The sequence below is a fragment of the Phocoena phocoena genome, chromosome 16 (genome assembly GCF_963924675.1).
Source record: "Phocoena phocoena chromosome 16, mPhoPho1.1, whole genome shotgun sequence".
Lineage (NCBI taxonomy): Eukaryota > Metazoa > Chordata > Mammalia > Artiodactyla > Phocoenidae > Phocoena > Phocoena phocoena.
Window position 1 is genome coordinate 62,277,992 of NC_089234.1, and position 112,801 is coordinate 62,390,792.

The 112,801-nt window shown below is 46.3% G+C and overlaps 4 protein-coding genes and 1 non-coding gene across 6 annotated transcripts; 4 read left to right on the forward strand and 1 right to left on the reverse strand.

Annotated features, from left to right (window-relative positions):
* Nucleotides 1–10,210: 10,210 nt before the first annotated feature.
* LOC136136731 (small nucleolar RNA SNORA27) lies at nucleotides 10,211–10,337 on the forward strand. Its single transcript, XR_010656670.1, has one exon. It is a non-coding gene; the product is annotated as a small nucleolar RNA SNORA27 (small nucleolar RNA).
* Nucleotides 10,338–11,204: 867 nt separating this feature from the next.
* Nucleotides 11,205–23,705, forward strand: SAR1A (secretion associated Ras related GTPase 1A). The gene is made up of 7 exons (XM_065894133.1): nucleotides 11,205–11,316; nucleotides 15,132–15,205; nucleotides 15,340–15,459; nucleotides 15,890–15,955; nucleotides 18,988–19,091; nucleotides 22,193–22,324; nucleotides 23,540–23,705. The coding sequence occupies exons 2-7, from the start codon at nucleotides 15,148–15,150 to the stop codon at nucleotides 23,654–23,656; spliced, it is 597 nt and encodes a 198-aa protein (XP_065750205.1). The 5' UTR covers nucleotides 11,205–11,316; nucleotides 15,132–15,147; the 3' UTR covers nucleotides 23,657–23,705.
* Nucleotides 23,706–28,631: 4,926 nt separating this feature from the next.
* Nucleotides 28,632–36,175, forward strand: TYSND1 (trypsin like peroxisomal matrix peptidase 1). Of its 2 annotated transcripts, XM_065894506.1 has the most exons (4): nucleotides 28,632–29,882; nucleotides 31,626–31,756; nucleotides 32,797–32,982; nucleotides 35,239–36,175. In XM_065894506.1, exons 1-4 carry the CDS (start codon nucleotides 28,711–28,713, stop codon nucleotides 35,454–35,456), a joined length of 1,707 nt encoding a protein of 568 aa, XP_065750578.1. In that variant the 5' UTR covers nucleotides 28,632–28,710; the 3' UTR covers nucleotides 35,457–36,175. The 2 variants fall into 2 exon arrangements, with proteins under 2 accessions (XP_065750578.1, XP_065750579.1); XM_065894507.1 differs by lacking the exons at nucleotides 31,626–31,756; nucleotides 32,797–32,982 and having other exon boundaries at nucleotides 28,711–29,882; nucleotides 35,239–35,269.
* Nucleotides 36,176–47,318: 11,143 nt separating this feature from the next.
* Nucleotides 47,319–56,738, forward strand: AIFM2 (apoptosis inducing factor mitochondria associated 2). Its single transcript, XM_065894044.1, has 9 exons — nucleotides 47,319–47,501; nucleotides 47,859–47,974; nucleotides 49,273–49,392; nucleotides 50,059–50,151; nucleotides 51,689–51,797; nucleotides 52,877–53,029; nucleotides 54,232–54,432; nucleotides 54,722–54,885; nucleotides 56,477–56,738. Exons 1-8 carry the CDS (start codon nucleotides 47,324–47,326, stop codon nucleotides 54,871–54,873), a joined length of 1,122 nt encoding a protein of 373 aa, XP_065750116.1. The 5' UTR covers nucleotides 47,319–47,323; the 3' UTR covers nucleotides 54,874–54,885; nucleotides 56,477–56,738.
* On the reverse strand, nucleotides 56,732–111,342 carry MACROH2A2 (macroH2A.2 histone). Its single transcript, XM_065894045.1, has 9 exons — nucleotides 111,210–111,342; nucleotides 92,209–92,440; nucleotides 80,533–80,639; nucleotides 79,061–79,258; nucleotides 77,691–77,801; nucleotides 76,196–76,295; nucleotides 66,858–66,947; nucleotides 59,755–59,929; nucleotides 56,732–57,535 (listed from the first exon to the last, which is right to left on the reverse strand). The coding sequence occupies exons 2-9, from the start codon at nucleotides 92,378–92,380 to the stop codon at nucleotides 57,370–57,372; spliced, it is 1,119 nt and encodes a 372-aa protein (XP_065750117.1). The 5' UTR covers nucleotides 92,381–92,440; nucleotides 111,210–111,342; the 3' UTR covers nucleotides 56,732–57,369.
* Nucleotides 111,343–112,801: the final 1,459 nt, after the last annotated feature.

Genomic DNA, 112,801 nt, shown 5'->3' on the forward strand with positions numbered 1-112,801 from the left:
GTACACCTGAAACGAACACAACATTGTAAATCAACTACACTCCAATATAAAATAAAAATTAAATTAGAAAAAAATTTTAAATGTAATCTCAGCAACACTGCATGATCGATGCAGTTTTTCAGGTAAGGCAATCTGAAGCGTTGGCCCAGTTGTATAAAGGATCTGAATGAGAACTCCAATTAGAAATTCAAAATTCATTTTCACCATCCCTGAGCCCAGGCCTGCATGTGCTGCAGCTGTAATGGCAATTATGTCCTATCTAATCAGCATATTTGCTACGCAAGAGCTTATATTGTGCTTCTGCACAGAATGTTCTTTACATTTAGAACAGCTGCCCTTACTGCTTTCTGGGAGTCTAGGCCAAAGGGAATTTGCCTTTACACTGACAAGAGTGCTGTGCGAATTGCTTCATGATGGCAAGTATTTATTGAAGAGTTATTAACTCGAGTCGATTGCCACAGAGTTTATTGCTCCCTCTGTCTCTCTTTGGGATCTTTCCCTTAGTTATTACAAAACCTTTAAATTAACAGAAAATATTCGCCAGAAATAAGATTAAGCAATGAACACCACAAGGGTATGTGGCAATCTGAATTTTTTAAAAAGGCTGAGAGCAAAAAAAAAAAAAAAAAGCCTGAGAGCAATTTGGCAATCTCTATCAAAATTTTAAATTTGTCTTTATACTTTGAGTCAGCAATTCTGCTCTAAGTCTTCATTCTAGTTGACTAAGAATAGTCAACCGGGCACACAGCCTATGGCAGCTTTGTTAAGTATAGCAAAACCCGGAAAAATATCTAGCAGTCCAGTTAAGGAATGGCTAAATATTCGTACATGTAGCAGTCAATGAAGCCACTGCATGGGCTGATATGGAAAAGATGTTCAAAATACCTAAGTGAAAAGAGAAAAAGTTGTAGTACTCTATAGCTGCCAGCTATGGCCTGTGGGCCAAATCCAGCCTGCCAGAGGTTTGGTAAAAACACTTTATTGGAACACAGTCACACCCTTTCATTTATGAATTGCTGTGACTGCCTTCCGGCTACAATGAAGACAGAATTTAGTAGTTGGGATAGAGACCACATGACCTGCAAAGTCAAAAATATTTACTATTTGACCCTTTACCAAAACCATTTGCCAATCCCCGCTCTATCCTATGATCCTATTTATGTTTTTACAAAGGGAGCACTGTGGGGAAAGAGACACATTGATGGATATGCTTGTATGGGTATAGACAATTTCTGGGGACAAACAAAAATAAACCACAGCCAACAATGGTTATCTCAGGGAGTGGGAATGAGTTACGTGCGGAAGAGGTCAGCCCCATGGAGTTTCCTTCCACTTTGTAGGCTCCTATGCTCTTTTTCTTTTTTTTTTTTAATTTATTTATTTGTTTTTCTTTTTGGCTATGTTGGGTCTTCGTTGCTGTGTGCGGGCTTTCTCTAGTTGAGGTGAGCGCGGGCTACTCTTCGCTGCAGTGCCCAGGCTTCTCATTGCGGTGGCCTTTATTGTTGTGAAGCATGGGCTCTAGGCGCGAGGGCTTCAGTAGTTGTGGCAAAGGGGTCAGTGGTTGTGGCTCACAGGCTCTAGAGCGCAGGCTCAGTAGTTGTGGTGCAGGGGCTTAGTTGCTCCGCAGCATGTGGGATCTTCCCGGACCAGGGCTCGAACCCATGTCCTCTGCAGTGGCAGGCGGATCCTTAACCACTGCGCCATCAGGGAAGCCCGTAAGCTTCTATGCTCTTTGAATTGTTTTTCTAAAAGCATGTATAAAATTTTAAATTTTTTTAAAGAAAATCAAATGAAGTAGGAGAAGGACACCAGTGGACAGTGCTCAGCACAGCTAGTGGCAGGGGGTTTCTCTTTCTCTCTCTCTCTCTCTCTATATGTATACATATGTGTATATTATATTATATCATATATGTTACATATATGATATAGGTAATATATATCACACATGTAACATATATGATATATACTTATATATGGATGTACACGTGGATATATATTATATATACTTATATGTATATATATATTATATATATACTTTAGATACAGAATAAGGACTGGGAGGGACTGAGCCGTGGAATCTAATTTTTAACCAGTTCCCCAGGTGATTCTAACATCGCCTATGTTTGAAACCACTGCTCTAGTCGTAAATTTCAGAGATCAGGAAAAATTTCTCATGGGGTTGTAGTTATGATCAGCATGAGATAATCCAGCAAACATCTGTCACAGCAACAGCAGCAAATGATAATAGCTCCCATTTGTGAACACTTCCTAAGTGTCAGGCCCTATGCTATAGGCTCTATGTGCTTCATCTCATGGGTATCCTTGTCCTGTCCCTCATCTTAGAGTCTATGCTTTCAGCTTTTCACCAGTGAGTTTAATGTCGGCTGTAGGTTTATCATATACGGCCTTTATTATGTTCAGATAAACCTACAGATGTTGGCCGTAGGTTTATCATATATGGCCTTTATTATGTTCACTGCATACCGACTTTGTTGAGAATTTTTATCATAAATGGGTGTTGAATTTTGTCAAAAGCTTTTTCTGCGTCTATTGAGACGATCGTATGATTTTCATTCTGTAACTTGTTAATGTGGTGCATCACACTGACTGATTTGTGGATGTTGAACCATCTTGCATCCCAGGGATAAATCCCACTTGATCATGGTGTATGATCCTTTTAATGTATTGTTGATTTAATGTATTTTATTTATTTTTAAAATTACACAACATTTTTAAAATTAAATTTTTTGGAGTATAATTGCTTTACAATGTTGTATTAGTTTCTACCATACAGCAAAATGAATCAGCTATACATATATATATATCCCCTCTTTTTTAGATTTCCTTCCCATTTAGGTCACCACAGTGCATTAAGTAGAGTTCCCTGTGCTATACAGTATGGTCTCATTAGTTATTTATTTTATACATAGTATCAGTAGTGTACATGTGTCAGTCCTAATCTCCCAATTCCTTCCATTCCCTCTTCCCACTTGGTATCCATACATTTGTTCTCTATCAATAGTGTACATTTGTCAGTCCTAATCTCCCATTCCTTCCATTCCCTCTTCCCCCTTGGTATCCATACATTTGTTCTCTGTTTGCTTTGCAAATAAGATCATCTATACCATTTTTCTAGATTCCACATATATGCGTTAATATACGACATTTGTTTTTCTCTTTCTGACTTACTTCACTCTGTATGACACTCTCTAGGTCCATACATGTCTCTACAAATGACCCAATTTCGTTCCTTTTTATGGCTGACTAATGTTCCATTGTTATATGTGCCACACCTTTATTGATTCCTCTGTTGGTGGACATTTAGGTTGCTTCCATGTCCTGGTTATTGTAAATAATGCTGCTATGAACATTGGGGTGCTTGTGTCTTTTTGAATTATGGTTTTCTCTGGGTATATGCCCACGAGTGGGATTGCTGGGTCATATGGTAGTTCTATTTTTAGTTTTTTAAGGAACCTCTATACTGTTTTCCACAGTGGCTGTATCAATTTACATTCCCACCAACAGTGCATGAGGAGAAAACATTCGCAAATGAAGCAACTGACAAAGGATTAATCTCCAAAATATACAAGCTCAATATAAAAAAAAACAAATAACCCAATCAAAAAATGGGTGGAAGACTTAAATAGACATTTCTCCAAAGAAGATACACAAATTTTAATATGTTAAAAATTCAAAAATTACAGATAAAGTCCTCCTTGCTTGCTGTCAATCCTACTCCCTTCTTAGAGATTAACCACTATCAGTTCGGTATGACTCTTTCTTGATTTTTCTCTATGTTTTTACACACATTTATCTGAATATAAATATACAATTTAGTATTTTTTAAGTATGTATGGGATCACAGTTATATACATTTTGAAATTTCATGTTATTATTTATAGATGCTACCTAATTCTTTTAAACTGGTGTAAAGATAATACAGATGTATTGTTGAACACATATTCTTAATCGACTCCATGAGACATGTTCCTGAAATCTAATGTGTTGTAGGTAGCTGGGATGCTGATTACAAGTTGGAGAATAGAAGGGGGCCAGGCAAGAAAGGTAGGCAAGGATCAGATAATGAAAGGGCTTGCTAAGGAGACCCTGGACTTTAGGAGGCCCTCGAGAGGCACCAACAGTTTTTAAAACTGGAAAGGACTATTATCTTATTTCCGTAATGGGTACAGAAGTATTCAAGGAATCCTGATGATCTGCAATGCTGTTTGATAATATCTCCCCCTCCCCACCATACCCTTCTCATTAGGAAATATCCAAGCATATTTATTGAATGCATGACTCCTCTATAAATACTGGAATGGTCATGGTGTGATATGCCATTTGAACATGTTCCACAAGCATTTGCTGGGTGGCCCTACAGGAGGCAGTGGAGGGGAGTACGAAGTGGTGTAGTGGTTTCCAAAGCAGGGTCCAGGGCTCTCTGGAGGTGCTAGAGCGCCCTCCAGTGGGGCCATTAAAAATCTAGGAGATGATTTCCAAGTACCACTAGACTGCAAGACTCATGAGGGCAGGGACCCTATCTCTTCTGTTCCCCTCTGTATTCTGAGCACCTACCATATGTCCTCACATATAGCATGTACTTCATAAATATTGAATGAATTAATCTAAAAAATACAAATTCTTTCATTGCTTCCTAAAGGGAAATAAATATGTAGCAAAATATGACTATAATTGGGTATCCACAAACTAAAATGTGTATTTTTGGACTTCCCTGAGAACTCTAATTCAACATTCAAAGTAGTCAAAAATTTTGTAAAGCTTCCACATTCAGGCTTCTTTTCTTTTCCTTTTTTGCACATATGGAGGGGGCTGGAATTTCTGCAATGTAAGGAAAGAATCTTTATTTTGTTGCATCCTTAATGCTTCTTGGGGACCTCGACCAATGTTTTTAAATTAAGAACTATTATTAATTATTCTACTAATATTAAGGGAGTATGTTGTGGATGCTGGGTTAACCCTATAATATGAATAGATACAAGAGTAGCAGCTAAACCTGTGCCTCCAAAGCCAGAGCCCAAGCCTGAAAAGACCCCTGTAAAGAAGGGAGAGCAGGGACCCAAACAGAAAAGTGGAGGGACTTCCCTGGTGGCACAGTGGCTAAGACTCCACGCTCCCAATGCAGGGAGTCCAGGTTCGATCCCTGGTCAGGAAACTAGATCCCATATGCATGCTGCAACTGAAGATCCCACGTGCCGCAATGAAGATCCCACACGTGGCAATGAAGATCCTGCGTGCTGCAACTAAGACCTGGCCCACCCAAATAAATAAATAAATAAATAAATACTTTTTTAAAAAAGAGAGAAAAGGGGAAAAGTCGATGTTAGCAAGGATGGGAATAACCCTGCAGAAAATGGAAATGCCAAAATACACCAGGCACAGAAAGATGAAGGTGCTGGAGGTGCCAAGTGAAACCAAAAACTGTTTTGTTTTAAAAAAAAATTTTTTTTTAATATTTATTTTTATTTATTTGGCTGCATCAGGTCTTAGTTGCAACACTCCGGATCTTTGTTGCGGCACACGGGCTCTTTTGTTGTGGTGTGCGGGCTCAGTAGTTGCGGCACGTGGGCTTAGTTGCCCCGCAGCACGTGGGATCTTAGTTCCCTGACCAGGCATGGAACCCACGTCCCCTACATTGGAAGGCGGATTCTTAACCACTGGACCGCCAGGGAAGTCCCCTGTTTTTTTTTAATTGTCGTAAAATACACATAACATAAATTTACCATCTTAACCATTTGTAAGAGTACTGTATAGTTTAGTAGTGTTAAGTACATTCACAATGCTGTACAACAGATCTCCAAAATTCTTTTCATCTTGCAGAACTGAAACTTTATAACCATTAAACAATTCCCCATTTCCGCCCCCTCCCAGGCCATGGCAAGCACCATTCTACTTTCTGTCTCTAGGACGCTGAGAACTCTAGGTACCTAGTATAAGTGGAATTATATAGTATTTGTCTTTTTGTGACTGGCTTCTTTCACTTAGCATGTCCCCCAAGCTCATTCATGTTGTAGCATGTATCAGAATTTCCTTCCTTTTTAAGGCTGGGTAATATCCATTGTATGTGTATATCACATTTTGTTTATCCATTGATGGACACATGGGTTGCTTCCACCTCTTGGCTGTTGTGAACATTGCTGCTGTGAACATCAGTATACAAATATCTCTTTGAGACCCTGTTTTCAATTCTGTGGGTTATATACCCAGAAGAATTGCTGGATCATATGATAATTCTATTTCCTATTTTTGAGCAACCCCCGTATTGATTTCCGTAGGGGCTGCACCATTTTACATTCCCACCAACAGTGCACAGACTAGGAAACATACAATTAGTTTAAGAAGAATTAAGGTTTTTTTCCTAATTGCACTCTAGATTATGTCAAAGGGAAAACATTTAGAAATCTTAAGACTTTTACCTCTTCAAATTTTAGATGGATTGCTTTTCAGAATGATTTTTCTAATCAACATTTTATGAAATCCTCTAGCTGATAAAAGGTTAAACATTTACATTCTTCTCAAGAATTGAATGAATTTTTATGTATTAACACAGATGGTGTTCCAGTTTTTACCATGCTCAATGCAGCAAGGGATCATTAATTTTCAGCATGCATGCCCTTTCGGCTCCCTGGTCTCTCCTCTCCTTCACAGCCACATTTCTAATGGCACTGGCCAGGCCCATGGCCCCCATGTTGACAATTCCAGTAGGTGGTTAATTTTATGGGTCAACTTGACTGGAATAAAAAACACCCAGATAGCTGGTGAAACATTATTTCTGGGTGTGTCTTGTGTTTCTGGAAGAGGTTAGCATTTGCTTCAGTACACTGAGTAAAGAGATGTGCCCCTCACCAACGTCGACGGGCATCATCCAATCCGTTGAAGGCCCAAATGGAACAAAAAAAACACAAAGGGCAAATTCTCTCTCTTCTTGAGCTGGGACATCCACCTTCCTGCCTTTGGACATCAGAGTTCCTTGCTCTAGGACCTTCAGACTCCAGGACTAACACCACCAGCCCTCTGATTCTCGGGCCTTCAGAGTCAGACTGAACTATTCCACCGACTTTTTTGCTCTTTAGCTTGCAGATCGAAGCTCGTCGGACTTCTCGGCCTCCATCACTGAGTGAGCCAATTCCTTCATGTATCTCCTCTTATACAAATCTATGTATCCTATTGGTTCTCTTTCTCTGGAGAACCCTAACACAGTTGCTTTTCAGTCTCCATTTCAGTTTCTGAGTGCCTGTCAACCTAATGTTGAGCATGCATAGGGGAATAAGAATAGAGTGGGGAGAAGAATTACATAAAACTCCTCTGCTCAAACCCTCCATCTCCAGATCACTCACAAGAAAGTCTAAAGTCCTCACAGTGGCCTACAAGGCTCTACAGATTTGCCCCTGTTGGGAGACAATTCTCTATGAATCTCTTATATTTCTGCACTTCTTGGAGCAGAGGTACTGGAGGCCTTTATTTCGACTATCTTTTCAAGGACGTTTATATAAAGAACAGCCTTGGAAGAGACTCTCCATCTGAGGCAGGGGATAGTTTTGTCTGCTGTCCAGTGTAATACTGTCTCCATCTGGGTCAAAAGTCAGCCAGGTTTGCCTGCAGTCCATTATGAAAGACTGGGGTTCCCTAAGCTCTGGGTTCTTCAGCTGTGATGCAAATCCACTCTATGTGCAGCATCCACCTGGGCTGCTCTGCATCACCCCAGAGTACTTGTTGGGGGGCAAGTGCAAAATACACAAACATGAAGCTCAGGCTTTGAGGTAATAAAATCCTTTGTCTCTGCCCCAGGAGTCTCATGTTTGCCAGTATCCATGGAAGTGTGCCTGGCTAACTCATTAGGTAAACTCTCAGAACCTTCCCAATTCTTAACCACCTACCCCACACCTTTCTCACCTCACCTGCTACTACTTCCCTTTTCACCCTGCCTGGCTACACTGGCCTCCCAGCTGCTCCTGGAAGTTGCCATGAACACTCCTCCTTGAGGCCTCTGCACATGCTGTGCTGTCAGCCTGGAACAAGTTACCCCCAGATGTCCTTCAGGTCCTGTCCAAATGGCACCTTGGTGGGGCCTTCCTTGACTACTCTCTACAACAGCCTCGCCACCAATAAACGGGTCGACTTTTGCCAACCTGATGGGTGAAAATGGTATCTCAGTGAGTTTTAAATTTATTAACTTTTGTTATTTTCTGTATTTATTATATTTCTATTATGAGTTTATTATGATTAAAAGCCACGTGTATTTCCTTTCCTGATAATTGTGATTCTCTCCTTGTCTATTTTTTTTAACAAGTCTTTTTCATGTTAATTTTTCACTTGCCTATGATGTGATTACACATATTTTTTCTCGTCATCTGCCTTGAGTTTACAGTGCTATCACTGTTGCTGTTTTGCCATATAAAATATTTTTATTTTTCTGTGGTTAAATTTATCAATCTTTTCTTTTATGGCTTCTGGATTTTCAATCATAGCCAGAAAGGCCTTCTCTATTCCAGGATTATAAGGAATTCATCCATGCTTTTTAAAAATTTTTCTAGTACTTTTATGGTGTCATTTTCAAATATATATTTTTTTTTTTTTTTTTTTTTTTTTTAATTTATTTATTTATTTATGGCTGTGTTTGGTCTTCGTTTCTGTGCGAGGGCTTTCTCTAGTTGTGGTAAGTGGGGGCCACTCTCCATCACGGTGCACAGGCCTCTCACTGTCGCTGCCTCTCTTGTTGTGGAGCACAGGCTCCAGACGCGCAGGCTCAGTAATTTTGGCTCACGGGCCCAGTCGCTCCGCGGCACGTGGGATCCTCCCAGACCAGGGCTCGAACCCATGTCCCCTGCATTGGCAGGCAGACTCTCAACCACTGCGCCACCAGGGAAGTCCTCAAATATATATATTTTTGAATCATTTGGAACTTACTTGATGTGGCATGTGACTTATAAATTCAACTTTTAGGTTTTCTTGACAACCCAACTGTCCCAACCCTTTTATTATTTATTTATTTTAAGCACATAATTGAAACACTTCTTAAAAACGTACTCTGAAAAAATTGCTTACGTGCATGACAATGCCTCTTTTACCCATTTTAGAGGTGGGTACACTGTAGTTTGGGGCATTTGTCAACTTGACCAAGGCTTCCCAGCTGGTAAATGAAATTTGCACCTCTCCTGAGAATCTGCCTGTGTGCTCCCTCCCTCCTCCTGAGTCCCCCAAGTCATCCTTGTGGTTTGGAAGCCTCTTACAGCCAGGCTTCTAACAAGGCCCGGTAGTCCAACGCATTAACTTGCATCATTAACTTGCACCGGGGCCAACTTGTGCCTCCAGGTGTGCACACCGGGGTTCCAAGCCCTCTGGACATAGTTCCCCTGGTTTAGTCAAAGCTGGTGAGAGGCCTCAGAACATAGCCTGACCCCTTTCAAATGTGTCTGGGCAGGATTCACACTCAATGCAGAAGACCCACAAGATGAAAGGAGGGGGAAGGTGGTGAGCTTGCCTATCCAGCCCCCTCTGAGTATTGTTGGAGTTGCCAGGTGCCATTTTATCTTTTTAAAATTTTATTGTTTAAAATTAACTTTTGGGGACTTCCCCAGTGGTCCAGTGGTTAAGACTCGTTGCTTCCGATGCAGGGGGCGCAGCTTCAATCCCTGGCTGGGGAACTAAGATCCCACATGCTACGCAGCGTGGGCAAAAAATAAAAAAATAAATAAAATTAACTTTTATTGGAATATAGTTGATTTACAATGCTGTGTTAGTTTCTGCTGTACAGCAAAGTGAATCAGTTATATATATACATGTATCCTGTCTTTTTTAGATTCTATTCCCATATAGGTCATTACAGAGTATTGAGTAGAGTTCCCTGTGCTATACAGTAGGTCCATATTAGTTATCTATTTTATATATAGTAGTGTGTATATGTCAATCCCAATCTCCCAGTTTATCCCTCCCCCTACCCAGGTGCCACTTTAATTTTATTTCTGCATGTATTTGAGTTTATATCTGTACTTCGTTCCATTGGTTTGTGTGCCTTTTTGTGCACTAGTACCAAACTGTTTTAATTACTGAGGATCTATAATGTTTTAATATCTGATAGTGCTAGATCCCTCTCATTGTTCTGCTTCTTCAGAGCCTGTTTTCTGACTATTCTTGTTTATTTTTCCATTTGAATTTTAGGAACAACAGGGTAGTTTAAAAAACACACACATAACACTCCCCTTTCACTTTGCCAACTGGACTTATGTCTTTATTGGTCATTCAAGTGGGGCAAAGGAAATACCCTTTTAAAACTCAAGTAAACGGGGTGTTTGTCTCGTAACCTGTCAGAGGAAACAAACTGTAATAAAAACACACACATAATAATTAATCCTATTAGTTCTTTTATGGGAATCAGGTTAAATTTGTAATTTTACTTACAGAAAATTGAGATCTTTATGATAGAGTCTTCCCATCCAAAAGCATCATTCATCTTTCCTTTTGACTCAGTTTTCTTATCTGTAAAATCGGAGTAATAATACCAATCTCATAGGGCTGTCCTCAGAATTAAATGAGAAAATGCAGGTGAAGGAACCAATGATTTGGTTTGGAAGTGATTTGCCACTTCCTAGGGTATGAACTCGGGCTTGGTTACCACAGTATTCTGAACTTCGGTTCTCATTTGTAAACTGGGGATAACAATAGTATCTGCTTCACAGGGCCGTAATGAAAGGGTCAAATGAAATGCGGCCTGCAAAGTACTCAGTGCACTCGAACGTAAGTACTCAATGAATATTAGCTGTTCTTCTAGAAAACAGGCTATCCCAGGGAACTGCGATTTAACGCAGAAGCTCGCTGGGATCCATATTAGGTGGAGGGCTCTGAGGTCAACTCTTCCTTCCGAGAACCTACCTTACCTGCCGGTCGCCACTTCTGATTTTCCCCCAGCGTCTGGGAACGCACTCGGTCGGATTTGAAGCCGTCTAGGTCCCCCGCGTGACTCCAGGATGACGCCCCCATCCTCCGGGGCATGGCGCTGCCACGTCTCGCGGTTCCTGCACTCCCTACGGGAGGAGGCGGGACCAAGTCGGGCCCGCCCCCGAGGGCCTTCGTCTCGCCTGAGGCCCGCCCCTCCGCGGTCCCAGTCGCTGGTAGGGCGGCACCGGGTGTCAGAGCGACGTGACGCTACGAAGGGGCGGGGGCGAGCACGCGCCCGGAAGTCCCGGGGGAGGGGGTGTTACGTATATCCGGCGAGTAGGTGGCGGTCCAGGGTGCTTCTGGGCTCTGTGCTCTGAGGGAGGGTCCAAGCCGCCTGCCGCCGCCTGAGGAGCCCCTTAGGCCGTGAGTCGGGGACCGCGGCGAAGGAGGGAGCCGGGGCCGGAGGGGCTGGGGTGGCCGGCGGAGAGGGTCGGGGCGGAGGCCGGCGCAGGCGGGATTTTGGGGGGGGAAGTGACACGCAGGCGGTTCTGTGGGGCCGTGGGACTCGTTCTGGGCGGGGACGGGCCGGCTTGGCCGGGTCTGCTCGGTCCCCTGCCGGCCTCTCGGGTATCGGGTCCATCAGCATTCCGCTCGGGGGTTTTGCAGCTGCTGGGCAGGATAACAGTTTTCCTGTCGGTACCGTGCGCTCCGGTTTACGAATCGGCTTCATATCCCCTGTCTCGGATGAGCTTCAGCCCTCGGTGGGGTGGATTGAAGTCCTTGATGATTATCCTTTTTTTTTAATTTTTTTTATTTTACAGATTCGGGGACTAAGGCTCGTTGAGGCACAGTGAATTGCCCAAGGCCCCGCAGATAGCAAGTGTGAGCGTTCGAACCAGATCTCCTGGCTCCTAGTCCAGGGCTCTCCCCACCCCCACTTCAGCTGTGTGTTATCATCTGCTGCTGTCCTCGGTCGAACCCCGTGTTTTCTTCTTTCACTTCCCCCTTTTTCCCCCTCTCTCTTAAGTGCATGGAAAAAAATCTCTGTTAGTATTCTCCCTTGTTCTCGTCTTTTCTCCTTTACCGCGGTGCATCTGTTTAGGGGGCTTTAAAGAGTTTTGCAGTGGGGCTGCCCTTTGACGTTTACTCTGCAGCCAAGCAGAGTTTCTTAGCTAAAAACCAGCGGCTTGCTACCCCCAGATCTGTCTGAAACGGTGTCTTCAGGTTGCTCTGAGCATGAATAAGAAGTAATGAGTATGTATAAGAAGTGATGCATAGATTTTTTGTTGGTTGTCAGTCTAGTGCTCCTCCTTTTTATTTGAATCAGTCAGTCCTGAAATTTGCAAATGTTAGTTTTAGGTACGTTGGCAGTGCTTTTGTTGGTAGTTAGAGCCCTTAGATTGTAGTCTAATTTGCCATAAGGTGCCATAAGGTGGTAAAGTGGATCAAGGATAGAAAAGGAATAAAATGCTAGTTATTAATATATCGTTCAGAAGTTGTGATGAGTTGTAAGGAAGAAAACAGCAGGTTATCATCTGTGTAGTTGGTGGTTTAAGGAAGCTTTATGTTTTTTTAAAGCATTTTTGTGATTTGCATTGGAATTTTATGTGATATTAACAGGAAGAGCTTGGGCTTTGGCATTAAAAGAGGAGGGTTTAAGTCCTGGCATTGTTACTTTTTCAGCTGAGCAGTCTTGGTCAAGCTAGCTAATCTAGGACCATCAGCATCCTCATCTTGTTAAATGAGGCTAAGGATTCCTACCTCATAGGGTTGGTGTGAGGCTAAAATGAGATATATGTGCAGGCACTGTATAAACTGAAAAACTACTCACGAGGGGGTATAAAGCCTAAGATCTCAAGGATGGAGGAGCCATCAGAGACATTTCCTTAACTTTGGGTAACAATACACTGCAACTCTTTGGGTCCAGTAAGGGGTTTTATTATTTTTTAACATCACCTGAAGAATTTCTTCAAGTACTTTCCGTAGATCATTTTGGAGGGAAGAATTATGGGACTTTTAAAGCAGGGATGTCAAGGGAAAATAAATTGGAAAGTCAAAGTAGTTCAGTTAACCGTGAAAAATTCCCTAAAATGGGCTGTTCCCCTTGTCACCTTGGGAGAATTTATCTAGTTGGGAATACTTCTAAAATGATGTAGTAAAACTTTACAAACTGTCTAGAAAGTAATGACTGCAAACCAGTGTAGTATAAATGAATATATAAGTGTTGGGTTTTAAAGTCGTAATCATTGGGAGTGACCTTAATGAGAGGTGCTCTCTAAAGGTGAGCCCTGCTTCTCCAAGTGGTAGACGGAGAAAATAGGGAAGGATGAGTGGTTTGGTGGGATTGCAGAGGAGAGGCACATTGTTCTTTTACTTAACCTGCAGTAGAAACTTAAGCACAGGAACTTTGTAAGTATATTTAAGTCATTGGACTTCTTAAAGTAGAGACAAGGTTTCCAGACAAAACTATTATTTAACATACTAAATTTGGTTTTTCTGCCAAAATATATTTTGATGTTACTGAAGAGGAGAAAAAAACCTTATTTAGTATCCTTTTTTTTTTTTTGGCCGCACTGCACGGCATGCAGAATTTCCCTGAACAGGGATTGAACCCGTGCTCCTGCAGTGGAAGTACGGAGTCTTAACCACTGGACCACCGGGGAAATTCTAGGATCTTTCTATAAAAGCTTTTTCCTTCAGTCTCCACCCCACCCAAACTCCCAAGCTTCATTTGGCCCTTCTATGGTAAGAGCCATAGAAGATAAGCACTAAAGCCGTCCCTAAAGTTTACATGTCAGGCCACAGGCCTGATTTTAAAAAAACGCAGTAATTGGATGAAAAAGAAAATTAACACACACTGTCTCCATTTTTCAATTTCTTCTTCATCTAGCATTCTTTGAATGAAGAATATAGGTGGGTTTTTGTGGCTAACCCTTTTACAGTAAACTTCTGTTTACGTTTTTTGTGTGTGTGTGGTACGCAGGCCTCTCACTGTTGTGGCCTCTCCTGTTGTGGAGCACAGGCTCCGGACGCGCAGGCTCAGTGGCCATGGCTCACGGGCCCAGCTGCTTCGCCGCATGTGGGATCCTCCCGGACCGGGGCACGAACCCGCGTCCCCTGCGTCGGCAGGCGGACTCTCAACCACTGCGCCACCAGGGAAGCCCTGTTTACTTTTTTTTAAAAACAAAACTTCAGCAAATTTGTTTGATAACAGTTGGCCACCTTGTGTTCACGTGTTCTTGCTGATGGAGAGGAGTGAAAATGGGGGATCATCCTTTTTTCTGCACCAAATCTGAGATACTGAGGCAGAAGTTCAGTGTGATCAGGACATGCTGACTCTGAGAAACCTTAGCACCCACCATTAGCTCTAGATCCTACCCTCTTAACATTCAGAGGTCCTCTTGCTTATTTCCCAGTGTATGTAGACCTTTTAGGAGCTTCGGGTCATCTTCTGTTTTGTCTAGGCTTATGGGAAACAGTAGGAAAAGTGGTGTTAATATCAGTATTGAGGTATGTACTTGGCTAGGAACCTACCTCTATGCCCTGAATGAGTATTCTTATTTTTAAAAAGTCCGTATTTGTAAAATGGGTTAGGTAGGTGTTGATTATTCACATTATGATCGGATTCTCTTATCTCTTCATGGCTCTCCATTATAGTGATATCATCTTTTTTTAAGTTGAGATACATATCATGAGGGGTTAAACAAATATTAAGAAGAGATAGCATTGGTAAATGGAGCAGTGCAAATTGTGCCAGCCAGTAGGATTTTGGTGACCTTGTTTTTTAGAGTTTGCAAGGATGGGTTAATATGCTTTTCATTCAGGTTAATATGCCTTTATTCTTATTTTCTACTTAGTGCATCATTGTGACATTTTGATCCAGATTATTGATGGGGCTGATTTCCTAGAAGTTTTGCTAACTGGTAGACAGCAGTGGTGTATCTAGGGAATGCGAATGAGCAGCTGCCTGGAGGAGTGAATCACACAGCAAAAGAGGAAAGTATCTTTAACTCCTAGTCTTCTGAGTATCATAGATTGGTAACTTAGAAAAAACCAGAAGTTTGTGCAGATCTGAGGACCCCAAAGACTTCCCTCCAGAGTGCACAATCCTTTGTTTTCTTATGCCCCAAAACATGGGACTGTAAACATGCATCAGGGCCAGTGAATGAGAGTTAACTTCTCCAGAAATATACTAGCATTCAGAAAGCTAATGTTTGCTGCTTTCCTATTTTATACAGGTAGTAAGCATTAATAATGTCTTTCATCTTTGAGTGGCTCTACAATGGCTTCAGCAGTGTGCTCCAGTTCCTAGGTAAAGCCATTTCCTTGAAATATATCATAGGTTTCAAACTATGTGTATTTCCTGTAACCATTTAAATGTTGATACAAGTAGGCTTTGGTGTGTAGAGAGCAAATTATGTTAACATTTGGTTTTTTCTTTTTTAGGACTCTACAAGAAATCTGGAAAACTTGTATTCTTGGGTTTGGACAATGCAGGCAAAACCACTCTTCTACACATGCTCAAAGATGACAGATTGGGCCAACATGTTCCAACATTACATCCGAGTAGGTTTGAAAATACCCAGTGACCTTTTGATATTTGAGGGTCAGTGTCAGGGCTGTAGGATGAATCCCAAGTTGATTCAGTTCTGTTATTAACTGAAGCCCCAAAAGACAGCTTACTTGAAAAAAATTCCTTATAGGATACACTCAGGTCAAATACCCATAAATCTAAACCTCTGGAACTTTGTCACTATCTGTTCTGACTAGTCCTACAATGGGACACATCTCCCATATCTACTTCTAAGGAGCAGCAAACACCTTGGAGGAAACGAGACTTGTTGGTTTTTTAGAATTATTTAAGAGTGTTTTCACCGTTGTATCCTTTTCTTTACATAGTGAAAGCTTCATTAGGTTTTGCATTTGTATTGGATTAGAATACTGGTAGTTGGGCCTTGTTGGATGGAGAAGTTTATTTCCTTCCTTTATTTTTCAGCATCAGAAGAGCTGACAATTGCTGGAATGACTTTTACAACTTTTGATCTTGGTGGGCATGAACAAGGTAAGAGATGATTCAGTGGAAGGGTGGTTGACTTCTGGTTCATTTTGTTCCCCTTTTTTAAAGCAGTGTGTCATATATACCTTTTAAATTGCTTGAGATCTTAATGAAGTTGTTTATTCACTTATTTTTAAGTAATTTCAAACTTGCCAAAAGTTGCATAAATAATACAGAGGACTCCCCTCCTTTATAACTTTTGCCCAAATTTATTAGTCTCCCTCTCTGTGTAAAACATGTTAATATTTATTTTTCTTGACCCTTTTGTGAGTTCATCATGTTCTTTTACTCCTTAAATACTTTAATACATGTTTCCTAATAACAAGAATATTCCCTTATATAATCATAATAATTATCAGACCCAGGAAGCTTTATTTGTCTACTGTATAGTGTATATTCCCTTTTTTTGTCATTTGTTCTAATAATCTCCTTTATAGCATTTTTCCTCTTATGCAAGATCCATTACAGTATCACATTGAATTTAATCATGTCTTTCTTGTATCTGTTATTCAATGGAGTTAAAGTATGTAGGAAATTAAGTTATTTGTAAGTAATTTTAAATTTGTCAAAAGTTGCAAAAATAATACAGTGACTATTTGTGACCACCGTGATCTGAATTGATTTTTTGTATACTCTCCCCATTTGGGGCCGTTGGTGGAACATTTTCTCCTGCCTTCTTGCTCTCCATTTGGTTCCCAGTTCTTGTCAGGTGTTTTGGAGATATGCAGAATGGGGCATCTTTATCCGATCAATGCCCACTTTACATTTGGCAAGACTCTAGGCTTAGGAGTAAAACATTTAAGATGTGGGAATAAATATTCTGGGAAGGTAGAAGAAAGAACCTATTGAGATTCCGTCAGGTTTACTCATTTGTTATTAAATTGAGTTGAGATGTCTCCTTTTGGAGCATTATGTTATTAGGTTGAATCTAATACAGTTTTTTTAAAAGTGTAGTTTAAAAAAAGTAGAATATTGGTAATTGTAAATGTAAAGTTAGATAATTTTAGCTAGAAGGCTGAGAAGAGATCCAAATAATTTTATAGTCAGTGATTTCATTAACGTATAATTACATTTATTTTATTTATTTATTATTTACATCCTACAAAATCATTTATGTAGTATGAGCACCATCACATAAAATACCTATACAGAAGAAAGATTGAAAGAAAGTACACAGAAACATTAGCAGTGGCTGTGTATTGATGGAGGATTATAGATTATCTTGTTTCCTTTTTTTCTTTAATGAGCTTGTATTATTTCCATTTGGGTAGGGATGGGTGTATGATCTCTTTTCTCCTTCTTTCAAAAGTATTTGTAACTGCTTACAAATTTAAATTCAGAGATAACACGGTTATAAGCTGAACTGAGACCATCTGGAGAATGCAGAAGGAGTAGGTGTTTTTAGACACCTGAACTGGGAATTGTGTATTATTTGGTGTGATAAATTTAGCTTTCAGGTTTTGATAGAGAAGGGAAATGCATTTTTGTACAGATGGTCCCCAACTTAATGATGGTTCGACTTAAGATTTTTTGACTTTATCGTGATGCAAAAGTGATACGTATTCAGTAGAAACTGTACTTCAGATTTTGAATTTTGATCTTTTCCCAGGCTAGCCACGTATGGTATTGTACCATACATAGTCTCTCATCATGCTGGGCAGTTCCCAGTCAGCCATGTGATCCTGAGGGTAAACAACTGACATACTTACAACCATTCTGCACCAATGCAACCATTCTCTTTTCCACTTTCAGTACAATGTTCAATAAATTACATGAGAGATTCAACACATTATAAAATTGGTTTTGTGTTAGATGATTTTGCCCAACTGTAGGCTGATGTAAGTGTTTTGAGCACTTTTAAGGTAGGCTGGGCTAAGCTCTGTTTGGTAGGTATATTAAATGCATTTTCAACTTATGAGATTTTCAATTTATGATCGATTTATCGGGACATAACCCCATTGTTAGCCAAGAAAAATCTGTACATAGTTTTGTTTTGTTTGAGGAAAATTTACTTAACAGAAACACTTTTTCATGATAACCTAGCCACCATTTTACACAAATTACTAAAATGCTATACATTTGGAGGTTTCCTTTTTTTTTTTTTTTTTTAGTATAACTTAAAAATTTTAACTTATGCAAGTAGTCCAGGCTCAGTGTCACAAATTCAGTATACAATCAGTATTCGAATATGGGAGGTAAAAGTGAAATTCCCCAACCTCCCCTTCCCAGTCCCACTCTTCAGAGGTAACCATTGTTAAATGTTTGATGATTTTAGACACCTAGAGATGCTTTCTTAATCATCCCATTGAAAGGACCAGAAATGAATGGCTTAAAAATTATAATACAATTAAAGCATTACTTCCCAGACCATTATCATTTCATGTCATAAACAAAAAAATAAAATGTATAGGGCACACTGGGTTAAATAAGGAAACTGAGGTAATTGGCCTGGGAACTTCAACCACCTGTCAAGCCTAGTCTCCCTATGGGCTGCGTGGATGAATGTGTCAGTACACTTACACATTGGTTACTTAGGAACACATTGGTTTCTTGGGACGAAAGTTATATTGAAAAGTAATTTGCATCCTGATATTTTAACTCAGAGGTTGCAAACTAAAATGGCTCCAGGGGTGAGGTAGGTCATTTGAGTGAAATTGGGAGTAAGTAGGGAGTTGTAGTAACTTTTTCAGACTGAAGAACTGAGACCTCATCTAAAGGGGTAGCCACCACTCTGTTCCAGCTGATTATTATCCATCCAGCATGTGGATAGATAGGCATGGGATTGCCAGATGTTGCACTTTTTCAGAAAGTCAGGCAGAAAACCCTGATTTTCAGATTTTAAAAAATCAGATTCAGTTCATGGACCATCAGTTTATATCCTCTGTTCTGACTTAATATTGGCTAGGGTTTGGAGAATCTATACAGAGTCTAATGCTATTGAAACCTGGCCAGGATTTGTCTACTTTATAGACCATTAGGTTATTCATTTTCAGTACATACGTTTTTAAATTGATGCAACTGCAAACTTTGTCTTTTAGCCCGTCGAGTTTGGAAAAATTATCTCCCCGCAATTAATGGGATTGTCTTTCTGGTGGACTGTGCAGATCATCCTCGACTCATGGAATCCAAAGTTGAGCTTAATGTATGTTTATATTTTTTCCTTTCTTGGCCTCTGTTTAAGAAATACAGCTCAGTAGTGCTAATACTTAATCATTCCAGTTAACATTTGGTAAAAGTCCTAGTTACAGGAAGAAACTGTTTTAAAATCTAAGACATTGCTTTTCGATGTTCTGAGGAAACTTGGCTTGAACACGAGTAAATTAACTTTGCTTATATCTATCATAGGGTGACTCTTTGTGCAGTTTGCTCAGGACACTCCTCAGTTAATGCCTGTTTTCCCAGCATAATTAATGTCTTTTCCTTTCACATATCACATATGTTCACTGTTTATGAAGTGTTGGCATAGTGAAACCTTAAAGGAGATATTAGTGTTCTTTGCGTTTTTGAATCTGTGTTCTCAGGTTGTGCCTGCCCACTCTTGCACTGAGTGACTTGTCAGACCTTAATAGTCTGTTCTGTCTTCAGTTTCAGTCACGTGCAGTGTTTGATACTAACTAGGACTCACCTCAAGTTTCTTCCTTTCTCAACATTGCATTTTCTTGGCTTGATAATTTCTGTAATGTTGCCTTTGTAATGCCTACTGTGTTACCCTGTGCCTCAGTCTTTCTCTTTGATTTACAACTCTCTCTCTGCATTTTTGTTCCTGGCAATTTGAACCTCTCAGGTTTAAGTGTGTTTGTTGAATCTGAAGCTCTAGTCTCATGGAGAATCGCCTACAGGGCAGTCCTTCCCTTACTTGACCCCTTGGCACTGGTCACTCTCTCTCTAAATTCCCCTTTACATTCTTGGTTTTGGTGCTTTCTCTCTGGCTGATACTTCTCAGACTCTTTCACAAGCACCTGTTCCCCTGCTTAGCCCTTAAATCTTGGTGCTTTCCCAGGCTGGTCCAGGCTTCTCCCATTCCTTCATCTGCAACCCACATGCCAGTGACTCCCAGATGGATTTCTCTTGTTTAAACCTCTCTTGTGCTCCAGCCTCATACATAATGCTACTTATTAGAAACTCTACCTACCATTTCTGTTTTCCCAGAATGGAACTGTTCATTTTCCCTCATCTACGTGGACATGCAGTGAATTACTGTAGATTCCACCACCACCCTGCCATATACTAATGCTGGAAGGAACTTACTCAGACTTGTCTTTTTGCCCTACTTAATATTCTTGAATAGGTCTCTTACCACTTTGGTGATAAAATCCACAGATCTTTTGCTTAGCACATAAGATCTTTCATGATCTTTCCTCGTTTATTTCTTCAGCTTTTCTCTCTATTGCCTACCTTGAACTACATTCCAAACATAGATAACAACTTGTTTTCCCTTGCGTATGCAGAACTGTCTCTGCCTGGTTTTCTCACCTGACCCTTACCCCATTTTGCTGGTAAATTTCTAAATGTCCTTTTAAGAGATTTCAGAGTTCAGGTATGACTGCTTCTGGGAAGCCTTCTCTGACCTCTCAGACTGTTAAACTCTCCATCTTATCAGTGTCTGTTGTCTTTGCTGATTTTCTTTTAGGTCTCTCCCATCGGACTGTGAACTTAGATGGTAGGGACCTTGTCTTATTTCTTTGTGAAACCCCTGTACCTAGTAAAGCCTCGGGCACATAATACGCACTTTGTTAGTATTTAATGAATGAATGACATTCTTACTCTGATTTTGTATAACATTTCCTGGAACTTGAGATGTTCAAAGTAGGTTTCTCTTCAACTCTGCTCTTCTTTCCTAGCTTTTCCTGTCAGTGAAATAGATTCCCAGGTTTGAAATCTCTGCCAGCTTCGACTCCTGTGTTATCTGTCTTATCATTTAGATATCAGTCTCTTCACTTTTTTCTCCAGAATGCCTGCTGCACTATTCATTACATGCTGCTAGCTTAGGTTAGATCATCATCCCTTACCTGAGCACCACAGGTAGATACTATTTGCAAATTCATTGTACTAAAAGTATAGATTCTATCTAATAATTTCTGGATTTGGGGTCTTTGGGATCTATTGTAGCTGACTTCTCAGACTGGCACTATAATGCTTGTCATCCCTTCCCAACCCATTTACTCTGTCAACACATGTCACCATAAATGCTTTAATCCAGCCAGGTGATACTCCATGTGGCTTCCTGAATTCTTTTCCTGCCGTAAAGCCATTGCTTATATCTTCCTTCTTTGGATTCTGCCTGTCCACACGCTGCCCCTCCTTCAGAGTCCAGTTTAGTTTCCACATCTTCACTAAGACTTTCCTCAAGCCCACATTGCCATTTTATTTTCCTGAACATCTTTTAATATTCTCTTCCTATTCATTGCAACACTTAATCATCCACTTGCCTTGCTTTGCTGACAGATGAATATAGAGTGAGGATTTCTTGAGCCAGGGATATGTCTTACCTTTCCTTTTTTTTTAAAATTTTATTTATTTATTTATGGCTGTGTTGGGTCTTCATTTCTGTGCGAGGGCTTTCTCTAGTTGCGGCAAGCGGGGGCCACTCTTCATCACAGTGCGCGGGCCTCTCACTATTCGGCCTCTCTTGTTGCGGAGCACAGGCTCCAGATGCGCAGGCTCAGTAGTTGTGGCTCACAGACCCAGTTGCTCCGCGGCATGTGGGATCTTCCCAGATCAGGGCTCGAACCCGTGTCCCCTGCATCGGCAGGCAGATTCTCAACTACTGTGCCACCAGGGAAGCCCCTTACCTTTCCTTTTGTCTTCCTCTCAGTGTCGGAGATAGTGCTTTGCGCACATGGGACTTCTAGTGTATATCTGGGGACTCTGGTAGTCATCTTTGAGGCTCTGTAGCCAGAGCTTTGTTCTTCTAGGACAGTGCTCAGGGGAGAGCTGAGGATGGCTTGTGGCTGAGTGATTTAGCTCAGAGTTAAGGTTGGGCAGTTTTGCTGCCTTGCAAATAGACACAGCTTTACATTATAATTGTTTTGAAGCTGTTAGGGGATTTCTAACTAATGTCAAGGTAATTTTTAGGGGCTATAATGTCAAGATTACCTTTTAGTTAATCACTCAGGTATAAATATGGTCAGATTTTCACTTTACATTTGATACCTTATAGACAAGTGAAAGTCAAAGTTGTTTTCATTATTTGGTGGGCTTTTATAGATTCCTCACTCAACCCATTTTTTATCTTGTCTTTAGGCTTTAATGACTGATGAAACAATATCCAACGTGCCAATCCTTATCTTGGGTAACAAAATTGACAGAACAGATGCAATCAGTGAAGAAAAACTGCGTGAGATATTTGGGCTTTATGGACAGACCACAGGAAAGGCAAGAGAAGAATCTTCAGGGGACATATTATAAAGGAAATTCACAGCTTGTGAAACATTCATGTTGTGCTATCTAGATTTTACTTGTCTTTCAAAAGTAACTGGGCTTAGTATTTGTTTAACTAGAGGTGATTTTAGACTCTCTCAAGGCAGGAGCATGTTCTTTTTTTTAACTGTTTTCTAATGAGAGTTTCCTCGGGTATATAAGGATGAAGAAAATGGTAGAAAAAGCAAACTTGTCATTTTAAGAATTTTCTGACTGTCTTTCAAATCCAGTTCTGAGAAATCAATTTTGAAAGCCCTCCTTAGCCAGAAATTTTTTTCCACTGGAAATTTCAGATTATGAAGAGTGATCATTTATATCACTTTCCAAGCATTGAAATCAGAGCACTGGGTTATCCTCAGTGCTCCTTGCTGAAAGAGGTAGGACTGTTACCTCTATTTTGAAGATGAGGAAACTCTGAGAGTTACTGGCTCAGGTCTACACAGCAAGTCAGTGATGAAATCAGGAATAGAACCCAGGTCTTCCAGGTCAGTAGGTTATGCTGTTTCCAGTAGGAAGCAGAACCCTGTTGCAGAAAAGTATGCTTGGGAGAGAAAAATCTAGAACAGCTATAATTACAGGAATCCTGGTCTTTTGGGCTTGGGGTTTTGGCATATTTAATTTTTTTAAATGTCCTTTTCTGGGATCTTTAACTTCCTGACTTTTTTGCATGGCTCCTTAGTCTTGCCTCTTCTTGGTTATCTAGTTCTTCCTAGAAATCCTTCCTTTAATTAATTAAGTTTTCCCTCTTACAGGCACATGAATTTTTAATTTTCTTAATGTAACCTGTCATTAGTGTATATTTCTGAATGCTTGTGTTAATGAGGATGTCCTTATGTCTAAGAAGTCCTGGATTTCTTTTGTCCATGAAAGAGCCTGCTGGTTCTGTGGGTCCCAGTGGCCTTTTTCTTGGTTTGCTGCCATAGCTTTCCAGATGCATGTTGGTGTGTTCAAAGCAAAGGCTCTTCACAATGAGAGGGAGAACCTGGTAATAGGACTGGGCTGCTTATCTGTCCTGAAAGCACAAACCCCAATGGCCTTGACCACGTTTCTGTAATTAATCCCTACTCAGATTTGCTTTTGAGGGAAAGAGAAAGTGATTTTTGTTGTCACCCTTTCAAGCTTTTCCACATGGAGACGCTAATGGACCTTTCTTGATTTTGCCTCCCCTAGGGGAATGTGACCCTGAAGGAGCTGAATGCCCGCCCCATGGAGGTGTTCATGTGCAGTGTGCTCAAGAGGCAAGGCTATGGCGAGGGCTTCCGTTGGCTCTCCCAGTATATTGACTGATGTCTGGACAGTGAAAATAAAAGAGTTTTACTTCTCTGGACTGATCCTATTCACAGCTTCCTCATGAACTTTTCTAATAGAACAAGGAAAGCTCTCCAACCATGTCTGGCGTTGAGAAGCCAAGAGTCTCTGTCAGCTCTCTCATCGCCCAGTGGTGACATGTGCTCTTCTCCACACTGTTGGGAGGTAACGCTGCCCCACGTGCTGGTGCAGGTCAGCACCCTGGGACTTGGAAGTGGCAGGATTTGCCAGGTAGAGCTGTGTGCCATCATGGAGCACCTGGAAAGAAAAACACGTCTCACCACTGTGGTTGATTTCAAAAGAAAGTGATTCTATTTTTTAAAGAAAGTGTTATTAGTATAATTGGTGACCCTCCTAATAACTTTTTGAGTTCACAATTTACTTGGTCCAGAGTTTGCTTTTTTTTTTTTAACTAGTGAATGGCATTTAGATACTTCATAAAATTATGCACAGATACACGTTGGAGGCCAGAGCTCAGTCAAATGAACAGCAGGCTGGTGAGAGAGACTCCCCTCTCACTAACTGCCTTGTAGTAGGTGGCACCACCTTGTGCACAGAGCACTAGGAAAGGGCAGAACCCCGGCCGTGCAGTTAAGGCCAGTTCCCACAGTCTCGGGCTACCGTCATTCCTCATCCCAGCATGCATAGCATATTGTTCACTGCGGAGGAGTTAATTGTAGAGTGGGTTATTGTTATTATTTTTACTCATAAAGTTAACAAATTTTAGCCAGTCTTTACTTTTATGTAGTTGTGAAATTTCATTTCCCTGTGTAGCACCTTTTTCATTTTTAGTCATAAAAGTGACTTTTGCCTCATGAAAGACTTGAGAACACATCCCTTGTTGTCACACACTGCAGGTGTGTCTCAGCCATTTTTGCAGATTCTAGGGGAAATTTTTCTGAATAGGAGAGTCACACAGGATGAAGTTAACAGCTTAAGGGCTCTTAATTCTGTGAGTTGAGAACTTAAAAGTCTGATATTGTAGCATTTGTTTGAATCTAGGAAAGATTCATTCATTGGGCTTTAAAATTTCCACTTGCAGAATTTGGTTTCTTTATTGGACTCTTCATGAGCTCTATTTTTTTTAATTGGTTATCAACTTATTTTTGATGTTAAAGGTTAACATCTGTAGCTTTTCCATATTTTTGGGGGTGGGGTGGGGGGTGTTAGGAAATTGCCTTTCTCCAGTCCAGAAATAATCTGGGGAAACTCTAAGCCAAGAACTTTGTGTTGAGCTGTTCTTTTGGGCCAGCATCACTTGTCAGTAAGCACCTGGTATAAAAGCCTCAGCATCCCCAGTAGTGTGATGAGGATTATTTTTATAGCATTCCATTTTCCTAATGCCACGTGTGAAATTGGATTATCATGATCTTAACCAATATTTTACCCTTGTAATAAAGGATGAAGGGATAGGAGATGGTCTTCATGTGGGAGGATATCTTCATTCATTTTTCCTTTAATGAAAGATAAGGTATTTTCCTCAAAACTGAAAATTGTAATTCCGAGGTGTATTTGCAGAGGCCTGAACTAAATTCAGTGGATTGTTGCTTCTAATGTGAGGGCGGGGAAGGTGTGGATAATGTATTCCTGGGGTGAGAGAGTATCATTCTTTAGTTGGATTTCCCAGGTGAGTACTGAAGAATGTTTCCCATTCTTCAGTACTCACCTGTTGGGAAAGCATGCTTTTTCACTGCTAGGTACCAAATGCAGAGGCTCAGTGAAGTATAAAGCTGGGAAGAGCATGCCTTTCATTTATTAGCAAGCATAGCTGGTTTGGAAAGGGGTTAAAGCCTTAAGTAAACAAATCTAGCTAACAGTGAATGAACTAGGTAGTTAACTTGCATACTTCTAATTTTCTTTGGCTAAAGGTAACCCATACTTCTCTCTCCAGAGATACGAGAGGTATGATTGCTTCAGTGTTAGTTTTCTGGTTTTTGGTTTTTTTTTTTTTATATTTGTCCCTAATCACTTTTTAGCAAGCTAGAAAACTGGATTCTACACAGGGCAGCTCTTTGTGAAGGTGGTTTATTTTGGCCACTGGAGAAAGAGTCGGGATTGAAAAATCAAGTGGTAGCAGTCTATTTCTTGCCCCACAGAAATAATATAGAGGAAAGAAGCCGCTGTGAGGAACTTGGCTCCTGACAGTTAGGGTCAGAGCTTTGTACTGGAACTCCCATGAATTGAGACTTTTCATTCTGTTTTATCAGAGTGCATATATGTCCTATTTCAGGAAAAGTAAAGCAGTCATTTACAAAAGAAAGTCAATCTGTATCCTAAGCGTTTTAATAAAAAGTTAAAACAAATTTGGTATCTTGCTCCTTTTTTTTGGCATTGGTTTGTTCTGTGTATGAACATAGCATGACATTTGTTGTGGGGGGTGGGGCAAAAGTTCTTCCATACTTACGGGAAGAAATATTTACAACGGGTGTGAGAGACAGACTTTGCTACGGGGGGGTGTGGGGTATGGGTGGAAAGACCAGGCCAATTTACACATTCCACTGGAAGTAATAAATTTAGTACCGTTTGAGAGCCTTGGAACATGCAGTGGTCCCAGGACTGGTGGTCATTTATGCAACAGGAAGGACATGGCAGACTTTTGAACAAAATCTGTTAACATGCTAGCAAGGACTGGGTCCAGTTTAGCTGTGTTTCATCATTTGATACAAAATTGGAGAGAATCCGGTTGAATGCTACATTTGACAAAATAGAAGTAATGAAACCTGTGCTTGTGCATTTAATAGGCTTGTAGGAAGCTTTGCTTTTAAAAAACCCAAATGAGGTTCTAAAACTAAAGTACTGGAATAAAACAGAATGGGAAGCAAAATGCACCAGGTTCTTTTTGACTGAGTATTAAATTACTGGAGGCATCGAGATTGAAACTAATACAGTGGAATGATGCCATGGGTTTTACGCTTATATGGGTTTGTGTCATTTGAGTCAGAGCAGTACATGAAAATTAAAGGCTGAGTCAATGAGCCCAGCACTAGGGGGTCTCACCTTGGCTGTTGACTGTGACTTGGGACTCCACTGTGATGTGCCGTAAACAGAAAAACATGCAAACAGTTCATGCTGGAGGCTTGGGCGTCATTAAGGGAGAATCACTGGACTCCAGAGAGAGAAGCAATTGCTAGGAAGTTGGATAGTTAATAGGTTTTACTGCGATCAAGCCATCTTCTATGTCAGAACCAAAAGAAGACAGTACCTGCTATAGGAAGACTGCTGATTTCAGTCCTGCCTCATGCTATAATGGATCATCATTCTCCTTTCTCAAACAGGTTTGTGTCGCTGGGAGCATTGAGCATTACCCTGTGTTGTGCTTGGGATACACCAAGCAGTGTTAGTTTATTCAAAATTTTGAGGCAGAAAGGCTATGTAATTTAAGTAGTAACTGAATATTTTCATTAATGCTGACATAAATACGTATTAAAATAATCTTATTAAAATTACTTTAGTTGACATTGTGATAGACCTTCATAAAATGTCTAGCTTGTGGTGACTGCTTCAGGGATATCCTGCAGCCCCCCAAAACATACTTGTTCATGTTCCTCTGTCCTCAGGGTGACTTCATTGGAAAAGTAAGGATGTTTTATGTCAGGGTAGAGCAGGGACGGCAAACTACAGCTCGTGGTCCAGATCTAGCCTGCTGCCTGTTTCTGTATGGCCTGTGAGAAAAATAAAAAAAAAAGAATGAAATTTTGTGACATGCCACAATTATATAAAATTCAAATTTCAGGGCCCATAAGTAAAATTTTATTGGAACACAGCCACCCCATTTCTTTAGCTTTTGCATGCTACAACAGCAGAGCTGAGTATTTAGGACAAAGAAGGTATGGCCCACAAAACCTCAGCTATTTATTTACACTCTGGCCTTTTACAGAAAAAATGACCCCTGATCTAGATAAATCCTGGCTGATGGTTATAAATCATTATATGAAATGTGCATAATGCAAACTATAGGGTTGTGTAATTTAAAACTTTGACTTCAGCTACTGTTTATCATAGTTTTAAAAGGCAATTTTTGGAGCAAATCCAGTTTCCATGAGATATGTAGGGTGTGGCTTTGGCATCAGAAGACCAGACGTGTAATCTTACGAGCTCCATTATCCCCCCTAGTGGATTACTGTACGGTTTACTTACAAAGTTTCAAAATACTGAACAGCTTTTTTTAAATTATTAATTAATTAATTATTGGCTGTGTTGGGTCTTAGTTGCTGCACGCGGGCTTTCTCTAGTTGCTGCAAGCAGGGGCTACCCTTCGTTGCGGTGCGCGGGCTTCTCATTGCGGTGGCTTCTCTTGTTGCGGAGCACGGGCTCTAGGCGAGCGGACTCAGTAGTTGTGGCACGTGGGCTGAGTAGTTGTGGCTCGCAGGCTCCAGAGCGCAGGCTCAGTAGTTATGGCACACAGGCATAGTTGCTCCGCGGCATGTGGGATCTTCCCAGACCAGGGCTCGAACCCGTGTCCCCTGCATTGGCAGGCAGATTCTTAACCTCTGCGACACCAGGGAAATACCCTGAACGCCTTCTTTGCCCGTCTTATCCCAGGGATCAGAGGTCGGATGTCTCCTACACCTGGGCAGATACTGACAGGTCCTGTACAAGGCCTGGGCAAGTCTAGCCACCTCAGGGCGCATTTATGTTCCCTTTCCTGAAGCTCAGCGAACAGAGACGAGACTAGGCTCCGAGGGACCAGCACGCCCCTATCTCCCAGTAAAGCCACATTCCTGTCACTCTCCCGGGTCTCTTCCTCCGGTCCCGCTTCGCCCTCAACGTCGCACAGGTGACCTGAACCATCTAGGGCGCGGAAAGGCGGGGTCAGCCTCGGCAGCCAATCAGGGCTCGGCCCCTAGCCCAGCCAATCGGGCCGGGCCAGTTGGGGCTTAGCCAATCCGGCCGGAAGAGGAAGACCTGGGATAGTGCCTGCGCTTCTCGCTGCCAGCTTTGGGTGGCGCTACGTGGGGTCAGCTGTTGCCGGCCGCGGTCCTTGCTCGCTCGCTTGTTCCCCGGGAAGCCCCTGGTGTGCCGTCCCCGAGGCCATGGGGCGGCAGTGGGGGCCAGCCATGAGGGCGGCCGAGCAGGCGGGCTGCGTGGTGAGCGCCATCCGGGCTGGGCAGCCCGAGGCGGGCTCGTGGAGCTGCAGTGGGGTGATCCTGAGCCGCCGCCTGGGCCTGGTGCTGTGCCACGGGGGCATCTTCACCCCCTTCCTGAGGGCCGGCAGCGGGGCGCTGACCGCGGCCGGCGCCGCCTTCCTGCCCGGCGACAGTTGCGGCGACGACCTGCGCCTGCACGTGCAGTGGGGCCCAACGGCCGCGAGTCCGGCAGGCCGCGCGGAGCGGGGCCGCCCGGGGCTGTGCACGCCCCAGTGCGCCGGCCTGGAGCCCGGCCCGCCCGCCCGGTTCCGCGGGCGGCCGCTGCAGCCCCCGCGCCCCGCCGAGCTGCTGCTGCTGTTGAGCTGCCCGGCCTTCCGGGGCCACTTCGCGCGCCTCTTCGGCGGCGAGGCGGCCAAGCAGTGGAGCTTCGCGAGCGCCGCACCGGACGACGAGGTGTCGGAGGAGGAGGAGGAAGACCAGCTGAGAGCGCTGGGCTGGTTCGCTCTGCTGCGCGTGCGGCCGGACCCGGAGAAGGAGGCGGAGGCGGAGGAGCGCGGGCCGGTATTGGCCGTGGCGCCTCTCGGGGCTGTGCCCAAGGGTGAGCCGCTGGTGGCCTGCGGCTCCCCGTTCGGGGCCTTCTGCCCCGACATCTTTCTCAACACGCTCAGCTGCGGCGTCCTCAGCAACTCGGCCGGCCCTCTGCTGCTCACCGACGCGCGCTGCCTGCCAGGCACCGAGGGTGGCGGCGTGTTCGAGGCGCGACCTGCGGGGTCGCTGGTGGCGCTGGTGGCGGCGCCCCTCTGCTGGAAGGCCCGAGAGTGGGTGGGCCTCACGCTGCTCTGCGCCGCCGCCCCTCTCCTCTGCGCCGCCCGAGCGGCCCTCTGCCGCCTGCACCCCGGCGCCGCCGCCCTGGCCGCCTTCCTACCGCATGAGATGGGCTCCCCGTGGGGCCTGACCCTCCGAGACCCCGGACCCCCCTGGGCAGCTGCGGCCGTGCTGGTGGAGTGCGGTTCCGTTTGGGGCTCCGGAGTGGCCGTGGCACCCCGCCTCGTGGTGACCTGCCGGCATGTGGCCCCTCGGGAGGCGGCCAAGGTCCTGGTGCGCTCCACCACCCCCAAGTAAGGCCCACAAGGTTGCCCCCACTCCACTCCCTCACCAGCTGTCATATCTGGATCTCAGGTCATAATCCTGAGGATTATGGAGGCCTTCTGGTCTCAGGCTCAATGCTTGGTGGTGCAGTGTGGTTAGAGACCTGGGACCCTCCCCTCATCCTTGGCACCCAGAACCCCAGAGTAGGGGGTTCTGGACCTCCTGGCAAGGGGTGAATGGGGCTTGGGCAAGATGACAAGCAACTCTGGGGAACTGTGGGGTGGTCCAGCATCCCTGACTAGGCATCTTTGAGCTCCCCCTCCCAGTCTGAATTCCTTCTGGGCAACTTCTCTGTCTCATCCTTGCACCCACACACCAGAGGCCCTTGAACAGAGTCTTCCTAACCCTGCCCTCTTTCCCCTGAATGCCATAGTGAAGCCCCAGGGGCCCAGGATGCTACCATCCTGGGTTAGGAGAGGAGCCTGTTACTCTTACTTGATTTTATCTCTTAGATCTTAACCAGAACTTCTCTTCTGGATCAAAATGAACAGATACGCGGTTCCACCTAATTAGAATGTGGGAGTGGGGACCAGGCAAATATATTTTGAACAATCATTGAGTGCTCTTGGCAGCCAGGTTGGGACTTCAGACAGTCATTTGTTCCCTCTCTGCAGGGTGAGCACTCTTACCCTCCTTTACTTTGACTTGCTGTGACAGTGGAGACAGCAGCCTTGGCTTCCTGGCTTGGTTTTCTAATACATGTTCTGTTTCTTCTGTAGTCCCAGGTGCTTGACTTAGGCCAAAGCAAACACTTGGTGTTTGCACCTTGGTGTTAATGCTCCTTGGTGTTAATGCCTGTTGTTCTGTCCCTGGCTCAGCCTCTCAGCCCAGACCTTTCCAAATGCTTCTATTGAACTCCTGAGGTTAACCCAGCCCTGCTTTGCCATAGAGTCCCCTCTGGCAGCCACCTGGACAGCCATGACTTTATAGGGAAGACTGATGATGAGAATTTTCCTCTGTGTGTGGTCCCCAATTCCTCACCCCTCCACCTACCCCCACATACTCTTGGTTCTAGGGAACGCAACAGGTCTGCTGGAAGCTACCCCTGCAGAGTGTGTAGTAGGAAGCCCCTGTGTAATCTTGGGCAATTTGCTGAATCTGTCTAAGTTGCTTTCCCATGACATGTAAAGTCTTGGAACAGCCTGCCACGTAGTAAGAGTTATAGAAGTGCTGGCATTTATGTAAACAGGGACCCAGAGGGATGAAATCGTATCATGTCTGCCCCCCCACCTGACAGGATTGTTGGTATCAAATGAGGCAGTAAAGGAAAATGTTGAGAATGTTTGCCCTGGCTCCTGCCACTAGCTATGTGACCTTGAGAAATTACTCAACTTCTCTGGGCCTCAAATGCACCATCCAAAATGGAGATAATACCAGTGCCTAGTTCATAGGGCAGCTGTGAGGACTAAATGAAATGATGTCCATAGAACATTAACACCAGGCCTGGCCCACAGTGCCCCCTAGGTGTCAGGTGTTTGTGATGATGGTGAGGCACCGGAAGCTTTACACAGGAGTACCCTGCAGTTGGTAGAGCATGTTTGGAAGTTCCACTGTGGATGTGCCCAGAGTTGCATGCTGGTATGTTTCAGGGCTGACACCAAATCTTTTGAGTCCCAAGTTCATGACTTTTACTGTCACTCTCATTATTTTGCTTCCTCCCCGTGCTGAGCGTTCAGAAAGCTAGCCTGTCATTTTGTTTTCCTTGTTCCCAGGAGCACCGTAATCTGGGGACATGTGGTATTTGCCACCCAGGAGACATCTCCCTATGATATAGCAGTGGTGAGCCTGGAGGAAGATCTAGATGGTGTCCCTGTACCTGTGCCCGCTGAGCATTTCCATGAAGGTAAAGGACAGAGGGGTTCTCTGGTCTGGGGTGAACCTCAGGAAGGAAAGTCAGTGTTGGGCGCTCTAACCCTGCAGATCAGGGGCCAGTCCCACAGGTCAGCTCCCTTCCCCACCCCTGCTGGAGTAATGAGTCAGGCTGGCACCTTGTTACATCCTGGTTACAGTGCTTTGGCCGGAGTTGCTCTTGGAGGCCTCCCTGCTCACGCCCAGCATGCCTAACGTCCTGGGGGGCATGTGGAATTCCCAGCGAAGGGTAAGGCACACCTTTTTCCTGAGGCCCCACAGCAGTGTAGTGTGTTGAGCCTTGGGGTCTCCTTATAACACTGCAGGCTGGTCTGAGAGATGTGTACTTTTGAGGCTCCCATGGCATGATTTGAGTAAAAGGCTTTGTGATGCTGCCACAGAAGTACCAGAGGTCTCGCTTTGTGGATGTCGTATGCTATAACGTAATAACAAGGATTACAAGCTCTCTGCTTTGGCATCTTCTGCCATTTATTAGCCCCGTGTCCTTAGGCAACTTAGTGAACTCTGCCTCAGTTTCCACATCTGTAAAATGGGGATAATGCTCCCTACTCCTGGGCCTTGTGAGGAATGGGTGAGATATTGTCTGTAAAGCACTTGGGGAAGGAAAGTGGTGCCTGCTTTGTAGTCATCATCACCATTTTAGTTTTACCAAGAGACTTCTTAGTCTCAGGAGGTGAGTGTTAATTTCACAAACATTTATTGAGCCCCTGGCTAGGTGCTGGGAATCCTAAAAAGTGACTACCCAGTCCAGCAGGGGAATGAGGGCTGGAGAACAGCCTGATGCTGAAGAGAAGTGGTTGAGCAGATACAGTGCTGGGAGCTCAGTGGAGGTCCCGGCCTGTTCCTGTGGGGGGCCTGGGGAAAGTTCTCATGGAGGCAAGAGTATCTGAGCAGAAACTCAAACGGCAGAGAGGGTTTAGAAATTTGGAGTGGCCAGGGAGGGGGTTGGGGAATGTGTGAGTCCTGCCAGACAGAGGAGGCTCCCCAGCTTAACCCTTCTTCCCTCCCTGGCAGGCGAGGCTGTCAGTGTGGTGGGCTTCGGTGTCTTTGGCCAGGCCTGCGGGCCCTCGGTGACCTCAGGCATCCTGTCAGCTGTGGTGCAGGTGGATGACACACCAGTGATGCTTCAGACCACGTGTGCTGTGCATGGTGGCTCCAGTGGGGGACCTCTCTTCTCCACCTGCTCCGGGGACCTCCTGGGTAACCAGCTCCTTGGTCCTCTCCCAGCCTTCCCCTTGCCAGAGCCTCAGTCCCATCCTGCGAGTGCTTGGTTTCCAGCCCTGGGAGCCACCCTCTGTCTGGAAAGATGGTGGGCCTTATGCACAGAGGTAGTTAGCCAAGGTTTTCAGGCTCTTGTGCTTCTGAGGGTGGAGAGGGACAGAAGCTGAGCTTGGAGGGAAGAGATCTGAGTTCTGGTCGCTTCTCTGCCACTGAGCCACTGCACAACCTTGGGTAAGTCACTTAATGTCATTTGATCTGTGAGACTCAGGAGTTGGATTAGTCCAAGGGTCACAAACTCGAAAGCCTACAGAGGCTGGGCTGTTAAAGTGAATGAATGAGTGAGTGAGTGAGTGAAGACAGCAGTGAGTGGAGGGCAAGGGGGAACTGGGGTGAACACCACTCAGCTCTAGTACATTGTTGCCTCATTACAAAGATATGTGGGCCTAACGCTGGCTGACTCCAATTTTTCACAAGCAGCTGTGAACCTTTTTTTTTTTTTCTCAGAATTCCTAACCACACCCCCGTGAGAAATGAATTTACCAGCTAGAGAACAGTGTTTGAGCACGTACGGTTCTTTTTATCTTTAGCCTTAAAGTGTCCAGTCAAAACGCTCTTTTCCAAAGTTTCTTAGATTAGCTCCTTCCCCTTCCCCTTCAGTATAGTTATGTGATTCCTTTGAAATAGAGTTAGGTACATTTGTCCTAGTCTGCATTCCATTTTTCTCCCATATACTGGTTGACCTTTTAAAAGATATATACCGATAAGTGGACACAGAAATAAATGTAGATGTGTGTATGCATGACTTAGTGTGTGTGTGTGTGTGTGTGTGTGTGTGTAGATATATGTGACTCCTAGCTCGGTCTGCTGAGAGGGGCTAGAAGCAGTGACATCCATTTGTAATGAGCACAGCGAGAGTTCAGATCTTGGTTTCTAAGAGTCATTCTCTAGGGCTGCCTTGTGGTGCTGGAAAGGAGGGAGGGGTAGCAATAACAGCAGCAGCAAAATGATGGGCACGTCAGGTGTTGAAAGAACCAGGAGATGACGTGAAGGAGCTCCTGCTGGAACAGCTTGAGCAGCAAAACAAATGGTAGCAGTTTTGGTTTTCAGAAGAATTCCCATTAATGAATGTAGAAGAAATGAGGGAAATAGAAAATCACTATTAGGACACCCCGGTAGGAACTGCTGCCGACAGGATCCATCGATGAATGCCAAAATCAGTAGGCAAAAGTTTAAGTAGAAACAAGATAACTGCATAATCCTAAAATATTTTGTACTTACCAAGAGGGTAATAGTAAGTCTACAGCGGAGAAACCTGGCAGATACCACCCAAGTAATGAAGGTTAACATCGCAAGCAGTGCTTATAGTCAGCACACATTTCCTGATAGCATGCACTGAAAGGGACACATTGCTTCTATGGTTTTCTTCTCAGTGATGTTTAACCTCAATCTTATCATGAGAAAACATCAGGTAAACCCAAATTGAGGGACATTCTACAGAATAACTGACCTGTACTCTTCAAAGTGTCAAGGCCATGAAAGATAAGGAGAGACCGTGGAAGTGACCCAGATGGGAGGAGACCTAGGAGACATGACGACTAAATGCCATGTGGGATCCTGGATCAGAAAAAGAGCATTAGTGCAAATACTGGTACATCCAAGTGAGTTCTGTACTTTAGTTAATAGCATTTCACCAAGGTTAATTTCTTGGTTTTGATGAATGCTGTATGGTGACGTAAGGAAAAGCTGGGTGAAGGGTATACAGGAATTCTGTACTATTTTGGCAAGACTTCTGTTAAGTCTAAAATTGTCTTCAAAAAATTCATACACATGCACTGAGCAGGCCAAACAAAATTTCTGTGTGGGTCTGATTCATTTATTCAGTCACTCAGCTAGTATTTGTTGAGGTCGTCCTTTGCCAGGCACTGTTCCAGGTACTGGGGAGACTGCATGGACAGAACACAGCAGTCCTGCCCTCATGGAGCTGAAAGATAACAGAAGTTGGAGAGAGGGATAACAAAACAAGTGAAACATGGGGTATTAGATACTGATAGTGTTGGGGAGAAAGTAAAGCCGGGAAGGAGGACTGAGGCATGAGGAGCCCGTGTCCATGAATGAAGCCTGGTGCCTGTCACTACGAGGGGGCTTCAGGCAGGTCTAGGGCCTCCAGGCTGGAGGTGAGCCTCCCTCCCCTGTCCCCTGGCTCACACCCTCTTTTCCTCTCTGGCTCCTGAACAGGCATCATCGCCAGCAACACCCGGGACAATAACACGGGGGCCACCTACCCCCACCTGAACTTCAGCATTCCCATCACGGTGCTCCAGCCAGCCCTGCAGCGGTACAGCCAGGCAGGCGACCTGGGCGGCCTCCGCCAGCTGGACCGCGCCCCTGAGCCAGTGAGGGTGGTGTGGCGGCTGCAGCGACCCCTGGCAGAGGCCCCGCGGAGCAAGCTCTGAAGCTGTGGCACCCCTCTAGAGAGAAGAGCAACCATCTGATGCCATGGGGAGCGCTGAGGCTGGTGGCCTGAGGACCCTGACACGGCACACCCCAGCCAGGCTGCATCCCCATCACCACCCACCTTGCTCAGCTCTGGAGTCTGGACCAAACTTCTCTTTAGCCCCCACGGATCTCTCACCTGCCAGCCCGTTTTGGGGTGCTTTCTAGAGCCGCCACCTCTCTCTTCCCCCAACACTAGGCTCAGCTCTGTTCTTTCCTCTTCTGGGGAGCGCAGTACAACCGTACAACAGACAGACCTGGTCCTGACAGACAGATGTTACTGGAAGGCAGGCCCAGCCACGGTTCCCTGTCTCCTGAGGGTCACTGGGCACCTGCAGCGGCGGCTTCCCTGGGGCCTGGGCTCCTCTCTGCTCTCCTTCAGAATGGGGCTGACAGCACTGGGGCTTCCTCAGAAAACCTCAGCAGAGAGGCCCTGTTCTGAAGACCAGAGGCGGAAGGGAAAGAGCATCTTCCTGTTCTGCTGGACCAGCGGTGGCGTCCCCGAAAGCCAGGACTCCCGGCTTTTCATGTGTCGGGTGCCCTGACCTGCAGGGGCACACTGACAGTGCCTTAATTTTCCGGCCCGTAAAGTGGCTCTCAGGGGTCGGGGTGGGGGGGGGGAGGGGTAGAATGTGTCTGGTTAGGGTTTGGGAATAAACAGGACCTTCGAGGGACAGGACCTACTTCTAGATATAAGCTTCTTTCTTTTCCTTCTTTGTTTTGAGAGTTGAATGGGGAATAGGAAAGCAGCAGGAACAGAAATATACCTTTCCATCCTGCTTTCTCAGGGGGTTTGATCTCACGGGACACTCTTGCGCCAGACTAGTCCTGGCAGCTGGCCATGGTGCCAGTTAGCACTGGGTGGGGCTTGCAGATCCCAGACGGCGGTGGCCTTGGCCTGGCAGCAACTGTTTACAGGCTGCCTGGATGGACCCAGGCCTGTGCCAGGTCCTGGAATGGATGGGAGTTGGGGAGTTCAAAGGTGAATGAGGCCAAGGCAGGCCCTAGGAACTAAGACCAACCCTGGGAGTCAGGAACATGCACTGTGTGCCCAGGGCCCTGCCTGTGTAAGCCGTCAAGAAATGATGGTTAAATCACTGACAGGTTGAATGCCATTGGGGAATGACTGGGGGAGAGGGGGCTAATCTAAGCAGAGAGAATTGCTGGGAATACTTTGTTTCTAACATCTGTTTGCTGAGCGCCAGCTCTGGGCAACCACAGAACACCCCTGAGACAGTTGTTCCCCTCTGTGTGGATTAGGAGTGGGGCCAGAGGGCAAAGTTAGCTTGAGAGAAATTCTGTAGTAAATTTATGGAGGTGGGGAGGGAGAGCCGAGTTCTGACTTGGCTGCAAGTGGGAAGGGGAGGATTTATCCCAGCATGTGTGGGTACCAAGGAGCTCAGGCTATTCCGGGGAGACTGGTGTGTCACCCCGTTAGTGGAATGAGCAGGGCGTCTCTGTCCTGTTCAGGTGGAAGACCACGTCCAGGGGCCCAGAGCAGGGAGGGTCAGGCAAGGATTCATGCAGCTGAACACTGAGGGGAGAGTAGGTGTTTACCAGATGGAAACAGGAAACAGGGAGGGTGTCCAGATTGAGGGCAGTGGGAGCTGGGACAAGGAAGTGTGAAACTACATTTGTGTGTCTGGCCATGCTAAGTGGAGAAGAGATTGGAATGGAGGCTGGGGAACCAGTGACAATGGCCCTGGTGACGGGGAAGGTGGCCACAGCAGGCCTGGTGGGCATAGAGATCAAGCATGACACAGGAGCTGGACCTGACTGGATGTGGGGCAATGCAGAGAGAGAGAAGGGTCAAATGGTGCTGGGTCTCTAGCCAGGATAGTGATGAGTGGCTGACACGTTTAGGGACGAGATGTTTCCTTGGGTGTCCGTGGGATCTCAAGTAGAGAGGCACAGCAGGCTGTTAAGTGGATGAGTTAGGATAGCGCCATAAAAGGTTCCCTCTCCCCCATCTCAGTGGCTTAATACAACAGAAGTTTGTTTATTGCTCATGTAAAGTCCAAAGTCACGCACCTGACCAGGAAGTGGGGGAGGATGGCTCCTGTGCAGTCCTGGTTGAGGGACCAAGCTCCTTCCTTCTTGCGGCTCTGTCACTGGGTCTGGGACCTCAGATCCTCTGCCAGGTCTTCTGTACCTGGATGGTGGATGGGGGAAGAGAGAGGGGAGAAGATATTCCTCCTTCTTTTTTAAAAAATGATTTTATTTTGAAGCAGTTTTAAACTTACAGAAAAGTAGCAAGAATCCCCACGCGCCCTTCCCCCAGATACCCCATACCATTTGTGCCATATGCCCCAGTGATGTTCTCTGTAACAAAGAGACCTCATTTGGGATCATGAGTTCTACCCACTTGCCATGGCTGTCTCCCCTTTGACTTGGAGCAGCTCCTAAGGCTTTCCTTGAGTTTGATGCCCTTGACCTTCCTGCAGAAAACAGGGCAGTCCTTTTGCAGAATGTGCCTTAGCTTGGGTTTGTCCACACTTCCTCATGATTAGATTCGGGATACACATCTTTGGGATATAACATTAGTGATGTTGTCTTATCATCATGTTCTACTGGGTGGTGCATGATCTTTATTTGTCAGATTATAGATGATAACCTTGATCATTTGAGTAAGACGGTGCCTGCTAGGTTTCTCCACCGTAAGGTTCCTTTTTTCCTTGGTAATTAATAAGTATTTGTGTGGCAGTATCTGGAGACTATGTACGTACCCCTATCCCGCTTTCATCTACCATGCTTAGCACCCACTGATGTCCCTTGGCTGAATAACTTTAATGTTTGCCCAATGGAAATTTTTTATTTTCATTTTTCCTCCTACATTTATGCGCTGGCTTTCTATTGTAAGTAAAAGCTTTCCCTCCTCTCTGTTTAATTATATCTGTGTGGAATCATGGATTCATAGTTTATTCAATGGATTATAATCTATTGTTATCATTATTTTGATGTTCCAATCGTCCATATTGACCAGCGAGAGCTCCTTCAAACTAGCTTCTGTGTTCTTTTGACATCTCCCCATCATTCTTTAAGCACTTCCTTCAAAACAAAATGTTGTAGACTTACTTTGTACTTTCCCTGGAATCAGCCACTTCTCCAGTGTCCTCTTTACTAGAGAACGGTATTTAGAAGCAAAGATCTAGGTACTAGGTGTGCTTCTTACTCTGAGGTGTTGCTGCTCCCAGGCCCTCTCGGTAAACAGACCTTACATCTATATTTATTTCTATCTCCATATGTTGCAAGCCATGCCACGCGTTAACACTGATAGTTCCAATTTGATATCACAAGTTCAATACCACAAGGTTCATTCTAGCTCTCCCCTTTGCATATTGGTACCTCCCTCCTGTCAGTGAGAAACACAGCTACATTATCCTCAATATATTAACTTGTTTGCTCCATCCCTTGCATGTAGCTAGTCTTCTGACCCTGTCAGGCTGCCCCTGCCACTCTGCTCTGATGCTGCTCTTATACGGGTCACCATTACTGCTCCGCACAAGCCTGCCTCATGATTTTTTTGACTTCATTTTTTGACAGAGGTAGAGCTGGAGCCTGCGAGGGGGCTGAGAAGAGACAAGCAGAGGCACAGGAAGAAACCCAGGGAGGCTAAGACCTAGGTCAGCAGGGCAGACACCAGAATCTGTTTTCCTCTCTTTGTGGCCATACACTAGACTGCATCTCCTGGCCACCCTCACGGTCAGGTGTGTCCGTGAGTTCCAAAGGGCAGAAAGGAGGTGTGCCACTTCCAGGCCTGGCCTATAAGAAACTTCTACCTGGCCTTCTCTGCACCCTATCCCCTGTCCCTGGTGGGAGTAGAGGCATCCCTTAAAAGAGACCTTTGGGGGCTTCCCTGGTGGCACAGTGGTTGAGAGTCTGCCTGCCGATGCAGGGGACACAGGTTTGTGCCCCGGTCTGGGAAGATCCCACATGCCGCGGAGCGGCTAGGCCCGTGAGCCATGGCCGCTGAGCCTGCACGTCTGGAGCCTGTGCTCGGCAACGGGAGAGGCCACAACAGTGAGAGGCCTGCGTTCCGCAAAAAAAAAAAGATCTCGTTGAATCTTTTCTACAGTGATTCGGGTAGGTGCTAATATTTGCATTAAGTAGGTGAAGATGGATTATCTGTCACCAAACTGGCTTGATCCTACTTCCAGTTTGTAGCTTGCAGCAGTACATTTCTTGACAGATCCGAGTGCTTTCTTCTTCTCCCTGGACTCCGCTCCTGCCCAGTTTACCCAGTTTCAGGCAGCCCTCCCATTGCCCTGTCTTTTCACCCTCCAACATAACTCAGACCTCACTCTTCAGCTTAAAACCCATCAGTGGCATCCCGTTGCCCTTGGGATCACACGGGCAGTCTTTACCAGAACCTGGAGGCTTGTGCCACCCTGCCACATTGGGCCACTCTGTCCCCGACCACTTCTGCAATGCCCCTGCTCTCAGCTATTTATCCTGCCTTGGTCTTTGCACACCCAGAGCATACTTGCTTTCTCTCTGCCCAGGGCTAACTTCTCAACCTTGGAGAGAGGCCTTGGCACCCTTCTTTTGCCCCCGGTCTTTCTTACTGCAATTAGTGATACATATGTTTTATTGTTGTTTAGTATTTTTTCCTAGTATTACCTGGAGGAAAACAGAAACCATGCCTGCATTGTTCTACATTTTACAACCCCTCACTCCCACCCCTCACGCCCAGCACAATGCCAGGCGTGGAGTAGGTGCTCAACTGGGTTTGCATTTTTGTTTATATGTGTGAAGGCAGGAGGCTGGTGATCCGTCCGAGATCGCACAGCCAGTGCCGGGGCCCGCGCTCTAAAGGCTGGAGAGGCGTCCGGCAAAGGAGCCGGACCGAACTTTGAGCAGAGTCCGAGGGGCCAGGGCAGCGCGGGCGTCCTCGACAGTAGCGGTCGAGTGCTAACGGTCGGGTCGATTGGCTTCCCGGGCCGGCGGCGCGGGCGGGCCGGAGGCTGCAGTTCCCCGGGGCGCCGCCGGGGGCATAGCCGAGGCTGGAGGGCAGACGCGCCGAGACTGGAGAGCAGACGCGCCGAGTCACGCCGGCAAGGGAGGGGCCTCCGGCCCGGCGGCGACTACGGGAGCTGCTGACAGGAGCGGGAGCCGGAACGGGAGCCGGAACGGCAGCCGGAACGGCGGGAGGCCGCTGGCAGGTGAGGGGCGCGTCGGGCGAGCTCTGCGGGACCCCCGCGCCTGCAGGGCCCCAAGAAGCCGAAACAGCGTCCGGGGCCGGGGAGGAGAGGGCGGTCGTCTAGGACAGTGGTCCCGAATCTTTTTGGCACGAGGGACCGGTTTCGTGGAAAAAAACTTTTCCACGGACGCCGGGGGCGGGGTGTGGGTGGGAGGGGAACGGTTCAGGCGGTAATGCGAGCGATAGGGGGGATGCAGAGCGGCAGATGAAGCTTTGCTCGCTCGCTCGCCCGCCGCACCTCCTGCTGTGCGGCCCGGTTCCTAACAGGCCTAGGACTGGTATAGGTCCGCGCCCCCAACCCCTGGTCTAGGATGAGGGACTGAGGCCTGCACCAACCCAGGTCCCTCAAAACTCAACGGGGAGCTTTGCTCCCAGTGAGGACGGAGCAAACTCGCCTCCTCCGCGTCCGCTCCCCGCCCCCCAAATCCCTGCTAAGTCTTCCTAAGTAAGACAAACCCCCCGTCACCCCCCCCTCAAATCCCGGGAGGGCTCCGAGGGTCGCCGCTGGGCGGTGGAAGCTGCTGCGGGGCGGACGGAAGCCCGTGTCACAGGCAGGAGGAAAGCCTCAGTGTCCAGGAGGAAAATGCCTGGGGTTACCCAGTGCCCATAGGCTCCAGGGTGCACTGGGAGGTCCTGCTTCTTCACGGAGCCCCAGCTTCCACCGGGGCACTAAGGCCAGAGGTGGCCCAACTAACTCTGGTGGGGCCGGAGGTTGGGGGGAAGCCCAGGACTCCTGATCCACCGGGAGCTGCTTTTAGTGCCTGATGTTGGGCGCTTTTCTTTCAACAGCACCCACTAAACACACCCTGCCTTTCCCCTCTGATTAGACTTCCTTTGACCCTTGGTTGTACCGTGAGGGTGGGGAGGGGAGAGGTGCTTAGGAGCTGACGGTCCCACCGGAGGACAGGCACAGGGCAGAAGGTCAGACATAGTTTGTGAAGGGGCTTCCAAGTTTGTGAAGGGGCTTCCAAGTTTGTGAAGGGGCTTTCAGGTGTCCTGGCTCTGCACCTTGTGTTCAAAGGCCAACATGTAAAATATGTAAATATATAAATTATCAAGGAGGCCTGCTTGGGTGTGTGTATGTGCCCCAGGCTTTCAGAGCCCTCCAAGGAAGACCGTCTGTAACCCTGCATCTAGAAGGTCCATTTCACAGGAGAAGACTGAGGCCCAGCTGGGCGGGGCCTTGCTCGGGACTACCCAGCAGTTAGGGAGGAGCTGGGTAGAGGGGGTGTGCTCCAGGGCCAGCCTGATCTTTGTGTCTGGTGGTGAAAAGAGGAAGCCAGGGTCCAGGCACAGATCATGGGGATGTTAAGGGAACCACAAAGTGACTGGCTCCCAGGAGACCGTACAAGTTGTGTGGCCTAGGCTTCAGCACCGGAGCCTGTATGACACCCTCATGAGCCCGTCTGCCCAGAAGTGCCCTCTCCTGAGGGCATGAAAGGACAGCCCTCTTCAGACTTTGAGCCTCTTTCAGAAATTGGTCTTTTTGGGTTTTGTTCACCATGTGTTCCCTGGGGGACTGGTCTTGGAGTGCCCACTCTCAGCCTGGTCCCTGGGGTCCACTGAGGGAGGCTGCCCACCCCTCTGCCTTCGCCGGGTTGGAGAGATATATTCATGGAGCTTCAAGTCACACTGTAGGCCCTCTCATCCAGGATGGCCGCTCTGGACATGGCTGTGGAAATCTACCTTGGGAGTCACTGGTGAGCGCTCAAAAGCTCGGTGTTTTATTTGTAATCTCTATGAAACAATTCTGGGACGACATCTTTGCTTTGATCAGAGCCCACATGGTTCCGCTGTGTGTCTTCTGAGGCATGACCGCCCCACAGCTTTGGCCTAAATATAACTTCCTTGCTTTTCAGTAGATTCCTAAAAGCCCTTTGTCTGTATTATTAGAGAAGAATCCCCCTGGGATCAGGCTGGGTGTCCTTGGCAGAGAAAACAGGATTTACTGAGAAAATTTGAGTGTAGACCATACTGTGTGTGTGTTGGGGGAGGGGCAAAGGCAAAATTACTTGTGAGTTGCTGGACAGTTAGGAATTGTTTTCTTGGACCTGCTTTTTTTAATAACTTTTATTTATTTATTTATTTATTTTTGGCTGCGTTGTGTCTTCGTTGCTGTGCACAGGCTTCCTCTAGTTGTGGCAAGTGGGGGCTACTCTTTGCAGCAGTGCGCGGGCTTCTCATTGCGGTGGCTTCTCTTGTTGTGGAGCGCAGGCTCTAGGTGCGTGGGCTTCAGTAGTTGTGGCACGTGGGGTCAGTAGTTGTGGCTCATGGGCTGTAGAGCACAGGCTCAGTACTTGTGGCGCACGGGCTTAGTTGATCCGCGGCATGTGGGATCTTCCAGGACCAGGGCTCGAACCCGTGTCCCCTGCATTGGCAGGCGGATTCTTAACCACTACACCACCAGGAAAGTCCCCTTGGACCTGCTTTTATGCTAACATTCCTGCATCTGGGAAGATTCAGTTAAGATTCTCTGTGCTCATTCTCTTGCCTTGATGGTCAGTAAATCAGATGGTAGGTTTGCAGTTCCTCAAAAAGTAAAATCTAGAGTTACCATAGGACCCAGCAATTTCACTCCCAGGTATAAACTTAAGAGAATTTTTTGTTCACACAAAAAGTTGTACACAGATATTCATAGCAGCCTTATTCATATCAGCCAAAAGGTGGAAACAACCCAAATGTCCATCAACTGACAAATGGATAAACAAAATGTGGTATCTCCATACAATGGAATATTACTCAGCCATAAAAAGGAATGAAATACTGTTATAAGTTACAGCTTGAATGAATCTTGAAAATGTTGCACTAAGTGAAAGAAGCCAGACACAAAAGGTATGGAATAGGCAAATCTATAGCGACAGAAAGATTAGTGGTTGTCTGGGCCTGGAGGGAGGAGGGAATGAGGAGTGAATGCTAATGGATGTGGGGTCTTTTAGGGGAGGGGGTGATGAAAATGTTCTGGTATTAGATTGTGGTGATGGTTGCACAACTTTATGAACGTACTAGAAATCACCGAGTTGTACACGCTGAGGTAGTGAATTTTATAATATATGAAAAAAGATCTCAATTTAAAACATTAGACTGTAGGAAGCCAGCTCTGTCTTTAAAGCTTTATTATTTCATTTAAAAACATTCAAACGGTACAAAAAAGGGGGGGAAAAGCTCAAAGAAGAAAGTAAAAACATCATCTGGCAACCACTATTAGCATTTTGGTTTAGAGTGCAGATCTGGCCAGACTGTTGAGGATTGAACTGGGGCAAGTTACTGAAATTCTTTCCAAAATGAGGAGGAAACCCCACCTGTTCAACGCAAAGACATTGATAAAAGCGCAGTGGATGCTCACTGTTGTCATCATTACTTGTATGTGTGTATATGTAGCTAGGTGCCTGGGTCTGATGGCCCACAATGGAGATTAGGCTCTACATGACTTTCTATTATCTGACTTTTTGATGGACAAGCTTTTTTTTTTTTTTCCTAAGACTTTATGTTTTTAGAGTAGTCTTAGGTTCACAGCAAAACTGAGTGGAAGGCACAGAAATTTCCTATATGCCTCCTGCCCTGACACGTGCATAGCCTCTTCCATTATCGACATCACTCACCAGAGTGGTGTGTTTGTTACTGAACCTACATTGACATAATCACCCACAGACCATAGCTTACATTACGTTTCACTCTTGGTCTTGTGCAGTCTGTGGGTGCGGATGAATCATGGACAAACTTTTCATGTAAAAAATCTTGCACTGTAAAATTGAATGTCTCCAGAATATTCCATTGTATGGGTGTGTAATAGTGTATCCTCTAATCTCCCGTTGGTGGAGGTTTCCATTGATTGATGGAGTCGCCCACTGATTGAGGCTGTTTGCCCAGCACTGCTGCTACATTAGATCATATAATTCAACATCATCAGTTGCACGCTTGCTTTTTGAGCACCTGCTGGGTGTGTGGCTAGGAGTGCTGGTCCATGGCTTAAGCCGATGATTTAGGTGTCTGGTGAAGTAGGTCATGGCCGAGCAGAGGGGAGTCTAGCTGTCCTCGGGTCCAGGTGAGAATTGGCATTGGAAGAGCCAAGGGAGAGGTGGGTGTCCAAGAGTGTTGGGCAAGGGAGGCTGCCGAGGAGAAAGGGTGGAATGGGCTGGAGTGCCACCAGGCCCCCATTCCCCAAGTGGGTGTATCAGAGGTTAGTGGAGGAGAGAGAACAGATTTCAGGAGAGGCCTCAGTCGGCTTGTGGTGTAAAAGCGCCTCCCCTCCCTGGCCCAGCTATGGCAGCCCCTCCTGGGCCTGGGTGTGCCCTCAGGCCCCAGACTCTGCACAGGAACTCTAAAGAATCAATTCACCTTTACTGAGGGCTGTGCCTAGTTGGGTGAGGCCAGGGTTTGTCCTTTGGGGAAGCCAGTTAATGATCCTGGGGGGCTGGGGGAGCAGGGGTTCAACTCCTTTGGCTAACCCACTGCCCATCAGGCCTGTGCTGGGCTCACTGGGCTTTCTTCCCTGCGAGGGCCCCAGGGCAGCATGTAGGCCCAGACACTGACCTAGCATGACAGGCCCTCTGTGTGTGCTGTCCCCTGTCCCCTGCCCTCCTGGCTGCCCCACCTTGTTCCCTGAACCCCTCCCACCCCCTCCCTTCCTGCCACTGGACTTCTTGGCCTGAGCTGTTCCCTCTGTGAAGAAGGCCCCTGGCCCCAGCTGTTTTTCAGGGCTCCACCTTGAGTTTCCCTGGGTGGTCCATGGTGGACCCCTCTCCCCAACAAGCTGGGTAGCCTCTCTCAGGCCTGTGCCCCGCCAGCTTGGAAGCAGAGCTCTCTGGGTGTTTCTCTGACCTCTTCGCTGGCTGCTGGCCCCAAGGGCAAGCTGGCACAGAGGGGGCCGTGTTGAAGGGACAGGTGAAATGCACCCCTTCTATAGCTTGCCTGACTGCCTGCCACATTCCCAGGCCCTGCTCAGCTCCTGGTGTCCGCTCCTGTCCCTGGCTGGTCCCCGGGCCCCTCTTGGGTCCTGGCCTAGGTGGCAGATTCAGCCTGATGAACATTCACGGGGCCAGCTCTGGACCACCTGCTGAGGGCCTGGAACAGTGAAGGTGACACTGCCTGCTGGGGGACTTGTTTTGGTCCCAGCCCTAGGATGCACAAGCCTTAATGCATTGGGGACCATTTAGCCAATGAGAAACAAAGTTAAATCCCCTCCAATCTCCTATGCCAGATCTACCCTCCCTCGCCCAGATTTTCACTTCCCCAGGGGAGACATTAGACTGTGTGCATTTGAATCCCAATGACAACAGTGTCTGGAGGTCCAACCGTAAGCCGCCCCCATAAGTGTGGGAAGAGCTGGGGACCATCTTGGGGGTCACCATGTCTTGGAAACCTATTGTGCAAGGACATTACAGGGGGTAAATGGAGGCCCAGAGAGGGGAGGGGTTGTGCCCCAGACTACACACCTGATGGAAGACAGAGTGGTGACCTTCCAGCTGCCTGCAGTGCTGTCTGAGATGTGGGCTGGAATGTTCTTCCCCATTGAGACAGCTTGCTGTCTCTCCGCTTCCTCCCTCCTTGCTGTGCTCACATGTGAGTGTGAGCTTGGTGCACACTTGGCCCTCCATCCTCTGCAGATACTCTCTTCGATTGCAGGTTCCCTTTCCTCGACATCAAGCAGGACCTTGCACTCCCTGCCCCTCTCACTGGAGCCCACGTGATGAGCGCTTCTCCATCCTGTTTCTCACCAGCAGACTTCCCTTTTGGTCCTTAACCAGCACTGTTCCTTCTGCCCGCTTCCTCCTGGGGGGTGTCACCCACCAGTCGCAGTGTACGTCCTCTGTTCCAGGAATGCTCAGGGGACCACCTGCCCACAGCAGGCCCCTCCTCCCCACCGCACTGTCATGGCCTTAGTCCCATCGCATCCTGTTTTGCATGCTGATTGTCATAACTGGCTAAGTGATCTCCTGAGACCCGGGGCTGAAGCTGGTGACGTGTGAGCTGGGTGGAATCTGGTCTCAGTGTTTGCTTACTGGTGTGCTTAAATAATTTTGTTTAGTTCTTTTAATGTGGGCTGTACTTACCAATTCCCCAGAGGTGTACCCACCATTTCTGGTTACTGCGCACCTGCCCGGCTTCCCACAGCTACATCATCCACCTGGCCCTTTGAGTTTGAAACCCTGCCTTTACAAGGGCTGAGACCATATCTGTCTGTCTCTCTGACCATGGCATCCATAGCACAGAACATGTCAAAGAGCAGGAGGTCCATTAATTTATACTGTTGAGTGAACAAATATATTTACGAGTGAAAAAGAGTGCAAAAACAGTTGTTTAATGTGTGCAAAAACAATAATCATGATTGTAGGTGCACAGAATATCTCTGGAAGGATTCATGTAAACTTGGTAACAGTAGATGCCTTGGAGAAGGGAACTGGGTGGTTGAGGGGATGAGATGGAATTAGGATACTCCTTATTCCTTTGGAATTTAATTCAAATTTTACAAAAAATGGAATTTCATAAAAGATGATTACATACTTTTAAAAGATCAAGTCTTGGCATTTGAGGCCATTCTTGATATGGACCCACCTCTGCCCACCCAGCCCTCGAGCCTCCTGAATCTGATGTGGTCTCTCCTCCTACCCCAGCAGCACCTGGTCCGAGATGGGGTCCCAGGTCTCGATGGACGTGGGAGCCGTGCATGTGGTGATCGTGGGCGGGGGCTTTGGCGGCATCGCGGCCGCCAGCCAACTGCAGGTGCTGAACATCCCCTTCGTGCTGGTGGACATGAAGGACTCCTTCCACCACAACGTGGCAGCCCTCCGGGCCTCCGTGGAGAGTGGTAATGGTCTCTTCTCTGGGGCTTTCTTTGTGACCGTGGTCTTGTCACCACTGTGGATCACAGGGTGGTTTTCTCCCTTTAGGGCAAGGTGCCTAAATTCCACCATTAGACAAATTCCGGGGAATCTTAAGGTCCCTGGCCTTAAGCAGCTACCATACCAAGGCCCCAGAAGTCAGAGCGAGAGCTTCTCCGAGGACCTGGGGCCCAGACTGGTGCTTTAGGGGGTAGTGGGTACCCAGGGGCTGTTTAACCAAGGGGCCCCTGTTGGCATGCAGCTCTGGAAATGTTCTGAGTTATTCTGGCCTCCTGTGGGCAGCCCAGTTTTACACCGTGACCTCCTCTCTGTCCGTTCCCCAGGGTTTGCCAAAAAGACATTCATTTCCTACTCGGTGACCTTCAAGGAAAACTTCCGGCAGGGCCTGGTGGTTGAGATAGACCTGAAGAATCAGACAGTGCTGCTGGAGGACGGCGAGGTGAACCCAGCGGGGGCTGGCCATCCTCAGCTGGCTTCAGGGGGCCCCTGGGATGTGGCTGCTGGTGGGAGGACACCTGGGCCCGTCTCCTTAGGGGCAAGGGCCCCCCGTGCCCTCCTGGTGCCTGGCAGATAGCAGATGCCTCCTGAGCAAAGGCTGGGCCCCAGCAGCCACAGGAGAGCGGTGCAGAGCCTTCCCTGTATGCCGGGCACTGTTTTAAGCCTCACGTGATCTCCTTTAACGCCCACTGTGACCCTGTGAGGGAGGTGGAGTAGCCTCGGTGCACCCAGAGGTTAAGAGGCTTGCCCAAGACCCCACAGCTGGAGAGACTCAGCCAGGATTTGGACCCAGGCAGCTTTGCCCCAGAGCCCTCACTCTGAAAGCCAGGGTCCGAGCCCAGGGACCCCCTCACTGTCTGGAATCAAAGGGTAGGAACCACAATCCCACATCGCCTGGTGGGGGCAGAGGTTTTCTTCCCGAAGTTTGTGTCCCTCAGCCCTGGGGTGAGCACAGTGCCTGTTGTATCCTTGTGGGACCAGAGCTCCGTCAGCAAGCTGCCAGCAGCCCACCCACCATGCTGAGGGTACCCTCCAGCCTGGCCCTCTACTCTAGTCAGAGCTAAGGGGGGACTGTACAAAGGGGCTTCAATTCCTGTCCTCAATGAGTGTGGTTTAGTGTGAATAAATCAAGCTTACTTGAATCAATTTTGAGGCTGTAGAATCTCCAGTTGGCAAGATTACTGAGAACGTCCTTATCCTGTGGCTTTGGGTCCATGAGGGCATCTCAGGCCTCCACGGGAGTAGTGGGGCCTGAATGGGATACAGACCCTCCAGTCCCCCTTCCATCAGAGCAGCTCTGGGTTTGTCAGTTTTATATATTTAGGTTCCAAACAGGATATCCGCTCCCCCCCAACCCCCGCCACTTTGTTTTTGGCCAGGATAAGGGGAAATTTTTTCTAAAATAATGGTAATAATAGGGAGATTCTAAACTAACTCCACACTGGAAGCTGGAATCCTGCTTATTCCCCACGAGCCGTTTCCTGTTGCCTGCTCACCTGCCCCGCTGCTGTGGGGAGCTCTCCCCTCCCGTCCTGTTTCATGGTGGGCGGTCCAGCAGGCGGTAAGCTCTGCCTCCTTGGGTATTTCCTGGGTTCTAGCACCATCCCTTGGTCTAACCAGTGATGGTTTTGCTCCACCGCAGGAGGCCTCTCCCCCTTGGTGCTGCTTGCCTGGTGGAGCCTGGGGTTGGATGCAGGAGCCCAGGTCTGCCCTCACCATTCTTTCCCTTGCCCCTCCCAGGCCCTGTCCTTCACATATCTCATCCTGGCCACGGGCAGCACTGGGCTCTTCCCAGGCAAGTTTAACCAGGTGTCCAGCCAGCAGATGGCCATCCAGGCCTATGAGGACATGGTGACGCAGGTGAGCTGCCTGCTGCCTGGCGGCAGGACAGTGAGGGCAGAGCCGGGGGTTGGGGGCCCTGGGAGAGTGGGACAGCTGTGGGGATGGCCGGGGCTGCAGCAAGGAGCCCCCGGGGCTGCAGTGGCGCTGTAGAGATGGAGAGTTACCAGGAAGAGGCTCCTGGGAGGAGACCTTTGGACCTGCTCATGTAGCGATTGGCTCCTGTTTGCACGGGACTTGTGTTTATATTATAGAGCGGGCTTGGATCCGTGCTGTCAGCCACTTCTCGTGGGGATCTGGAGAGGTGGGTGGAATGGGTCTGTCCCCACTGAACAGATGAGGTGTGGGGGCCCAGAGAAGGTCCTACAGCTGTGTGACCAAGGCCAGGTCTTTCCCTCTCTGCACAGCTGCTGAGAGGCCTGGGGAACCTCTGGCACAGTCATGAGCAGACTTAAGAGTGGAGGTTAGGAACCTGACCTGGAACTCAGGCAGATCCGGGTCATCTGCAAGCTGGGCAGGTAGTGAGAGTTGAGTGAGAAATGCAGGGAGACACCCAGCAAGAGCACATTTGGACCCTGAACTTGGAAAAGGTTCTCTATGCTCCTTTGGCCAAGGAACCCACTCCCCAGGCGGACCCCGAAGCAGGGCAGATTTGAGGGCGCACCTTAACATTTCCTCCTCCTCCAGGTCCAGTGCGCACAGTCCATCGTGGTGATCGGAGGAGGCTCTGCAGGAGTGGAGATGGCAGCAGAGATTAAAACAGAGTACCCTGAGAAAGAGGTGGGCCAGTGGCCTTGGCCGTGAACTCTCGGAGGCGGGCTTCTTTTTTGTCTGACGAACATCAGAATTTGCTCAGGGCCTGGGAGGGGAGCCCCGTTACCATAAAGTGGGAGCGTGCGTTTCCTGTCTCCTGCTCTCTGCACTGGGGGACCCCCTAAAGTCCCATTCTGCTGGGAATTTTACCTGGAGAGCCAGGGTGCATCCTAGTTCAGTGAAGGGTTCTGCCCTCTGGGCCAACCCGGAGGACCACGCCCTGGGGAGATACATTATGAAAGGTTAACTCCCGTGTCCCCTGCAGTAATGTGGCCTTTGCAATAGAAACGTAGACTTTTGATGACCTCTTTTTGCTAACAACCAGCTTGATCAAAGGCACCCACATCGGTGTCTTGTCTGGAGCAAGCACAGCCTTTTGGTCTTTAAGGGACAGTAGCCCTTGCCCTAGACAGCACGTAGGGGGACCCCGAAGTGTACACCTCACAGCCCATGCTGGGGAAGGACTGGTCAGCACTGCCTCTTTTTAGTGATAAAGGGATGGAGACCCTGCCGGCATCCTGGAGAGAAAGGAAGCAGGCTGTAAAGGCTTAGCCTAGGGCTCAGTGATGATGGGCAGTTATGGGTCCGTGAGGCAAGAGCTTGCCTGCAGCTGATGCCAGATCAGCTTCTGGGAGCCACGTGGAGCCTGTGTCTGGTTCTTTTTCCCTAGGGAAAGGCAGGTTGGTTTTGAAAAGTAAGATAAATATGGGCTAATTTAATTATATGGCTATTCTCTGACAAATTATTGGAAATTATTATGGGTGGTTCATGTAGAAGTTTATTAATTTTGATTTATGGGGTAAGGACTGGTCTGAAGTAGTAAATAACTTAGTATAATTCCCAAATGTTTAAAACTAATAGACAAATAAGAGTAATAGTAGCCACCCTTTATTAAAGAGTTACTATGTGCTGAGTTACGTGCTTTACACTTACTTTCTCGTTTCATCATTACAATATTCCTGAGTAGGACTGTGATCCATCTTACTGGGTCTTCAGGAGGTGACTGAGTGGGTATCTGAGATGGGATTTCAACCCAGGCAGTCTGATTTCAAAGCTCAAGCTTGGAACATCACTGCGGGCTCCCTCGCACTTCACTGCTGACCCAGACAGCAAGTAGACGTGCCTGGAAGCACCAGTTTTAGAACCAGCCTTAATGTAAATGTCAGCCTGATTTACAGTTAGAATGTCGATGGCTTATATATAGACTGTATAAGTGCCCAAGGATGCTTGAAAATAATTTCCCACGTGGCCCTCGGTGAGGTGTGTGTTGTGAAGCATTGGCACGTCGGAAAAAATCCTACCCTGGGAAATGTGGGCTCCAGCCCACTCACCATTAACTGGTTCTAGCAGTGGGCAAAGTACTTCTCTGGGCCCTCCGTTTCCTCACCTGTGAACTGGAAGTTGGGGAGGAGGTGGGAGAGACAGGCTGATGTGTTTTCAAGCCTCTTTGTGTGAGCAGGAGACTCAGTGGCTCCTTCTCTGTCCTGTGGTTGTTTGTCCCCAGGTCACTCTCATTCACTCCCGAATGGCCCTCGCAGACAAGGAGCTCCTGCCCTGTGTCCGGCAGGAAGTGAAGGAGATCCTGCTCCGGAAAGGCGTGCAGCTGCTGCTGAGTATGTGTCAGGCCCCTCCTGCCCTGCCCCTCTCCCTGGCCTGGTGAGACTTGGCTGAGGCTTGGTCCCTGCTCACAGCCTGAGCGTGGCCGTGCTCAACCCCAGGCTCTCTGTGTCCTGAGGTGGGGCTGCAGAGCCTGTTTAGCCTTGTTGTCCAGCTGGAGGTGTGTCCGTCCCCAGGCAGGGCAGAGGCCCCGGTACTTACGGGATTTTCCTGTCATGAAGGCAGCACTGTCCTGGCTGTTGCTTTGGATACAGTACAGGTGGTACCCATTTGTTGAATGGTTTAAAAAGTCATGTAAAAGGGACATCCCTGGCGGTCCAGTGGTTAAGACTCTGTGCTTCCAACGCAGGGGGTGCGAGTTCGATTCCTGGTCAGGGAACTAAGATTCTACATGCTGTGTGGTGAGGCCAAAAAAAAAAAAAAAAAAATCATATAAAAGATTTGACCTGAATTATGATATCTCTTTAGTGGAGAGAATAGGTGTTTTGGGTTTGTATTTTGAGGCTGGTGGAGAGCGTGGCTTCTGTCCAGAGCAGAAGGGAAGAGACCTACCCAGCATGTTAGAGTGGGGCTCTCTCCCGGGGGTGTGACCCCCGCCCCCCAGTTCATGGGCCCGACACTCTCACCTTTTGCAGGGCGGGTGAGGTGTCTGCTCTCTGAGAGCCCTCCCGGCTCCTGGGCTCCGCAGAAGTGGCTGTGCAGCCCTCTACCCGCCTGCATTTCCAGGCAGTGAGGAGAGTGAGCCGGCCCTGGACTTCCCTTGCTTACCCCTGTCGGTGGTGAGCCCAGAGGGCTCATCCTTCCTGGTTAGGAGTGGACATTCAGGGAGGCGTGGTTGAGGTCTTCCTCAAATAGCTTTTCCCAGAACCTCTTGGGAAACTCGGCCTCACTTCCCCAAATTGCTTCTTGGAACTTGCTTTCCATCGGATCCCTTGGGGCCAAATGTCCAGATTGTGCTTCTTGGGGTGGCAGAGCGGACCGGTCTCCAGCCCCCAGGCCAGCCCTGGCTTGGGCCCCCGCCTCGGTGGCGTGCCTGCCCTCTGCCAGCTTCCTGGTCACGGGCCTCCCCTGACAGGTGAGCGGGTGAGCAACCTGGAGGCGCTGCCTCTCAACAAGCATCACGATCACATCGCGGTGCAGACGGACAAAGGCACGGAGGTGGCCGCCAACCTGGTGATCGCCTGCAGCGGTATCAAGATCAACAGTTTGGCCTACCGCAGCGCGTTTGGTAAGTGGGAGGCCGGGCCGTGACCCCCTCCCCAGGCTGCCTCCTCCCCCTCCAGCCCCCGAGAAGGCCCTGCAGGCCTCTCCCCCGAGAAACTGGCATTCCACCCTCCCACCCCCAGCCCCAGTCTCAACAGCTCATTTGGTCTCTTCAAACCTTAAATTTAGGTTCAGGGCCACTCTTGCTGGGCTTTCCTCAGCTGTGTTGATGGTAATTGAGGCCAGGGTGGCCAAAGTGACCAGAATCTTCCAAAATCGGATCCCACCCCCTAGTGGTGAGAGATGGGAACAGGTTTCAGAAGGAAGAAAAAAGATCTATTTTTCTGTTACTTTCCTTGGAACACCAATGCAGAGGAAATTCCAGGGTCAGGCCTTTCTCTGTTCACAGGTGTGCTGCTCTCCCCAAACCCTGACCCAGACGTTTGCCACTTGAGCTTGGAAACGATCATGGGGAGAGGGGGGTCATGAGGCCTCCGTTTGTAAAGCTGAATATTGACCTATTGAGCTAACTGGAGGTGGGGGGAGCTGGACCCATGGCTCCATCTGTGAGCTGGAGGCTCAGTGGCTCCTTCTCAGGCCCCGAGGTGGCCATGACCCCAGGTCCCCATCATTTACTCCCAGATACCTTTCCTGGACAAGAAGCTCCTGCTGTGTGTCTAGTAGGAAAGAATTATCCAATCCCAGAAGGAAGCTAGTCCAGGCCATGTGTGGGGCTGGGATCGAGGGCTTATAATATACAAAGATCCCAGGACTTAACACCTAATGGTCCTAATGGTATGTTTTCAAAGGTAAATTCTTTTAAGTCCCTTAAAAAGAAAAGTTTATCATCTATTAAAGCCCTGAATTTATTTAAAAAAAATCTGATCCACATTCAAAAGGAAATCCAAGACTGGGCTAGGTTGTAACTTAATCATCATAAGTGAATCATTGTTAATCGTGGTAACTTACAAAGAGTCATGTGTGTTATATGAAATGACACTTGCTGGTCTTTCTGACCAGTTTCCACCCCAAAATAGTAACCTCGCCTTTGCAGGAAGAGTTCTGAGGGGGGACTTCAGGCAGAAGTAAACCAGACAGGAGGTTTGCCTCTTGAGGATGTGCCTTTGGAGGGTAGCTGGACTGGCACCACAGCCCATCTTCACTGTGTTCCGGTGGCCACTTCTTGGGGCAGCTCAGGATCTTGGTTTCAGGCTGGTTTTCTCGCAGGTGATCAGCTGGCCAGCGACGGCGCTCTGAGAGTGAACGAGTACCTCCAGGTGGAGGGCTACAGCCACATCTACGCCATCGGTGACTGCGCCGATGTGAGGGAGCCCAAGATGGCCTATCACGCCAGCCTCCACGCCAGTGTCGCCGTGGCCAACATTGTCAACTCCATGAAACAGAGGCCCCTCAAAGCCTACAAGCCAGGTCAGGAAGCTCCCCACGCGGCACAGTTTTAAGAGAGTCAGGGTTAGAAACGGTGAAGCCTTTGTGGGCTTTACAATGCCTGACCGCTAGAACACACTCTCAAAGCTGGGGACAGAAACCTCGCCCAGAGCTCTAGGAAAGTATGTCAGGGACTTGCGCACGTTCCTGAAGGCCTTACGCGTTTCCCTGCCCTGACACTGAAGGCCCCGGGAAGGGTCTGTGCCCTGGGAGTTGCAGGCCCATGGATGGTGAGCAGGATTCTAGTTTAGCGCACGGCTCTGCTTCACAGGTTCGCTGACGTTCCTCCTGGCCATGGGGAGAAATGACGGCGTGGGCCAGATCAGTGGCTTCTACGTGGGGCGGCTCATGGTTCGGCTGGCCAAGAGCCGGGACCTGTTGGTCTCCACGAGTTGGAAAACCATGCGGCAGTCTCCACCCTGATGGGGAGGCTGGGCGGGAGATAGGTACTGTCACCGCCCGGCGATCAGATTTCTTGACAAATGGTACCCGCTTGACAAATGCCAAAGGGCAAAAGCTCTTTTCCTGGAGTAAGATGTCGGTGATGTACTGACCAGAAACACAACTTAGACAAAACCAAAAACTGGGAGAGAGAGAGAGGGATATTGGTGTTAAAAGAAAAAGACACCCTTAAAGGAGTCTTTCTGTTTCAAAGGTCTGCTGGCTGAATGGTTCACTTGGTCCTGGGGAGGGCACAGCCCACCTTCTCTACCCCAGCCTCCTCTTGGGGGTGTGTGTGTGTGTGTGTGTGTGTGTGTGTGCGCGTGTGTGTGTGTGCACGCATGCGCACGTGCACATGGTGTGTGGCATTCAGAGCTCTCAGAGTATGGGCGAGAGCTCAGTATCCTGGTGGCAGGAAGGGTCTCCCTGTCTGTAAGGGCAGGAAGGAGGGCCTGCACAAGGAGACCAGCTAAGGAAAGGGGACTGGGGTGGAGAGATGGCCTACATCCCAACCTCTCCCATCACGTTAGGAGGTGGGGAAGCCTATAACGTCCTGCAACGCTCAGGTTGTTAATAGGAGCTTAATTTTAAACCGTTAGTCCCTACCGTCTTTAATCTTCATGAATCTTTCTATATTTCTATTTTTAGATCCTGATTATATGCCATAGGTTGTATTTAAAAAGCGTTAGATAAAATTTCCCTCCTGGTGAGTCCATCCTAATGGAGAGTGAGTTTTTTTATAAAGCTAACAGGTTAAGACAGAAACCTGGCCTGCCAGCTGCTGGGGGTGTTTAAAGAAAGACAGCCAAGCTAGCGTGACCGTCGGGTGGGTCGCCATCCTGCTAACATTCAGGGAGCATAGCGGGTTTCAGTAGGTGAACCCCTGCATGCTTCCAGGCTACTGTCTTAGGCAAATTTGTAAGTGACAAAACTCCAGCCAATGCTGGGGCAGGGGTACCCTGTGGGAACCTTTGTAGTTCTGTGCTTCTTGTTTCTTAGTCATCTCCAATGTCACTTATCTGGAGGTGTAGCCATGTGGCAATAATGCCTGCCACCAATTATGTTAAGGTATAAAAATGACTCCTCTGTTTGGGAGAGGACTTCTAATCAGGATAAACCTATTTTGGACCACATAGGCAAGATCTCTAAGGCAGAAGTTGTTGATGAGTTCATCTGAATAAATTCAGGTCCTGCCCCAGCCCACCCTACCCCTCCCTGCCCACTTTTTTTTTTTTTTTGCGGTATGCAGGCCTCTCACTGTTGTGGCCTCTCTCGTTGCGGAGCACAGGCTCCGGACGCGCAGGCTCAGCGGCCATGGCTCACGGGCCCAGCCGCTCCGCGGCATGTGGGATCTTCCCAGACCGGGGCACGAACCCATGTCCCCTGCATCGGCAGGCGGACTCTCAACCACTGCGCCACCAGGGAAGCCCCCTGCCCACTTTTAATGGTAACCTCTGGGTACTTGGCTGGAATTCTTAGGATACCACCCTCACGAGGGTTCTTGGTCTGTCCTGTCTGGGCTGTGGCCCAGGTCTGTTCCATTTTGTTGCCCAGGTCTAAGTGAGACTGTGCCTTTGTCCCAAAGGATGGCCACCCCAGGGAGGCTTCACCCAGTCCTCCATTCCCGTGGACCACAGCCAACCAGGCTCCCCTTCTGGAAGTGGGACCTGTTGCATGAGAAACACAAGCCATTCCGTGCCGTCTGACCTGGGGCCTAGCATGGTGGGAGTCTCAGCTCCATAGTGATAGGCCTGGTTCTGTTTATAACATTCTTAAGTTTCCACCCACAGGGACACAGTTCTCCAGACTGAGCAAGATGTTACAATAAAAGAGTATGTTGTAAGAAAGACACTGGATCTTTTATTTTTTTTTCCTTTCATTTTCTTTTTCTTTAAAAAAACAAAACAAAACAAAAGCCTGAAGCAAAATCTTTCTAGGAGTAGTTACAGATATTATAGGGGTAAGGGTAGGGGCACTAAAACAGAAAGAAAAGCACCAGTAAGATGCCTTTCTAATTTTCTTCTCTCCATCACTGAATACAGACAGCCAACAAAGCCCAAGTCAATTCTTTGCCCTCTTCCCTTGCAAAAAAGGAGAAACAGAAGATTTTAAGAATTTTGAAAGGATTTTGTGTATGTGAGTGTGTAAAAGTCAATGCTATAAATCTAAAACGAAGTCTGTTTTTTTAAAAAAGTTCTAAAACAACAGGAAGAAAACACATGGAAAGAAACCCCTGGTGGAGACCTGGTTAATTACAGACTGAGGCTCTTTTTAACGAGAATATAAAATGCAGAGGGCTCTTCCTGTGGGCAGGACCTGCTCCCGCAGCCTCTTCCACCCACTTCCCTTTCAGCTGCCCTCCGCTCCCCTGCCGTCACCCTTCCTCTCTCCTTTTAAAAGATAAAACCCCGCTCCTGTGACTTTGATCCTCCTGATTCCGGATGGTGAACGCGGTGGCCACCAGTGGGTGCGGGGCGGCTACTTGGCATCAAGCTTGGCCATCTCCTGCACATAGATGCCGATGCTCTCGCTGTCGAAGAGCAGGAAGTAGACGTTCTTCAGTGAGGATGCGCTCGAGTCGTCGAAGTGGGCCGAGATGGCTTTGAGGGTCACCTGGGCTGCCGTCTGTTTGGGGAAGCAGTTTCTGTGCCAAAGGAAGAGAAGAGCTGATGTCACTTTGGTCCTGGGGCCCATGGAGTAACTCTGCCCTCAGCCCGGGGTAGGGGCAATGTGGTTCCTTCTCATCTTGGCACCAGGTCCTTGTTCCTATCTCTCGGGGTCTCACCGTGTGCAGGCTGGTCCACGCATGATCCCCTTTCACTTCAGAAGAGGGACAGCCCAGGAGGGGGACAGACAGGGCACACTGTCCCCACTTCACATATGCCACACTGGCTCAGAGTGGCACAATGGTTTTAGGGCTGGCTGGTGAGCGGTGGCCTGTGTTTGAATCTATGTGGCCTGACTCCAGTCCAGCTGAGCTTTAAAAACTACCAACTCAGCTAACACAACATTGTTAATCAACTATACTCCAATATAAAATAAAAGTTGAAAACAAACAAACAAAACCCTACCAACTCAGCATTTTAAAAAGCCAATATAGGGCTTCCCTGGTGGCGCAGTGGTTGAGAGTCCGCCTGCCTATGCAGGGGACATGGGTTCGTGCCCCGGTCTGGAAAGATCCCACATGCCGCGGAGCGGCTGGGCCCGTGAGCCATGGCCGCTGAGGCTGCGCGTCCGGAGCCTGTGCTCCGCAACGGGAGAGGCCACAGCAGTGAGAGGCCCGCATACCGCAAAAAGGAAGGAAAAAGAAAAAAAAGCCAATATAGGGAATTCCCTGGCGTTCCAGTGGTTAGGACTGCATACTTTCACTGCCGAGGGCGTGGGTTCAATCCCTGGTCAGGGAACTAAGATCCCATAAGCCTCGCAGCACGGCAAAAAAAAAAAGGCATTTTATTAGTTTCCTCAAAACTGGTTTACATGCTGAACAGATTGTTTATTAAAGGGCAATAATGTATGCTCAAAAGTACGTCTTCATTAATTCCTGTTTCATGCATTTCGTGTTCCTCTCGCTAACCTGTGTGGACGTGCCAGTGTAATTTGAGCAGTGACGATTCTGGGCAGGGCCCCAAAAGCCCCAGGATGCCATGGTGGAGCTGTGCGCCAGGGACGCAGCCATTGTGACACCCCTGGTCATTTGGGGTCAGCCACCAAGCCCCTTGGGCGGGTCCAGGATTGGCCTGCCTAATAAGAATTCTTCTCACTCAGCTGCCCCGTCCCAAGCCCAGAACATCTCGGCATGTGGGCCCAGCTATGCAAAGAATTCAACCCACAGTGCCTCCGGGCCAGGCTGTGGAGACCCAGCGCTGCCTGCTCAGGTTGAGATAGGATTACGGCAGGAAGCTAGGCCTCATTCCTTCCTTCTTCGCCTTCCTGTGACTCGGCTGTAACAGAATGTCTTCAGAGTGTAAATCATATCTGCGCTACAGAGGGGCTTCTCAGGAGAAAGGGTGTTCAAAATTAAAGCAATAACTCACGTTGGCTGTGAGCGTGAGGGGAGAGGCCCTGCTACACGTGAGGGCAGACAGCCTCATTATTTACCTGAAATACTGCTCCCATGCCCAGTCGGGGTCTGTGGCAATTAGAGCAATCATTTCTCCAACCCCTAAAAGCAAGCCCTTGCTGAGAGCCTTTCACTTCTCCAGCCTCAGCCTCGAGGCTCTCCCAGCCCCAGAGCAGCACCGGAATCCCCTGGGGATTCTGCGATTGGCATCCTAACCCCGTGGGCTCTCCGCTGCTGGTCTGTGGACCACACTTGGAGGAGCAAGTGCCTTTGAGCCTGGTGTTTCGGATCCAGTGCTCTAGACTGGGATAGCTGGCAGGAACGTGGCTCTCGGAAGGCTCTCAGAAGAGAACTCTGCCCCCTGCTCCTCCCAGAATGGGCTTTCTCCCTGCATTTTTTTTTTTTTTTGCGGTACGCAGGCCTCTCACTGTTGTGGCCTCTCCCGCTGCGGAGCACAGGCTCCGGACGCACAGGCTCAGCGGCCATGGCTCACGGGCCCAGCCGCTCCGCGGCATGTGGGATCTTCCCGGACCGGGGCACGAACCCGTGTCTCCTGCATCAGCAGGCGGACTCTCAACCACTGCACCACCAGGGAAGCCCTCTCCCTGCATTTTGAAGGATGGAAACTGCGTCTCTTGCTCTATCGCCTGGTCAACGTGCTTGCCTGTGCTGGCAGCCCTTGGTCACGTCCTCTGGGATGGCCAGACTGGATGTGACCAAGTCGGGAGCAGCTGGTCCCCAGCGAGAAGGCTGGACAAGTGGACCCAGCACCCTTGCCACCCCTCTGGAGGAGAACATCTTACCTGCCGCTGGGGAAGGGCGGGAATGCCACCGACTTCAGCTTCTTGTCCTCTGCTGCCGACAGGCAGTTTTTGATGGTCTCTTCAAGCTGTTCTTCACATTTGTCGGAGCCCCACTGAGGGATGTGACAGTGGATGACGAATTTGGCTGCAAGTCCGCTGGACTGGCTGACGGCGGCTGGGACACGACAGAGAAATGCCGCAGGTTATTTCCTACGTCTTCACCTTAAGCCAGGGGGTTAGGCTCAATCGCCTGTGTCCCTCTTAGGAGAGTAGGAGCCGTATCAGAATTGCTTTTGACACTTGGCACAAGCTTTGGGTAAACACACTGAAAGCTGATGTGACAGCATGTCACACACTCTCACATGGTCTGCCTCCTGGCCACAGGTTAGGTGACTCCTAATCAAAGGTACACAGTGGAATCGTCTCCGATCCCTGGAAATTGTGAATGTTTCCTTACATGGCAAAAGTGTCTTTGCTGGTGTGATTAAGTGAAGGATTGTGAGATGAGAAGTTTACCCTGGACTCTCCAGTTGAGCCCTAAGTGTAATCATACAGGTCCTAATAAGAGGGAGGCAGGGAAGTCAAAGGTAGGAGAAGGCACTGTGATGAAGGAACAGGGGTTGGAGTGATGCGTCCAGGAGCCAAGGAATGCAGGAGCCTAGAAGCCGGAACAGGCAAGGGACGGCTGCTCTGAGAAGGAACCAGCCCTGCCAGCACCTCGATTTTGGCTTCTTAAGACTCGTTGTGGGGAATTCCCTAGCGGTCCAGTGGTTAGGACTGCGCCGAGGGCGTGGGTTCAATCCCTGGTCGGGGAACTAAGGTCCTGCAAGCTGCACAGCGTGGCCAAAACAAACAGACAAGAAAACTGCCTAAAAAAATAAAGGTTATAAAAAAAAAAGACTCATTGTGGACTTCTGACTCCAGAACGCTAAGACAGTACACTTGTGTTGTTTGTTGCTACCAAGTTTGTGCTAATTTGTTAGAGCAGCAATTGGAAACCAATGCAACGGCTTTTTAAAAATGGACAAGCCCTCCCCTCTTGCCCCGTCTGAGATCCTGACTTGGTAGGTCTGATGCAGGCCTTGCGCTTGGTGATTTGAGGACCCTCCATAAATTTAGAACCGATCTACTGGGTTGTACGCATCCTCAGACAGGGACTGCCCTTTCGATCATCTCTATATACCTGAGGAGCCTACAGGGAGCAAGTGTTCACAGCGGGTTGTGAAATTGGATTATGCCTGCCTTGTCTCATAATTTCAGTTCATACTCCCTACTTTTATTTTTCACCCCACCCCCAAACCTATTTCCCATCAGTGACAGAGCTGATAACGAGGAACACTCAGGAAGTCCCTGTGGCCGTTGATCCCTGGAGAAGGGGCTGGGCCTGATCCACTGGCCACTCTGACCCCACATGCTGCTTGCCCCTAAGCTGCCCACCTTGTGGAGCTGGGGCTCTGTGTCACTCAAGGAGCCGGGTGTAGCAAAGGTCCCCAACCCTCCCCCAGTGGCCAGGCTCTGGGAGCCTGGGGGAGTTCAGGCAGGCTGTGGCCGCTATGGGCTGTGTTTGTAACAAATGTGTGTGTGTCTGTTTTAGGGCAGTGTGTGGGGTTGGTTTGAAAGACTTATTTGAAATACATGATGCCCGCCCAGCATGTGAGCCGTGTTTCCTAGCGACGTCCACAGTGCTGGAGAGGCTGTGACTGCACATGCCAGGGCTGGTGGAGACAGGTGCAGGGGGCGTCCCCCGCCTGTCAGCTACGGCTGTGAACGCCTCGCCTTCCCAGTGCCCAGCTGGCGCCAACCATCTGATTAGTGAATGAGTGAGTGAAGGAATCAGTCAATATAAATACTGAGGAGGCAGTGGGCATGACTGGTTGACTCTATGACCTTGTACATTTGCACACCAGAAACGGAACGTCCCTGTCGGCCTTGTAGTCCAAGGGAGCCCAGTATCCTGGGGATGGGCCCTTCCTGCTTGGGGCAAATTCCCTGAGGCCCTTACTGCTCTCATGTGCTGGAGAGATTCCAGCTCTTTACACACCGGGTAATGATCATGTTACCAGCTGAATGGTATTCTTTTTTTTTTTTTTTTTAACATTTATTTGTTTATTTGGCTGTGCCGGGTCTTAGTTGTGGCACGTGGGATCTAGTTCCCTGACCAGGGATCGAACCCGGACCCCATGCATTGGGAGTGTGGAGTCCTACCTACTGGACCACCAGGGAAGCCCTTGAATGGTATTCTTTTTAATGTTAAAGTCAGTTTATTTTTTTAAATAAATTTATTTATTTTATTTTTGGCTGCATTGGGTCTTTGTTGCTGCGCGTGGGCTTTCTCTAGTTGCGGTGAGCAGGGGCTACTCTTCCTTGCCGTGCGCAGGCCTCTCATTGAAGTGGCTTCTCTTGTTGCAGAGCACGGGCTCTAGGCGCATGGGCTTCAGGAGTTGTGGCACGCGGGCTCAGTAGCTGTGGCTCACGGGCTCTAGAGGGCAGGCTCAGTCGTTGTGGCGCATGGGCTTAGTTGCTTCGTGGCACGTGGGATCTTCCTGGACCAGGGCTTGAACCCGTGTCCCCTGTATTGGCAGGCAGATTCTTAAGCCCTGCGCCACCAGGGAAACCCTAAAGTCATTTTAAATAAGAGGAATATACCACTAACGGCAATGTTAAGTCAAACATTTAATCAGGAAAAAAATGGCACGCCTTCTCATCCTTCTGACGCCCGCTATTTACACTAGATTTTGAGGGTAGTCCATGATAGCACGTCAGCCTAAAACAAAGTATTTCCATGGCAACTGGAAATGGAAACATTGGCTTGTAGTTGTAAGAATTTATAGTGTTCTTTACAGGTGCCAAGGTCAAGGTCAAGTGATCTCGGGGCTTGGGACACTGATATTTGGTAGAAGCATCTGCTAATACTCTTTATGTGATGTGATGTCACCTGGTGAGGACCATGCTCTGAGGATGGCAGTGCAGCTGCAAAGGGCCTCCAGAACCTTTCCTCAGGCGAGCCCACCTTCTCAGGGTCACCACAGCGAAGGGGACTGTGGGGTGGCCCCTTGTCTGGCTGGGAAGCCGCTGCTGCTAATCCTTGGTCTCCGCGACACTGTGCTTTTCCTCCTGTCTCAGGTTCCTGCAACAGCCCCTCTTCCCCCTGCCCGCCGAGGTCCGGTGCTCTTCTCTCTGCTGCCCGACGTGCTTGGCCCTGTCTTTTAAACAGCCATCTGCAAACCATTTTTGTCCTCAGTTTTCACCAGCTGCTTACCAGTGACATTGCTGGTGCCCCAGGTCCAACCTGTGCCCAAGAAAATCATCATTTGCTCCCGAAGCCTGATTCCCCTTTCTCCATCTCTGTCGCCGGCACCACCTGTCGGTTTCCTCTGACTTGTCTCATTCCAGGCCCATCTGCTTCATTTCTACCGCCACCTCCCACCCCTGTCCCATCCACCTTCCTGGCTGGAATCAGGATGCATTTTACAATGGCTGTGGGCTTGGACTGAGATGAGTTCTTCCAGAGGGAAGTTGCATTTACTTCTATGTCACCTGGGGACCCTACCATACCCAGGTCATGTCCCACTAACTTTCCTGATTGAAGTTTTTGGGCCGCAGTGGATTCGGCTGCAAATCCACAGGAGTACCAGCTTGTGGTTCAAGTTCCCTAGTGAGGTTTTTTGTCCCCCCTCTGTCCACCCAATGCCAAGGTCAAGACAGGTACTTGGGGCTTCCCTGGTGGCACAGTGGTTAAGAATCCACCTGCCAATGCAGGGGACATGGGTTCAAGCCCTGGTCCAGGAAGATCCCACATGCCACGGAGCAACTAAGCCCGTGTGCCACAGCTACTGAGCCTGCGCTCTAGAGCATGCGAGCCACAACTACTGAAGCCCGCGTTCCTAGAGCCCATGCTCTGCAACAAGAGAAGCCACCGCGGTGAGAAGCCTGCGCACAGCAAGGAAGAGTAGCCCCTGCTCGCCGCAACTAGAGAAAGCCTGCGCCCAGCAATGAAGACCTAACACAGCCAAAAATAAGTAAATAAATTTATTAAGAAAAAAAAAAGGTACTTGCTGCCCTTTCTGCGTGGTGGTTCATGTCTTGCTAGCTCTTAAACTGAATGTGTCCTGGCTTTGTGTGGGGTCTCCTACTGGACACTCCATCTTGGAAATTTATTCTTTCTTACAATAAGGGCATATCTTACAACGGATGGTGTTTTGAAATTAAATGAAATATGGTGTTAGACCCTGATGAACTGTCTCCCCTTTTACAGATTCACCCTCACCAATCCCTTCTTCCCAGGGAGCTACCACTGTTTGGCCCCAGGGCCATGGATACTTAGAGCTGACAGATATGCCCCGATTTCTTAGCTCCTGCTTGTTTCCTACAGCCCTCTCCTTCCTTCTGGATTCACTTCTGTTTCTCCCAGTGAGGCCTCTGTGGTCCTTTCAGCAAGAGTCTGAGGGCTTCCGACTCAATTTTTGCATGTCTGTAATTCTGCATCTTTCATCCTCCCTGTTGAATAATAACAAAGTAATACATGGACTTCTTAGTTGACAGTTTTTCCCCTCGGTGCTTTGAAGATACTTCTTTTCTGTCTCCAAGCATCCTTTGTTGCTGACGAGAAGTCGGCTGTCAAGAGAACCATTTTTACAAACACTCTGCCTTTCGTCGGGTTGCTTTTCAGGTTTCTCTTGATTTTTCAACTTTAGAGACGTCACCACGATGGGCCAGGTTTTGTTTGGTGTTTTGGGGGTTTGGTTTTGGTTTAGCCACACCGCGTGGCTTTCAGGATCTTGCTCAGGGATTGGGCTCGAGTCCTCAGCAGTGACAGCGTGGAGTCCTAACCACTGGACTGCCAGGGGAATCCTGATGGGCCAGGATTTGGATTTATTTTGATTTCATATACTCAGTGTTTTCAACCTGAGGACTCGTGGGTTTCATTCTGGAAAGTTCTCAGCCAGGATCTGTTTTGTTTGTTTCTAAACTGAGGGATGGTCGATTTACAACATGTTAGTTTCTGGTGCGTAACGTAGTGCTTCAAAATTTGTATCGGTTGCGCTTCATTTAAAGTTATTATAAAATATTGGCTACGTTGGCTGTATTCCCTGTGTTGTACAATATATCCTTGTAGCTTATTTATTTCACACATAGTAGTTTGTATCTCTTCATCTTTTCACATATTGCCTCTCTACCTCCTATTTTCTGCCTCTGGAACTGTTTAGAAGCGTGTTGGAGGCTGTCACTCTATGTAGAGAAGCTATTTTTCTCTCCTTCCCACCCCATCAGGCAGTTTGCAAGACCCCCGCAGTTAGGATCCTGTCCTACAAGGATGATTCAGGGCTCTGTCTCATGGTCATATAGGGGAGGCGGTAGATCCAGACACTGAGCCAGTGGGCCACGTGGCCCTGGGCCTGGGCGAGGGGCTCTCTGCTCCCTTCTGCTACTCTAGAAAACAGAGTTCACACGAGCCATAGCCCTGGGTGGCGGTCAGAGCCTTGGCTTCCTGTAAGAGCTTGGGAGTTGCATCCAGCCCTTGCTTTGAGCAGCGAGCCTGGCTCTGGTCCCCTCCAAGCATGAGGTGACTCCGTTCCCATCAGCAGGTAAGAGTTGACCTCCTGATGGCTCTGCATGTTACCAGACCTGGAGCCCAGCTCGCAGCTTCCACGTCCCCCTGCTGCTGCTGCCTGCAGCTCTTCTCTGTCCACATGGATGTTTATTTATTTATTTATTTTGCCACGCCGTGCGGCACATGGGATTTTAGTTCCTTGACCCAGGACCGAACCCGTGCTCCCTGCATTGGGAGTGTAGAATCTTAACCACTGGACTGCCAGGGAAGTCCTGGATATTTATTTTATATTTCAGTGTGGCTCTGTCTTAAAATTTTAGAAAGGAAATTCTGTCTGTCATCGTATGGGGAGTGGTATGTGCAGACTGTAAAGTGCGGACTCATGTTCTGTCTTGACCGGAAGCCCCATTACTTTTCTAACTATCAAATCTGATCATCACATTCCCCAGCTCCTACTCTCATCTGTATAGGGTCAAATCCAGACCCTTAGCACAGCCCAAGGGCAAGGCTCATCTCTGGCCGCTATTCCTCTCTTTCTCCCTGCTGCTCCTGACTGAGCCTTCTCACACACAGGTCTTGTATCCTCCCTGGCACCTCCCCAACTCCCCCAAGCAGAGAGCATGGCTCCCTCTCTGTGCCCCACTTATGTGTTTGTTTCTTCTCCTCGACTGTCCAGTGCTTGAGGGCAGGAATGGGTTTTATTTGTCTTTGGAGCCCCAGCACCAGGGCAGCACTTGGCACTGACTAGATGGTCCCTGGAGGTGGGTGGGGACATCGATCTGAAGTTGGGCCCGCCTGTCAAAAAATTACCCAATATTCTTGAAAATAAGCATTCAAACAAAAACCTGTGCACAAATGTTCAGAGCAGCTCTATTCACAAGAGCCAAAGGTGGAAACAACCCAAATGATGAATGGATAAACAAATGGAATAGTATTCAGTCATAGAAAGGAATGAAGTGCTGATACACGGTACAACATGGATGAACCTTGAAAACATTTTAAGTGAAAGAAGCCAGACACAGGAGATCACATATTTATACGATTCCACTTACATGAAACATCCAGAAGAGGCAAATCCATCAAAACAGAAGGCGGACTGGTGGTTGCCAGGGGTTGGGGGAGGGACGATGTGACTACTTGATGGGTGTGGGGTTTCCACAGAAGGTGATAAAAAGTTCTGGGACTAGATAGTGGTGATGGAGAACAGCACTGAGTGTACTCAATGCCACCACATTGTACAATGTTTGAAGGTTACAATGGTAAATTTTGTCATGTGTATTTTTCACACACACACAAAGTTGCCCAATTGCTCTAGACCATTTTGGGGTGAGCTGGGATGCAAATTGGCTTGAACTATCCAGACACTTTATAGTCCCCAAAGTGTATGAAATGATCTATGCAGGCCTGCTCAAATTATCTGAGAGATGCTAAAATAGCTTCTTGATTGGTTATGGCGTCTTTTGCTCTGCAAACTGAATGTGCGTGAAGCATGTCATGCTGGAGGGGAAGGTGGTGAGGCTATGCAGGGAACATGGCCTGATTCCACACTTACCTTCAGCTACTTCCAAAGGGCCCTGGGACTTGCGAAGCTCCTTTACTGTTTCCAAGAACTCTTTACCCCCAGCCTTTTCCAAGGCCTTACCTGTGAAGGAAACAATGGAAATCCATTGTGGTTGCTCTTTTCAGTCATTAATTACACTGACAGAGTTTTACTAGGTCTTAAAACAATTGCTGAGAAAGTAGGAATCAAACTTTGCAATTGAAATCCTGTTTACCAGTGGTCACTGGTGACAGGAGTCCCTGGGCTTCTGTCCAGTGGGACTTAGATTTTAGCAAACTCTTTTGTTTTAAAGAATTATTTAATATTTTATTTTATTTTATATTGCTTCTAATGTATCATAGGAGTTACTTCCCCAAAATGTTAATCACAGCTGGATTGATATTGCTAGTATCTGATACTAGCAATACTAGTATCAGATAAAATAGACTTTCAAATAAAGACTGTCACAAGAGATAAGGAGGGACACTACATAATGATCAAAGGATCAATCCAAGAAGAAGATATAACAATTATAAATGTTTATGCACCCAACATAGGAGCACCTCAATACATAAGGCAAATGCTAACAACCATGAAAGGAGAAATCAACAGTAACACAGTAATAGTAGAGGACTTTAACACCCCACTTATACCAATGTACAGAGCATCCAAACAGAAAATAAATAAACACAAGCTTTAAATGACACAACAGACCAGATAGATTTAATTGATATTTATAGGACATTCCACCCAAAAGTGACAGAATACACTGTCTTCTCAAGTGCACATGGAACATTCTCCAGGATAGATCACATCTTGGGTCACAAATCAAGCCTTGGAAAATTTAAGAAAATTGAAATCGTATCAAGCATCTTTTCTGAACACAATGCTATGAGACTGGAAATCAATTACAGAAAAAATAAATGTAAAAAACACAAATACATGGAGGCCCAATAGTGCACTACTAAATAACCAAGAGATCACTGAAGAAATCAAAGAAAAAATAACAAAATACATAGAAACAAATGACAATGAAAGATGACAGCACAAAACCTATGGGACACAGCAAAAGCAGTTCTAAGAGGGAAGTTTATAGCCATTCAATCTCACCTCAAGAAACAAGAAAAATCTCAAATAAACAGTCTAACCTTACACCTAAAGCAACTAGAGAAAGAAGAACAAAGAAAACCCAAAATCAGTAGAAGGAAAGAAATCATAAAGGTCAGAGCAGAAATAAATGAGACAGAAACAAAGAAAACAATAGCAAAGATCAATAAAACTAAAAGCTGGTTCTTTGAGAAGATAAACAAAATTGATAAACACTTAGCCAGACTCATCAAGAATAAAAGGGAGAGGACGCAAATCAATAAATTTAGAAATGAAAAAGGAGAAATCACAACTGACACTGCAGAAGTACAAAGGATTATAAGAGACTACTACAAACAGCCAGATGCCAATAAAATGGACAACCATGAAGAAATGGACAAATTCTTGGAAAGGTACAATTTTCCAAAACTGAACCAGGAAGAATTAGAAAATATAAACAGACCTATCACAAGTAACGAAATTGAAACTATAATTAAAAATCTTCCAACAAACAAAAGTCCAGGACCAGATGGCTTCACAAGCAAATTCTATCAAACATTTAGAGAAGAGCTAACACTGATCCTTCTCACACTACCAAAAAATTGCAGAGGGAGAAACACTCCCAAATTCATACTACGAAGCCACCATCACCCTGATACCAAAACCAGAAAAAGATATCACAGAAAAAAGAAAATTATAGACCAATATCACTGATGAACATAGATGCAAAAATCCTGAACAAAATACTAGCAAACAGAATCCAACAGCACATTGAAAGGATCATACACCATGATCAAATGGGATTTATCCCAGGGATGCAAGGATTCTTCAATATACGCAAATCAATCAATGTGATACACCACAATAACAGATTAAGGAATAAAAACCATATGATCATCTCAGTAGATGCAGAAAAAGCTTTTGACAAAATTCAACACCCACTTATGATAAAAACTTTCCAGAAAATGTGCATAGAGGGAACCTAACTCAACATATAAATGTATATGACAAACCCAACAGCAAGCATCATACGCAAGGGTGAAAAACTGAAAGCTTTTCCACTAAGATCAGGAACAAGACAAGGATGTCCACTCTCGCCACTCTTATTCAACATAGTCTGGAAGTCCTAGCCACAGCAATCAGAGAAGGAAAAGAAATAAAAGGAATACAAATTGGAAAAGAAGAAGTAAAACTGTCACTGTTTGCTGATGACATGACACTATACATAGAAAATCCTAAAGATGACACCAGAAAACTACTAGAACTAATCAAGGAATTTGGTAAGGTTGCAGGACACAAAATTAATGCACAGAAATCTCTGGCATTCCTATACACCACCAATGAAAAATCAGAAAGAGAAATTAAGGAAACACTCACATTTACCACTGCAACAAAAAGAATAAAATACCTAGGAATAAACCTGCATAAGGAGGCGAAAGACTTGTACTCAGAAAACTGTAAAACACTGATGAAAGAAATCAAAGATGACATAAACAGATGGAGAAATATACCATGTTCTTGGATTGGAAGAATCCACATTGTGAAAATGACTATACTACCCAAAGCAATCTACAGATTCAATGCAATCCCTATCAAACTACCAATGCATTCTTCACAGTATTAGAACAAAAAATTTTACAATTCTTTTTTTTTTTTTTGTGGTACACAGGCCTCTCACTGTTGTGGCCTCTCCCATTGTGGAGCACAGGCTCTGGACACGCAGGCTCAGCAGCCATGGCTCACAGGCCCAGCCGCTCCACGGCATGTGGGATCTTCCCGGACTGGGGAACGAACCTGTGTCCCCTGCATCGGCAGGCGGACTCTCAACCACTGTGCCACCAGGGGAGCCCTACAATTCTTATGGAAACACAAAAGACTCCGACTAGCCAAAGCAATCTTGAGAAAGAAAAACAGAGTTGGAGGAATCAGTCTCCCCAACTTCAAACTATACCACAAAGCTACAGTAATTAAGACAATATGGTACTGGCACAAAAACAGACATAGAGGTCAATGGTACAGGATAGAATGCCCAGAGATAAACTCATGCACGTATGGGCACCTAATTTATGACAAAGGAGGCAAGGACATACAATGAAGAAAAGACAGCCTCTTCAATAAATGGTGTTGGGAAAACTGGACAGCTACATGTAAAAGAATGAAATTAGAACACTACCTAACATCACAAAAAAAAACTCCAAATGGATTAAAGATTTAAATATAAGACCAGACACTATAAAACTCTTAGAGAAAAACATAGGAAAAACACTCTTTGACATAAACCACAGCAAGATCTTTTTTGACCCACCCCCTAGAGTAATGGAAATGAAAACAAAAATAAACAAATGGGACTTAATTAAACTTAAAAGCTTTTGCACAGCAAAGGAAACCATAAGCAAGACAAAAAGACAACCCTCAGAATGGGAGAAAATATTTGCAAATGAAACAACAGACAAAGGATTAATCTCCAAAATATATAAACAGCTCATGGAGCTCAATATCAAAAAAACAAATAATCCAGTTAAAAAATGGGTGGAAGACCTAAATAGACATTTTACCAAGGAGGACATACAAATGGCCAAGAGGCACATGAAAAGATGCTCAACATCACTAATTATTAGAGAAATGCAAATCAAAACCACAATGAGGTATCACCTCACGCTGGTCAGAATGGCCATTATCAAAAAATCTAGAAACAATAAATGCTGGAAAGGGTGTGGTGAAAAGGGAACCCTCCTGCACTGTTGGTGGGAATGTAAATTGATACAACCACTATGGAAAACAGTATGGAGGTTCCTTAAAAAACTAAAAATAGAACTACCATATGACCCAGCAATCTCACTACTGGGCATATACCCTGAGAAAACCATAGTTCAAAAAGAGACATGTACCACAATGTTCATTGCAGCACTGTTTACAATAGCCAGGACATGGGAGCAACCTAAGTGTCCATTGACGGATGAATGGATAAAGAAGATGTGGCACATATATACAATGGAATATTACTCAGCCATAAAAAGAAACGAAACTGAGTTATTTATAGTGAGGTGGATGGACCTAGAGTCTGTCATACAGAGTGAAGTAAATCAGAAAGAGAAAAACAAATACCATATGCTAATGCACATATGTGGAATCTAAAAAAAAAAATGGTACTGATGAACGTAGTTGAAGGGTAGGAATAAAGAGGTAGACATACAGAATGGACTTGATGACACGGGATGGGAGGGCGAAGCTGGGGCGAAGTGCAAGTAGCATCAACATATATACACTACTGAATGTAAAATACTTGGCTGGTGGGAAGCAGCAGCATAGCACAGGGAGATAGGCTCGGTGCTTTGCGATGACTTAGAGAGGTGGGATAGGAAGGATGGGAGGGAGGCTCAAGAGGGAGGGAATATGGGGACATGTGTATGCATATGGCTGATTCGCTTTGTTGTGCAACAGAAACTAACACAGTATTGTGAAGCAATTATACTCCAATAAAGATCTATTTAGAAAAAAATGACCCAAAAAGACAACAATAAAAAAGAAGCTTCAGGGGGCTTCCCTGGTGGCGCAGTGGTTGAGAATCTGCCTGCTAATTCAGGGGACACGGGTTCGAGCCCTGGTCTGGGAAGATCCCACATGCCGCCGAGCAACTAGGCCCGTGAGCCACAACTACTGAGCCTGCGCTCCGCAACAAGAGAGGCCGAGATAGTGAGCGGCCCGCGCACCGCCATGAAGAGTGGCCCCCGCTTGCCACAACTAGAGAAAGCCCTCACACGGAAATGAAGACCCAACACAGCCAAAAATAAATTAATTAAAAAAAAAAAAAAAAAGAAAAGAAGCTTCAGAAGTTTGCAAAGAGGGAATTCCCTGGCAGTCCGGTTGTTAGGACTTGGCGCTTTCACTGCCAGGGCCTGGGTTCAATCCCAGGTCGGGGAACTAAGATCCTACAAGCTGCACAGCATGGCCAAAAAAAAAGTTTGCAAAGAAAGCAAAGGTATTTATAACTTTAAGGTTAGGGTTAGATAAATAAGATTTTCATTTTCCTTAACTTATGTCTTTATTTCTTAACTTGATATTTAATTTAGAATTAGAAGTCTCTACTGAAGAGGAAAACGATACTGGAGATATAAAAGATGGATCCCTCTTGAAAGCAAAAAGGAAGCATAAGAAAAAACATAAGGAGAGGCATAAAATGGGAGAAGAGGTTATACCATTGTGAGTACTATCAAAGGCCATCAGCAGTGCTAGTTATATTGTTGGCAATTGACATATTCCATGGACACTCGTTAAAGGACCCTTTTAGGGGGTGATTTGGCCATAAGGCAGTCTCATGACACGAACCCTAAAGTGATCTTTTCAAAAAATTGAGGCTCTGGTGTTCTGATCTCTGGGTTGGGTACCCGTGTAGTACTGATTAAATTCAGTGTCTTGATTTGATGGCAGCACTCCACACTGAGGGGGGATCTCACAGACGCTGCAGCCTGCCTCTCGTCACCAGCTCCTAAGCCGGGTCCCAGAGCCACCCTTGGGGATGCAGCCACCACCTTGTTGCTGCGGGGTGGGGAGCAGGCCCCGGGTGACAGATGGCTTAGCAGGAACCTCTGAGTGGAGAGCTCTGGGGTTCTGTTCCCATCTCACCACCACCTATGCGTTATAAGTCCCTGGGGCCGAAGGACAGACACAGACCCGGGGCAGCCTGGAATGTTGTTCCCCCAACTTGGGCCTCGGTTTCCAGTGGAAAATGCAGAGCTTTGCAAGGCTAATCTCTAAGGACATTTCTGCTGGGAAATCCCTCGAGTTTTTGATGGTAGGACAATTCTCTACGCCATATTTCAGGGTTGTGCTTCTAGAGAGGCCAAGTGGAACCCCCAGGAGATGGCAGGACTCCACCTCCAGCACAGCAGGAGCCCCACTTATGTGCACCAGGGGACCCTCATGCCCCTGAGATGACATGTGGGTGTTTTGTCCAGACCAGGATGACTGCTGCTCTTGGGTGGGAGATGAGGTATTTCCTCTCATGCATTTTCATCTTCAAATGACTTTGGTGAACTGGATGTCGGGGGCAAGTCTCAGCTCTCTCTCTGTGGTTATTATTATTTGTTGTTGTAATTATCCAGATGATGATGGTGATTATTGTTTATTATTATTCAGTTCAGAGGCTTCCCTAGAGGCTGAGTGAGGGAGCTTCCCCACTCCACACTCAGACATTCAAGTATATTTGGAGGGGCACAGTACGATGTGCAGATCACTTAGGAAAAATACTGATTCCAGCAATCACTCTCCACTGAGGCCGGGGTGGAGGGGTTTCTCCATTAATGTGCTTGGGTTTCAACGACACAATTTGGTTATGGTGATCGCAGGCTATGGCAAGTGCCTCTAAGTCTCCTTTCTGCCCCTCAGACCCCTGGCCAGTTTCCATCTGCTGGGTCACAGAAGCCTGGAGAAGGCCAAGTAGCTGAAGCTGGTAGCCAAGTTCACTGTGAGAAGCAGGGCAAACAGGTCTAGGCTGCTGTGCTCTGCTTTCAGAGGGCAAATGGGACCATGTAAAAATCAAGGTGAGCCCACCCTCTTCCCTGAAGACATTTAGGAATAAAGTAGCCTGTAGAGTTGATGAGGGGACTTCCCCTGTGCGGAAGCCTCCAGTGAAGAAGTGAAGAAGGAATTAGAATATCTAGGATTAGAATATCTCCCCTTTGCAACCCCTAACGAATGGACAGAACTAGAGAAGGAGCATCGTGAGAGAGTGGGGCTCCTGATGGGAGAACGTTCCATCACTGCCCAAGTAGTCTCGCTAAAAGTATTTGGACCTGAATCTAATTAAGCCTCTGGATCCAACTACCAACTTATAAGAAAAGCAGAGAAGAAACATGTTTAATGATACTAGGAGGATGGAATCAACAAAATTCAGACTGTGGGAAACCCTACAGGACAAATGGCCCAGCTTCTTCAACAAATAAATCACTAAGAAAAAAAGAGAGAGACAAAGGGGGATCCAATGGGTTATAAGCGACTTATCAACCAATTGTAACGTGTGAACTTATTGGAGCCTGAATCAAATAAACAAATTTAAAATAATTGACATTTATGATGCAGTTGGAATTTGAACACTGGATATTTGAAGATATTAATTTAATTTTTTTTAGTTGTGATAGTGGTATGTTGTAAAAAAATAGCCCTTGTCATTCTGAAATATTCACAGGTAAAGTAATGTGTGGGGGGAATGTGGGCGGGGGTAGAGCTGAAACGAACTTGGTCATGGGTAGATGATGATTGCAATGGGGTGTGTAGGGTTTCATTACACTCTTCTGCTATTTTTCTGTAGGCTTGAACTTTTCTGTAATAACTTATAATGTCTTAAAAAAATAAATCAGGGCCTTATCTGCATGGGGAGATTGGTTTGGGCGACAGTAGTGGAGAACGGAATCATGATGGGAGGGACCCCTTCTAACAACTCTGCAACCATGAAGGAGACTATCATTTATCAAATGCTTATGAGCCTGACACTGTGCTAAGCTCCCTCTTTGTATTATGTTATTTAATCTTCATAGCACCTCTATGAGACACGTACTATTGTTATCCTCACACGTGAGGAAACTGAGGTTCAGAGAGGTTAAGAAAACTGCCTATAGTCACACAGCTAAATCCAGGGCATAGACCCACACTGGCTCCAGAACCTCCACTGAGGCTGGGATCTGACCTCGAGTTTTTACTTCAATGCCAGTGTGTTTCCTATCCTACCATCACCCACCCTTTAAAAAATAGAAATATCTTTATAGTTTTCCTGATATAAAAATGCAAATACTATAGAAATGATAAAGAAGGTAAAGCTTTAAAAGATAAACTTGTTTTGAGAGAAGCTAGAACACACTTCAAAACAGAGCTCAAGATTAAGGGCACGAGGGTGAGTCTTTCCACACAGAGGGAGTTGAGGGCAGTTGGTAGGGCCTGGGCTGGGTTTGAAGAGTAGAAGAATTTTCACCATCTGTTTGTGTGCCAGAGAAATCCTCTTTCTCTGTAATACTGTTTTTTGTTTGTTTGTTGTTTTTGTTTTCCCCCACCCAGTGCTATCTTATTTCCTTTTCAGCAAAGCAAGTGGCCTCTGATGCCAAGGGGGAAGCACAGGTGAGCCTGGCAGCTACCATCCAGGGCTGAGCTGCTAGCATTGGCCCCAAATCACCTACCTCAGAAGCAAGCCCTGTATCCCAGGGACAAAACCCTTTCTTTGACCATTTCTGTTTTGTAAAAATTAGTGAGATGGTGACTAAATGGTCTTATTATTATTTCTAGTGCCTGGAAGCTTAGCCTCCAGGTTCCTCCACCTAGCCTAGTAACAGATCCCTCCACCACTCACGGGACAGGTGGCAATCCACTGGTGAAAGAACTCAGTGTATAGCCTTACAGACCACCTAACTTTTTCCAGATGTCCATTTCCTTTTTACCAATGGTGTTCTCAGTATTTCAGCTTAAAATATATGTAGAGGTTTATGCAAAACATGTACAACAATATTTAGAGTAACACCACTCATTACAGCCCAAGTTGGAAACTGCCCCAGTGCCATCAATGGTACAATGGATCAACAAACTGTGTTATATTCCTACAGTGGAATACTGTACAGTAAAGAAAATGAACTGCAACCACACTCAACAACATGGGTTGATTTCACAAAGTTAAGCAAAAGGAGACAGACACAAAAGGAGACATACTGCATGATTTCATTTATATAAAATCAGAAACAGATGACACCCCTCTGTGCTGTTAGAAGACAGGATAGTGGTGGGGACTTCCCTGGTGGTCCAGTGGTTAAGACTCGGTGCTTCCACTGCAGGGGGCATGGGTTCGATCCCTGGTCAGGGAACTAAGATCCCACATGCCTCGAGGCGCAGCCAAAAATTAAAAAAACGGAAGACAGGATAGTGGTTACCCTTGGAGAGAATGGTGACCGGGACGAGGGATGAGAGGCCTTGTGGGGTGCTGGTAAGGTTCTGTTTCATGATCAAGGTGCTGGTCCCAGTTTTGTTCGCTTGGAGAAAAATTCATCAAGCTGTGCATTAATGATCTGTTTGTGTATAATACTTCAATAAAAATGTCAAAAATATCTGCAGACCTCAAACAAAATTAGTTTTTCTCTAGTAATGCTGTTCAATTACACACGAAGGCGGAGCTTGATTGAAACGGTCCGCCAAGCAGGGGCCATCCAGCTGACAATGACCGACTTCACGAGAACTTGCCAGAACCGTAGCTATTCTATGGCACCTCTCCCGAAATCTCAGAACCTTACCTATATCTTCCTTGAGGTCAATTTCAGCTGTGGTTGGGTGGACGATGCCCTCCACTCTCATGGAGCCAATATGGCTGATGTCACTCTGGGTCAAGGACAGCTGCATTGGGAAGAGAAGATGCAGAGGGTGGGCGAGATCAAGGCCTAAGGAAAATCTTCATGTTTTACTCACATCTGTTCATTCTCTCAATTGCTTGTGTCAACAGGAAAGGCTGTGCGTGGAGCGACCATCTGACGTTTCCAAGGTGTGTGGTTTTCAACAGGCTCTTTGGAGCTCAGTGGATTTGATGTTCACCCTGAGGCTAGCAGTAAATCTGCCTCCCCTTTTGGGGGCAGGACCGGGACCTCCCCTCCTCTTCTTTTCCCTATAGCTTATGCCTTCGTTTCCCATCCGGGTGGCCTTGGTGTTTGATATCGTAATTCTCTGAGTAGCTCCTGCAAGAAGCTACTCGGTTCCCTGCATTCTCTCCAGAGCAGCACAGACCTGTGGAGGCAGGGATGTAAAGCCAACCACTTTGCTGGAGAGAAGTGAGGGGCTCTGGGATTCTGACCTCTATGTCTGGCACCCTTGACTTTTGGGACCACCCTCTTGGGGCTATGCTTGTGAAATGCTGCCCCATGTGCCCAGAGCTGAGCAGAATGGAAGCCATTTTCCATTGTCTCCCCATGTGAGCTAGAACTTCTTGCTCCCCTAGATAAGGGAGAGAAAGCGAATCATCACGTGACCACAGATAGCCCCTGGAGTGGACATAAATTCCACCTCTTTGCTTCCCTGCTTTCATCAGTGATGAATTAGGAACCTGCCACGTTTACGCTCTTCTCAGAACATGCTCTTCCCAATTGCTTCAACAGAGGTTCGTACTACTGTCAGGCTGCAGACATTCGCTACCCGATATGATTAACTGACTGTTTCCGCGGGTATCACATTGCAGCCCCAGTTGACTTGGTAGATAAATTGTCTGTTATGCTTATGGGAATGAATTATTTGCATGTCTGGCTGGGCTGCTGTTGTGCTGAAGACTTTCCAAATGTATAACCTTGTTTGTTTTCTTTCTGCAGCCTAGAAAGGCAAGCAGACTGAATTATTAGCAAATAATTCATTTCTAACACCAGCGATATTCAGGGAACATATCTTTGTATTTTCCTTCTTTGATAAATTACATCACACCACGTAAAGCAGGCCTCCCAAAGCCTGGTTGAGAAAGTTAGCTATGGATTTTTTTTGGTGAGCAAGAGATATCTGGGGCATGGAGACCAGAAAGATCCACTCTGGGTACCTCTGGCTGACCAGTGTCAGCATGAACACTAAAGAGCTTGTTTATCCTCACCATGCAGACATTGCCATAGCTCTTTAGTTTAAAAATGAATAATTCAAGACCAGAGTGAAAGTCATATTAGGGAAGGAAGGGATGAAGGAGGCTTCACTGCTTGTAAACAGTAGGTTATAAAAATGCAATAGTGTTTTATGACAGCACATTACAATTCTCTTTATTACCTTCTGCCCTAGAACAAGGCTTTTAGAAGACAGGATGGTGAATCCATCCCCGGGCCCATCTTCAGAGGTGGAATTTGAAGTTCCTTCTTTATCGCTGTCCTTTGGTTTGGACTGTTGGTAGAAATCAGAAGGACACATCAGAAATCCAGAAAAAGCCCAAAGTGGCTTTGAAGTCTTTCCCATGGTCACCACCAAGTTGGATATGAACGGAAGTGGTCAGATAATAGGTTCTGTTGTTTTCAACAGAGGGAAGCAAGGGACCGCAATATGGGGAAAACAAAAGGATACTGCAAAAATCAAGTGCATTAAGGGGTTCGCATGTACCCGTAGTCTTTGCTCAAACCTGGACGCAGGTATGTTATTCTTGTTCTTTTTAACGCCTACAGCTTCTGATAATAAGCCAAGTGGGGTCATTCATAGCGCACTGCTCAACTTCCCTTCTCTCCAGGATTCCCCTGGGGCACAGCGGCCGAGAAATGAACTCTTATCCCATCTTTTTTGCCAACATGGAGGTCTGGGGAATGAAAAGTTGACAACCCCCAAAGCAGCGCTGTCCAACAGAACTTCATTCCCTCGTGGACACGGTCTATCTTTGTGCTGCTCCGCGTTGTTGAGCACATGAAATGTGGCTGGTGCAACCAAGGAACTGAATTTGATTTCATTTTCAGTAATTTAAATTCAAATTTAAATAGCCACACATGGCTAGCAGTTGCCGTACTGGGCAGCATATGAAAGTATTACTCCACAAATGGCACCTCTGAGCTATAGCTACTTATCCAAAACACCTGCAATGCCATTGGCTGAACTCAGGCGACTCTCTGTGGGAAGCTAAAGGTGTGTCAGTATGCCACATGGGGAGAGGTGGAAAGTAGAGTTCCAGATCAGCTCTCTCACTTGAGATTTTGGTGAGGTCAGTGGAGGGGATCTGGAAATATGAAAACCACCCATATGTGGGGTTTGGAAAACTCTAGTGGACCCTGCATGATGATCTGAGCTCCTCTCAAAGGCCTTTTTTTTTTTTTTTTGCGGTACGCGGGCCTCTTACTGTTGTGGCCTCTCCTGTCGCGGAGCACAGGCTCCGGATGCGCAGGCCCAGCGGCCATGGCTCACGGGCCCAGCCGCGAATCTTCCCGGACGGGGGCACGATCCCGTGTCCCCTGCATCGGCGGCAGGCGGACTCTCAACCACTGCGCCACCAGGGAAGGCCAGCCCTTTATTCTTTTTCACTCACATTCCTATCATTTTCTCCCAGCACCAAGCTAAGGCGGGTCCCCAGTCCGTCGGGGATGCTGGCCACGCCCTTCTCTTTGGATGGTTCAACTTTCCTCCTGTTCTGTGAGTCCTGAGTTCACAGACGCCACTGGGCTCACCTTTTTGGACGTCCGTGGTTTGGCAGCCTTCGATTTCTTGCCCCCCTTCTTGCCCGACGTGGCCTTCCTTCCTCTTTTCTCTGGGGGAGGGGAGAGGATAGTTTCTGACTTGCCTTTGGTCCCTCGTTTTTTGGCCAGCAGTTCAGGGTGAATTCTGGGCAGGACGCCTCCGCTGGCGATGGTCACTCCTTTTAGCAGCTGAAGAGAGAGAGAAGGCATGAGCTCAGACAGCAAAGAGCTCGTTGGTTCTGGATTTAATACGGTTCTAACTGTTGGCAAAACAAGCGTTAAATCTGGTCTCTGCTTTCCAAAGAAACTGCATAATACATGATTTAACTGGTTGTCCCTGCCTCACGGGTAGGGCTTTTCTCTGTAGGTAACAAGGCATCCCGAGATCTTGTACAGAAAGCAAAACAAGCAAAGCAAAATGAAAGCGTATAGAGGCTGAAGTCAGGGATGTTGCCCAGAGCTTGGAGATTCCAGACATAACTGAGGATAAAGAGCTTCAGACGTGGGAGCACAGCTTGACAAAGTGAGGTTCAAAGGTTAATGCAAGGGCTAGACTCAGTTAACAACAGGCCCCACTCCTTTGATCATGCATTCCATCAGTAAAATATGTTTGACCACACACCTCCCAACTGATATGTGTTTACTTTAACTAATCAACATGAACTACCACACTAATACATTCTGCACATTCTACAGCAGCGCTACTCCAAATGTGGTCTGCAACCAAGGCTGGTCCACAAGCTATTAGTTACCTGTCTGTGACAAAGAGAGTACAGAAATCATGAGGAAGGGTCTAGTAAGTTGACAGAGTTTTTGCATACCTGTTGGATCTAGTAACAAAAAATTGTAGCTGGTAGTTTGTTTTTTTAATTTTTCTAGTAATTATTTTTTATTGTATTTTTGGAAATTATCAGCCCATGTTGGATTGGAAATAAGAACTGATTCTTAACCACAGACAGTTAACATTATAAAATACACATAAATTAAAATTCTCATACTATTTACCTGCTACCTTGCACATCTTTGGCGGGGGGCATGGGGGTGGGAATTCACTCGATTTTGGAGTCAGCTCTAAAATATAAAGCGTTAGTTTTGATATATGAAGAAGGACGCTTCTGCCCTCATCAGAATAAATCGTCAACAAAGTTTGGGGGAAGAAACTGTACAGAGAATAACATATGTGCACTGCACTTCCCTCGGCAACACACAGAGCTTGCTTTCAAAGAGGAAAAGAAATTCTGGCAAGTCTCAGAATATATAATGGGATCTATTCCAGAGACAATTTTATTTTGAATCTAAATAATATGGCTAGCAGAATTTGTTCTTCTCCCATATGATCTGACTCTTTTAGTGTAAATGTGACTGAGTACTGTAGCAGGAAGGATTTCTAGCCAGCCAGGTCCACATGCAGTAGCGCGTTTGGCAAACCCATTCCGTGGCTGGTGTCAATGCTTCAGACGTACCTGATTGAGTTCCTCGTCATTGGCCACTGCCAGCAGGATGTGTCTTGGGGCTATCCGGGCCTTCTTGTTGTCCCTCGCTGCATTCCCAGCCAATTCTAGAATTTCCGCTGAAATTTCAAGGGAGGGTTAATAGGCAATCATAGAATGGGGTCTGAGCTTTCCAAAGCGTTCCTTTGGAAATGGCCTTGGAGTTAGATCACTTTTATTTATTTGTGATTTTTATGTCTGGGCCTGGAAAGAAATCCAGAAAACTGAAAAGAACTCAGGTCACAAACAAGTAAGATATTTTAGCAAGACCTGATATACGATCCTGTGGGCAAAGCCTTCTAGTTGTCCCTTGACATTAATTCTCCCCCATCTTCCTTAGTAGATGGACCCCTGATTTTCTGCAGAGCCCCAAATCACAGGAATGAAGACACTATTTCCCAGCCACCCTTTTTGTTAGGTGTGATAGTGTGACTAAGTTCTGGCCGATGAAAAGCAAGCAGTTGTGTTGTATGGTACTTCTGGGAAGTATCCATTAATGAAGCGACAGTGCCTTTCTTCCCTTTTTACTGGCAGACTGAGGACATGATGGCTGGAATTTGAGCAGCCATCTTTGACCAAGGGTAAGAAGTTGTGGATGATAGAGCAATAAGATAGGAACCAGAATCTCTTATGACTGTGGAGCCTCCTTATCAACCTGGACTGTCTTCTATAGACGTCTTTTGTATGAGAGAAAAAGAAACTCTCTTGTTTAAGCCACTGTCGGCAGAAGTTAATCCTGACCAAAACAGAACCCTAACATTGAAGCCGAGTTTCTTTCAGTGTGCAGCCATCTCTGAGGAGAGCTGAGACCCCTTTCAGAATCTCCTTTTCCACTTCACTTGATGCCCCTTGTCCCTCTTGTCCTAAAGGAAAGTGGATAGGAAGAACTGATTTATACTAAGGGGTGAGGTACCACTTAACCTGAAAAGTGAATTCTATTTCACATACTATCAGTTTTTGAGTCAAAACAAAACAAAACAAAACTATGGAATTGGTTTATACCCCTGAATGCTCTCCCCTTCGTCCTTTATTTTTTCTTTCTTTCTCAATTTTGGGAGGATGCTCTGCCAAATCAAATTTGTCTGCTTTCAAGAGCATGAATGAGCCTTTAAAGAAAAATCCTTCCCCTAGAGAGAGTTCTTTCCCTAAAGAAAGAGGCAATGTGCCAGTGTGTTACACGTGGGTGGAAAATTGTATGGGCATGTGTGCGTGAATGTGTTGTGTGTATGTATGTGTGCAGGTATGTGTGTATGTGTGTGTGTTGGGGGGATTTGCTGGTACAATGGCATAGATACTAAACCCTAAAATTAATAGGCGATTCTGCATGAATTTTTGCAATCAACCTAATTTCAAATAAAACACTGCATGCAATTGCCATCATTCGTAAAATCTATGGCAATAAAATAAAAACTTGGCATAAGTATGCCGTATTAACTAAGCAAATGTGATTAACAAAAAATTAGAATAAAATAAGCATTAGAGTTAAGTATTTATATGGCATTTCCATAATGAAAAGCGCTAAATCACTGCAAATTCATTCTCACAACATCTTTTTTGGGTTATTAAGCAAGGAATATTGTGTTTACCAACAATTCATTTACACAGCACCGCATTTTCTGAGTCAAAGATTGGGGCACTGTAGTTTGAGAAATATGAGCAGGCTTGTTGGGACTGGAGGACAGAGTATTTGAAATTAACGCCATATTAGATATCTGGTTTGCTGCCTTCAGATTTCTGCCCAGCTTTTCTTTCGTTTAAAAGGGGTACCCATCAAAAAGAGGTGTAGTGGGCTTCCCTGGTGGCGCAGTGGTTGAGAATCTGCCTGCTAATGCAGGGGACATGGGTTCAAGCCCTGGTCTGGGAGGATCCCACATGCCGTGGAGCAACTAGGCCCGTGAGCCACAGCTACTGAGCCTGCGCGTCTGGAGCCTGTGCTCCACAACAAGAGAGGCCGCGATAGTGAGAGGCCCGCGCACAGCGATGACGAGTGGCCCCCGCTTGCCACAACTAGAGAAAGCCCTCGCACAGAAACGAAGACCCAACACAGCCAAAAATAAATAAATTAATTAATAAACTCCTACCCCCAACATCTTAAAAAAAAAAAAAAAAAAGAAGAGGTAAATAGAGCAGAAGCTTTAGTCAAGAAAGGATTAAAAAAAAAAAAAGAGGTGTAGTAATAAAGTCTTCACAAACAGGCTTGCTTTATGGCTCTAGGTTAAAATGTACAGCACCCCATTGAGCACAATAAAAGGACCTTCCTGCACCTGCTAGGGGCTGCTGCTAGGGGCCCACACCTGGGAGGAAGGAGAACTCCGCTTAACCCTTTTTCCAGATGGGCAGAAAGGGGGTCAAGGAGCCTCCGAGTTTTAAGCTTCTGAGAAGTTGAATTTCATTTAGCATCTTGGACCATCACTGTCTTCCCTCTGTCTCCTGCATTTAGAGGAAGCAGTTAAGCATCCTCTTGGTGTTCATCAAATTAACCATCAGCATGAGAGGCATGGCTAATGGGAAGCCCTACACGTTCCCAGCCTTCAGGAAGCCCCTGAAGGTCAGGTTATTTTCAGCTTGACAGCCAGATGCACAGACACTGGATTCCCAGACGGAAAATCTGTCATCGAATGCCGCCACGGGAAGAGGCTAAAGGCAGCGATTCGTCAGGCAGCACAATGCAGGCACACAGGTGAGGCTCTGCCCGAGTGCGGCTGGGCTCTCAGACTAACTCTTCCGAAATAATTTACAAGAAAGAAAACCTTGATCGTGTGCTCAAGTGCAAAAGCAGAGGCAGAACTTTTTTTATTTAAAGAGAAAAAAACTTAAGAATACATAGCAGAAAATCTAGACCAAGGAGTTCTTTTCTATGTTGGATGTTTAGTCTGAACATTCCTTGGGCCAGACTCCACCATTTAAATGTTTGAAATAACATTAATGTTTGAAATAACATGAATCATTATTAATATTTTCAAATGTTATGACAAATATATTCACATGAGCTATAAAAGTTTGCTACATTCTTGAGTGATTTTATTGATTTTGGGAACACAGGTATCCTTGTGTGTCAACTGGCAGTCAATAGGAAAACTGAATTTAATGTCACACATTTGTTTCACTGCAAATTTTGTTGGAAGATCATAATTCGTTAAGTGGTGGAGATTTCCACGGAGGTCTGGAGACTTCTACAGCAAACCTCTCACTTCTCGCAAGTCACACTTCCAGCAATAGTAACCATCTGGGATACAGCTGAGTATCTGATAGTAAAAGGAATGATTTCTGGAGCCAAAAAGGAGGTTGAAAAGCTCATCATGCACATTATTTTGGAAGAGCTCGTGTCCGCTCATTTTGGATACAATCTAAACCAACACTGGATAGCCCAGCCCACAGGAGATGGGAAATACCACAGCAAGTGTAGGCTTGGGACAGAACACATGACTGCTCCTTCCCTGGACTCCGCTCGCTTGTCCACCTGCCCGCTAGGTGGCGGTGTCTCTGGGCTCCGACTGGGCGCTCTGCTCTGCTCAGGCGTTGCAGTCTTCCGGGGAAACCCCATCTACTCACAGCGCCTGGTTCCACCTTCCTTCCCATGTCACCAGATCTGCATTTCCAGCCCTGCCATGGTGCCACCTCGGCGTGCCACAGGTAAATCAAGCTCACCACATCCCCAAATCCAAATCATTCCGCGAAACTGGCTCCTCCCATCACTCTTGGGACTGGCAGCTCCATCCACAGACAGACCTGGGAGTCATTCGCTCTCCTTCCCTCTCCTCCCTCTCTTTTCCCAGCCTCATGAATCTTTCTTTTTCTTTTTTTTTGTGGTACGCGGGCCTCTTAGTGTTGTGGCCTCGCCAGTTGTGGAGCACAGGCTCCGGAAGTGCAGGCTCAGCGGCCATGGTTCACGGGCCCAGGTGCTCCGCGGCATGTGGGATCTTCCCGGACCGGGGCACGAACCGGTGTCCGCTGCATCGGCAGGCGGACTCTCAACCACTGCGCCACCAGGGAAGCCCCTATGGTTTATTTATTTATTTATTTATTTTGCGGTACGCGGGCCTCTCACTGTTGTGGCCTCGCCCGTTGCGGAGCACAGGCTCCGGAAGTGCAGGCTCAGCGGCCATGGCTCACGGGCCCAGGTGCTCCGCGGCATGTGGGATCTTCCCGGACCGGGGCACGAACCGGTGTCCGCTGCATCGGCAGGCGGACTCTCAACCACTGCGCCACCAGGGAAGCCCCTATGGTTTATTTATTTATTTATTTATTTTGCGGTACGCGGGCCTCTCACTGTTGTGGCCTCGCCCGTTGCGGAGCACAGGCTCCGGAAGTGCAGGCTCAGCGGCCATGGCTCACGGGCCCAGGTGCTCCGCGGCATGTGGGATCTTCCCAGACCGGGGCACGAACCGGTGTCCGCTGCATCAGCAGGCGGACTCTCAACCACTGCGCCACCAGGGAAGCCCCTATGGTTTATTTATTTATTTATTTATTTATTTATTTATTTATTTATTTTGCGGTACGCGGGCCTCTCACTGTTGTGGCCTCGCCCGTTGCGGAGCACAGGCTCCGGAAGTGCAGGCTCAGCGGCCATGGCTCACGGGCCCAGGTGCTCCGCGGCATGTGGGATCTTCCCGGACCGACTCTCAACCATTGCGCCACCAGGGAAGCCCCTATAGTTTATTTATTTACTTATTTATTTTTTTATTTTTATTTTTTTTTTGCGGTACGCGGGCCTCTCACTGCTGTGGCCTCGCCCGTTGCGGAGCACAGGCTCCGGAAGCGCAGGCTCAGCGGCCATGGCTCACGGGCCCAGGCGCTCCTCGGCATGTGGGATCCTCCTGAACGGGGGCGCGAACCCGTGTCCCCTGCATCGGCAGGCGGACTCTCAACCACTGCGCCACCAGGGAAGCCCCCAGCCTCATGAATCTTAAATAACTTTGCCCCTCTTCTTCAAGCTTATCGCCATTACCCGAGCTAAGGCTGTCTTCTTTTCCAGCCCAGATAATCGTAGTGGTTTTCCTGCCCCCAGTTCTGTCTTCCTCCAGATCCATGCCAACAAGGCCACCACTGGCCCAGGGCACCTTTGTGCAAATTAGGAAAAGATGCCCCTTCCTCAAGACACCTGACTTCCCTAATTTTGTTAGAACGAGAACCTTTACTGCCATCTGCTGGAAATGCTCATAATTAGTCACAGTTCTTTGAGGTCTATGATGTGAATGATATTCCCTTCAATGTGTGTCCTTGTGCAGTGTACAACCTGCACAACCACACACGTGGTCCTGGCTGCCAAAGTGATCTTTTCAAAACACAAATGTAAAAACTGAAAAATCATTATATTAAAAAAATGCTTGGTGTTAAATGGATAGACCCAGTTGTCTGGAAATGATAGGTTTCTTTGTTACATAATGATTTCATGAAGTGCCCTGAAATTCAATGCTGTTTTAAGGCCTATTTGTCCTATCAATTAAAAATATATTACAGGGCTTCCCTGGTGGCATAGTGGTTGAGAGTCCGCCTGCCGATGCAGGGGACACGGGTTCGTGCCCCAGTCAGGGAAGATCCTACATGCCGCGGAGCGGCTGGGCACGTGAGCCATGGCCGCTGAGCCTGCGAGTCCGGAGCCTGTGCTCCGCAATGGGAGAGGCCACAACAGTGAGAGGCCCATGTTAAAAAAAAAAAAAATATATATATATATATATATATATTACAGAACATTTTCTCACCATAAAACGATTATAAATTACTCATTCTCAATATCTTACATTTATATTATATCCATTGTTGATGAATACAAAATTCTTTTCCAGAGTCTGGGGCTTGCTTTTTCAGTCCATTTTTTCCTCACTTACATTGGAGATGTAAACTGGGCCAGCATTTACAGATTGATAAACTGAAGTATGAATGTGATGTCCATTCTGGGAGGCTGGTGGATGTCTCAGGTGGAAGGGACCTTCTAGATGAGCAGTCCAGCATGCATTCGTTGCCGGAGTGTGCAACCTCCCCCAACAGGTTGGGACCAGAAATGCCATATAGCTGTAACATCATGATGATGTGTGAACCTGGGGTTGGTCAGGCAGCCAGTCCAGAGAAATCAGGCAAAGCTAACTGCTATTTCTCCCCAAGTTCCTGAAAATTCGTGCAACTTTCTTTTTGGCTAAGTAGCACCCAGCCTTTTCTTTCTTCCTTCCTTCCTTCTTCCCTCCCTCCCTTCCTTCCTTTCTTTCTGCATTTGGTGTAGATTTTATTTTTGTATTTATAAAATCTTTAAATTTTTAATAGATTTTATTAAATTTGGGGATCTGCTCTAGGAAGAATTAAAATGGGCTTTAAAATATGGATAATTTCTTGGTATAGTTTTACTTAATAGAAAGTAAGAATGGTTCATGAATTTCAAACAATTGTGAAATATGACTTTGCATTTTTACATGCTATTTTTAAAGCTTTTTTCTTTTTTATTAGAAATTTTATATTGAAGTATAGTTGATTTACAATGTGTTAATTACTGCTGTACAGCAAAGTGACTCAGTTATATATGTGTGTGTGTGTGTATATATATATATACACATTCTTTCATATTCTTTTCCATTATGGCTTTTCACAGGATATTGAATATAATTCCCTGTGCTGTACAGTAGGACCTTGTTGTTTATGCATTCTATATATACCAGTTTGCATCTGCTAATCCCAACCTCCCACTCCATCCCTCTCCCACCCCCATCCTCCATGGCAACCACCAGTCTATTCTATATGTCCCCGATTGTGTTTCTGTTTCATAGATAGGTTCATTTGTGTCATATTTTAGATTCCACATATTAGCAATGTCATATGATATTTGTCTTTCTCTGTCTGACTTACTTCACTTAGTATGATAATCTCTAGTTTCATCCATGTTGCTGCAAATGGCATTATCTTGTTCTTTTTTATGGCTGAGTAACATTCCATTGTATATATGTACTACATCTTCTTTATCCATTCATCTGTCAATGGATATTTAGGTTGTTTCTATGTCTTGGCACCCAGCTTTTTCTTACTTGGCTATTCCTGTGGCCCCAGGTCCCCTCTCGGAGGCAGTGAGTGGGAGAGGGGAACTTCAGAGACCATAGACATGAATCTGAGAGGAGAAGTAAATTGGCCTCCCCCCTTATCCCACCCATTATTGAGCAGAGCTGATTCTCCCCTCCAGACAGCTCCCACATGTGCCCATTTCTTCTCATCGTCTCCACTGAGAACCCTAGTCCTGGCCCCTGTCAATTCTCAAAAGTGACTTTAAAACAGCCCCCACTGGTTTCCTGGACTCTGACCTTGCTTCCCACCAACTGTTCTCCACCTAAAGCCCATGTGAGGCCCCCAGAATGCCACCTCCTCCCTTCGATGCCTCCCCTGGCATGTGTGTGCAAAATGTGCACACTCTCATGTGGCCCTCAAGGACCTGACCCCTGCTCCCTCATCTCATCTCTCACCCTTCCCATTTCCCAGCTCTGCTCCAGGTACACAGAAATGCCTCCAGTTTCTGGAAGGGGCCACATACTTCCTCTAAACTTTAGATCTTCACCCTTGTTTCTCCCCAAACTGATAATCAACCCATGTGAATCTAGCCAACTCCTACCAATTCCCCACCCTGGCTGCCCATCAGAATCTTTTGGGGAAGCTTTAAAAACTCCTGATGCCCAGAAGTATCTCAGAATCTCTGGGGTTAAGACCCAGGTGTCAGGATTTTAAATCAATCAATTTGTTAAAAAGCAGGATTGAGAACCTGGTTAGGTCTTTTTTTAAAATTTATTTTATTTTTATTTACTATTTTTGGCTGTGTTGGGTCTTTGTTGCTGCGTGCGGGCTTTCTCTAGTTGCGGCGAGTGGGGGCTGCTCATTGTGGTGTGTGGGCTTCTCATTGCAGTGGCTTATCTTGTTGTGGAGCATGGGCTCTAGAGCACAGGCTTCAGTAGATGCGGTGCATGGGCTCAGTAGTTGTGGCTCATGGGCTGTACAGGGCAGACTCAGTAGTTGTGGCTCGCGGGCTCTAGAACGCAGGCTCAGTAGTTGTGGCACACGGGCTTAGTTGCTCCACGGCATGTGGGATCTTCCTGGACCAGGGCTTGAACCCGTGTCCCCTGCATTGGCAGGTGGACTCTCAACCACTGTGCCACCAGGGAAGCCCCGGTTTCCAATTTTTAAAAATATTTATTTCTGGCCGTGTCGGGTCTTAGTTGTGGCACCCGGGATGTTTCGATATGGTGCACAGGCTTCAGAGCACGTGGGTTCTGTAGTTGCGGCACGCAGGCTCTCTAGTTGTGGCCCATGGGCTTAGTTGCCTCATGGCATGTGGGATCTTAGTTCCCTGACCAGGGACTGAACCTGAGTCCTCTGCATTGGAAGGCAGATTCTTAGCCACTGGACCACCAGGGAAGTCCCCCTGGCTAGGCCTTTTTAATTTTTATTTATTTATTTATTTTTAACATCTTTATTGGAGTATAATTGTTTTACACCCCTGGTTAGGTCTTAACAACCCTTGCTTTATATTAGGCAGCCTCCCCCTGCTTCCCAAAGCTCCTCTGGCTTCCCTGTCCACATGAATGTCATCTTATTGTGTTGTTTTTAATGCTAGTCAACTCTGCTAGAATGTAAACCCAGGGAAGGCAGGACCACATCTGTCTGTTTTCCATTGTATGTTTAAGGCCTGATGCAAAGGAGAAACTCAGTCAATATTGTTGTCGTGAATGTTAAAGGTCATTTCAAGGGTGACAGGAGGCTTTCACACTTTGAACTCTCTTCCCTAAACAAAATCAATTCATGCCCCCTTCCAAAACAAAACAACTAACAAAAATCCTCTTTTTACTTACTCAGCAATGGCCTGCAATAATGATTCATTCCTTTGGCTTAAACGCCTTGTCTCATTAAAATGCAATACAGCCCCCAAATATACTACCTTAACAGAGTTACTCATTACACTTTGCCCTGAATGATTTCATCAGCTCTTAATAGAAGAGAGAGGAGAAGAATTACCATTTATTGGGTGCATCCTATGCACCAGACATTTTGCATGCATTGGCTCATTAATGGAGTTAAATGAAATTAGCTCTGGAAACACCCAAAGCTCAGAGAGGTTAAGGAAATTAGCCCAAGGTAACAGAGCTGGTAAATTGATAAATCAGATTTAAGCTGACATCTAAGCCCCTACTGTCAACTCCAGCCTGAGTTTGGAGGGGAGAAAAAAGCACAAAAGGAAGGGAAGGAAAGGACACCGGCAAGACAGTTCTGGGCCTCAGAAGACCCGCTTCATCTTCTCCATTTGACCCAGGACGGTGCTGGAAGCTGGGACTGGCCCTGGGGAAGGAGTGTTATTGGCAACAGCATCCTTCCAGCTGCTCCTCCTCTCTTCTCTCACACTTCATGTCCAAACTGTCAGCGGATCCTGCTGACATAGCCTTCAAGATATCTCAGTACTCTGACCACTCCTCGGAGGCTCCACTGCCTACTCCCCAACCTCACGTCTCTCACCTGGATCTCTGCAACTGCCTTCCTGCTGCTTTCCCTGACCCCGCCTTGTACCCCCCTCCCCACAGGCAGGGTCTTGCACATCTGCTCAAAACCCTCCAGAGCTCCCGTGACAAGCTCTTCTGCCCCCACCAGCCACTCTCCCTCAGGCCTCATTTACAGTCCAAGTTCCCTCCCTCAGCCCCAGCCCTCTGTCCCCATTGCTGCTCCTTGGACACCCCCAGCACCTGTTTCCCTCTGTCCCGAGGGCTCCCCCCAGACACCCACATGCCTACCCACTGGCCTCCTTCAGATGCCAGCCCCTCAGTGGGGTCTCCCCTCAGCTCCCCACTTCCTGGAATTAGCCCAAGCCTAACTCCTTTCCTGCTTTATTCATCCCCGAGCACTTAACACCATCTGCTGGACCACATACACTTCACTCATTTGTTTGCTGTTTCTCCCTTCAGAATGCATTCTGCTTGAAGGCAGAGACTCCTGTCTGTCTTGGTCTCTGCTGTATCCTCAGCACCTAGAATAACACCTGGCACATAGTAGGTATTCAGTAAATGTTTGTTGAGTGAATGAAAGACTATGAGAAAATGGGTGACATTCTACTTTGAGAGACACTATCGATCTTTACGGATGTGCTGGCTCGAAGTCCAGTGTGTGACATTCAGGCTATAGTATGCATAGCTATGAGGTCTGGTGGCTCTAATTGAAGATAGATGAAAAATCATATAAATGGCCCAATGCTATTAGCAGGGAAGAGTCTAAGGACTTACTGTGTGCACTGACAGGTAGATGCTCGACAAATATTTGTTGAATGAATGAAAAGGAAAACATAAGCTTTTTCATCAAACACTTCTGAACCAAAGAACAGAGTCACCAGTCAACAAAATCTGAAAAGGCCAAATTTTGTTCTATTGTATTATGCACAGTTTAGACTTTTGCCAAGTGGAGGCACAGGAACTACTATTATTTTGATTATACAAACATTATAATGGGGCAGTGTAGTGAAGCAGAAAGTGCACAGCTTAGGGTTGAAGGACGTGAGGGTATCCTGGCTCCCCGCTTGGAGGCTGTGGAATCTCTGGGTTACTCAGGGTCTTCCAGCATCTGTGGGTGGTATAGATCTAAAGGTTGTTTTAAAGCTTCAGTCACCGTTTTCAAAGTCCTTCCTCTCCCTCCAAGCCAGGAGATTTCTTTCCCATCAGATTCCTGGGTTTAAAATGCAGCCAGGAACCTGCATTTTAAAAAAGCATTCCCCAGGCCTTTAGACCTGCTGCTGAAAGACTGGCTAAAATCTTGCTCCTCTGAGTGGGCTCTGGACCAGCAGCATAAGCATCACATCACAGCAGTGTGTTAGAAATGCAGAGTCTCAGGTGCTACCCTGAGACTGGTCAACAGAATCCTACCCTTGACCTTGTCAACAAGATCCCTGGAGTGATCCCCACTTTGAAAAGCAATGCTCTATCACACTTGATTGGTTTCACTTTCAGAGCCCTCCAGTCCTTCTCTCCAACCTCCAGAGCAACAACAAAAAAAGCTAAATGTAAAGTTACTCAAATAGGTAAAGAACACACACAACAAAAATGCTATCTTTCAGTAAAAAAAATAATTTTAACAACCAACATGGGAAACTCTTTCCTATGTATTTGTAGACAGAGAACCACCTCTGTAAAGGAGAGTAAAATTAAAACGTTGTCGGCTTCATGGAACCAACTGAAGAGGCTTTCAATGCTGGGCTCAATATTATTTATGGACATTGAGCCCTAGGTTCAATACAGCAGGAGAGCTGAGGTTTAGTGAGGACCGTGAAGTAAAAGTGAAGACTCCTGTTACAAAATGAATAGCAAGCCCCTATCTTCCCTATAGTTTGTCTTTTGTGGGAACCTAGAAATTTACGTATTACATTTGTCTACAGCAAGACACACCTTTCTTGGGGCTGGTCTAGAAAAGACACTTTATTGTGGATTCTCTTCCTTCCATGTTGATCCTCTGCCCTTATGTGCTCTTCCCTCCCCTAAAGCCTGCAGGAGTTGGTTTTAGCCAAGCAGGCAAACTGAAACCCCATTACCGCGCACAGCGACCTTGAGACAGCCACGGGCGAATCAAGGCTTCTCTGCCCAGCCTGTGTGCAGGGGCCGAGGGGAAGGTGAGAACTGGGAGCGGGTTACCTGCCCTGCGTGTTCACGTTACCTGCCAGGTATTCGATGACCGCGGCCATGTAGACGGGAGCACCCACGCTGATCCGGTACTTGAACGTCCCTTTCTTCAGGTACCGCATCAGCCTCCCCACGGGGAAGATGACTCCGGCCCTGGCTGAACGCGACAGCTTGGACATTTTCTTCTTCCCGCTCCGGCCCGACATCTTGCCTTAGTTTTGCTCTCAGCTTGCTTGACACGGTGGCCTCCCGGCACTAACTCAATGCTGGAAAGGAAAGGTGGCAGGGTAAGGAAGGACGACTGGCCTACAGCTTGGGAACCATGGTGTGGCCACAGAGCTCGTGTGACATGCCTGATAGCCCCGGGGAGGCAGCCCAGACCTGGCTGCCACCGCAGGGTGGTGCAGATGGGGAGCTGGGGTTCGGCAGGCCCACCCATGAACAACTCCCTACCCCACCCATCCAGCCCAGCCTCCGTAGGAGAGGCCAGAGAGAGAGGCCATGGTCCTGTGGTCAGCCTCCAAAGAGGTCCACTTCAACATCCCCAGAACCTGTGAATATGCTACTTACATGGCAGAAGAGACTTTGGAGATGTGATTAAGCTAAGGATGCTCCGGTGGGGAAGATTATCCTGGATTATCTGGGTGGGCCTAATGTAATTGCAAGGGTCCTTATAAGATGGAGGGAGGAGGTGAGAGTGGTGACAGGATGACAGCAGGAAATGGATTCTACTCTCTTAGCCTCCGGAAGGAACCAGCCCTGCTGACACCTTCACTTTAGCCCATTGAAAATGATTTTGGACTTCTAACGTCCAGAACTGTAAGAGAATAAATTTGTATTGTTTTCAGCCACTAAATTTGGGGGATAACTTGTTACAGCAGCAGGAAGAAAACTAATATGGTTCCCCTTTGCCCTGATTTGCTCCTGCCTCTTTTAATAAATAGTACAAAGTTAATGTGGCCATGGCTATCATAATGGTTAGCTTTGACCCACAACTCAGAGCTGATGTACACTTCTCAGATGGAAGCACTTTTCTAAATTCCCTAATAACGTAGTATTCTTTTTTTTTAAATTTTTATTGGAGTATAGTTGATTTACAGTGTTATGTTACTTTCAGGTGTACAGCAAAGTGAATCAGTTATACATATACATATATCCACTCGTTTTTTGATTTTTTTTTTCCCATATAGGCCATTGCAGAGTATTGAGTTCCCTGTGCTATACAGTAGGTCCTTATTAGTTATCTATTATATAGATAGTAGTGCATGTATGTCAATCCCAATCTTCCAATTTATCCCTTCCCCCTGTAGCATTCTTAAAAACAGAAACATGCCAGAAGAGGCAGTTTTATTGACTATGCTAAGGTAGAGTAACACAGCAAATTAAAAGCCAGAATGCAACCCAAGCTTTTGCTCCTTAGAATGGGGAATCCAGGTTGATTTTGGGGGAGAAACTTCAGAATCAGCACGAAGAGGTGACTTCAGTACAGTGCACAAGAGACACGTATATGATTCTGTGTTATTTTAGGAAGCTATCTTTTGTGCGGAGATAAAATAATTATATACTTCTGAAAAAGCCTTTGTAAGGCTAAAACTAATTCAGAGAATTGTAATGGAGCTAAACCTGTTGGTGGAGGGAGTACTGTAACCAAAAAAGGAACATAAGCCAGAATAAGTAAAAGCAAATTACAAACAAGCAGAACCAAAGAAAAGGAAACAAAAATTTTCCAGGAAAAAATGTTAATGAATTAAAGCTCTCTGGCCCGAGGGCAGCATCATTCTCAGTTGCCGTTTTCTCTGGGGATGGAGAATGAGAAGGTCAAAAATAAATCGACATTGCTTCTATCTGTTGAGGCAACCATCTCAAATTTTGGCTTGGTTAGTTTACTAACAGCAAAGATGGCAATGAAAAGGCCTAAGAAAGTGGGTAAGAATATGATGGAAGAAAGTGCTAAATAAATGCATGGCTAATATGAAAGATACAAACCTGGGATTTCTTTAATCTGGATGGAAGATTGAACATAGAGTTCAGTTTTCTAAAGTATCCGATAACTCTGTATGACTGAGGAGTTTTATATAAGAACTATGGAATTTAGCAACAAATCCCATTCTCAACACCCTCTTATCTCTGAGGTAAATGACGTGAGTTTGAGGCATATTACTATATACTTGACATACGTTCTTTTTGTATGCTCATATGTACTTACTACCCTCCTATTTTATGTGTCATTTTGCCACCAAGAGATGTAGGTATTCATCAAAGTTAAGTACAAGCAAAGATGAGCAAATAGCCTGAGAACATTATCTCTTTCCCAGTAAGGCACACGGATAAGACAGCATCACTTTGTTTTAGAACTTGCACATTTCTCTGCTTCGGCTGCAAACTCTCTCGTAAACCCACTTACAGCTGTGTCCTCTCTGTGACGACGCAGGGAGCTGCATATGAGGATTATAACCATCAACTCACGGTGAAGAAACGCAGGTCAGGCATCGATGAGTGTACAGAGTACCTGCTGGTAGTCAGTGCTATCCCAGGGGACAGGGAACACGAGAGCAATGTTCAACAGTCCCTGCTCTTAGGGACAATTACATGGCACATGCTGGCTACCCGCTGGTGGCGTTCAGAATGGGGGTGGCCCTTGGTGTAGTGGAAAGAGCCTGGGACCAGGCAGGAATCCCTGGGTGTGGTCCCACTTCTACATGACTAGCTATGGGAGCTGTGTGTGTCATTCGAGTGGCCTCATCTGTAAATCAGGGAGGTGACTGATTGATCCTGAAGGTCCCTCTGGTCTTAAACATTCCAGTCTTCGGAAATGCACTTTCAAATGGTTCTGGAAAAGAAGCTCAGTCTCTTTAAGAAATGATATCTGAAGAGTTAAGAGCCTGTGCAGGTGCATAAAGATGTGTTAGTGTTGGTGACTCCACTAAACCGATTATTAGTTACTGATAAGTGGGGGGGGAGGGGGAGGATTAGTAGGTCTGGTTGCCGAGGAAACCACCTGAAAAGCCCATCACGGGATGGACATGCTCTGTGGATACCGTACGATGTGCTGGATGGTCATAATCTCTCCTACAGAGAGAAAAATGCACGGAGCACAAACACCACAAAGCAGGACCCCTTCATCCCCCCCACCCCCCAGTACATTTTTCTCAAATGAAAACAGACAGGGAATGACTAGGTGTGCAGGATAAAGCCACCCAGGGACTTTCCCAGTATCAGTCAAGTGGAGTCACGAATTGCCCTAAAACTTGGAAATAAGGACTGGCAGTAGAAGGAAAACGGGACTGTAGGGCATTGATGCCTAACACATTCATGAAGATAAAATAGGAAAGGAAAGGAAAGTCAGGGTTAGATCAAATAGAAACATACGAGCTGACTATTATAAAATGTAGGGATCACCCCAAACAGCACTTTGTAACAAGACTTTCCTTCTTTGGCTTCCAGACTTTCCTCTAGGTTAGGGCCTTAGAGCTGGGGATGCAGCGCCATTTGAATCTAAGTGTGAGATTGACCGTTGCATGTGCTTCAATAGGACTAGAGAGCTCTTTGTGTCTGGGGACCCATCTTTTTGATAGGGAACCAGGAACCAAAACCACTCACCCTGGCCAGGCACGGTAGTAACCACTTGCATAAGTTGTGTCATAACAGAAGCTCCTGATAAGAAGCATGATATGTCCTGCCAACCTCCCAGGAACCCTCACGCTGGAATCCATCTTTGCTGGGAGATGCAAGTGCCACCAGGGAGGACCCTGAGTCAGATCAAGTATGGGCACAAGCAAGATGATTGGCCAGAGACAACCCAGAAAACTAACTCCACCACCATCATAAACCCTGAGACTATGGGCCGCATGGCAGAGCAGTTCTCCTGGGTTCCCTTACCCTGCTGCTCTCTGCCCAGGCGCCCCTTTCCAATAAAGCCTTTTGTTCTGTCAGTAGGTGTGTCTCCTCGGACAATTCATTTCTGAGGGTAGACACGAACCCACTTTTAGGGCCCTGGAAGGGGTCCCCCTCTGGTAACATTTTCAGACATCACGCTGAGTTTAAGCAGCCAGGTGCCCAATTCCTGGCCCCGAGGGCTGGGAGGCCCCTGCACATTGTAAGAATCAGACTACCTCCAGGAATCCTTAGGGGAAGTAGAGAAGAGCTGACAGGTCATACCTGCCAGAACCCACAGATGGAAGGAAATGTTGAGCCTCCTTGGCCCACTAGAGAGAAGACCCTACTTTCTAAATCCCCCAGCCCCCCAGCCTGCGCTGGACTCTGCCTGCAGTGGTGAGAAGTGATAACCTCTAACTTCCTTCTTTTCTAGGCCTCCCCTGACTCTATGCAGTCTTGGGAAGTCAGGAGTTAAAAAACTTGAATGCGTTTTTATCTACTTCCTGTGAATCTGAATCTCAGTGGAGGGCCACTCCTCGAAAGAGAACTATTGCGATGTGAAATCTGTTTCCATCAGACTAATACTTAAATGTTTACATTTATTTACCTTCTGCTCGAAAACAAGTTTTGTTCTAATTAGGCAGAGCTTAAGGACTATAGTACATGTTTGTTTATAGGTTCGAAGAAAGAATATGGCTGGATGCAGCTCTTCCAGTGGTTATACACACTACGTGGAGGATGTGAGAGGAACTGGGAAGCAGACCAGATACCACCTAGATCCGCATCATACCTGTCCTTCCACATCTGAAAGACCAAGGTATGACCACAGTATAAAGTCTCATAATTACTCTCAAAGTGAACAGAAGAGTTTTAAGCATGTTAAGTTGCGGGGCGGGGCAGGAGAATAAAACTCAGGGAAGAAGCAAGGAGAACGCAGTGTTGCCTGCTTACTCCTTTCACCTCCAGGAGCACGGCAGTTGGTAGAACACCACTGGTTTTGTGTGTGCTGGGGAAGTATGGGACTCTGTTGTTTTAGGATTTGTTTTTATGTTTGGGTTTTAAGCCCGTAAGAACACCAATGAGTTAGATTTTACAGGTATCACAAGGGTAAATATTAAATTGCGGCACTGACTCAGACATGGACGATAAACTCACACTAGCCTATTTAAATAGCTATTGTTATTTCATTGATTTTATGATGTGCCTTTTTAAAAAAACATTTTACTATCTCTAGAAATCAGTATGCATCTTGCAATCTGTGACATCAGAGATTCGATGAAAGACAGTATTTATGGAGCATTTATTATTGAACAAGAAATGACATTAGATGTTGTGGAATGTACATGGCCTCTGTCCTCAAATGTTTTCCAATGAACTTGCATGACAGCTTATAATAAAGTTTTAAACAGATGCTAGAGCCATGGTTTCCAAACTGTGTGCCAAGGGACCCCAGGACACAGTAGCTAATGGTTTTTTTGGTTTGTATTTTAATTAATTTATTTATTTTTGGCTGCGTTGGGTCTTGGTTGCTGTGCGTGGGCTTTCTCTAGTTGCGGCGAGCGGGGGCTACTCTTGGTTGCCTTGTGCGGGCTTCTTGTTGCGGTGGCTTCTCTTGTTGTACGGCACAGGCTTCTCATTGAGGTGGCTTCTCTTGCTGTAGAGCTCGGGCTCTAGGCCATGCAGGCTCAGTAGTTGTGGCACACGGGCTTCAGTAGTTGTGGCCCACGGGCTCTAGAGCGCAGGATCAGTAGTTGTGGTGCATGGGCTTAGTTGCTCCGCGGCATGTGGGATCTTCCCGGACCAGGGCTCGAACCTGTGTCCCCTGCATTGGCAGGCGGATTCTTAACCACTGCGCCACCAGGGAAGTCCCACGACAGCTAATGTTTAAGCTTTCAAGTGAAATACAGTGATAGTCAACCTCTGTTGGCCTCCACAACTACTAGTTCATTGTGGTTCCACCAGAGGTTCAGGGTAGATTGTACTGTCTTTTGTGTGTGTGTGTGTGTGCTATTTTCTTTTTGGTGATGCCGTATCTTTTGCAAAGCTGAAATTTTGGCTGTTGTGATTAAAAGCAAGTGCTGGGTGAAAATCAGTGTGGAACAGAAAATGAAAGTGGCCGTGTCCAATCTGATTCCAAGGTGTGAGAAGTCGTGTAATGTCCAACAGGTGTACACACCCTCTTTGTAATTCATCGTGGTTATTTAAGAACAGGATGCAAATGTTCTTTGTTTTTCTAATTCATGTGTTATTATTTTTTCAAAGAGCTACTAAATTGTCAGGACAGAAATACTTATTAGGTTGTTGAGACCAAACCACTTAATAAATGGAATGGAAGGCATTTCTTCTGGCTTAAGGGCTCTGTGAAAAAATGGCTGAGACCCTAAGTTCTCTGTGAATCTGTACAAGCTGAAACATAATTATGACTTGCTCAGGGCCACCCTAAAGCAAGGAAAACAAGAAAGTTAAAGAAGTTATTTAAAATTCTGAATTTATCTTTAAATCTAATACTTGCACACAGTAAAACAAAGCAAAAAGGGTAAAGAACTTTATTATTTTATTTCCTCCATTGATTGCCTTGAAAACTGTATTTTTATTCATTTATTTATCTATACATTTTTGGCCGTGCCGCACGGCTTGCGGGATCTTAGTTCCCTGACCGGGGATTGAACCCGGGCCCTGGCAGTGAAAGCACGGAGTCCTAACCACTGGACCGCCAGGGAATTCCTGAAAACTTTAAATAATACACTTCAATGTCCATTTCCAATTCCACCAACATTAGGGACTGTGTCCTAAGCCACTGTCATGTAAAATGAGGATGTATGGGCCCCAATCTTTCCCTGGTCCTCTCCTCCCGTCTTTACCTCCGTACTTCCACCTCTGTCTTCTATACTTCCCACTATCCCGATTTATCACATTTCTATTTTGCTCTGTAATCACATAACGAAATCTCCTGCATTATGTCCCTAGGTATAATTTTGAAAGTTAAATGCCAATGAACAGCATTTATATGATGAAGACTCTGTAACTTGTTCCCTTCAGAATCAAGTGGGATGTTAGCTTGACATTTCTGTGGTCCAACACTAGGACCCTTGTGTCTTAGTATCAAGAAGTGGAGTCTCTTGGTTCTGAAAACATGTTGTTCAACGTCATTCCACATTTTACTTGGCTTCACATTTGGATCCTGTCTTCTCGCAAAGCCTCCCCCACACGCCCAAGTTACTACGGGGGTACCTTGGAGATACTGTGGGTGCAGCTCTAGGACACCCCAATAAAGTGAGTCACATCAATTTTTGGTTTGCCGGCACATATAAAAGTTACGTTTTCACTATACTGTGGTCTGTTAAGCATGCAATAGCAGTGTGTCTAAAAAAACAATGTACATACCTTAATTAAAAAATACTTTATTGCTAAAAAAAAAAGCCAAAACAACTAAAATAGTAACATCAAAGACCAACTGATAACAGATCACTATAACAAATATAATAATGAAAAAGTCTGAAATATTGTGAGAATTACCAAAACGTGACACAGAGACATGAAGTGCGCAAATGCTGTTGGGAAAATGGCACCGGTAGACTTGCTCAAGGCAGGGGTGCCACAAATCTTCAATTTGTTAAAAAAAGCAATACCTGTGAAGCGCAGTAAAATGAGGTATGCACGTAACTACAATCGATCCTTGTTATGTGCAGTAGTTCTATAAAGTAGGCAGGACACTAAATTAGTGAGTAGTGAACAATTGTTCCTGGGGAAACAGGGTTAGGTTGCTCTCAGCCTCTGATCACAACTTTTTCATCAATGGATCAGTACAAAACCTTGTTTGATGTATGTTTCTTTTAACGACACCTTATTTAATATGAATTGTTGATTCATTAACATTGAACTCTCGGCCAGCAGCACAATAACTCTTGCTTGAATACAGCTTATCTAACACACATATTTTCTACATAAGGCACAGCTCAGCCTCCTTGCGCTTGGGAACACTAGACAGCACTTCAAGACTACACTTGGAGGCCATTTTATACAGTGAAATCACTAACAGAAAGCACAAAAATGTGAAAAACGTGGCACTAAATAGACCATGAAAAAGACCCTCGTATGCAGGGTGGGAGATGAAACAGGAAGGTAGAGTGTGGCCTTGTTTGACCTCAGCGGGTAAGGTGTGCAGTGGATGGGTCGGTTTTTTCTGCTCTGTGCCTGTCTTTGAAAGACCACAAAAGTGCCACGAGTATTGATTTTGGGTTACAAATAAATTTCAGTGAGTAGGCAAGTTCGCAAATATGGAATCTGTGAATAATGAGGGTTGACTGTACTTTTTCTCTGTTCTTGTTGACGAAAGAGAAATGTGCCTTTACCATATTCTAAAAATCACCCAGCTTCTCAGTCACACTGCTCTTTACAGGGGGCACTTTTTTCCCAGAGACTTTGTTCCTGAAGCCCTCGGAGCTGGGCTCCAGTTTGGAGTGGTTCTTTTACCCAGTGGTCATCTTTCCCAGCTCATCCCTGATGCCTTGGCTTCTTCGTTCTTGGCTTTCTCCCTTGTTTTCCTTTTATCTGCCTCAGGTATCTCTTCAGAGACAGTACTGAGAAGTAAATTTTGTTTTCTTACACAAATGGAATTGTCTTTATTGAATGATCTTTGGATTATTATTTGGTAGAGTTTCTAGCATCAAAATTGCTAGCATCAAAATCATTTTGCTTCAACGTTTTGAAGCCACTGGTCCAGCATTTTTGGCATCCGGTGTTACAGAGAAGTTTGGTAGCCCCCATCCCCCAAGCTTTAAAATTTTCTCTGTATGTTCTAAAATTTCACAAGGATGTATCTAGGTGTCAGCACTTGATGATAAGCCTGTTCAATTTGAAGACTATTCATAACTCCTGGAATTTTTTTCCTGTCATGTATTTGATTATTTCTTCCCATCTCTTTATTTCTCCCACTTCTCCCTTTGTCTCTTAGTGGGATGCCTGTAAACCAGGTCTTGGACCTCCTAGATTGCTCCCCCCAGTCTCTTAACCCTTTTTTTTAAGGATTTTTTTGATATGGACCATTTTTAAAGTCTTTATTGCATCTGTTACAATATTGCTTCTGGGTTTGTTTGTTTTTTTAATGTTTTGATTTTTTTGGCGCAAGGCATGTGGGATCTTAGCTCCCTGACCAGGGATCGAACCCGCACCCCCTGCACTGGAAGGTGAAGTCTCAACCACTGGACCGCCAGAGAAGTCACAAGTCCCTTAATCTTTTCCTTCCGTTTCTCAGTCTTTTTAATTTTTATTTTGGTAATCATATTGTTAATTTCCGAACGTTCTTCTTGTTCTCTGATGGTTTTTTTTTTCATACCATCCTGTTCTTTTATGAATGCACCATGTCTTCCAATCTCTCTGAAACTAGTTGGGATGTGTTTACATCATCTTCTTTCTCTAAATTATTTTATCCAGTCAGTTGTCCTATTTATTTATTTTCATCTTTTTCATGTTGGCTTTTCTTACATGTCTGGTGATCTTTGGTCATGCGTTCATATTTAAGAATGAAAGACAAGGTTGCTTATTACAGGCAGACGGGATAGAAAATCTTTCCTCAGATACTGTTTGGTAGGCATGGTTCCTGTTTCAGACCTCTGGGTACATGTGCAGGGCATGCCAATTAGCAGGCATCACCTTAGGGTCCCTGGTTAGGAACTGAGAGCCCCCAAATGCCAGAATGAGGGAATTTTACTTGGTAGAGCCATACCCATCCTCCAAATTCTAGACCTGCCCTGTAGTTGTTCAGTTTCTTTAGAGAAGAAACCTCAGATTATTAGTTTGGAGGATAAATGCTAGATTTGCAGAAGCTCTACTAGGAGTAGGGGAGGGAGAGAGGCCAATTCACCTGGCTGTTGTGGAGACAGACCTTCAATGACTCCCCATTTTTCATCCTGCCCACCTTCAGGGAAGCTCCCTCCTGCTTTTATTCTTAGCTGTGGCTCTTCCTGTGATGCCATCCACATGTTCCTGTGTACTTTCAGTCATAGAAAGAAATTTGCTGATATTTGCTGAACTCTCCCATTTGCTGATGACCGTCACCAGCCCCTGCCCCTTTGTTGTGAAGTGTTTATTTTCTTTTTAAGTTTTTACCATTATTTCTGTGGGCTCTAGAGAAGGAAAGCTCATGTGCTCAGAGTCCGTCATTTAGAACTGGAAACCAAAAGTGTGACTTTAATTTAACATGTTAACAAACATCATTTGGGAATTAGCCTAGTAAAGTACACTAGTAAAAGGAAAAGTTCAGGTGTTTTGTAATTGAGTAAGAATGTCATAGTGAAAAATTTAGATTACTTTCATCACCAGGTGAGTCACTGGAAACTAACTGGTCCTGAGATAATTGAGAAATGTAACATTTCATATCAAGAGACTGTATAAGACTCACTAATAGAATCAGACCCTCAGTGTGTCTGTATTTGCATAATTATAGCATATGGGATTCCTATAAACAATATTTAAAACTACACTGTAATCCCAGATGGGAGGAGAAGAAAGAAAGGCAACATCCTAAGCATTTGCCCTTATTCAATGAATTGCTCTTGGTGAGAAACAGCAAACTTAATACACTGATTGCCTTCATGAAAAGACGAAATAATCTGGTTTCTTTAGACCACTATCTTCCTTTAATTTAAATAAGTTCTTACTCAAGCATAAACAGCTGATAAAGAGTAAACTATTTTTTATGCCTCAAACAACTTCTTGAAGTTTTTATTATATGCAAACTGAAGAGGAACAAGGCAGAGTAGCCAACTGGCAAGATGGTCCATTAGCAGCCGCCAGCAATCCTGATTTAAATGACCAGTTTTTCTGCTGCCAAGCTTTTGCAAAGTGTCTTTTAAAAAGAGAGAGCAGTCAACACTTGAGATTTAATTATAGGCCAGTGTATCACAGGTGAAGTTTGGTTGGGCTGGTGAACCACCGTGACAAAGGATCTAGAATTTCAAAACAGCTTATTTTATTTTTTTTTTAATTGGAGTATAATTGCTTTACATAGTTGTGTTAGTTTCTGCTGTACAACAAAGAGAATCAGCTATATGTATACATATACTCTTTTGAGATCATTCCCTTCAGAAGTATATAAATCAAAATGCTTTCATTATACATTATTTTAAATCTAAAACTAAGAGGTCTTATAGCTTTTTAATGATGGAAATGAATTAAAAAAAACTTTAAACGTTTTCTGTAAGGTTCATAAACATGAAATTCATAGTGTCACCCCCTAATGGATTCATTTTAAAATTGCTGAAATTTATTCAATTTATTCATTTTTAGTTCCCATGATACTTCCCTAATCTGTAGCATTGTGCTTCAGAATATTTTATATTGTAAATATTTATGAAAAAACAAAGTAGTTCTGCAATGAAGCATCTTTACTTTGTCAGTTCAAAACTATCCTTTGGGAGAATAAAATGAGATGAAATAAAACTAGGTAGGACATAAGGGAATTCAATATAATTATATTAACTATATGTAAAAATATATATATATATATTTTTTTAGAAATATATTTTTAAAGGGTATGAAAAAAGTCTCTTAGCCTCATACCTGATAAAATTCTAACATATTTTGGTGTGTTACCCTTAATACTGTATTAAAATAATAGAAGCTTATTAGTATTATTCTGTAGCTGTGAAAAACATTTTCAGTAGTCCCAGCTAAATCACTTGCTCTATTACACTTCTATTTATGAACTCCAAGGGCAAATCATTATTGCACAAGTAATATTTTCCAAATCATTTTCTTCCATGGCCACCTTTAAGTGAATGAGAAGAGTCAATAATCTTATTGTCGTATATGTTAAAGCACATTAACAATTTATAACGTAAGAGCTGTATGTATCAAATGCAATTTCATTGAAATGACACTCGGATCAAATTAATCAAGTTAACCAACCATGAACATTAGAACCAAGCGCTAACTCAATTTATTTAAATTATACTATTGGATTACAAGTCATTCCCTTTTAAAAAAGCATTTCAAGTCCTGTCCTGGAATAATCTGGCGGGAAACTCAACTGCCGGCACATTCTTTATAATTCAGAGTCAGAGGATATGTGGCCATCTGGGGCACTCTAGAAGGCGTGGGGAGCAGAGCGCAGGATGCAGCAGACGTGGAGTAGATTTAGGATGTCTGCTGCTACTGCAGTACATGCTGACTTTTTAAGACGTTTTGTCTTTGTTGAACCAGAGCTAAGTTTTGTTTTGTTTTTGTTTTTGCTCCTTTGTTATTAGCCTTATGTTATTTTCTAATATAAATATATTTGGCCACCTATGGTACTAGTTGGATGAGAAAGGAATATAAATGAATGAATAAAAATACTTTGAGCTCTCTTTGATTCTGAGTTAGCAACGCACCCCAGAAGAAAATGAACCGGTTTGCCTTCCTCAATCTATTTATTCACAGAAAACATAATAAAAACAAAACTGTTCACTGGGTCCAGCCGGCTTTCGTCTTTTTGCTCTTTTGAGAATTAACAAATCGGAACAGTGGACAAGCTATCCTGTTTCCTTAAAATCTAATAGTTTCAACTTAATAGTGAGGTGTATTGTTTTACAGTGATCTATCTTGCTGCCCTGAGCAGGGGACTAGCTTTGAACCAAGATGAGCTGCTCAGGGAGAGCGAGGGGATGTGGCAGCTCCCTTTGGCAGTGGGTGAGTGGACCAGTACCGGTCGGTGGGTGGGCTGCAGCCCCTGGTGCTGCCTGACCCACCAGGGGCTCCCAGAGACATCCATGACTGCTGGGCCAGTTGTGGGCTCTCAAAGCTAGAGCAGACGGTGTGCTGAGCAGAGGCAGCTGCCCCGGAACCGCTCTTCCTCCATCCCTCCCCCTGCCTGCCCCTCCCCACCCTGTTTTCCTTACTGTCAGTGCTAAGGCAGTGGCTGCACTGCGGGGACCAGTGGCTGGGGGGCCGTTGCTTCAGTTGCAGTGTTCTGTGCTGGTGACAGGCAGTGTTGCTCCCTGGTCAGAGCTGTGAAGGTGCATGTTGTATCACCTGCACCAGGTAAGGGCGACGGCCAGCCTCTGTAGGGTGCATCATGGTGGGAGAATGGAAGGTACAGTGGACGGAGGAGGGGGGGGACACAGTTCTGCATCGACCAGCTGCGGCCCTTAGGCAAATCAGCTGACTTTTCAGAACCTTCCTTTTGCTCAAACAAAGCCTTTCAGAAGCTCTAATATGTATAGCACACAGATGGAGGGGGAGTTATGCTGGTTGGAGTGGGGAAGGCCTGGGAAGCTTGATGGCTTGGTACCCACCCTTTCCTGCTTTGGGCCTCTGGGCCCTGTGGCGCTCCACTGGAGAACCATAGCACCAGCTGACCTCTGAGGTCCCTTCTGACCTAAAAGTTGCTGCTACTCTAGGAAGATGCTCAAAATGTCACTCCTTCTGAGCCCCGACCCTCCATCTGTTACTTCGTTCACAGAGATGGAACAATCAGGTAGAATTAAATCACATGCTGGTGATCTTTCCTTCAAAGTCACTATTTCATCACCCATGATAACAACAGAAAAGAAAAAGTGGGCCTGAAAAACTGCTTTACTTTGTTTATGGCCTACCTCTTCTCCACCCCAAGACAATGATCGACATTGTTTACTAAAGAACAGCAGAGGTGAAAATCCAGTTTAGAAGCAAGGGGGCAATGATGACCACCTCATTGAAATTCTGGAAAACTGGTCAATTTGGAAGTTTAGCACTCTGGTGGGGAACCCAGTGAATTATTGTCTGATCTAAAAGTTTATGTTGTGTATGGTATGAGCTATTGGAATTTACCTTTTCATAGTCTACCACCACTATTTACTGTAATGGTTTTATTGAGCAGTGAAGGCAGCAAAAATACAAGTTACGCAGTTGTGTATGAACCATTACTGCTGCCAGGCCAGTGAACACAGGGCCTGGGATTTCCTGGAAAAGTTTGACTTCATTTTATTATATTTTTGTCCTCTTGTCATGGAAATAACCCACGTTTAGGCATCGAAACTATATCATCAGGACTACCTCTCATATCCAGAAACGATCTCCAAACCTTTGGTCAGACCATGTATTGCAATTCTGACCTAAACAATACGGTCACTGTAGCTTATTCTTGTGGCATCACAGAATCAGCTGAAATAAACGTCCCTGTACGAGGCTGGTGGTCGTACGCCTGTTTCCACACATGTTCTGTCAAAGCATGGGAATTCTGACTTGAATGACTTACTCCATTCCAAGTCCAAATTGGCAACGCCAGTCAAAATAAATTGGGCAAAGTATGATGGATGGTGAGATGGATAAATGAACAATAAAGGCTTCAGAGAAACCACCACCAAATTTATCTTATTTAATACTTTGTGACAAGACAGTTTAAAGGACAGTGTGATGTGGCTCAATCTGATGCTCTTTATCTTTTATTGACATTGGTAAAATAGTGATGCAAACAGGAGTTTAAAAAGAAAATCTGCATACACTAATGTTAAAATGAACATAATCTGAGGATCACTGGAACGCCAGCACCTCCTGTGCCGCCACATGCACATGAGGACGTGGGGCCGTGGAGCGAGGCTGCCTGGGTGGGAGTCCTAAATCTACCACCCACCAGTTGTGTGGTGACCTTGGGCACATTTTCACCTCTCTCTTCGCTTCTGTAAGATGGGTATAACAACCATGCCTACCTATAGGGCTGTCGTAAGAATGATAAGCGTTGATACCTTTGAAGGGCTTGGAACAGTACCTGGCAAGCAGTAAGGCATTTAGTAAACATTAGCTGCTATGACTTATTTCCACAAAAGAAAGTTTTAGAGACTATTTTCACAGAATGCAGGCTAACATTTTAATTCAAAAGTGACTATTATAATACTATAGTGCTGGATTTGTGTATAACATGAGGCTTTAAAACTCAGTGTTGTCTTTCTGCTTCTCTCATTGGTCTTAGGAGGCAATGTAAAGGGGTGGAAAAGAAACAGTCCTGGGAAAACGCTAAGAGCCACATACTCTACAGCAAATACTTTTGTTTTTCCCAAGGCTGGGCACTTTGGGCCCCTCTTGTTCTAATCCCATATTCCCCACCTTCCGTCTGCCTGGGAACCCACAATTATCGCAATGTTAGACCCACAGGATTTCACAAAATCTAAGACTGAAAAGGACCTGAGCGATCAGTCATTTAGACCACTCCTGCCCAATTTTAGCCACAATAGAAGTGAGGGGTTGTGATCATTGAACGACTTGTCCATGGCTACATGGGGACTGGGTGAGACCAGACCCAGTCCCCTCACCCCCACTTCTGGAACTCGGGTCTGGGGCTGTTTTCTCTTATACTTTGTTGTATGTTTCATCCCCACTGGCATCTAGCATAGTATTATGTACACATTTGACATTCAAAAAATATTCCTTAAATGAGTAAATGAATAAGTGAAACCAACCTTAAATATTTGTTTTGAAAGTACTTTGGAGTTCCTTCTGTAGTATTTGGGGCGGGGGGAATGAATTATCTTCTCAAACACTTTTTCCCCCAACCTAATTCCCAATATGCATACCATTGTGCATCTAGGGGAAAACCAATCCCCCGTCCTCATGTTTCCACTACATTCTTTTTTAAAATGCCACCATCCGATACCATTGTTAGAACTCATGTCCTCATTTTTTCCTTCTAAACCTAACTTAAGATATTCATAGAATCATAGTGATGAAAGCAATTGTGACCCGTTCATTTAGTTCACTCCCCAGCCTGAACCTGGGCAGGGCAGGCCAGGACTCGAGGGAACGCACATCTCCGTGCTGAGCAGAGAGGAGGTGCTAGCTAGAGCCCGGTGTCTGCATCAGGCTTCCTTCTGCCTGCCTTGTCTCCTCTTCCCCTTTCCCTCCAAATCCTGCTACATTCCCTGTGAAGCCTCGCCCGAGCCTTCCCATCCAGCTTAGAATTCTCTTCTTCCTTTAAAAACTGTCATAGCATTTTAATTATGGCTTTTATTACACATTATCAATCACTTGTAAAGTAATTGTGTTTAGTTATCCAAGCAACATATAAATTAATCCAAGTTGTAAAATTTCAAATATTATAACAACGGTTATGGATGGGTATGATTAATATAATTAAAGTCCTCCACGATGCATCTAATTCTTGTTTCTTTTAGCGGGTGTCTTGTTCTACACCTCTCCTATCCATTTTTACTTATAGAAATTCATAGTTTTATTTTGTTTTTACAAAAATGGTACCATTCAATATATAGTGTTCAGTAATTTGCTTTTTTCGTTAATAATGCATCTCAGTGACCTTTCTGTCTTAGTAATATATAGACTTACTTCATTCTTTTTAACTGCTTCCTAATTTTCCAGAAGATGTACCAGAGTTTATTTAGCCATTCTCTATTGATGGCCATTAGGGTTGTTTACAATGTCAGAATTACCAAAACTCTGCCGTGGAAGGGAATCACATAATCTGTGTACACGACTGCCTGCTTCTCTAGGGTACATACCAAGAAATGGAATTGCTGGGTCACACAGAATGTGCACATTATTAATTTTAACAGTGCCAAACTGCCCTCCAAGTTGGCTATATTAATTTACACACCTGTTAGCAGTATATAAAAGAACCCATTTTCCCACTAGCTTGCCAATCTTAATCACTTTTCCCCTTCTTTTACCTTCCTATATATTTTATTTCCTAGGTTTGGGGGTGTAAGCTCTCTGAGAGCAGGGCCCATGATCTCCTCATATTTGCATTTCTTCCCCCATCCAGAGGGGTTTAAAAATTGGTGCTCCATAAACACCTGTTGAATGATCTCTAACCATACGTTTTTCGTTCATCTCTGGGCAGTACACACTTTTCAGAAGCATTTACCAAGACAGCATCTAACTTTGAGAATGAAAAGCATTCTAAGAAAGTTGGTTGATTTTTTTGCACGTTCCTCACGCTGAACAAGTTACAGATATCTTTCATTTAGAGTTGCCTAAGACAGGATTCTCTCCTGCCTTGCTGCCAGGGGGTAGTGAAAACAGACCTGGTTATCTCAGACAATAGCTAGCAGCGTGTCCCACCCACTGGGAAACAGCAGACCAAAGGCGCCTCAGAATCCCTGGGAACTAGACAGAAGATGGAATGGTGAAGGAGAAGGGTCACAATCTTTGGAACATTCTGGATCTAAGAAGGTAAATTCTTTTATAGAGTTTTGAAATAGAGGAAACCATTAATAATGTCTAAAGCATGGCAATAAATGGATCCAGGTGAGGAGGAACTGTGACAGGGTAGGAGAAACTGGAGTGAAGAACTGGGCATAAGGAAATTTGGATACAGGAAATAGGGGTTTTAAAGGTGTGAATTACGTGATTCAAGAGATCCAGGCCTATATTTATTTATATGATAATCTTGGGCTAAAGCAATTCTAAAAATGCACGAGCGCAGTTCCAAATCTTGGTGCTCTGAACATTTATTTGAAAATAAGAAGAGGTTTCCAATGGGGTAAGAGATAACTTTCAGCTAAATAAGAATTGAGAATTACGTGTAGCTTGGTTTGTGTTTCACAAAAGAACTGCTCCTAAATAAGAAACATAAAGGAAGACACATGTTCGCTCTTAATAATGTTTCTTTTTCTTTCACCTACCGTTGAAAGTTGCTATTGAACCGTTTCAATAGCAACTGCGCAGCCCAATGAGGGTACAATCGCATTTTGACACAAACAAATGAGAAGTGAGGAAAACATTTGCCTTGCTGGCCCGATTGGGGAATGGCCCCCTGAGGCTGGACCGATACACCTCAGTTCATTGGCACTGCTGGAAAACCCAAACTGCCCTTACTTTACCATCAGGGCCTCGGGGCTGTGGTCCCCGCTGCACTCCCTTAACCAGACACGAACCCGCGGTTTGGTTTCTCGGCTCATCTCTTTTCGCCCCTTTCATCCCTTCTCCCTCCGTTGCCAATAAACCCAGCAGTGACCGAGCCTAAATCAAGCCCGCTGTGGCCCATTTTTGGCCAGGAACAATCAGCGTCTGGAAACTACTGGAGGAGGAAGCGCGTTTGGCCCTTTGGGGTCTCAGTGCCACTGTTGTGTGGAACAAAGGGGGCAGGGGCAGAGGGCGCCCCCAGGAGGAATGGCGGGGAAAGACCCCCGTGGGCGCGATTTAGGAGGCGGGCGAGGCTGGAACTAGGGTGCTCCCGGAGAGCGGGCTAGGCGCCCGGGGAAGCATGCCTGGTCCCCGCCCGCTGCGCCCCGCACGCGATTCGCCCCGCATCTGGCGGCCGGCGCAGCCCTTTCCTGCGTCGCAGCCTCTTTACTTTTATCCCTCCCCCCTTCGATTATTATTACTATTCTTTCCCGCGCAAAGCGGGAACCCGGGACTGCCCAAGCGAGCGGCGGAGGGGCCGCCATTTCCCCGGGAAAGCTCAGCGCGCGTCGGCACCGGGCGCCCCGGAAAGGGAACCAGAGGGGAGTGCCCGGCCCCGAACCCTCCTCCGCGCCGGCCGGGGACTCACAGCCACCCGCGGCGCCCCGCTCACCGCGCAGCAGCCCCCGACCCACGCCTCCGCCGCCCGCGTCCCCGGCCTGACCTTCTCCGGCGCGGCCCACCCCCGGACCCCGGTCCCTTCCCTCCTACCGGCGCCTCCGCGCCCCTTCCATTGTCAGCCCGGAGCAGCCGGCACCCGACCTGGGCACCCTCTGAGGCCCCCAGAGCGGCCTTGCCCGGGCTCTCTCGGCCCCTGCGTAGACCACCGCCCCGGACCAGTCCCCCTCGGCGGCCGGGCGCCTCCCTTCTCCCCCTCTGCGCCCCCAACGCCGCATCTCCAGGAGCCCTTCGCTCCCTCGGGACAGCCTCGCCCGGGACTCGCAGCTAGACCCCGCATCCCTCCTCCCTCTCTCAACGCCCAAGATGCCCCCGGCTCCTCGCCGGCCACAGGAATTTTACCGCTTCTTTAGCAAACGCCCCCCCCCTTTATTTCTTGAGGAGGCAAGTTGGGCAGCTTGATTTATTAATTTCTTTCTTTCTTTCTTTTCTTTCTTTCTTTTTTTTTTTTTTTTTTGCGGGGAGGGTCGGCTCTCTGGGGAGCGCCCGCAGGGGCTGGGCGGTGAGGAGGGGCAGGGGTTCTCTCCAGACCCTGCACTGCCCCCGAGGCGCGTTTTGTTTCCAGACCCCAAAGCCCCCTGAACAATAATGCCACCGCCATGGCGGGCTCACCTGGTGCTGTGCCGCCTGCTCCGGGCGCCCGGTGCCCTCCGCGCGCCGCTCCCAGGGCGCAGGTTCGGCCCGCGCGGCGCCGGTGCCGGGCAGGACTCTTTGCCTTTCTTTAGGTTCTATCTGTGCGTGTCAATGGCGGCAAGCGGCAGTTCTCCGGGCCGCGGATAGTAGCGGGGGGAGGAGGAGGAGGGAGAAGGGATTGCTCCTTCTCCACATAACCACCTCTAGGAGGAGTCGCTCAGCCTCATCCCCCGCCAGCCCAGGCTCCGCGACGGGTCCTGGGCTTTCGGTGGGGCTTGATGAGCTATTGTCCTTCAGGAGCATTAATGATGAAACCGCGCGGCCTCCGCGTCGCTGGCGGATCCGCTGGGTGCGCTGAGGGCCACTTGCTACGATGAGGCTTTCCCCAGAGCTGGGGACAGAGGCGCTATGGTCACGATCCAGAGTCTCCTGTTAGCAGGATCCACCTTTGGTGGAAGAAGGCGGCGTGGGCGTTCATCCGGCAGTTCTAGGGAGAGCCTTAGAAGGTGAAAGGGAAAAAATGCCACCTTCGATGGTCTCGTGTCCTTAAATAATAATAAATACATTAACGATTGTGTCCACCACTGGGACGATAGCATAGCATAGGGTGGCCATAGCCACGACAACTGAGAATTTATATCCATGCCTTCATCTTAGCTTTTTATAAATTAAGACAGAATCCAGCGTTGTATATATTCTTTGGAGTAGCAGATGTTTGTTTTCATGGGTAAGACTGTGCATGGACATAATTTTTAATTCAGTTGCTTTACAGTGTGTTAGTTTGTAATCTCAGCGGGTATTAAGACTAGCACGAAGCTATTCTTTTAAGGATTTCTATTAGTTTCTGGAAAAAAATATTTTTACAGGGGTGTGGTGGACAATATCAGGTGTGAAAATGGGGTTAGTAGTTGCTCTGTTCTACTGGAAGCCAGTGCTGTCCTTTGTAACTCTAGGTGTTGGCCAGGGCTTCATGGCTGGGGTGGGGGGGGGAGTCAAAGGAATTTGTTTATTTCAGCGGGAAATGCTAACTTGCTATGGGCCATCCATGCTTCCTCTGATCTCCTGCTCAGTGAGTCAAAGGACTAACAAAAGGAGAGGCAAATTTTTGATGTCTTCACAAAAGAGAAACCCACAGGAAAACACAGTTCTCCAGCATTGGCCAAATAGATGCATTTCAGAGCCTCTTCCATTTGGCAATATTATGTGTACTTACACCTATAAACTTATAAATGTTTAGGCAATGGGGAAACTTGGGGTGACTAAAAGCCTCCAATAGACTAAGTCCACTCCCCTCTGGATTTATACTAGTTAATCAGGGCTGTTGGTGGAATTGTAGATGGCGCATTAGACTGGGTGTATGTCAAAGTGTTTTCTGAGCAATCAGTTGACTTCCCAAAAGATTATGGATAAAGGTACAAATAAACCTCTCTGTTTAAATCTCATACGGCTTCTCAAAGTCTCCTAGGACCAAAGGTCTCCATTCATTGGGACTTCCTTCACTCACTTTCCTACTCTTTTTACCCTCTCTGTGTATGACCTCACTGTTCTTTGTCTTTTTTTTTTTTTGGTGG

Coding starts and splice junctions, on each gene's coding strand:
- SAR1A (XM_065894133.1), top strand. CDS start 15,148: ATGTCTTTCATCTTTGAGTGGCTCTACAATGGCTTCAGCAGTGTGCTC. Junction 15,956..18,987: donor TCTTGGTGGGCATGAACAAG/GTAAGAGATGAT, acceptor TTTGTCTTTTAG/CCCGTCGAGTTTGGAAAAAT. Junction 22,325..23,539: donor ATGGACAGACCACAGGAAAG/GCAAGAGAAGAA, acceptor TGCCTCCCCTAG/GGGAATGTGACCCTGAAGGA.
- MACROH2A2 (XM_065894045.1), bottom strand. CDS start 92,380: ATGTCGGGCCGGAGCGGGAAGAAGAAAATGTCCAAGCTGTCGCGTTCA. Junction 77,802..79,060: donor AACCACGGACGTCCAAAAAG/GTGAGCCCAGTG, acceptor TTCTACCAACAG/TCCAAACCAAAGGACAGCGA. Junction 76,296..77,690: donor GCCTTGTTCTAGGGCAGAAG/GTAATAAAGAGA, acceptor TTCCCAATGCAG/CTGTCCTTGACCCAGAGTGA.
- AIFM2 (XM_065894044.1), top strand. CDS start 47,324: ATGGGGTCCCAGGTCTCGATGGACGTGGGAGCCGTGCATGTGGTGATC. Junction 50,152..51,688: donor CAGAGTACCCTGAGAAAGAG/GTGGGCCAGTGG, acceptor GTTTGTCCCCAG/GTCACTCTCATTCACTCCCG. Junction 53,030..54,231: donor GGCCTACCGCAGCGCGTTTG/GTAAGTGGGAGG, acceptor GTTTTCTCGCAG/GTGATCAGCTGGCCAGCGAC.
- TYSND1 (XM_065894506.1), top strand. CDS start 28,711: ATGGGGCGGCAGTGGGGGCCAGCCATGAGGGCGGCCGAGCAGGCGGGC. Junction 29,883..31,625: donor GTGCGCTCCACCACCCCCAA/GTAAGGCCCACA, acceptor CCTTGTTCCCAG/GAGCACCGTAATCTGGGGAC. Junction 31,757..32,796: donor CGCTGAGCATTTCCATGAAG/GTAAAGGACAGA, acceptor CCTCCCTGGCAG/GCGAGGCTGTCAGTGTGGTG.